At 32.6% G+C, this 144,179-nt stretch overlaps 4 protein-coding genes across 6 annotated transcripts; 2 read left to right on the top strand and 2 right to left on the bottom strand.

Annotated features, from left to right (window-relative positions):
* Positions 1-38,431: 38,431 nt before the first annotated feature.
* Positions 38,432-39,961, top strand: LOC134690217 (uncharacterized). The gene has a single exon (XM_063550193.1). The coding sequence runs from the start codon at positions 38,432-38,434 to the stop codon at positions 39,959-39,961; it is 1,530 nt and encodes a 509-aa protein (XP_063406263.1).
* Positions 39,962-47,472: 7,511 nt separating this feature from the next.
* LOC134691373 (AAC-rich mRNA clone AAC4 protein-like) lies at positions 47,473-49,695 on the bottom strand. Its single transcript, XM_063551879.1, has 3 exons — positions 49,119-49,695; positions 48,290-48,452; positions 47,473-47,678 (listed from the first exon to the last, which is right to left on the bottom strand). Exons 1-3 carry the CDS (start codon positions 49,365-49,367, stop codon positions 47,488-47,490), a joined length of 603 nt encoding a protein of 200 aa, XP_063407949.1. The 5' UTR covers positions 49,368-49,695; the 3' UTR covers positions 47,473-47,487.
* Positions 49,696-55,759: 6,064 nt separating this feature from the next.
* LOC134690525 (prolyl 4-hydroxylase subunit alpha-1-like) lies at positions 55,760-71,620 on the bottom strand. 2 transcript variants are annotated; one of them, XM_063550490.1, is made up of 13 exons: positions 71,388-71,620; positions 69,852-70,012; positions 68,984-69,136; positions 68,188-68,360; positions 66,944-67,001; positions 65,353-65,492; positions 64,806-64,970; positions 63,568-63,641; positions 61,271-61,379; positions 60,052-60,114; positions 58,390-58,443; positions 56,409-56,477; positions 55,760-55,941 (listed from the first exon to the last, which is right to left on the bottom strand). In XM_063550490.1, exons 1-13 carry the CDS (start codon positions 71,552-71,554, stop codon positions 55,771-55,773), a joined length of 1,557 nt encoding a protein of 518 aa, XP_063406560.1. In that variant the 5' UTR covers positions 71,555-71,620; the 3' UTR covers positions 55,760-55,770. The 2 variants fall into 2 exon arrangements, with proteins under 2 accessions (XP_063406560.1, XP_063406561.1); XM_063550491.1 differs by lacking the exon at positions 58,390-58,443 and having other exon boundaries at positions 55,766-55,941.
* Positions 71,621-75,009: 3,389 nt separating this feature from the next.
* LOC134690524 (prolyl 4-hydroxylase subunit alpha-2-like) lies at positions 75,010-99,898 on the top strand. 2 transcript variants are annotated; one of them, XM_063550488.1, is made up of 13 exons: positions 75,010-75,312; positions 76,251-76,414; positions 81,413-81,565; positions 83,647-83,813; positions 86,399-86,459; positions 88,050-88,171; positions 89,088-89,252; positions 90,662-90,738; positions 91,231-91,339; positions 93,498-93,560; positions 94,930-94,983; positions 96,845-96,913; positions 98,438-99,898. In XM_063550488.1, exons 1-13 carry the CDS (start codon positions 75,134-75,136, stop codon positions 98,618-98,620), a joined length of 1,566 nt encoding a protein of 521 aa, XP_063406558.1. In that variant the 5' UTR covers positions 75,010-75,133; the 3' UTR covers positions 98,621-99,898. The 2 variants fall into 2 exon arrangements, with proteins under 2 accessions (XP_063406558.1, XP_063406559.1); XM_063550489.1 differs by lacking the exon at positions 89,088-89,252.
* The last annotated feature ends 44,281 nt before the right edge of the window (positions 99,899-144,179 follow it).

The following is a 144,179-nucleotide window of genomic DNA, read 5'->3' as shown; positions in this document are numbered from 1 at the left end:
CTTGAGACTCCTCACTGATACTATCATCTCTTTTTGTCTTAGGAGAGTCAACTCATGAATAGGTTGTAAAACTGGTTATTTGACCCTTCATCAACACACACTGTTTGTGCAAATAAGGGATCAAACTATCTGTTCATTTTTGTTTCAGATAATGCAAAACTGTGAACCATGTAAAGCACTTGCCAAAAACAGCACACCGATTCATTACTGTGTCAATTGTGATGAAGCGTTATGCCTCGACTGCACAGAACACAATCGCGTTCAGAACATTTCCCGCAGTCACGAAGTCCTAGACATTGGCATGCGACATAAACATATGTATATCTCAGACCAACGCTGCTCAAAACATGGAAGCTTGCCATATGAGCACTTTTCTATCGAACATGATAGTCTTTGTTGCAAGGAATGTCAAGTAGAATCACACCGCTCTTGTCAGAATAGTATGTCAGTTGACAAAGCATCAAAAGGGATTAAAAGATCTCAGTCATTTATCGGTGCAATGGAACTAATAGAACATATTTTAACGGCAATACCATTAATTTCAATCGACAGACATACCTTGATTGAAAGCATTGAAACGGAAGCAAGTGCGGTTAAAGATGAAATAATGAAATTGAAAGAAGAAGAAATTAGTCTCATTGAATCTCTAGAAAAATCACTGATCGAAGACCTGAAACAAAAAAAGGAAAAATTTGTAACAAACATAAAGGAGATTCACAAAGAAATTCAAGATATTGAATGGATGACGAAGGAAAAAAAGGACATGTTTGATAAAGTGGAGAAATATGGATCTGAAAAACAAGTTTTCCTTGCCGTTCATTCTTATCAAACTGTTCTGATGGATCTGGACAACAGAATTAGTAATATATCAGAGAGGAAAACCAGATTTTCTATTAATTTGAGTTCAAGTTTATTTAACACAAATATAATTTCTATTGAAACCATTGAAACTATTGAATTACCAACTGCAATTAAATGTGTCCAAAGTTATAAGCGCCGGTCCTAATTTCAAATTGTACAACAGCATATTTCATCGAAATTCGTACAAAACAAGATACACCAACAAGAGGCACTATGGTGAAGGGAATATCTGTAAATGATAATAACGAGCTTATAATCACTTGGAATAATGGTGGTTGACTAGAATGGAAAATTAAAAAATGAAATTAATACACTAGATCAACCATGTCAAATAGCTACAATGCCAATGAGTGCAAATAAAGGAGTCCTAACATTTGAATCAAGAGATAGAATTCAGTTAATTGATTTTCAAAATAAGACACTGTTAAATTACATGTCTGTAAACGGACGTCAGCTTGGATGAGTTTCTGCTTCAAATGAAAATGTATTCATTGGAAAGAAAGGAAGCAAAGAAGTACTTGATCTTCAGGGCAAAATCATTCGTTCTGTCAAAACAATAAGCAGTTCTTTAAAAAACCGAAGTATATTGCATTGGATAAAACTGGTCACATCTATTACAGTGACAACGAAGCAGTTTGTTGAATGAGATATGACGGTGAATATCATTTTAAACCACCTGTATGGAATAGCGATATATAGCTACGGCTATGTGTTTATCAATGTAGACAGTCAATATGTGTGGAGACTGGGACCAGATGGGAAATTCGTAGTAGTGAATTGGGAAGGCTGGGAAACTCTTAAGTTAATTTGTTTTAACAAAGACTGTACACAATTGTACATTTCATGTGGAAATAGAGTTTTAGTTTATTATCAGAAATAGTACAAAAATTCGGTCGTAACTACAATCCTGTCCCCTTTCCTGATTTTAACCTACCGAATTAGACTTTGTCGGTGTTTGTACTTACATGAGCAACTTGACGGTAGCCACATGTGGCACGGGATTACTGCGGGTTTTCTGTTGGCTCGTGTTGCTCAGACTTTAGTATTCTATCTTGAATTTTTGTACTGTTTATTGTCTTTTCTAACAGGTCTGTTTATAATTCAGTTATATGTTCTGATCCTTTTTTTTTTAAATGAACAGAATTAAAACAATGATTTGATTTGACAACCTATGAAGATTTACACGGAAATTCCTTCTCCTTTTGAACAGAAAACTTAAGAACACAATGTTTCGTTAATACTTCGATATATATGTTTTATATTCTTAAATAAGGGCAGTGTAAAAGGCTATTTTATATGTTTATTCCATGAAGGAGTGGACTGGGATGTTGTAAGCCTCGAATGTAGGATTTATTTTTACACCTTCCCGTTGGAGTCGGTAAATGAAACGGATATTTGCTGATTATCTCTCAAACATGTGACATTTTGGTTTTAAGTGCTTGATTTGTTTTCTTTATTTGTCCCTTGAACTAAAACCAGCGTTTCAGTCTAGTGCAAACAAGGAGAGCTTCACATTAAATCATGATGTTTACTTTTATCAGTCTTGTGATCTAGAGCGCAGGATATAGTACATGCGGTATTATCCCAATATCCCAATAGAATGAGTTCGAATACCGGCAAAGGAAGAATGATTTGCCTCCGCAAATTTGCAGATTTAACAATGTTATGCTGATATTTTCCGTGAATATAATATAGGCTTTCAGCCGTGTGTAACCTTCACCGATGATCCAATGGATGGATAAATCGTAGTATGTTACTTGTGTAGACGTACTTACTATCCTTTACGATATATATTATGTTTATCTGTAATCAAATCCATCTGCATGCCTTAAAAATCATGTACTGTGTTTCTACGCTAGATTCTACTGACAAGGAAAAGTAACACTAGGCTACCCAAAGTTGAACTTTCAGTTAAGTCTAGGTTACCGAGTGGTATAGAGGGTCAATACCATGTACAAGTACCTCGCATTGGAAAGAATTTGAAACATATTTTACACCAACAACATATCTCTCCTGTATTGGAATTGATTGTTTTGTTTTTTTCACATACAAACCCCGCTAGAAGACAATAGGCTTTATGGCATATAAAAAGACAATCACGACTATGTATACGTAGTTGTCAACAAAAGGGGTATATAGGATAACACCAGATTGAACATTTACCGATAAAGACGTGAACGAAGGGAAAACCGTTTACTCTTAAGGATATTATTTTTGATACCTGTATAGATATAATTTGAGACAACTTGTATTTTATTTTCCAATTTAATTGTGTTAAATTTCTATAAGGAAAGAAAGACAAAAGTCGTAGATGAATGAATTTTTATTAGTTGTAAGTGACTTTTATCTAGGTATGAGTAACTTCGAGAACGCTCAATTTGGTGATGGGAATAAAATACATTTGTACATTGCCTTTGTTAGAAGTTTTTTTTCTGCTTTCTTCGTTTTGATGAGGCAATCCATTTTCAGCTGGTTTTTTTATAGATTGTTCTTAAGTTGAACTGTTAAGCTATTGCCCTACAGTATGAACAATAACACAATACCAAAAGTATGTCTTTGTATATATTGGTGCCTTTACTTTAACTATAGTTTATAAACTTATAATGAATTTTAATCGTCATAGTTATCAGTATGAACTAGTTTATGATTAGTTTTAAGATAGTAAAGTATGAATGTTGTAATATAAATAATAAGATTACAGTAAACGTAACACAGTTTTATCCGATAAATATTAGAAAATTATTGTCGGTTTTGTTTGGTCACTTGTCCGAGGTTTTAAAACATCAAAAACTATGTCAAAACTTAACTGAATGTTCTTAATGTTGGAGAGGGTTCATTTGATCTTGAACATATTTTTCATTGCAAATATCTCGTTGTAAGGTCTGTTTCTCAGCTACTTTAAGTTGTCGTGTAATGTTGTCATTTTAATGTTATAATTAACACTGCCATTACAGCGAGAGGTTTGGCATGCCACCAAACCAGGTTCAACCCACCGTATTTTCATAAAATGCCCTGTATCAAGTCAGGAAAATGACCATTGTTACATTATAGTTCGTTTCTGTGTGTGTTACATTTTTGTGTTGTGTCTTTGTTGTGTCGTAGTTCTCAGTTTAGTTTGTAACCCGGATTGGTTTTTTCTCTATTGATTTATGAATTTTGAACAGCGGTTTACTACTGTTGCCTTTATTTAACTACTAGTATTTGGTATATGAAATCACAGTTCTGTGTTTCTTCTTAATATAGCAAAGGCGACGAAATTGAAATCACGAATTGAGACATACGATCAACAAAATATTTACATAAAAAAATATGATAAACTCTGAAATTAGGATTTAAGGTTGATCACTGTTGATGTTGGTTAGCATGATTATTTGTATAAAACATGCTGCCATGTTAATAAATATAATGCGTTTTCACATTCAACGGAATAGGGAACGTATTTCAACAATCTGCTTGATATGATATGTAATCTTATATATCATTCCTCAAATCCAATTATTTTGCATTGTTTAAACATAGTATTATTTTTGAACTCATATGTATTGAATCTCATTCCAATTCTGTTTTCAAATATTAATTGCCTTTAAGGTTTTCCATATCATCGCACATACATTGAATTGTTTACAGATATGTTATTGGACAATCAAAGGTTTTCGGAAAGCTACTGTTTGGGATTTGAAATATTCGATCAGGTGATCATATTGTTGTTAGATACGTATAAACCTTCCGGGTAGCCATTTTTAAAGTAAGAATAAATTGAGGTATGTTGATGTTGGAATTGGTTGTAGACCATAACATCACTAGATAAACGGTATCGTAAAGGTTCGTTTTCTATACATAGAAAAAAATGCATTTCATCCTACATAATCTCAATAATTGCCTTTATGTATTTATACATTTCCACTCACCAAAGTGCTAAGCTTTAATCTTTCCATGTATGGTTATCGAATTACCATATGTTTAGAAAATGAAATAAAACTCTAACAAAGCATTTGCAAAGGTCATTTAACACTTACGTTGAAATTGAATGGATTGTAACCTTATGAATTCATGTACATGGTTTTGATCATATGTTGACGCATTAAATAAAAGAGAAGAACAACGACACAACATCAAAATGTAACACATCCAGAAACGGACTTAGCATTAGACAAAATCCGATGAGAATAACAAACATATCATCAAAACCATGTACATGAATTCGGTATACAATAGTATCGTGCCACGTAGTAATGTCAATCTACATTCAAATGAAAGAAAAAAAACCAACAACAAAATGTAACACACACAGAAACGAACTATAATGTAACAATGGCCATATTCCTGACTTGGTACATGACATTTCAAAACCTAAACTACTGTTTGAGCTTAAACTGTTTTTTTTTGTCACGTTGTGTTGTCATTGTCACATACGCAACACGACGGGTGCCACATGTGGAGCAGGATCTGCTCACCCTTCGAAATCACGGAAGACCACCCTAGTTTTTGTTGGGATTTATGTTGTTTATTCTTTAGTTGTGTCATGTGTACTATTGTTTGTCTTTTTTTAGCCCTGGCGTTGTCAGTTTATTTTAAATTTATGAGTTTTGACTGTCCCACTGGTATCTTTCGTCCCTCTTTTTAACGGCATTTTCAACAATGTCATAAAAAGCAATGTTAGACTAGCCATAAAACCAGGTTCAAGCCGCCATTTCTTCCAAAAATGTCATGTACCAAGTCAGTATTTTTGGTAGTTGTTACCTTCTGTCTGTTACTATTATAACGGCGTTTGTTTCTCTTGAAGTCAAGTAATTCTGTTATTCTGTTGTTTTCCTCTTATAGGTGATTTGTTTCCCTCGGTTTTAGTGTTTAATTTGTTTTGACATAAATATTAAACAGCGGTACATTACTGCTGTCTCTATTGTTTAAAAGTTGCTATCATTTCATATCAAAACTATACTCATAAACTCCTATTGTTTTACATTGTTTTAACATGCAAACCGTACTACTATGAGTTACCTTTAACTTGAAATTTCGTTGGACGAGTATTGTACAAATAATTGTAAACAGTCCAAGATTGCATGTTAGTTACTTAATCGCGTCTCTCTTTTTTTAAATTTTATATCATATGGTGTTTTGTCATTGACGGAATATGTGTGTTGTTCATGTTTTTGTTCTGCAGTTTGCATGTTGTGTCGACTATCACATTATTTGTTTGTGCATTTCTTTGTGGTGAATGTTATTGCACGTGTTTGTCCTGTATTTCTGTCACGTAGTGATGACTTTTCAGCGATATATTTTTTTAAAATGTCATCAAGCGGGAAGTGCATTCAAGTGATGGTTTAGCAAGCTATACAACGAGGTTTAATCCACGATTTTCTACTCAACGAAATGCATGGTTGATGTCACGAAGATGCAGTCGTTTTCTTTGTTTGACATGGTTGAGCTTTTCATTTCGCCACTTACAAATACTTTCCATTTTGAACTTTCCTAGGAGATATCGTTTTTATGTTACATTACTTTTTGATTATTTTACTACAATTTTTCTCACAAGTTGAGTCTTTTTCAAACAGAATTTTATTAGTTTGTTTATGTGTTTTACTGTTACATCACTGTCCTAGGTTGGGGAGGGTTGGCTATTACAAAGTAGTTTAACCCCGTCGTTTTTTGTATGTGCCTGTAAAAATTCAGGAGCGTGTAATTCAGTGGTTGTCGTTAATATTGCTGTATATCATATTTGCTATTTGTTCATCATTTTGCATATAAACAAGGCCGTTATAATTAGTTTTCTCGTTTGTATTGTTTTCATTTGTCATTTCAGGGCCTTTTATATCTGATAACATTTAAATAACATGTATTAGGGGGGATTGGTGTGTGAAGCACAGTCACCATTTTTTTTGGCTGTAAGAAATTACACTAAATGGTGCCTTTTATTTTAGATAATGGAAGACTCTCAATGTGAGCCATGTAAAGCACTCGACAAGAACATCACGCCGACCCATTGGTGTGTCATTTGTGAAGAAGCGTTATGTTTACAATGCACAGAACACCATCGCGTTCAGAAAATATCCCGCAGTCACGAACTCCTAGATATTAACATAAAGCCTACACATATCAATATCTCGGATCAACGTTGCTCAAAACACGAGAACTTGTCATTTGAGTATTTCTGTGTCGACCATGATATTCTTTGTTGCAAGGAATGTCAAGTAGAATCACACCGTTTTTGTCAGAAAATTATGTCAGTTGACATAGCATCTAAAGGCATTAAAAGATCTCAATCTTTTATAGACGTAGTCGAACTCATAGAACATGTTTTAATGACAATACCCATCATTACAGAGGACAGACAGACTTTAATTGATAGCATTGAAAAAGACGCAAATGTGATTAAAGATAAAATAAGGAAAGTAAAGGAAGAAGCTGTAAGTCACATTGAATATCTAGAGAAATTACTGCTCGAGGAACTGAAACTGAAAAAAGACAAAATAGTAACATACGCAAATGCGACGATCAATGAAATAAAAGATATTGAAAGAATGACACGAGACAAAAAAGACACGTTTGATATAGTGGAGAAACACGGATCTGAGAAACAAGCATTTCTTGCTGTTCATGCTAACAAAACCGTTCTCGCCGATCTTGAAGAAAGAATTGGTACAATCACAGAGAAGACAATTCATACGTCAATGACATTGAATTCAGATATATTAGAGAAAAGCATAACGTCTATTGGAACCATTGACACAAAGGAAGTACCCGCTTCAACTAAATTTGTTCAAAGAAAAAAGTGCCAGTCTCAAATTCCAATTGTACATCGGCAAGAATTACCGTCTTTCATTCAGAAGAATGTCATCGCAGCAACGAATGTTGTTGCAGGAATAGCAGTTAATGAGAAAAACGAACTAATCATCATGACTCATGCTTCTTTTTGGTTTTATGAAATAGTGATTTATGACAATAATGAAAAGTTTAAATACAAAATCGGTCCCGTGTCTCACCCAACGCAAATTGCTTTCATTCCAGACAAAAACATAGGAATAATGACCGTTGCACCGGGTGTCATTAAATTTGTAGACTTTACCAATAGTAAACTAATGAATGAGGTACCAATAAATGGATGCCAAGTGGGAGGTGTTGCTGCTTCAAATGAAAACATCTTTGTTGGCACGGAAGGAAACATATCAGTTCTTGATCTCAAAGGCAGATTCATTCGATCCATTAAAATGAATAATGATAAAATAACACCAAGGTATATTACATTAGACAAAATTGGAAACATTTATCACAGTGAAAGTGAAGTCGTGTATTGTACGAGAATCGATGGTGAAAACATTTTTACTTATAAACCACCAGACAACGAAAGGCTGCATGGAATAGCAATAGATAGTCAAGGATACGTGTACGTCGTTGTCCAAAATCAAGGCGTGTGTAGACTAAGACCGGATGGAAAGTTCAGCGACTTGGTGGTTAATGAACATTTAGATCGACCCTTTCAGGATATCTGTTTTAACAAAGACTGTACAAAATTGTACATTTCATACAAAAAGGGTGTTTCGGTTTATACTCGACAATAGTACAAAACTAAAAAACAAATCTGTAAATGATTCTAATGGGGGGGGGGGGGGGGGGGGGGGGTGAGACAAATGCGTGCCATTATTTTATAAAGTAAGGTATATCATGTAGAACATGCATACACTTATTATTTTTAAATTACTATCATGTTTTATCATACTTGATGTTAAAATGCCAGATTAAGAGTGATTTGTTTTCCCAATAAATCCATTTCAAATTGACTATGTATGTAAAAACTTTAGTTCTCGTATCGCACTGCTATTCAGAATTAAGATTTGTATACGTGTAAGTAGTCGAAAGCTGTTTTATAATGCTTATATTCAACCCATATTTGATTTTTGTTGTTCAGTATGGTGTATTTTTATGAAGATGGATATGAAAATATACTGATAATGTAGAAAAAGGCTGCAATGATTATACTTGATGATCCAATACTAAGTTGAACCCCTATAGTATAAAACAAAATGTAAAAAGCTAAAATGGTCAAATTTATTATATATAATTCCATATCATAAACTTATTCTTGTTCATTAAAGGAACTCAGGTGTCCAATTGTTAACTTACATAGCAGACATATATGGTCATTTGCAATTATTATTTAGCTTTTGTGCGACCGAACATAAATTTAATGAAGAAATCTTTCGCATTAAGGCCCTTAATACTTTGGAATAAACTTTCATACGAAATACAATGTTGTGAAAATCCGGTCACTTTTAAACGATAATGTATAGATCTTTTGTTGTTTACTGTAAATGAATGATATATAAAAACTCACTCATATATTTTACTGATTTTGTTTATATATGTACATATGAATTTAATTTATTTTGTTTTACAGACAATGTATAGTTAGCATGAATATTACATCATTCTACATGATATGTTCAAAATTGTAAGCTTTGTAAATAAATAGTTGTTCTGTTTGTGAAGGGCTCAGTGTAGATGTATAGTGACTTATAGTGAATGCGTATTGAGTCACAATTACTTACTTAGAAAATATAATACATTTTATATGAAAATAAACAACTAACTGTAACATTCTAAATAATTTCATCCTCCAAAAGGAATATAATAATAAATTAACGTGTCTCGGTTAAGGAAGCTTTTAACAAAATCATATAGCTATAATTAAGAAGGATGGATAAGAGTGCTAATGAGACGACTCTCCATCCAATACACAATTTTTAAAATAAAATCCATTATAGGTCAAAGTAAACAGTGCCTTGGCTCATGCCGAACAGTAAGCTATAAAGGGACCCTTTATGCATTTATTAAAATGCATGCATTACATTCATGAACATGGTAAATTGAAACTATTATATTGACGACACTATTTCTAATCTTAAAAGTTAAACAGTATCATTATAATGTATTAATTTTTGTTCCGTAGAAATAAATGTGAATAAATACACTGCTTTCGCTCTCATATGACCTTTATCTTATTACACTCGTTTGTTGCTAATACATGTACTTCATACAAATTCATGACGATTCACATTGCTTGAATCCTTGAAGAATCAATTTTCATTTTTACATCCATAATAAGACTGATATACATAATAATATTTGCATTGTTTTTATCCAATAATGTACCCAATCATCTCAAAAAGCTGGACTGTGTCAATGGAAACAATCAAAATCGCATGCTCTGAGTGGGACTCGAACCCACGACCTGAGATGTGAAAAGTCTCATGCTCTGCCGACTGAGCTAATCGGGTGACGAAGTATCCACTTGACTACGCCAGCTGAACAAATTTTTGTTATAAATTTACAAACCATTAATAACTTGTTTTGTAATCTGTAATCAGACTCGAGAATAAGGCGAGATAAGAAGAAAAGTTAAATGATGCAGAATATCTGTGATTAGAAAGATTACAGGTAAATAAATTAAAAATAGATCAGTAATCACAGTAGCATATTATGATGATCGGTAAAATGATTAATGGCGGGATCTCACACAATTCGAGGGAAAACGGTGATCATACTTAGTTTTTGATATAATGATCACTGAATGCGGGTGACGTCCTTCGAGAATACGAAAGTATCGTATAATTTTTGATACCATCAAATTCTATACTAAAATATATAACTAATGGTACTTCATCCAAGAAATATTATAAACGAACCGGCTCACGAAATTCCAGATCCGAAAGTTTTATACTGATATGGTTGAACCGACAACTTTCACCTCATACTACAAAACCATAAACATGATAAAAATTGCATTAAATTAGCTAACATATCTAGTTGTTTTTATTTGTTTGAAGATATCATTTGGGATGGAAAAAAAAGACTTCTATTCTAAATTGTGTACAATTTGGAGTTTAGGATGGCGTTCATTATCACCGAACTAGTATATACAATATTTGTTAAGGGACCAGATGAAGGACGCCTCCGGGTGCGGGAATTTCACGCTACATTGATGACCTGTTGGTGACCTTCTCCTGTTGGGTTTTCTATGGTCGGGGTGTTTTCTCTTTTACACATTCCCCATTTCCATTTTAATTTTAGATATACGTAGATATAGGAAGATGTGGTATGGGTGCCAAAGAGACAACTCTCCATCCAAGTAACAGTTTATAAAAGTAAACCATTAAGGGTCAAGGTACGGCCTTCAAGACGGAGCCTTGGCTCACACCGAACAGCAAGCTATAAAGGGCCACACAATTACTAGTGTAAACCCATTCAAACGGGAAAACCAGCGGTCAAATCTATATAAAAACGTGTCCATATCAAACATTTACTTACATATCTTACATCGTACGGGAATAATATTTGGTGGCGATTTTGACAATTCAATGACTGATTGTTTACTTAACGTCCAGTGGGAAATATAACAAATTAACCTTTTTTCCAGAAAGTTGTCATCTGTATTGTTAATGAAGGAGTAACAGAGATTGAAAATCCAATATCACACCCTTACCACACAATAAGGCATATTTTTATACGAATTATAACTCAAAGTTTTATTGACATGCGCATAGAAATGTAATGATTTTTTTCCCTCTGAGGAGCATTTACTTCGGACTTTCAGGTGACATTTTTTAGCGTTTTTATTTATATATGAAAACTAACTTCCGGAATACCTGAAATAACCCCCAGATTTTGGTGGGGTTCGTGTTGCTCAGTATTTAGTTTTGTATGTTGTGTCTTGTGTACTGTTGTTCGTCTGTTTGTCTGTTGTTTTCCCTCTTTTTTTTAACCATGGCGTTGTTAGTTTAATTTTAACTGTAATGTTTGAATGCCCCTTTGGTATGTTTTTCCTATATTTTAAAACAATGTTGAAAAGATCTTTTAGATATACTAGGTTTGTTCTATACCTTTCACTCAACATGTATCTTAGTCACCTTTGTTAAATAAAAAAAAAGATGTGATATGATTGCCAATTGTAGACTGGTTCCCGTACTAGGTTTGTTGTCTCCCTTGCACTTAACAGGTATCTTAGTCACCTTTGTTGTAGACTGGTACCTGGCCGTTATTGAAATTCTTGACACTATTTGATATTCCGAAGGCATACTGGATATATTACGGAGGGGACCGACCTAACTTTGTTTAATCTGTTAGAGGAGCCAAAAAGACTAAGAACAGGAAACCTCTTTGTTTAGATAAACCATTCGCAAGCAAATATTTATCAACAGCTATATACTTAGGGTTAGATCGTTATATATGAAGTATCCAAAATGTGAAATGGATACATGATCACTTTTCGCTGAGTATTAAACATGTTTTCTCTCACCCGTGTAGTATTCTTTGATCATCCTTGTATTTAAGATTGAGCTAATATGTGAACGAATCTTTGTTTTGTTTATTTGTTTGTTCTTATTGTTTTACTGTGTAAAGTCTCTTTGAGATTGAGTCTAGTTATTATATTTCAAAAACAAATATATTCCCAAAATGATCTTTTATTATCAATACATAACTTTTACAATGATACACATCAAGTAGTTTATTTCAATGTTATGACTTGGAATTCATTTGTGTCACCAAGTAATGTTTCTTGATGACATTTTTTTTTCATATTCAACATCTTATCGAAGGTCGAATGACTGTGTGGTTGAATAGCTTGGTGGTTGGTTGGTTCGGTAATCGAATCACTCAGTGGTTGAATGACTCGATGGTCGAATGGCCCGGTGGTTAAATGACTCGGTTTTTTAATGGCTCGGTGATTTGATTACTCGGTGATCGAATTACTCGGTGGTTAAATTGCTCGGTGATCAAATGACTGGGGGGTTGGATTGCTCAGTGGTCGAATGGCTCAGTGGTAAGATTGCTCGGTGATCGAATGACTCGTTGGTTGGATTGCTCTTTAATGGAACGACTCGAATGTCCCGGTGGTTGGATTGCTCGGCGAATGACTCGGTGGTTGGAATGACTCGGTTCTTAAATGTAACATCCAAGCTTTGCTCTTCTTTGCTTCTGAGATTCAGTGACTTACTCAATTTAAACAGGCCAAAGAAAGCTAGCTTGTGATAAACGCAATTCATTGTGCTTGCTTGTGTAAACTCTTCTTTGTAGCTCGTTCTGATGTTCATCCATTCGTTTAAATGTATGAAGAGCAAGATGACCTGGTTACCATGACGATAGTGTTAGAGCGGATATTAGCAGACAGCTGGTTGTATACCTTGGTAATAGTGTTAGCGGTGTGTTTGTTTGGTACCCAGACGTGCAGAATCTGTTTGCTCCATTTTTCCATAGAGTTTTTACTTTTTACTGAATTACTCCTGAAATAAAATAATCAAAATCTTGAAGAATTTGACATAAGCGGTGGTTTGTACGTAATACAGTTAAATATTTTATACAGATACATGTACATCTATAATACCATTTTACGTTTGGTGCAATCCGCAACGGTCTTACCATAATCGGCATCTGGTATTGTGAAATGGATTATTTAATATATCAGTGTATTTTAATCCTATAGAATTCAATACGGAATCTTTTAATCTATTTTTTTTTAAAATATATTTCGTTCGATGTCAAATGCAGTGCAAATGGCGCCTGTTATAAATATACTCAACATAAGATCTCAACCCCCCCTATTCTTTTAGTATCCAATTTAGAAAAACAAGCCCACAATCCTCTCCTTATACCTATTGCCAATGTAGAAAAAAATCTTCAACAAAACACTAAGAAAAACACAGTTTAAAAGAAGTCCCAGTCCGATGTCAGAATAGGTTTCCGAAGAAACATAACAAAACGAAAATAATACATAAATTAACAAAAGACTACCAGCTCCAGACCTCAACTAAATTGATTGAAAGATTAGTTATTCATCATATGAATATCAAGCACAGTTCCTTCCATGCTGTCTATAGTCCTAATACTTTTGTAATTTTCAAATTTATTAAAACTATTTATGCAGTAGTTTTATGTTGCCATGATTTGAATGGGAGGTGAACGATTCCAGATTGACATTAAAAGTCACACATAGACAATAACCTGTCAACGACGTTGCTAAAAAAGAAAAAAAAAACAGACCAATAATAAAACACACAACACAACATATAAAACTAAAGACTACTGTAATCAAAATGAACCCCACCAAAAACTCGGGATGATCTTAGGTGCTCCGGAAGGGTAATCAGATTCTGCTCCGTCGTCGTGTTTCGCATGTTATTTAATACAAATCCGGTAGGTAGTCAATTTGGTAAGTCACATTCATTACAAAAGAATCATGCGATAGAAAATTGATACCCTACCAATGTAATTTGACAAGTAATAGCCGTTTCAGAGTCCAATAGTTTACGGATGGGAAATGGTCGACTTATCAGGAAAAGTTGACTCCAGAGGCAAATTTCCATATAGCCATTTGAATGCTAGGCGACTGCTCGGAGGGTTTTACAATACCAGATATAATCTGTCCAGTTATATTATGCAATTCGACATATACACAAAAACATAGAAGGATTGTTTAACACAAGATTGATATGTTCTGCACTATTTCAAAGCATAATTTGTATCATGTTGTAAAGCATAGATATAAAATAAGAAGATGTTGTATAATTGGCAATGACAAAACACTTCACAAGAAAAAAACTTATAAATTGAAAATTAATATAATGAAATAAGTACACAGCTCTCTCACAATTTCCTTACCGCAAAATAAGGGCGCACCACGTTTAAGGTTATAAACACATTCTACTGCACCCACACAGCACGATTAACAATCTCTACAGTAAATATAATAATATATGGTATGATTGCCATTGAGACAACTATCCAAAAGAGCCTAAATTAATGCTGAGTTCACACGTAATTCAGATTCGATTCGCATTAAATAGTTCTAACGTCAATTCTAATTCGAATTACAATGCGCGTAAAATTGGCTTTACTGTCCTAACGACGTTAACTTTTAATTCGTATGAACAAAAAACGTATTTTTAATGCGAATTGGTTAATTCGAATTAGCTAATTCGAATTAATTCGAATTAAAACAGAAGAGTGTGTGAACGCGATTAGCGAATTCGATTCGCATTCGATTCGAATTCAATTCGAATTAAATGTACGTGTGAACGAGGCATAAGAAATAATTATTTCATGCCATGTTCTTTGCTCCTTGAGTATTATATTTGTCAATATCTTAATGGAATATTTTTTAAATGTGCAGCCCATGTTTTGTTGGAATAAGAACATGGCTGCGTATCCAGATTTAAAGAAGAACGTCATTTTAGATGATAAATAGAAGATTAATATAATGGATTAATATAATGGAAAAAGTAGCCACATATAACATCAACATTGTCTGCACAAATTCAAACTCAAATTCAAATTCAGAGTCTGTAACATTGTACAACAGGTGCATAATATAAACTGGAAAACACCTTTTTGTGACCCTAAGCAAGCTTTTTAGTAAGCTACATTGTGATCGTTGGAATATTAGATCTGGTGATCCGAATTTTATCAGTACTTGTAAACCTTCTGTGTAGCCATATATGATTTAAACATAAATTGAGGTATGTTAAACGTTCGAATTACCTTTTTTTCGTAGATATTAATAAAACTAGATGTAAAATTATGACAACTAGGCAGAAACCAACTTCATTTCCTGTCGTCCTTGTTACAAAAAAAAGCACTTAACCAGACTACAACTCTTTTAAAATTGTTTTGAAAACCCCTTGTCGGTTAACCGTAGTGTTACTTAATTTTTTTTTTTTCTGTACAAATAGCTAGTGATAATCATTTGATCAATCAATAACTTTTAGTAATTGTCATTAGCAATTTACAATGTTTGTGGCAAAATAAGTTTAAATAAACAATATTAAACAACAAAATAAAAACAAAACAGTATACCAAAATTAATTTTAAAAACACAAAAAAATCAGCGATGAATTTACAACATTACACTATTCAATATCTATGTTACAATGAGACCTTTGCTCTCAGTTCTAATGACCTTTTGATAAAAAAAAGCCAAAATTTCTAAAATGTCTTAAGGACGTGGGGTTAAATATACAGTGTATCATCATATTTGCACGGTGTGTTCTCATTTCGCCTTAACTGTGAATTCCAGGTAAAAACGGTAAAAAATATATTAAGGCCAGATGGGAATTGTACTAAGGCGAAATATACCAAAAGAGAAGAAAAAAGAAGCTTTTGCTGATTATATTTTATCCACATATGTTGACACAGTGCTGTGTTCCCACAATCCGTATGGGCTGAAACTCTATCTACCACAAGACGTACCAGTAATGGAACAGAAGCATTCCACAGGAATTATTATGATCTGTTTTATGCATTTCATCCTCCAATGGTTGTCTTTGTAGCAATAAAATGGAGTTACAAGCTACTACAAACATTACATTTAGAAAAACCCATGCAACAGCAGTAAGAAGAAAGTATGTTTCAGAAAAAATAAACAATAAGTTGCCGTGTTAACTGCTGGTTTCAAGTCTGAATAAAGGAGGAAGAAAGTCATTTTTCTTCTAATTGGCGCAATCGTATGTTTTGTTTTTGGCGCAAATAATACCATGAAATTTTAAAAACAGGTGGCGCAAACGTAGCATTTGAGAAATAATGTTGTGGCGCAAAAGGACGCATTTTTGGCGCAAACGGATTTCTCCCATGTGAATTTAGATAAAAATATTAAATAAACAAATTAAATCTCTGTGTTTTTATAGCACTTTAAACAACATGTAATTAGGGAATTGTTCCTTTTGAATTGTTATTTATATAAAACTGACCATTTATATGATTTCAAAAGTTGTGAAATCTGGAAAAATCTACAATAAAAACAGTATTAAGTATGAAAGTTGCTTCTCTTGAAATATTGTTTGTTTCATATTCAATAAAAGTTGTGCAGTTAGAAAAATCAAGGAGTTGTATAGTATTACTATACAAATCCTTGGAAAAATCTAAATAATATACTTATCTTTTACATAATGCAATACACTTAAAGTTTAATAGAACAAAAAAAACTGTTTTCCAACAGACTTGTTTAATTATATAACAGAAACTTAGATAAGAAAAAAAACCAAAAAAAACTGTGCTAATTATATATATATTTGTAAAATTTGTAAAGATTCTGCAGGACCTGGTGTCTCGCCTACTTTTGCTGTTAATTGCAGGCTCAACAGAAATGAGGGGAAAATTTAACAAAAATATTTCTCGCTATTCTATCTTTTGATTAAAAGAAGCTTTCACATGTGATTTACAATTTACACAATCAAAATTTGAAGTAGAGAAGATAGTTTTCAGATATACACTGACAATTTCTTATATAATTTTATATTGCATAACAATGTTTGAATTATTTCTATAATATTGTGGTAAATATCTGTTTCTCAATTCCACTACCTCTGCATTTTTACAAATAAATAGTACATGATATTAATCACCAATATCCGCTTTGCATAAATTACATTTTCTTTCCAGATCCTATAGGCAATCGTAAGTTTGCAGTTTTAAATTTTGCATCAAAATTCTAAAAGACTCTGGTAAATTAATCAGATATCTTTATATTTCAAAACTCTTTTTAAACAGTGAATAAAATTGTCCAAGCTAAATGGTGTGTAAATCACTGTACTATTTTACTAAAGATTTTTCGTATACAGCAAACTGGTTTAAAAACAATAAAGCTCGTGCCTAACTCATTAAATATAGATTCTATGTGGTTTATCCACTTGAAATTCACAGAGTGAATGTAATGTTTCCTGGCAGAAAAAAAACTAAGTCAATTTATAAGTAAAATGATATCATTATACATGTAGTAATATTTATTCATGTTTATGTAAATAATTCTTGTGCTTTGTGTATTAAGTGCTTTTCTCTCATGCGATTCTTTATTGCATGTACATTATAAGTTTGCCATTAAAAAAAAAGACGAGTTATTCTTAAATGAATTATTCAAAAATTGAGACATTGGGAGCCCACAAAAAAAACCATCTTTTAAAAAGTATTTCAAGGCAGATTTTTACATTAAAATAACAAATATCACACATAATTGCTATACAAACAAGAATAACTTAATCCCTTTGTTTACACAAGTTCCCATTTTGCCTTAGTAAATTATTTATATCCTGAAATTTTACTAAGGTGAAATGGGATTAATTTTATATAATAATTTTGACAGCTCAGGCGAAATGAGAATAAGCCATTTGCACAAATGTGTTGCATTACAATATAAAAAAAATTGATATAAGTGTAATTATAGAATTATAGAACTACAATAATTATTTTTGCGCGGTTATCTGTCGTAACTATTCTGAAAATATGAAACTTGAAGGAATGTTTAAAGCGCCAAGTCATCTAATCTAATTTAATGAAATGTATATCGAGAACAAATATAATTAAATCATATGATTTGAATTAATGCCACTTTGACCAAGTGGTTTTATAGTAGTAACTTTTCAAAGAGTATTGTAAACAAAACATGCGCCTGGCATACACAATAATATAATATAAAAAAAAGGTTATATGAGCCTCGCATCTTTTATGAGGTTTTTAAAAGCATACCGTTGCTTATGTTAATTAAAACAACCTGGAAAAACATATATACAGTTGAAAGACAGATATGCGTAAACGCGTTATTGAGAAATACAACTAAAAGTTGTTGTTTTTTATTTCAGATCATGGAAAATTCTCAATGTGAGCCATGCAGAGCACTCGAAAAGATCAAAACGCCGACTCATTGGTGCGTCATTTGTGAAGAAGCATTATGCGGAGATTGCTCAGAACACCATCGCGTTCAGAAAATTTCCCGCAATCACTAACTCCTAGATATTTTCACAAAGCCTATAAATATAAATATCTCGGACCAAAGCTGTTCAAAACACGAGAACTTGCCATTTGAGTACTTTTGTGTCGACCATGATAGCCTTTGCTGCAAGGAATGTCAAGTAGAATCACATCGTTCCTGTCAGAAAATTATGTCAGTTGATATAGCATCTAAAGGCATTAAAAGATCTCAGTCATTTATAGATGCAATAGAACTAATAGAGCATGTTTTAATGACAATACCTACCAGTACAGAGAACAGACACATCGTGATTGAAAGTATTGAGAAAGAAGCAAATTTAGTTAAAGATGAAATTATGAAAGTGAAAGAAGAAGCAATAAGTCACATTGAATCTTTAGAAAAAACACTGCTTCAGGACCTGAAGCAGAAAAAAGAAAAACTATTAAACAATGCAAAGATGATGATAACTGAAATACAAGATATTGGAAGAATCGCGAAAGAAAATAAAGACACGTTTGATATAGTGGATAAACATGGATCTGAAAAACAAACCTTTCTTGCTGTTCATGCGTACAAAACTGATCTCGCCGATCTTGAACAAAATATTAGTACAATTGCAGAGAAAACAACTAATTTGTCAATTAAATTGAATACAAATATACCAAAGAAAAGCTTTATGACTATCATGTCTATCGGAACAATTGACATAATTGAAGTACCAACTGCGAAAGAATTTATCCAGAGAAAGACGCGACAGTCTCAAATTCCAATTGTACAACAACAAATTTTACCGGTCTTCATTCAGAAGCAAGCTTTTTTCATGCCCTTTGGGTATCATTCTATTAAAGGAATAACAGTAAATCATGAAAACGAACTGATTCTTTCGATTTCTCATGTTTTTAAAGGCCCTATGATACACATGTATGACAATAATGAAAAGTTAAATTACGAAATGAAAACCAGTGGTAAACCATTGCAAATTGCGTCCTACCCAGGCAACAAAAGAGGAATAATAACATCGTCAATAACAAATATCATTCAATTTGTAGATTTTAAAAATCATAAAGTGTTATATGAAATTTCGATAGAGGGATGCATGCGAGGAGGTGTTGCTGCTTCAAATGAAAACATCTTTATTGGCACCAAAGGAAACATATCAGTTCTTGATTTCAATGGCAAATATATTCGATCTATCAAAATGAATAACCATAAACTAACACCAAGGTTCATTCTATTAGATAAAAGTGGAAACATTTATCACAGTGACAATAAAGTCGTTTGTTGTACAAGAATCGACGGTAAAAATCTCTTTACATATAAAAATCCAGAACACAATAGGCTGCATGGAGTAACAGTAGATAGTCAAGGATACGTGTACGTCGTTGTCCAAAATCAAGGTGTGTGTAGACTAAGACCAGATGGAACATTCATCGACGTAGTGGTGGAAGAAAACTTTTATCGAACCCTTGTTGAAATCTGCTTTAACAAAGACTGTACAAAATTGTACATTTCGAACGAAGAATGTGTTTCGGTTTATACTCGACAATAGCACAAAACTGCAAACGCATCTATAAATCCTACTGGGGTTCTGGATCGGATTTTTTGTTGCGCATATCGCGAACATTTTTATTTAGTTTTTCAACGGTATCAATCAAATTATTATTTTTCTTAATTTAACACTATTAGGAATAGGAAAATATGGATACAGATTTTTTTTTCAATTGCTTGACCAGATTATTTTTTTCATCAAATTGGGGAAAGATTGATTTTTTTTTGGGGGGGGGGGTATTCCCCCATTGAAGTTAAATTCCGAAAATGTTGTACCTATTGGCATTTAAAAATTGACATAACACTTTTTCTCTCGAGATTTCTTTTTACAGAATTATGAGCACCAGTCTCTTCATTGTCCTTTGTACAGTTAGCACAAAAGTCGTCGGTATTTCAAGGATCATACAAAGTTCAAATATGACCAAATCATTAAGCAGTGGTTTGTATTTTGTGAAGGAATCCATTTCTAAATTCCTTACCACGATGGTAGGAAGAGGAAGGCTCTTCCCGAATAACAAAAAATATAGGACTCCCAGGATCCTGAAAAACTTATTATTAATTCCAGAGTCCTGATAAAAGTAGATCCTGAATTAAAACAAAAATAAAGGTCCAATCCCGACGTCCAGGAAAAGGGACTTCCGTCGGTCTAATCACATTCTTGTTCTGTTTTGAAAAATATCTCGTCAATTTAACACTTGTTATAATAACAAATGTTTAAACAGCTTAAAACATTTGGAAAATACATTACGTCTATATTTATAAAAAAAAATTATGCATTTCTAATTACATTCATAAATTGGCGACACTATTTCTCATCTTAGTAGTAAAACAAAATTATTGTTATTATTGTCCGTATAAATAAATGTGAATGAATACATATTTGTATCGCTCTCATATGATCTTTATTTATTTTATTACCGTCGTTTATTGCTAATACTTCATACAAATTACTGACGATTCATATTCTTTGAACCCTTGAAGAATATATCAATTTTAATTTTTACATCCATGATTAGACTGATATACATAATAATAATTGCATTGCATTAAAGTACCCAATTGTCTCAAAAAGCTGGACTGTGTCAATGGAAACAATCAAAATCGCATGCCCTGAGTGGGACTCGAACCTACGACCTGAGATGTGAAAAGTCTCATGCTCTGCCGACTGAGCTAATCGGGTGACGAAGTATCCACTTGACTACGCCAGCTGAACAAATTTTTGTTAAAAATTTACAAAACATTAATAACTTTTTAATTTGTAATCTGTAATCAGACTCGAGAATCAGGCGAGATAAGAAGAAAAGTTAAATGACACAGAATATCTGTGATTAGAAAGGTTACAGGTAAATAAATTAAAAATAGATCAGTAATCACAGTAGCATAGTATGAGGGTCGATACAAGGATTAGGGGCGAGATCTCATACGATTCAAGGGAAAACGGGGATCATACTTAGTTTTTGATATATTATGATGAAGTGCGGGTGACGTCCTTCGATAATACGGAAGTATTGTATAATTTTAGTACCATCAAGTTCTATACTAATGATTCTTCATCTAAGAAATATTATAAACGTACCGGCTCACGAAGTTTCAGGCAGACATATCCGAAAGGATTATACTGACATGGTTGTACCATAAAACCATAAACATGATACAAATTGCATTAAATAAACTGACATATCTTGTTGTTTTTATTTGTTTGAAGATATTCTTTGGGTTGAAAAGGACTTGTATTCTAGATATACGTAGGTATAGGAAGATGTGGTGTGAGTGCCAATGAGACAACTCATTCTCTATCCAACTCACAATTTATAAAAGTAAACCATTATAGATCTTTATGGGTCAAGGTACAGCCATCAAGACGGAGCCTTAATTTGCTCACACTAGATATCTCCTATTTTCAGTATAAATTGAATCTGACTGAATTTTCATTTTTGTCATTTGTCATTTGGTCATTTGTATTAAATGATCTTAAATTAATCAAGCATTTAAACTGATTTTACTATATTCAATATTTGTTATTTATCGTTGTGTCCATGTGTCCGGACACAAAATGCATGTCAACTACATTTTGCACCGAAACCTTGCCACTAGTAGCTCACACCGAACAGCAAGCAATGAAGGGCCCCAACATTACTAGTGTAAAACCCGGCATTCAAACGGGAAAACCAAGGGGCTAATCTATATAAAAACGTGTCCTTAATAAACATTTACTTACATCGTACGGCAATTATATTTGGTGATCATTTTGACATGTTAACGACTGATTGTTTGCTTAACGTCCAGTGGCAAATATAACAAATTAACCTTTTTTGCAGAAAGGCGTATTCATCCGTATTCTTAATGCAGGAGTGACAGAGATTGAAAATGCAATATAACACCCTTACCACACAATAAGGCATATTATAATACGAATTATAACTAAAGGTTTAGTTGACATGCGCATAGAAATGAAATGATTTTTTCCTCTTAGGAGAATTTACTTCATGACTTTCAGGTGACATTTGGTAGCGTTTTTACTTATATGTGAAAACTTACACTTCCGGAATAACTGAGATTACCCTCAGATTTTGGTGGGGTTCATGTTGCTCAGTCGTTAGTTTTGTATGCTGTGTTTTTTGTACTGTTGTTCGTCTGTTTGTCTGTTGGTTTTTCCCTCTTTTTTTAACCATGGCGTTGTCAGTTTATTTTAAACTTAAATGTTTGAATACCCCTTTGGTATGTTTTCCTTGTATATTAAAACAATGTTGAAAAGATCTCTAAGATATACTAAGTTTGTTCTCTACCTTGCACTAAACAGGTATCTTAGTCACCTTTGTTATATACTGGTACCCGGCCGTTATTGACATTCTGGACAATATTTGATATTCCGAAGGCATACTGGATATATTACGGAGGGGACCGACCTACCTTTGTTAAATCTGTTAGAGACAAACAGACAAAGAACAGGAAATCTCCTTGTTTGGATAAACCATTCGCAAGCAAATATGTATTACCGCTATACTTAGGGTTAGGTCGGTGTATATGAACTATCCAAAATGTCAAATGGACACAGTTAACTCTTAATTAATGATTATTTAATTTTTCAAGTTACTTCTCGCTGCGTATTAAACATGCATTCTCTCATCCGTGTAGTATTCTTTGATCAAATTTGTATTTAAGATTAAGCTAAAATGTGGAAATGAAGGAATCTTTGTTTTGATTGTTTGTTTCTTCTTATTGTTTTACTGTGTAATGTCTCTTTCAGATTGAGTCTAGTGTACTAAGAATTATATTTGAAAAACAAATATATTCCCAAAATGATCTTTTATTATCAATAAATAAGTTTTACAATGACACATCAAGTAGTTTTCTTCAATTTTATGACTTGGAAGTCGTTTGTGTCATCAAGTAATATTTCTTGATGACATTTTTTTTTCTTTCAAATCTAACATCTTTTCGGTAATCGAATTAGTCGGTGGTGGAATGAATCGATGGTCGAATGGCTCAATGGTTGAAGACTCGTTTTTTTTCTCTGTGATTGGATTACTCGGTGATCGAACGACTCGATGGTCAAATTGATCGGTGGGTGATCAAATGACTTGGGGGTTGGATTGCTCGGTGATGGAATCACTCACATGTCACGGTTGTTGGATTGCTCGGCGAATGACTCGGTGGTTGAAATGACTCAATTCTTGAAAGCAACATCCCAAGATTTGTTCTTCTTTGTTTCTGAAATTCAATGATTAACTCAATTCAACCTGGCCAAAGGGAGTCAGCTTGTGATAAACTCAATTTATCTTGCTTGCTTATATTCTTCTGTGTAGCTCGTTCTGACGTTCATCTATTCGTATAAATGTATGAAGAGCACGATTACCTGGTTACCATGACAATAGTGTTGGAGTGGATATTAGCAGACAGCTTGTTGTAGACCTTGCATTGGTAATAGTGTTAGCAGTGTGTTTGTTTGGTACCCAGACGTGCAAAATCTGTTTGCTCCTTTTTTCCATAGAGTTTTTACTTTTTACTGAATTACTGTTGAAATAAAATGATCAAAATCTTGAAGAATTTGACATAAGCGGTGGTTTGTACGTAATACAGTTAAATATTTTATACAAATACACGTACATCTATACTATTGTAACGATAACCGAGCAGTCAGGCTTTGGTGTTAGCTATAAATATTGGAACCCTTAGTGTGTTGCTATAAGACTGGTATATATGAACTAAAGTAATAACTGGCGACTCTTCTTTGGTAACGTGGTTCTCTGGTATCGTGGTATTCGGGTAGATCTACAGTTGGTTCTGTATAGGTTTTGTGGTATGTTGTGGTATTCTGATAGATCTAAGTTTGGTTCCGTTTAGGTTTTTGTAAGAATAACAGACTCGTCGAATACAAATCAACTTGTATTTACGTGCAATAAATATCAGCAATTCGTACACATAATAAATAACTTAAGTAACAGTATTCTAGTTTAACAAATAAATACCTTACTTTATTAGAATATCGTTAAGAAAATGGATAGCGGAACTATAATACATAAATACCTAGAAAGTTTACGAACAAGATAGTTTGGTAATCGGCCGAAATGATCGGAAATTCAATGTCAATAGATAACGTTTCTCACGAGAAGTAATTCTCTAAATGCAACTTGTTATGGAACTTACAAGTCAACATTTTACGGAAATAGTCTGGTTATTTCTGGTTATTTAATCGCTTGGAATTAGCGTGTGTCACTTGCCCAGGGTAAAGTCGTACTGAAGCCTTTTTGGCTTACTCCACTGTATTTATACTTTGGTAAACCATTACCAAAATGGTTTAACATTTACCATTTCGGCTTACCATTTCCGCTTACCATTTACCTAAATTACCAAACCCAGTGCCGACGTCATAGAAAAATTAGGTTATGACGTCATTAGTGTACTTAAAATGAAGTAAACAATTCACAGCTGTTCCGATAGTAAAAACATGGACGTTAAGAATAATAAAAAGTTAACAATGTTTACACAAAGTTGTCAAGAAATATAAAATAAAAACAGTCAATAAACGGTAAGGTTTTAACAACATCATCACACAATTTTAGGGAAAACAAGTCAGTCCATTTCAAGGAACCCCCATTTTGTTACACTATTTTACGTCTGGTGCAATCTGCAACGGTCTTACCATAATCGGTATGTGATTTTGTGAAATGGATTATTTAATATATGTATCTTAATCCTATAGAATTCAATATTGAATCTTTTAATCTATATTTTTTTCAATATATTTCGTTCAATATCAAATGCAGTGCAAATGGCGCTTGTTATAAATATACTCATCATAGATACATGGATTAAATTCGGTATTAACTCCGAAATATCTGAAAGAAACTAAAAATAAAATTCAGGACTACGAAGACCAGAGGCTCCTGATTTAAGACTTGTTAAAAATGTTACGGTGTTAAACATAAGATCTCAAACCCTCCCCTTTACTTTTAGTATCCAAGTTAGAAAAATACTAGCCAACAATCTTGTCCTTATACCTCCTGTTTATGTAGAAAAACAAACCCACAACAACACTCAAACACAGTTTAAAAGAAGTCCCAGTCCGATGTCAGAATAGGTTTCAAAAGAAACTAACCAATCGAAAATAATACATAAATTAACAAAGGACTACTAGGAGTTACTATCATGCAAGCTCCAGACCTCAATTAAATTGATTGAAAGATTATATATTCATCATATGAATAGCAAGCACAGTTCCGTCCATGCTGTCTATGGTCCTACTTGTTTTGTAATTTTCAAATCTATTCAAACTATTTATGTAGTAGTTTTATTTTACCATGATTTGAATGAGAGGTGAACGATTCCAGATTGACATTCTAAGTCATACATCGAAAATAAACTGTCAACGACGTTGCTAAAAAAGAAAAAAACCAGACCAATAATTAGAACACACAAAACAATATAGAAAATTAAAGACTACTGGAATCAAAATGAACCACACCAAAAACTCGGGATGATCGTACGTGCTCCGGAAGGGTATTCAGATCCTGCTCCGTCGTCGTGTTTCGCATGTTATTTAATATAAATCCGGTAAGTAGTCAATTTGGTAAGTCACATTCGGTAAAAAAAGAATCATGCAATAGAAAATTGATACTCTACCAATGTAATTTGATAAGTTACAAGCAAATTAAGGGAGTCCAATAGTTTACGGGTGGGAAAAGGTCAACTTATAAGGAAATGTTCAGAAGCAAATTTCCTTATGGCGATTTGAATGCTAGGCGACTGTTCGGAGGGTTTTAAAATACCAGATATCATCTGTCCAATTATATTATTCAATTTGACATTTACATAAACACATAGAAGCATTGTTTAACACCAGATTGATATATTATGCACTATTTCAAAGCATATCATAATTTGTATCATTTTGTAAAGTATAGATATAAAATAAGAAGATGTTGTATGATAGCTGTGCAATTACAAAAAACTTCACAAGAGAAAAACTTATAAATTGAATATAAATATAATGAAATAAGTACACAGCTCTCTGACAATTTCCTTACCTCATAATAAGGGCACACGTTTAAGGTTATTAACATATTCTACTGCATTTTCACAGCACGATTAACAAACTCTACAGTAAATATATTAATATATGGTATGTTTGCCATGGGACAACTCTCCACAAGAGCATAAATTAAAAAAATAATTCTATCATGCCATGTGCTTTGCTCATTTTAACATGATTAGGCATTATATTTGCCAATATATCTTTTGTTGAAATGTGCAGTCCATGCTTTATTGGAATAAGAACATGGCTGTGTTTTCAGAGTTAAAGAAGAACGTCATTTAAGAATGATAAATAGAGGTTTGATAAAATGGAAAATAGAGGTTTGATAAAATGGAAAAAGTAGCAACTTCTCTCACATATAAAGTGTATATTACATCAACATTGTCTGCACACATTCAAATTCAGAATCTGTTACATTGTACCACAGTTGTATAATATAAACTGGAAAACACCTTTTTCTGACCCTCAACAAGCTTTTTAGTGAGCTACATTGTGATCTTTGGAATATTAGATCAGGTGATCTGAATGTTATCAGTACTTATGTACCTTCCGGGTAGCCATATTTGATTTAAACATAAATTGAGGTATGTTAAACGTTTGAATTACTTGTTTTCGTAGATATTAATAAATCTGGATGTAAAATAATGACAACTAGACAGAAAAGAACTTCATTTTCTGTCGTCGTTGTTACAAAAAAACCCTTATAGATTGAAAATCCCTTATCGATTTACCATAATATTACTTGTTTTCTTTTTTTTTCTGAACAAAAAGTAATAATCATTTGATCATTTAATAACTTTTATTAATTGTCATTAGAAATTTACAATGTTTATGGTAAAACAAGTTTAAACAAACAATATTAAACAACAAAATAAAAACAAAACAGTATACTAAAATTAATTAAAAAAAAAAACACACACAAAAAAATGTGACGAATTTACATCATTACACTATTCATTATCTATGTTACAATGAGACCTTTGCACTCAGTTCTAATGACCCCTTGATAAAGAAGCCAATAACTCTAAAAGTTATAATGACGTTGGGTTGATTACATGTAGTGTATCATCAAATTTGCACAAATGTGTTGCATTACTATATATACATATTGATATACGTGTATTATAGGATGATAACACTATTGTTATTATTTTTGCACGGTTATCTGTCGTAAATCTTTAGTTTTCAGTCTTTTCCTCAGAAACCACACCATGACCAGTTCAGTCTAAATTAATCAATGCTGATTCAGTCTTATGTTGATTTTCATTAAAACATATGGTATTTTCGCCAACCTGCTAAAACAGATGTAAAATGCACATTTTGACCAACTATTCTGAAACTATACAACTTAAAGGAATGGTAAAAGGACCCAGTCATCTAATTGCGCATTTTAATGAAATGTATATCGAGGACAAATATATTTAAATCATATGATTTGAATGAATGAACTTTGATCAAATGCTTCTAAAGTATTAACTTTTAAAAGAGTCTTGTAAACTAAACACGCGCCTGGCATACACAATAATATGATATAAAAAAAAGATTATATGAGCCTGGCATCTTTTATGAGGTTTTTAAAAGCATACTTTTGTAAATGTTAATTAAAACTACATGCGAAAACATACATACAGTTCAAAGACAGAGATGTGTAAACACGTTATTGGGAAATACAAATGAATGTTTTTTTTTTATTTCAGATCATGGAAAACTCTCAATGTGAGCCATGCAGAGCACTCGACAAGAACAAAACGCCGACTCATTGGTGCGTCATTTGTGAAGAAGCATTATGCTTAGAATGCTCAAAACACTATCGCGTCCAGAAAATTACCCGCAATCATGAACTCCTAGATATCAACACAAAGCCTATAAATATAAATATCTTGGACCAACGCTGTTCAAAACACGAGAACTTGTTATTTGAGTATTTTTGTGTCGACCATGATAGTCTCTGTTGCAAGGAGTGTCAAGTAGAATCACACCGTTACTGTCAGAAAATTATGTCAGTTGACATAGCATCTAAAGGCATCAAAAGATCTCAGTCATTTATAGACGCAGTCGAACTCATAGAACATGTTTTAATGACAGTACCCACCATTACAGAGGACAGACAGACTTTAATTGATAGCATTGAAAAAGACGCAAATGTGATTAGAGATGAAATAAGGAAAGTGAAGGAAGAAGCAATAAGTCACATTGAATATCTAGAGAAATTACTGCTCGAGGAACTGAAACTGAAAAAAGACAAAATAGTAACAAACGCAAATGTGACGATCAATAAAATAGAAGATATTGAAAGAATGACACAAGACAAAAAGGACACGTTTGATATAGTGGAGAAACATGGATCTGAGAAACAAGCATTTCTTGCTGTTCATGCTAACAAAACCGTTCTCACCGATCTTGAAGAAAGAATTGGTACAATCACAGAGAAGACAATTCATACGTCAATGACATTGAATTCAAATATACTAGAGAAAAAGATAACGGCTATTGGAACCATTGAAATAAAGGAAGTACCCGCGCCAACTAAATTTGTCAAAAGGAAGAAGCGCCAGTCGCAGGTTTCAATTGTTCATCGTCAAGATTTACCGTTGTTCATTTATAAGAGGGTCATAGCAAAAAACTATGTTGTTAGAGGAATAACAGTAAATGAGAAAAACGAACTAATCATCATAACTAATGGTTCTTTTTGGCTTCATGAAATAGTGATTTATGACGATAATGAAAAGTTTAAATACAAAATCGGTCCCGTGTCTCGCCCAACGCAAATTGCTTTCATTCCAGACAAAAACATAGGAATAATGACAACAGTTTCACTGGATGCCATTCAATTTGTAGACTTTACCAATAGAGAACAAATGAATAAGGTATCAATAGATGGATGCCAAGGGGGAGGTGTTGCTGCTTCAAATAAAAACATATTTGTTGGCACGAAAGGAGACATATCAGTTCTTGATCTCAAAGGCAGATTCATTCGATCCATTAAAATGAATAATGATAAAATAACACCAAGGTACATTGCATTAGATACAATTGGAAAAATTTATCACAGTGACAGTGAAGTCGTGTATTGTACTAGAATCAATGGTGAAACCATTTTTACTTTTAAACCGCCAGACAACAAAAGTCCCAATGGAATAGCAATAGATAGTCAAGGATACGTGTACGTCGTTGTCCAAAATCAAGGAGTGTGTAGATTAAGACCGGATGGAACATTCAACGACTTAGTGATCACGGTGAATGAAGATTTGAATGGACACCATTTTAATATCTGCTTTAACAAAGACTGTACTAAATTGTACATTTCATACGAAAGAGGTGTTTCGGTTTATACTCCACAATAGTACAGAAATAAAGCAGTAAACAAATATGTAAACCATACCAAGAAAAACAGAGATATGATTGCATGGCGCAAATTCAGAAACTATTATCCCATTGGCATTTAAATCTTGACACAAAACTCTAGCTGTCGGAAACCTGGATTGTAGTTTTACGTAAAAATTGTCTTTATTTTACATATTTATTAAAATGTTTTTCGAAATTTTGTGTTTGTCATCTGTGACAATTTCTAAATTGTGTTTTACGAACGATTCGTCTCTTGCATTTTACTTTATACAATTTCCACATGGGTAGACGGTAAATCAAGAATAGAACATCATTTCAAACATGACCAAATTGTATTACAAAAGTTAGTATTTTGTAATAGAATGCATGTCTAAATTCTTTATCAAGTAGTAGAGGGTTCTTCTCGAATTATCGGAACAATAAAGGACTCTTTCTAGGACCCCGAAAAACTAGTCCTTTATTCCAGAGTCCTGATAATTAAAACTAAATCCCGAAATACCGCAAAAACATAAGTCCTAACCCGAGGCCTCTCATCACCTCAATACAAATTTTACGGACGCCATCACGAGTTGGTTGACCGTTATGGATTAACCGTTTCACAAATGATATCGGATATGTTCTTTACGTCGTAACTACAATCCCCTTCCCTTTCATGAATTAAACCTATCGAATTAGACTATTTACCGGATTTGTAATCACATAAGCAACACGACGGGTGCCGCATGTGGAGCAGGATCTGCTTACCCTTCCGGAGCACCTGAAATCACCCCTATTTTTTGGTGGGGTTCGTGTTGTTTATTCTTTAGTTTTCTATGTTGTGTCATGTATACTATTGTTTTTCTGTTTGTCTTTTTCATTTTTAGCCATGGCGTTTTCAGTTTGTTTTAGATTTATGAGTTTGACTGTCCCTTTGGTATCTTCCGTCCCTCTTTTGTTCCGTTTTGAAATTGATCGTTTTAACACTCGTTATAATAACAACTGAGAATATTCGGAAAAGAAATAATGTTTGTACTTATAAATATATATCTTCAAATTCAAAATAAACCAGATCGAGTTTAGTCTTTTTATAGTATATCAAGACGCAGTTTAAATATATATCCGTTCAGGAATGTATGATGAAACACCATGCAATGATATACCTGAGGGTCCAGATTAGATTAACAGAATAGAGAAAAAGTGAAGAGTAAGCCAAAAAAAAAGAAGTGAAATGGAGAACCCGCTATTCTGACCTTATACATATGAATGTATTTTGTGCCAATATAAAAGTGATACAAATCTTAAAATATTGAACGAAAAAGAAAAACCGAAAAAAAGTATAGAATTAAAAATCCCAGAAAAAAATCGTAAATTCTATATGGTAGTTTTTGAAAGTTAAACACTTTATAACTGTTATATTTTTAATTATAGTCCCCTCTTCCGGAAGGAAGTAAACACAATGTCTTTGTTTGTGAATTCGAATCTTTTAAAAGAATTTCGTACATTCATTATAAATTGACGACACTACGTCTAATCTGACAAGCTTAACATATTCATTACATCTTCATTGTAGGTTAATAATAAATAACAGTGAAAATATAGACTGATTTTTGTGAAATTTATTGTTTGTTACAAACATATATTATATTACACATCGATGCCAACTCGCATTGATTGAAACATCGAAGTTTAAATCTAATTTTACTTCTAAGATCTGCTATGATTGGACTGATGTTTACTGATATTAAATGCATTTTTTTCATTTGAATAAAGTACACAACATGTCTCAAAAAGCTGGATTGTGTCAATGGAAACAATCAAAATCGCATGCCCTGAGTGGGGCTCGAACCCACGACCTGAGATGTAAAAAGTCTCATGCTCTGCCGACTGAGCTAATCGGGTCACGAAGTATCCACTTGACTACGCCAGTTGAACAATTTTTTGTAATAAATTTGCAAATCATTAATAACTTGTTTGTTTCTTTTTTTATACAAATTATCATATCGTAAAATCAGAAATCAGGCAAGTTTCATAGAAAAGTTATATGATGCAGAATATCTGTGATTAGCAATGAATTAAAAATAGATCAGTTATCACAGTAGCATATAATGACGGTCGGTAAAATGATAAGGGGCAGGGTCTCATACAATTCGATGAAAGACGGGGATCAAACGTAGTTGATGATACCTTGATCAATTGACTGGTGACGTTTTTCGGCAACTACTACAACATACCGCGATTAAGTAAGATAACACGTACTGTGTTGAAGACCCATTGTTTAAGCATTGGGTTGTTTGCTGCTTTATGGTCGGGTTGTTGCATGTCCGGCCGGCTCTTTGACACATCCCCTGTTTTCATTCATAATTTCATCTTCTACGAATCATAATTCATGAACGTGCAATTTTTTAAAGATATTTTGCTGTTACATGTATATACTCATTATTATCATTATAAATACATGTATTAAATAAGCTTTCTCTTCCCGTTTTGTATTTCATGAAATCAATCACCTATTAGAGTAGATTGATTTTTTTGTTTTGTAAATTTTTATTTGTTTTACTGTGTAAACATAGTAAAGTGACCCAAGCTTGAGTCGAGTGTATCATATTATATCCTCAGTCTGCCACCAACTATTCATTATCAAATTAACCATATTTCTTTGAAAAGTAAACGTCTAAAATTTTAACAGAATTGCAAAGAAAAATATTATCTTACAACAAAATGGGTCTGGAAGTGGTTTATATAAAAGATAAAACAGATAATAATGGACCAAAAATACAGAAAAAAAAAAAAAAAAAAAAGTATTATAGAAAAAACTTGACAAAAATAAATCGAGAAATGAGGACATATATTATGCGCCCGCTTGCATATGACGTTATATAAAGGAACACACAAGCAATTTAAAAGTGACACTACAATGCCTTGTACTTGATTTGAGTTTTGAGAAAATACGCATTTTGTAAAAGTGTCATTTGGTTGAGGGAAACATAAATTAGAGAATGGAAACGAAAAAGAAATTGGCCTATTGTAAAGGGGCATAACCTTCGAACGGTAAACGTGACTCCATCAAAATTTGATCTTGATCTGTTTTGTGGTTATAAACATCGTGCACAGGTTCATGACATTCGTTTGCGGCAAATTAACGTTAGAGAACTAAAACCAAAATTTCGGCATTTTTTCAATTTGTAAAGGGGCATAACTCTAGAACGGTTTAAGTGACACCACCAAAATTCAATCTTTATCTGTGGTTTATGAGAATAAGCATTAGGTATAAGCTTCATAATATTTAACTGTTGAAAACTTAAGTTAACGTAGACAACGGAAATGAAAACCAGATGTTCCGCAGGGCGCAACTTTATACGACCGCAGAGGACAAACACTGAACAGTTGGGGCAAGTATGGACACAACATTCAAGCTTGATACAGCTCTGAAATTGGATTATGATGATCATTGTAGAAGACTTTTGGACTTTGAGTATTAAAGAACTTGCACCAAATTTTAAAAAGAAGATACATTTTGTCTGTTTGTCAGATCTGAAGTACCTGTTTTGGTACATACGAAGTTCCGGAAACCAGTTCTTTCTTATATGCCTTTAAAGGTATGTTGATTTTTTCAGTACAAGACACCATAAAGTGTTGCTTTGACATGCAATGATTGCCACTTTATTTGAACTTAAAATAAAAGTTAATAACACAAGTTGTGTCCCTTGTTCTGTAAAACTTCCAGTCCGGATTTCGTTTGATTGATTGATTGTTGGTTGCTTAACACCCAGTGGCATGTTCCTTATGATATGATCTTTCTAATTTCAATGCCAAATTATAGTTTTGATCCCAATTTAACTGTCCACTGAACATAGAAAATTATAGTGCAAGTGGGGTATTTTTTTTACTAAGGACACATTCTTGTTTGATTATAAAATTGTTTGCAATACTTTGATATTTAATTTTGGAAATTTTTAACATGTTCTGAGATATTGTTATCCACTGTCTCAAAAGCATCACATAATTTATAACCAATGATTCTTTTTAGGGCTAATTATGAAATTTCCACAGTGTCAACATTGAAATTGTCTGTAAATTGATAAAATAATACAAACAGGAAAATTAAATATTATTGGTGTGCCAAACAAGATTTTTTTAAAGCTACTACTTGAAATACAACATCAGGTGATCTGATCGTTATTAGACCTTCATATGATATGAATGTTATCAGATGACTTTGAACCTACTAGACAGATATATTTGAAGAAGACAAACATTGAGGTACGTTATATGTTTGGATTACCTTTTGTTTGTAGATTATATTTACTGGTTATACCAGTTTCATTCTTATCCAAGTAATTTATTACCTTAGCAGTATTCGGCGCAACTTTTTGGAATTGTGGGTCCTCAATGCTCTGCAACTTATTACTTGTTTATATTTCTATCAATTATGATCTGAGCCTCACTGATGAGTCTTATGTAGACGAAATGAGCGTCTGGCGTATTATTAAATTGTAATCCTGGTACCTTTGATAACTTATTTCATTATAAAAAAATGCACGCAATTTCATGGATCTAGCGGTTATCTTGAAAATCCCCTGACGGTTTATTAAACTTTAATAGTTATAGTCTTAAGTACAAAAAAAGAACTTCTCATTTAAAAGTATTTTTTAAATCAATTTGAAATAGAATGTGTTGCATTACTATATAATAACAATTTAAATGAAATAAAACAATACTATCCCTTTGTAACTGATGCATCCCTTTGTTTCGATAACCCTTGGGCATTATTGTCTGTCGTAAATTTGTTCAGTCTTCTCCAGTAAAACCACGTTATAATTTGATTAGCACAAACACGACCATATTCAATCATTTCTATGGTGGTATGTTTCAAGGTTTGTCAGCTTTGTCCTCCAACCTGCAAAAATGGCAGCAGTTTGTAAATAATTACTATATGGGCAAATGGATATCTCGGTCTATTAGTCTGAAACTATGCAACTTCAAGGAATATCAATTGGTCCTTTTGTAGTGCCTTTAAATGAAGTATGTAAAGAGAACAAATATATCTAAAATATATAATTTGGAAGTATGCAGCTGTAACTTGATGGTTCTAAAGTAGCGAAAAACTTCTTTTCAGCATCCTTATCAATAATCCTGTCCAGCAAACAAACTGTCCGCCATTGCATGAAAAACAATGTGACAATTTGAAAAAAACACACAAAAGCAATAGCTGCTCTGATTTGAATACGTATACATCTTCGGTAAAACAGTCTTAAATCGTTTTCTATCAGATATTTAGCAAATGATCCTACAACTTGTCCAATAAGAACATCACATTGAAACTAATGTTTATAAGCAAACTTATCAAAGATACCTGGATCAAAACATTTTGCATGCCAAGCGTGAGTTTCAACTCCAAAAGACACATCGGTGATGCTGGAATTAAAAGAGAAAAGAGCATTGGTGACCCACATTTTGAATCTGCTTACCCTTTCTCCTTACCAGGGCGAACGGACCCGGATTCTCTGAAGCACCTGAGATCACCCCAAGTTTGTGGTGGGGGTTCGTGTTGCTTAGTCTAGTTTTCTATGTTGTGTATTGTCATCTATTATTTGTCTGTTTGTCTTTTTCTTTTTTAGCCATGGCGTTGTCAGTTTATTTTCAATCTATGAGTTTGACTGTTCCTCTGGTATCTTTCGCCCCTCTTTTGAACGGTTGTGTCAAATCCAGCTACGGTAATCTATTTTACGGAACGAAAATCTTTAGTATTTCGAACAATTCAAAGTTGTTTAAAAAGTTAATTTATAAGTATGTCCATATCAATGATATCGATACTTCAAGTTCCTGGGCTGGTGATACCTGTAAGTGAAACCTTCATCAGCAGCGGAATCTACCCAGTGGTTGTAATAGAAATACTCATATATACCAACATATTAGAAGCTAATAGTTGCGGATCAAAGAGGTGTAGAGTGTTTATGCTATCGTCATCGATTTGATTTGCCCTCTGCCTCTTTACAATCCCTGATCCGTCTCTTGCTTAGTAGAAGTATGCACTGTTTTCAAAATTAACCAATGTTTAATATAAAACAAACCACAGTCCAATTCTTAAAGTGCAAAGTTTAATATTTATGCATATGCCTTTTAAGTAAACATCATTGAAAACGGAACTATAAGTTGACCACAAGGGTAAACAAATTTGATTGCCATTTAATCTGATGGTATTTCACTCGAAAAAATATAACTTTTTACTAGACACACCTCTACTATTGTCGTTTTTCAATAACTTTCGAGACCGTTAGATCAAAGATTACTTCCGCTGTTGTCGAAAACAAATTGTAGCATGGCTAAAAAAGAAAAAGGGTCAATAGTACGAAAAACACAACATAGAAAACTAATGACTTTGCAACACGAACCCCACCAAAAACTTTACAAGGGTAAGCAGATCCTCCCCACATGTGTTTCACGGCGTGTTGCTCATGTAAGTACATACCCAGTAATTAGTCTAATTCGGTAGGTGACATTCTGGAAAAGGGGACGGGATTGTAGTAACGACATTAGGAAAATATCCACAATAAGTTATTTTCCTGTGTAACCATTGTAACTTCTTATATTACACTCATTTCTTACGTTGATGGAACCGCTCGGATTAGTACTGAACGTTGGTTAAAACAAAAGAGATAAAATTGAGAAAGGAAATGGGGAATGTGTCAAAGCGACAACAACCCGACCATAGAGCAGACAATAGCCGAAGGCCACCAATGGGTCTTCAATGTAGCGAGAATTCCCGCACCCGTATGTGTCCTTCAGCTGGCCCCTAAAATATGTATACTTGTACAGTGATCATGGACGGCATACTAAACTCCGAAATATGCACAAGAAACTAAAATAAAAAATCACACAAGACTAACAAAGGCCAGAGGCTCCTGACTTGGGACAGGCGCAAAATTGCGGCGGGGTTAAACATGTTTTTGAGATCCCAACCATCCCCCTATACCTCTTGCCAATGTAGAAAAGTAAACGCATGACAAAACGCACATTAAAATTCAGTTCAAGAGAAGTCCGAGTCCGATGTCAAAAGATGTAACAAAAGAAAATAAATAAAATGACAATAATACATAAATAACAACAGACTACTAGCAGTTAACTGACATGCCAGCTCCAGACCTCACTTAAACTGATTGAAAGATTATGTCTTCATCATATGAATATCAGGCACAATCCCTCCCGTTATGGGTTTAGTATCATACTATCATAAAATATATAAGAAGAACATAACCCGTGTCATGCCAATAACTGTTTAAAAAAAATGTGTTTAGTTCCGATGCAAAGACCCTATAAGTGAATCAATATTAAAGCCAAAATATGCAATCTTTAATGACCTTGGACTTATTCTCATCGATCTTTTACAACACGCGGGGGATCATACAAACAAGGTATTAATCTAATTTGTTCTTATCAACGAATAGTTTTCTAATTCTGCAATAAGCACGTATCATTAGGGCGTAAGGGCAAAAACTGGAGATTGAAAGAATAAAATAGTTGCAAAGCAGATAAATTGTATTTTCTTGAAAACGACAAGATCACAAGAAATAATCACTTAGTTCAATGATGACTACAACTCATACTTTGGACATCATATTAAGACCAATCCGTAATTCCAAATAAATAAGTTCGGTTTAAATGAAATAAAATCTTCACGATTAAGACATGTCTCGCCTCTATGTATTTTTTTGGGGCCATAAATACAAATCTTGAATACAAATGGCAATACTAAAATATGCAAACATTTCCAAATTTGACTCAAGCCCTACAGCCAAAGAATATTCATGAAAATACTAAGTTCTATACAGTGCAAATTCAACTGCATAACAAATAACACCAACAAACCACCAGTAGTTCATTCCCCTAAGTTTGAACAATATGTATTTAGAGAATAATCATTTAAATAAATCACTTGAAACACATGTCTAGGATTAAGAAACCAACCAAAACAACACATGATCACAAATTAATACGTTGTTGAAAGGGGTCATTGTTGACGCTTTATGCAGAACAACCAGCTCTCTGATTTGCCTTACGCCTCGACGAATCGAAATAAAGACTACGAATTAAATATATTTTTAAGAATATTTTTTTCCTTGAATGAGATAATTGTTTGAAAAGAAAAGCTCGACTGAACTTGAGACTCCTCAATGGTAGTATCATCTCATTTTGATTTTTGAGTCAACTCATGTATAGGTTGTAGAGGTGGTTCTGTGGCCCCTCAACAACAAACACTTCTTTTGCAAATAAATAATCATATTATACAATCTGTTTGTTTCTTGTTTCAGATAATGGAAAACTCCCAATGTGAGCCATGTAGAGCACGTGACAAGAACAACACCCCGACTCATTGGTGTGTCATTTGTGAAGAATCGTTATGTTTACAATGTGCAGAACACCATCGCGTTCAGAAAATGTCCCGCCGTCACGAACTTTTAGATATTAACATAAAGCCTACGAATATAAATATTTCGGACCAACGCTGTTCAGAACACGAGGATTTGCCATTTGAGTATTTCTGTGTCGACCATGATATTCTTTGTTGCAAGGAATGTCAAGTAGAAACACACCGTTCCTGTCAGAAAGTTATGTCAGTTGACATAGCATCTAAAGGCATCAAAAGATCTCAGTCATTTATCGATGCAATAGAACTAATAGAACATGTTTTAATAACAGTACCCATCATTACAGAGGACAGACAGACTTTAATTGATAGCATTGAAAAAGACGCAAATGTGATTAGAGATGAAATAAGGAAAGTGAAAGAAGAAGCAATAAGTCACATTGAATATCTAGAGAAATTACTGCTCGAGGACCTGAAGCATAAAAAAGAAAAAATATTAAACAATGCAAAGGTGACGATCACTGAAATACAAGATATTGGAAAAATCGCGAGAGAAAAAAAAGACACGTTTGATATAGTGGAGAAACATGGATCTGAAAAACAAGTTTTTTTTGCTGTTCATGCGTACAAAACTGTTCTCGCCGATCTTGAACAAAAAATCAGTACAATTACAGAGCAGACAACTAATTTGTCAATTAAATTGAATGCAGATGTACCTAAGAAAAGCATAATTTCTATCGGAACAATTGACACAATTGAAGTATCCTCTTCGAAAGAATTTATTCAGAGAAAGAAGCGACAGTCTCAAATTCCAACTTTACAACAACAAATATTACCGATCTTCATTGAGAAGCAAGGTGCTACCAGACTCATGAAGTTATATGATAGGATTAAAGGAATAAAAGTAAATCATTACAACGAACTTATTATTTCGACTTCTAATTTGTGGTCTTTTCGTTATGCAATACAGGTGTTTGAAAATAATAAAAAGAGGAATTACGAAATGATAATCAATCGTGAACCATGGCAAATTGTTTTAGTTCCGGGCCAAAACAGAGGAATAATAACATTGTCAAAAACAAATATCATTCAATTTGTAGATTTAAACACTTGTAAAGTATTAAACGAAATTTCGATTGAGGGATGCAAAGAAGGAGGTGTTGCTGCTTCAAATGAAAACATCTTTGTCGGCACGAAAGGAAACATAAAAGTTCTGAATCACAATGGCAGACATATTCGATCTATCAAAATGAATAATAATAAATTAACACCAAGGTACATTGCATTAGATAAAAGTGGAAACATCTATCACAGTGACAGTGAAGTTATTTGTTGTACGACAATCGACGGTAAACATCTTTTTACTTATAAGCCTTCAGAAAACCATATACTGCACGGAGTAGCGATAGATTGTCAAGGGTACGTGTACGTAGTTGTCCAAACTCAAGGAGTGTATAGATTAAGATCGGATGGAACATTCAGTGACTTAGTGGTGAATGAAGATGGAAATGGACCCTTTTTTGATATCTGCTTTGATAAAGACTGCACAAAATTGTATATTTCAAAAGAACATGGTGTTTTGGAATATACTCGACAATAGTACAGTTACAAAACTACACATTTCTGTAAATAATACCAAGAAAAAGGAAAAACAGAGTTATGTTTGCATGGCGCAAATTCCGATTTTTTTTTATCCCATTGGTATTTAAATCTTGACACAAAACTGTAGTTGTTGGAAACCTGCACAGTAGTCTTATGTAAAAATTATCTTCAATTGACATGTATAAGCAAATATGTATTATAATGGTATTTGAAGATTTGTTTTTTTTTCATCTGTGACAATTGCTGAATTGTGTGTACCAGGAAAAAAGTCGCTTTCATTTTACTTTATGCAATTACAACATGGGTAGTTGGTATATATCAAGACTAGAAATACAATTCGAATATGACCAAGTTATTTGAAAAAACTTTGTATTTTGTAATGGAATGCATGTCTAAATTCTGTATCAAAGGGAGGGTTCTTCTTTAATTATCAATTGCATTAAGTACTCTTTTCAATATCCCATAAACCTATTTATCAATTTCCGATATATCTAATATGAGTGAATTCCGAATTACCGCAAAAATATAGGCCCAAACCCGATTTCCCATAAAGAGGTCATTCCGTCTCTATTATCTAATCACATTCGATCCTTATCTCGTTGTTTAAACAAACTTTTTAAAAATAAACTGTTTAAACAGCATTCGGAAAAGAGATAACATAAATAAAATTGAGAATGGAAATGGGGAATGTGTCAAAGAGACAACAACCCGACCAAAATAAAAAACAAAAGCAGAAGGTCACCAACAGGTCTTCAATGTAGCGAGAAATTCCCGCACCCGGAGGCGTCCTTCAGCTGGCCCCTAAACAAATATATACTAGTTCAGTGATAATGAACGCCATACTAATTTCCAAATTGTACACAAGAAACTAATATAAAAATAATACAAGACTAACAAAGGCCAGAGGCTCCTGTCTTGGGACAGGCGCAAAAATGCGGCGGGGTTAAACATGTTTGTGAGATCTCAACCCTCCCCCTATACCTCTAACCAATGTAGAAAAATAAACGCATAACAATACGCACATTAAAATTCAGTTCAAGAGAAGTCCGAGTCTGATGTCAGAAGATGTAACCAAAGAAAATAAACAAAATGACAATAATACATAAATAACAACAGACTACTAGCAGTTAACTGACATGCCAGCTCCAGACTTCAATTAAACTGACTGAAAGATTATGATTTCATCATATGAACCTCAGGCACAATCCTTCCCGTTAGGGGTTTAGTATCATACCATCATAACATATATGAGAAGAACATAACCCGTGTCATGCCAACAACTGTTTTTAGAATAAATGTCTTTAGTTCCGACGCAAAGACCTTATCAGTGACTCAATATTAACGCCAAAATATGCAATCTTTAATGACTTGACAACAGTATCGTAATTATATCCCTTCTTAATCAGTCTATATTTATAAAAAAAAACAAGTATGAACACAACATTTAAGCTGGATTCAGCTCTAAATTTGGATTGTGATTAAATAATTGACACAGCATAGGTTTCTGACACAGAATAAATGTGTTCTAATGAACTTAAAATTTTTGTCTTGTCTTTGAGCAATTCACTATGCTGTTGAATATAAATCCTCTCAAAAAAATGTTTGAAGAAATTTTCTTTTATTTATGAAATCTGAAATGAGAAAAATTCCCCCCCCCCCATTTTTTTTCACATCCCCCTTTCCCTTATTCCAAAACTGATCTCAATTCAAATTTCTAATGGAGTTTGCAACAATAACTACTCATTTAAATACATCATAAAATATTAAGATGTAAAAAAGGAAAAATAGTGCTTGTTATCACTGAATGATAAAGATTGTTTTAATTGATCAGTTGGTAGTAAAAGTGAATATACATTGTATATTGTATAAAACAATGATTAAAGTTGATTCAACTACTATTCTGGACAAAGAAAGATAACTCCAATTAAAACAAATCTTGCTATTGCACAATATTGTGCAATTAGATATTTCTTGCTATTGCGCAATACTGTGCAATTAAAGATTTCTTGCTATTGTGCAATACTGTGCAATGGAAAATTTCTTGCTATTGCACAATATTTAATATAATGATTTTGGATCCTGATTTGGACCAATTTGAAAACTGGTCCCATAATCAACCAGATGCTCCGCTGGGCGTAGCTTTATACGACCGCAGAGGTTGAACCCTGAACGGTTGGGGCAAGTATGGACACAACATTCAAGCTGGATTCAGCTCTAAATTTGGATTGTGATTAAATAGTTGACACAGCATAGGTTTCTGACACAGAATGAATGTGTTCTAATGAACTTAAAATTTTTGTTTTCTCTTAGAGCAATTCACTATGCTGTTGAATATTAATCCTCTCAAAAAAATGTTTGAAGAAATTTTCTTTTTATTTATGAAATTTCAAATGAGAAAATTGAACCCAATTTTTTTTAATCACATCCCCCTTTCCCTTATTCCAAAACTAATCTCAATTAAATTTCTAATGGAGTTTGCAACAATAACTACTCATTTAAATACATCATAAAATATTAAGATGTAAAAAAAACTGCTTGTTATCACTGAATGGTAAAGATTATTTTAATTTATCAGTTGGTAGTAAAAAGTGAATATACATTGTATATAACAAAGATTTGAGTTGATTCTGGACAAAGAAAGATAACTCTAATTAAGAAAAAATATTGCTATTTCACAATATTGTGCAATTAGATATTTCTTGCCATTGTGCAATACTGTGCAATTGAAAAGACTTGCTATTGCACAATACTTAATATAATATTTTAGATCCTGATTTGGACCAACTTGAAAACTGGGCCCATAATCAAAAATCTAAGTACTTGTTTGGATTCAGCATATCAAAGAACCCCAAGATTTCAATTTTTGTTAAAATCAAACTAAGTTTAATTTTGGACCCTTTGGACTTTAATGTAGACCAATTTGAAAACAGGACCAAAAATGAAGAATCTACATACACAGTTAGATTTGGCATATCAATGAACCCCATTTATTCAATTTTTGATGAAATCAATCAAAGTTTAATTTTGGACCCCGATTTGGACCAACTTGAAAACTGGGCCAATAATCAAGAATCTAAGTAATTTTTCAGATTCAGCATATCAAAGAACCCAACGGATTCATTTTTTGTCAAAATCAAACTAAGTTTAATTTTGGACCCTTTGGACCTTAATGTAGACCAATTTGAAAACGGGACCAAAAGTTAAGAATCTACATACACAGTTAGATTCGGCATATCAAAGAACCCCAATTATTCAATTTTGATGAAATCAAACAAAGTTTAATTTTGGACCCTTTGGTCCCCTTATTCCTAAACTGTTGGGACCAAAACTCCCAAAATCAATATCAACCTTCCTTTTATGGTCATAAACCTTGTGTTTAAATGTCATAGATTTCTATTTACTTATACTAATGTTACGGTGTGAAAACCAAGAAAAATGCTTATTTGGGTCCCTTTTTGGCCCCCAATTCCTAAACTATTGGGACCTAAACTCCCAAAATCAATACCAACCTTCCTTTTGTGGTCATAAACCTTGTGTCAAAATTTCATATATTTCTATTAACTTAAACTAAAGTTATAGTGCGAAAACCAAGAAAATGCTTATTTGGGCCCTTTTAGGCCCCTAATTCCTAAACAGTTGGGACCAAAACTCTCAAAAAAAATACCAACCTTTCTTTTGTGGTCATAAACCTTGTGTTAAAATTTCATAGATTTCTATTCACTTTTACTAAAGTTAGAGTGCGAAAACTAAAAGTATTCGGACGACGACGACGACGACGACGACGCAGACGACGACGCCAACGTGATAGCAATATACGACGAAATTTTTTTCAAAATTTGCGGTCGTATAAAAATCTAAGTACATGTTTAGATTCAGCATATCAAAGAAGCCCAAGAATTCAATGTTTGTTAAAATCAAACTTAGTTTAATTATGGACCCTTTAGACTTTAATGTAGACCAATTTGAAAACGGGACCAAAAATTGAGATTCTACATACACATTTAGATTTGGCATATCAAAGAACCCAAATTATTCAATTTTTGATGAAATCAAACAAAAAAAAAGTTTAATTTTGGACCAACTTGAAAACTTGGCCAATAATAAAAAATCTAAGTACATTTTTAGATTCAGCATAACTTAGAAACCCAAGGATTCACTTTTTGTTAAAATCAAACTAAGTTTAATTTTGGACCCTTTGGACCTTAATGTAGGCCAATTTGAAAACGGGACCAAACATTAAGAATCTACATACACAGTTAGATTTGGCATATCAAAGAACCCCAATTATTTAACTTTTGATGAAATCAACAAACTTTAATGTTGGACCCTTCATTCCTAAACTGTTGGGACAAAAACTCCTTAAATCAATCCCAACCTTCCTTTTTTGGTTATAAACTTTGTGTTAAAATTTCATAGATTTCTATTTACTGATACTAAAGTTATGGTGCGAAAACCAAGAAAAAGGCTTATTTTGGCCCCTTTTTGCCCCTAAATCCTAAACCGTTCGGACCTCAACTCCCAAAAACAATCCCAGTCTTCCTTTTGTGGTTATAGACCTTGTGTTTAAACTTCATTGATTTCTATTCACTTATACTAAAGTAATTGTGCGAAAACCAAAAATAATGCTTATTTGGGCCCTTTTTTGACCCCTAATTCCTAAACTGTTGGAACCAAAACTCCCAAAGTCAATCCCAACCTTTCTCTTGTGATCATAAACCTTGTGTCAAAATTTCATAGCTTTCTATTCACTTAAACTAAAGTTATAGTGCGAAAACTAGAAGTATTCGGACGACGACGACGACGACGCCAACGTGATATCAATATACGATAAAAAAAAAAATTGTCCATAGTACAAGGATGCCCCATCCGCACTCATTTTTTTTTTCATGTTCAATGGACCGTGAAAATTGGGGGAAATCTTTTTTATTGGCAATAAAATTAGAAAGATCATATCATAGAGAACATGTGAAATAAGTTTCAAGTTAGTTTGACTTCAACTTTATCAAAAACTTCTTCGACCAAAAACATTAACGGGACAGACGGACGGACGAACGGACGAACGAGCAGACGAACGAACGGACGGACGAACACACGGACGGACGAACGCACGGACAGACGGACGAACGAACTTACGGACAGACAGACGGACGAACGGACCAACGAACGGAAGTACAGACCAGAAAACATAATTTTTGGTATAACTTTGCAAATCATTAATAACTTTTTTTGTAATAAGTAATCAGGCGAGATTATAAAAAAAAAGTTATATGATGCAGAACATCTGTGATTAGCAAGGTTGCAGGTAAATACATTAAAAATAGATCAGTAATCACAGTAGCATATTAGGATGATCGGTAAAATGATTAGTGGCGAGATCTCACACAATTCAAGGGAAAACGGGGATCATACTTAGTTTTTGATAATGATCACTGATTGCTGGTGAAGTCATTCGATAATACGAAAGTATCGTGTAATTTTTGGTACCATCAAATTCTATACTTAATCCAAAAAAATCATAAACGTACCAGCTTACGAAGTTCCAGGCAGACAGATCCGAAAGGACTATACTGTCATGGTTGTACCGTAAAACCATAAACATGATACAAATTGCATTAAATTAACTAACATATCTAGTTGTTTTAATTTGGTTGAAGATATCCTTTGGGTTGAAAGGACTTGTATTCTAGATATACGTAGATATAGGAAGATTTGGTATGAGTGTCATGAGATAACACTCCATCCAAGTCACAATTTATAAAATTAAACCATTATAGATCATTATCTATAGGTCAAGGTACGGCCATCAAGACGGAGCCTTAATTGGCTAACACCGAACAGCAAGCTATAAAGGACCACAAAATTACAAGACTAGTGTAAAACCCGGCATTCAAACGGGAAAACCAACGGTCTGATCTATATAAAAACGTGTCCATAATAAACATTTACTTACATCGTACGGGAATAATATTTGGTGGTAATTTTGACAATTCAATGACTAATTGTTTGCTTAAAACGTCCAGCGGCAAATATAACAAATTAACCTTATTTTCCACAAACGCGTATTCATCCGTATTGTTAAAGTCATAAGAAACCTCAAATAAAAAAAACTAATGCATATGTTTTTTTTTATATCTCAATGAATAGTTTTCATTATAAAACTTATGTACATATACTTTTTTTCTCCGAGTCACCTTTGTTATAGACTGGTATCCGGTCGTTATTGAAATTCTTGACACTATTTGATATTCTGAAGGCATACTGGATATATTACGGAGGGGACCGACCTACCTTTGTTAAATCTGTTAGAGCCAAACAGATAAAGAACACGAAACTTCTTTGTTTAGATAAACCATTCGCAAGAAAATATGTATTAACCGCTATACTTAGGGTTAGGTGGGTGTATATGAAATATCCAAAATGTCAAATGGACACAGTTGACACTTATTTAATGATCAATTTGATTTTCCAAGCAACTGTTCGCTGAGTATTAAACATGGTTTCTCTCATCCGTGTTGGTATTCTTTGACCAACCTTGTATTTAGGATTGAGCTAAAATGTAGCAATGAAGGAATCTTTGTTTTGTTTGCTTGTTTGTTCTTATTGTTTTACTGTGAAAAGTCTCTTTCAGATTGAGTCTTGTGTATTATTTTTCCATAAATGATCTTTTATTATCAATAAATAACTTTTACAATATTACACATCAAGTAGTTTTCTTCAATGTTATGACTTGAAACTCGTTTATGTTACCAAGTAATATTTCTTGATGACATTTTTTTTTTTTCAAACTCAACATCTTATCGATGGTCGAATGACTATGTGGTTGAATAGCTTGGTGGTTGGAGGGTTCTGTGATCGAATCACTCGGTGGTTGAATGAATCGATGATCGAATGAATGACTCTGTTTTAAAATGGCTCGGTGATTTGATTAACTTGATGGTTGGATTGCTCGGCGATCGAATGACTCATTGGTTAGATTGTTCGGCGATCGAATGACTCATTGGTAAGATAGCTCGGCGATCGAATGACTCATTGGTTAAATTGTTCGGCGATCGAATGACTCGTTGTTTGATTGCTCGGCGATCGAATGACTCATTGGTTGGATTGCTCGGCGATCCAATGACTCATTGGATGGATTACTCGGTTATTGAATGACTCATTGGTTAGATTGCTCTGTGATCCAATGACTCATTGGTTGGATAGCTCGGCGATCGAATGACTCAGTGGTTGGATTGCTCTGTGATCAAATGACTCATTGGTTGGATAGCTCGGCAATCAAATGACTCATTTGTTGGATTGCCCGGTGATGGAATGACTCGAATGTCCCGGTGGTTGGATTGCTCGATCGGCGAATGACTCGGTGGTTAGAATGACTCGGTTCTTAACATCCCAACATTTGCTCTTCTTTGTTTCTGAGATTCAGTGATTTACTCAATTTAACTTTCAGGCCACAGAGAGCTGGCTTTTGATAAACGCAATTTATTTTGCTTGCATGCTTATACTCTTCTTTCTAGCTCGTTCTGATTTTCATCCATTCGTATAAATGTATGAAGAGCAAGATGATCTTGTCACCATGACGATAGTGTTAGAGCGGACATTGGCAGACAACTTGTTGTAGACCTTGGTTATAGTGTTAGCAGTGTGCTTGTTTGGTACCCAGACGTGTAGAATCTGTTTGCTCCATTTTTCCATAGAGTTTTTACTTGACTGAATTACTCCTGAAATAAAATAATAAAAAATATTAAAAAGACCATGAAAATTTTTGTTAAAGCGGTGGTTTGTTTCAAGTTAAACAATGTTTGTTATTTAGAGAACAGCTAGACCATTCTACGTTTGGTGCAATCCGTAATAGTCTTGCCATAATTGGCATCTGATATTTCAGTTGTGAAATCATAATGGATTATTTAATACATGTATTTTAATCCTACAAAATGTTCAGTGCCAATGCCGTGATGGTATTGTATATTTCTAGTTTTTAGTGCATATTTCCTATCGGTGAGGATGTACCAAGGTCGCTTTGTCTTTATCTTTTCACTCCTTATCTCTACCCCCCCCCCCCCCCCCGAATAATGAATAATGGAACTTTTTGTGTGTGAATACTGGCGTGTGTGGATCAGGGTTCGAAGAAAGAGAGGAGTAATTGTCTGCAATAGTCAAAGTCTAGCCAAGATTAACGAAGAAACTTTTTCTACGTTTCTATGCCAAAAAAGATTTTTTTCTGAAACCGTCACTAACCGTCCGGAAGTACTGGAAATCTTATGGTTGCGGCAAAATTCAAGTAAGTCAATTGAAAGTTTTTATTTTCTACAAACTTTCTAGTCTTACTTACCCTTTAGTTTTTTAGTCAGTAAATGGTGGGCGTCTTCTTCTGTGTATTGCCCTCTGTACTTCATAGCCCTGGTTACGGACACGCCCACTTTCTTGTCGAAAATTTTACATACGTAGTCAGTTATTGAACCTCCTTCTGGAAAATATCTAACTTCCATCTCGGTCTGTAAAAAAACAACAAAAGAAATAAATGATAACACAAAAATAGTAAAAAAGAAACGACAGTGAGATATTACTGGAAAAAAGAAAATATTTACTGAAATAACAAAATAAAACCACAAACCAATAAACTAAGATTGAGGAACAATAATACATTGTTGTACCACCAAAAAGACTGTGCCCAGGTCAGCAATTAGATCAAAGAAAAACACAATAAATATAAATAAATCCAAAGATCTTTCGGAAGGTAAATATATTGAAAATAAATTTAAAATACCGAGTCTTATTGTCTTTAAATGTCAAGGGTCCTGGGATTTTTTCTATTCTGTATTTATTGATGTCAGTTTCGATTGCGTCATTCATTTTTCAGCTGTGTGTGAACTAGTTGTATCCTTATTGGTCATAATTTAATGAACTATGACATCACATGAAAAAATACAAGTATTAAATTACATTAATTATTCTTATTTTTATATGTCATACAAAATATAATTATGACTATGTACCTTGGGATAAGGTTTCAGTATGTTTGATGAAGAAGAAAAATAGGGGGATGTTATTTTTGCAACTTGAAACTTTTTGAATGGAGTAAATTAACTTATGTGAGTATATCATGAATATATATGTATTGGTAGAACTTATCATTTTTATAGACTTTAAAGAGTATTTACCTTCAGTAATTCAGCCTGGCATGCCTTGTTGAGGAACTCGAAAGATAACACTTCTGATATAACAGAACTACCTCCTGCATTTGGCACGTCTCGGATCCGCTTGGCAGAATTTGAAATCATCATTTCTGTGAATATCTTATTTGGGATGAAATCTGAATGAATCAGTCCTCCTGATGAATTATTATCTAAGAATTTCCAAAAATTGAAATTTTCATGAAAATGAACATTGAAATTTTCTCCTATATACATATTAAATGGTTCAAACTGAAACCTTAATGTATCTTGTTTTCTTCCTGCAGTCAAGCCCACTTCCCAATGCACAGATGTGGATCGGTAAAATGTCCCACTCTTCTTGTTGAGGCCGGTACTTAGGGGAGACCCAATGGTGAGGCGGGTTGGCGAAAAAACGATGGCGCGAGGAACCCCACATCATTTTGGACGACCCTCGTCGGTGCTTACGGTGGCGTGGTGGGTTGTTGATCATTTTGGGTTTGGCTCGTTCGTCTAGCGGTATGGTCCTTCGTCTTTTTACATGAATTTCAGTTGGGTGATGAAATATCTTCTACCCGCATTTGTTTATATACAAACTGCTGGGAATCACCATGACGCGTATTGATATTTTTACAATAGTTATTTTTATCTGACCAATCAGAATAGGACTTTAAATCGTCATTCGCTATTTTAAGATGATATTTATTATCTCGTATTAAATATATATAGAAATAACGTATGCGTTCGTTTATTAAAGCTTTCAGCTATATAGATAATTCAAGTTAATTGTATACATGATGTAATTGATTTACGATGTTTTCATAATATATGTTTTAAAAGTAAAATATTCTAATAAAATATCTATATTATCAAAAGATGTTTCATTCATTGTTTACATATCGTATTTCCGGTGGATCACAAGGGAAAACGTGTTAGTCGAAACATGGAAGTATTCATTGATAATTATCAATATGATACTTCCGTGATCAAAACCAGTCTTTCTTTGTATTTGATTTTTTGATAGGAATATAACAGGCATTTTTATTGTGACCGGAGAAACCGGTGAAAAAAATACTTTCACATTGAAATAATTTTATTAGTTACAGTTTGTCTCATTTAATAATGTTACAATGTATTGCGTCATAATTAGCTCACCTGGCCCGAAGGGCCAAGTGAGCTTTTCTCATCACTTGGCGTCCGTCGTCCGTCGTCCGTCGTCGTCGTCCGTCGTCCGTCGTCGTCCGTCGTCGTTAACTTTTACAAAAATCTTCTCCTCTGAAACTACTGGGCCAAATCAAACCAAACTTGGCCACAATCATCATTGGGGTATCTAGTTTAAAAAATGTGTGGCGTGACCCGGTCATCCAACCAAGATGGCCGTCACGGCTAAAAATAGAACATAGGGGTAAAATGCAGTTTTTGGCTTATAACTCAAAAACCAAAGCATTTAGAGGAAATCTGACTGGGGTAAAAATGTTTATCAGGTCAAGATCTATCTGCCCTAAAATTTTCAGATGAATCGGTTAACCTGTTGTTGGGTTGCTGCCCCTGAATTGGTAATTTTGAGGAAATTTTGCTGTTTTTGGTTATTATCTTGAATATTATTATAGATAGAGATAAACTGTAAACAGTAATAATGTTCAGCAAAGTTAGATTTACAAATAAGTCAACATGACCGAAATGGTCAGTTGACCCCTTTAGGAGTTATTGCCCTTTATAGTCAATTTTTAACCATTTTTCATAAATCTAAGTAATCTTTTACAAAAATCTTCTCCTCTGAAACCACTGAGCCAAATTAATCCAAACTTGGCCACAATCATCTTTGGGGTATCTAGTTTAAAAAATGTGTGGCGTGACCCGGTCAACCAACCAAGATGGCCGCCACAGCTAAAAATAGAACATAGGGGTAAAATGCAGTTTTTGGCTTATAACTCAAAAACCAAAGCATTTTGAGGAAATTTGACATGGGATAAAAATGTTTATCAGGTCAATATCTATCTGCCCTGAAATTTTCAGATGAATTGGACAATCGGTTGTTGGCTTGCTGCCCTCCAATTGGTAATTTTTAAAGAAATTTTGCCGTTTTTGGTTATTATCTTGAATACTATTATAGATAGAGATAAACTGTAAACAGCAATAATGTTCAGCAAAGTAAGATCTACAAATAAGTCAACATGACCTAAATGGTCAATTGACCCCTTAAGGAGTTATTGCCCTTTATAGTCAATTTTTAACAATTTTCATTAATTCGGTAAATTTGTACCAAATATTTTTCTCTGTTACTAATGGGCAAAGTTCATTATAGATATAATTGTAAGAAGCAAGAACGTTCAGTAAAGTAAGAACTTCAAACACATCACCATCACCAAAATACAATTTTGTCATGAATCCATTTGTGTCCTTTGTTTAATATGCACATAGACCAAGGTGAGCGACACAGGCTCTTTAGAGCCTCTAGTTATTCATTACCAAAAATATTTTCAACTTAAAGCTTTTTTATCATTACAAATCTGATGCAATCATTACTTCCTGGTCAAAATCTGGAATACGATTTTTTTATATACTAAATTAAAAAAGCGGAAAAAGGGGGGGGGGGGTGTTTGTCATTCAACAACCCTCAAATGACAACTCCTGTTTGACTGAATGGCTTCTGCTAAAGAAAGGAAGTCCTGCGACACAAAAAATTGTACTTCATACCATGAATATTTCAGTTATGTTTTAAAATAAATGTTAATACACCCGACTGATTAGGTATACAGGTCACTTTCAGAATATGTGAAAGTTTGAAAATAAAATAAAATAAAATGTATGAATGGTAAATACTGATGAAACATGAATAGACAAAATTGATCTAAGGTTTAAATTAACTAAATTGCAAGCCTGACTCAGAATTTGTATGGGTTTCCCTTTTTCAATAAAAAGGATATGATCATTATTATAAGATAAGTAATATAACGTTTATTTTCAAAGATGCTTGAATCAAGGTAGTAAAGTTCATTATTATAAGAGCCGTTTCTATTCTGAGAATCGCCATCAGTTTCATAGTAATTCTTAACTTTTGAGATTTCAGAATGTTTTTTTTTCATATATATTTTTATATAAATAAGGCCGTTAGTTTTCTCGTTTCAATTGTTTTACATAGTCTTATCGGAGTCTTTTATAGCTGACTATGCGGTATGGACTTTGCTCATTGTTGAAGGCCGTACAGTGACCTATAGTTGTTAATGTCTGTGTCAATTTGGTCTCTTGTGGACAGTTGTCTCATAAGCAATCATACCACATCTTATTTTTTATATTGAAGTAGTTCGTGAAAACTGAATGGAACAAAGTCATGCCGATTACACCATTACGTTCCATGCATTTCTACATCATTCATTAACAATGCCTTATTTAACAATACATATTCTACACTTTTGCCAACAAATCTATATTTTCTGCATCAAGTACACAGGCACTTGTCTAAGAAAAATAAAAAAATATATACAGTTATATTAAGGTATATAGGAATTTTTTTCTGAGACAAGTGCCTATGATCAATTAACACTGATAATTTTCTGTCGTTTACAATGTCAATATCTGATTTATTCAGTTATTACTTATGAAATCATTTCATGAAAATAAGTACAATACATGTACAATGTAGGTCTCCTCACCTAGTTTTAGACTAGTTCTTCATAAGGCCCAATCAGTTAAGTTTTCATTCAGGTTATAGAAGAGGGGCGAAAGATACCAAACGTCACGCACGCTGTTCCTATAACCCTTATGATTTGAAACAGAATCTTCGAAATTTGCCTCCGCAAAAACAAAATAAAATGTTAACAAACACTAACCATTATAAAAACTAATTCAGTATATGTTTTCCTATATGTTCTTATAGCTCTTGGTCATATGCGTAGTAATATCTAGTATATTTTAGGATTAAAACAACAAAGCTATGTGAAAAAAACGGATGTCCAACGTTACATTTTTGAACAACTGTTTTATCTCTTATGTATAGTGATCCTATTTCTTATTCTCTGATCTTCCCGAAACTTAACAGAAGTAACGAAGTGTGTCAGTTCTTGTTTAAATCAAAGCCGTTTTTTTGTCGAATTTCGTTTGACTCGGTGGCTGCATATTAAGCTGGAATAAGAAAAATGTCCAATGACGTTTTTCGTTGACTTAACGACTGAAAGGTAGTTTTATAAGTAGACATAGCTAAAAGTGTCTAAAAAATGTGAGATAATTATAACATCTACCAAAAGAACAAATACTTGCCTCATTGTTCGTGAGTTCAAAAATTGTAGATTATATTAAACCATCTCTACACAGTCGTTTTTCAAGCGGTAGCCATTTTGTCCAAGTTGATATTTCATTTGTTCAAGCAATTAACGTTTTTTTTTAACTGATATTTTAAAAATAATTTATAATTTACCAAAACATAAGTTAGATACACAAAAAGAACATAAAGTCTAGATTCCTTTTTTATTAACTGCATGTTTGGGTCTTACAGTAATAAAATGCTACGAAACATTACAAAACGTTACATTTGCAAAATTTGTTCCATTGTATATTCCTGATTCTTAAGTGCCAGTCTTTGTAAGGATCAGGCAATTTAGGTAAAAATCAAAACATGATCAGAAAAAAACCCACCGAGTTAATCATGCTATTTTTAAAATACTAACCATCATCCTGAGTTAAAAAGTATTAGTCTTTCGTTTGTGTGTGTCTGGTATCAAATAACTCGGTTAGAAAATTGGTTAGAATGATAGCAAATTACAGAGTTATCTCCCCTTATTTGTTAATTTCTAGTGCATTTCAACCAAATTGTATCTTCTATTACCAGACAGAAAACGGAAATGGATGTTATTTTTGTGCATAACTACGTATTATTAACTGAAATCAATGTAAAATTGGGTGGGTTTTTTTTCATCATGTTTTCACCACTGCCTGATTCTTAGGCAGACTGGCACTTAAAACGAATCGCGTGGGGAAATTTAAAAAAGAAAATTGCTGGTTGTCGAAAAAAACCCACGGTGCATGTTGTGCATGAAACGGAGGTTACTGAAAGACTTATCGGAAACAGCGACAAAAACAGTTTCATTAAGTTAATGCAACCCCATGTTATACGGACGATTCAGGAGAAGATATGTACATTTTTAAGGAAAGCAAATTCAAATGACTGGAAAAATAATTTTCAAGATCGAGTTATAATAATTTTATTTAATGGTTGTATTTCGACAAGTTGTGTCAAGCAAATTTTTATTACAATTCAATTACCATTAATCAAGGGTAAATATGTTTTTATTTACTTGCAGAGTCTTGGATATATTTGTATTACGGTTGAATCAAGATATGAAAAATTTACAATGACAGATGATATGCACCATGCAATTTTAGCAGCCTGCGATTAAAATTTTGTTATAATTCATTTATTGAAAACCGTATACTTCTGTCCCATTTTTCCTTCCTTCAAGTTCATTACTTACGACAATACAACATTTTAAGGTAAATTAAGGGTAAAAATTATTTAATCGATTATTTCCACAACTTGAGGTAAATAAAATCATAATAAATAGACAACACAAAATTAATAGAGACAGATTTATAATCAACCAACTACATAACAAAAAGCAAATGAAACTTGCAAATTGAAAAAATGAACGTCAAACGTTTCAGAAAACTCTCTTTGACGTTGTGGTGGTGTAACGTCGGGTTGTAGGAACATCGTGTGCAACGTTACCAGAGGGATAGTGAAACTCATAAATCGAAAATAAACTGACAACGCCATGACTAAAAATGAAAAAGACAAACACACAAACAATAAAACACATAGTACACAACAGAACATTACAGACTCGAACCCCGCCAAAATCGGGGGTGATTTCAGGTGCTCCCGAAGGGTAAGCAAGTCCTCCTCCACATGTGGCTTCCGTCTATAGAAACTGTTGTGATCGCGTGTCCTTCGACTCCTTTATACTATTTATTAAGGTTAATTATATTAACATCCATTTTATTAATGAGAACTTGCACCTTCGATGACCTATATTTGCTTATTTCCCGTCATTTGGTCTCTGGTGAAAATTTGTCTCATTGTCAATACTACCACATCATTTTACTTTCGTATAGATCGGAACTATTGCACTATGGATATTTGGGATGTGAAAATAGAATGATTGTATTTATTATAATTCAGGTTATTGAAAGTAAGACGCATAACTTTAGAATGGTTAATGAGAGGGCGACACGCTTCTTGCCATGTAGGATACATGGTGGAAAGGGGGAATTGCGGATAAAGGGGGTAAAAGAGTGGGGATGTGGAATATATTGAGTATAAAAGTGTGGATGTGGTATAAAGGGAGTAGGAAAGGGGAAGTGTTGGATATAAGGAGTGACAAGTAGGGATGTGGCAAATAGGGTGTAATAGGTGGTGATTTTGACAATGAGCACCCCGTGTCAGCCCCTTTGGCACGATCTCTTCCAGTTACCCTTTATATGTTGGGTCATCTATTTTGATGCTCTCCTTTATTGATTTTTTATGGTACCTGATAAAGGGAAATCCCAGGAGCATGTGCATTTTTTTTAGGAATCAATAAACTCGCATTAATATACATAAACCATGCAAATAATCGATAACTTTTATTACAAAAAATATTAACATCTAAACTGATAGTGAGACTCGTTACATCCACACTGAAGGAACGGTTTGTAGAAAGTTCATATCCTGATCCTTAGTGTGGACCCATTTATTAGCAATCCACTTCGAACCAAAGAAAACGGGACATCCAGCATGCAATGTTAATGTGTCACCATGTCCTTTCTCATCTAGGTTCGTGAAAAAAAGAGCAGAACCCTAAAACAAATAATTTAAAGATAAATGATATTTACACGGATGATATAACATTTTATTTGGGTCTGTTTGGAGTGTGCCGAACGGGGTGCACAGATTATTTGTTTCATTAGGGAGATAAAAAATATTATAAATTATTTTCCATTATAAATTAGAAGAAAATCAGAGGAGTACGAAATTGAGTTTAATAAAAATGAAAGTTTTTCTTTAATTGTAATAATCAATTTAACTATTGTAAGTTTATTTGTCTTAATTTTGTTTGCCATAACCATTTAATGTAAATGTATTTGTGCGAATAAAATATTGTCTATTGACTATTTAATATCTTTGAAAATAATTGCTTGTTCATATGAAGGAACAAAAATATTCACACCAGACACAATTAATGGTGGCAACTTTGGCCGACATGGGGGAAAAAGACTTCTGACATCTTAGTAATCTATTGAAGCTTCAAGTTCCTGTATAATTACCTTTTTAGGAGGCACCGCGATATTTAGATGTGGAAAAACTGTTGATCCACCAATCTCCACATCACTTAACTGAAAGAAAACAAGATGTACAATTACTTCATAGATATAGGAAGATGTGGTATGAGTGCCAATGAGACAACTCTCCATTCAAATCTACAAAGAGTTTATAATATTAAATCTATTTTAATTAAAATAGATAAATAAGACAAGATATGTTTTTAATATCCAATTATGGTTTCACAAGGGACATATATTGAATACAAGTATAAGGCAAAAGAATATTGATTAGCCAAAAAGAATAGATATACACTACAGTGAAACCTGACTAAACCGAATCCTTTATAAACTGAAAACCTGTATGAACTAAACATGTTTGTAATTAATCAAACTATGTGCCTTGTGTACCTGATAAAACCTAACATCGGCAAATATCGAACAAAATCTAAGTCCCGAAGAGGTTCGGTTTAAAGAGGTTTAACTGTACATAGAATTTACATACAAAATTACGATACAGTTAGACTGTAAAAACATTAAAAAAAACAATTTTGGTTCATATATATAGTCTGAGACTAAAAACAATTTTGGTTCATATATATAGTCTGAGACTACTATAACAATAGTAGTCTCAGATATAGTATATGATATTATATATGAGAAATAAATACATTGTGTATACATCTAAGTCAAAGGGACTCATGGGACTTAAATAAATATTGCAACAGTATTTTCTGATTATCTTTTGTTTCAACAATATGTGAAATTTTGCTGATTGTTTTGTAAAGCAAAATACGATATTGTATGCCAACACGGTCAAAGAGATTATCAGGGTTAAAATCTTCACATGAAGTAAAAAAAAAATGACATCATCTTCGACACAGCCAGCTGAAAAGCATTTTTTTGCAAATTCTTTCATTTCGGGAAGATTTGATTTTTCTAATATTTTGGTCGGATTTCGTCATACAAAAAGGTCTGCATGCGTTTTACAGAATTATAAGTGAATAATTGACAAAACAAAGAAGAAAAAAAGGAGAAAAATGGAATTGCAAAAACAAATGAAAACAAGTGAAACTGCGAGCTACTGCTCACTGATGATAACAGTTATCAAAAGTACCAGGATTATAATTTCATACGCCAGACGCGCGTTTCGTCTACATAAGACTCATCAGTGACGCTCAGATCAAAATAGTTAAAAAGCCAAGTGGATAATATTAATAGTGTAAAAATATGCAAGTGTTCGATAAACAGGTTGTCGAGTGATGAATCTGAAAACGCATCACACGGTATAGCTGACTTATATAAATCCTGAAACCAAATTTCAGAAATCCTTGTATTGTAGTTCCTGAGAAAAATGTGACGAAAATTTTCAACTTGGCTATCATGTGTAAAAACATACAAGTGTTCGGTTAACAGGAAGTTGTCAAGTAATCAATCTGAAAACGCATCACACGGTATAGCTGACTTATATAAATCCTGAAACCAAATTTCAGAAATCCTTGTATTGTAGTTCCTGAGAAAAATGTGACGAAAATTTTCAACTTGGCTATCATGTGTAAAAACATACAAGTGTTCGGTAAACAGGAAGTTGTCAAGTAATCAATCTGAAAACGCATCACACGGTATAGCTGACTTAGATAAACCCTGAAACTAAATTTCAGAAATCCTTGTATTGTAGTTCCTGAGAAAAATGCGACGAAAGTTTAATGGGACGGACTGACTAACGGACGGACGGACGGACGGACGGACAGAGGTAAAACAGTATACACCCCTTTTTTCAAAGCGGGGGTATAATTAGTGAAAAAGAAGAACACAGAAAAGGACAATGTTTTCATATGTTTCAAATCTTTAACTACAACTGTAAAATCAAGATAATAATGACAGAAACGGTACACTTATCTGACTTTGAAATAAATTTCGAAACTAATCAGTTATAAATTTGATTTAAAACCTATTAATATATGCATTTGTTTATACTAATACGTACATAAAACAATATTGTCAATATTCTGTTTGTTCCTGTATACATTCGTGAAATCACCTAAAATATAGAGTTTGAAACATAAAACTTTTGACAATGTAGTATATTAATAATAAAACAAGAATGTGTCAATAGAACACAGATGCCCCAATCGCACTATCATTTTCTATGTTCATTGGACCGTGAAATTTGGGTAAAAACTCTATTTGGAATTAAAATTAAGAAAATCAGATCATAGGGAACATCTATAATACTAAAATTACGAGGTCCAATTTGTCAGCCGTCATCACGTAAAAACGACGAATCACAGAATTCCACTTTATATATAACTAATATAGTACAAAGGTGTAGATTAAAAATTACATCACTCCAGGCCCCTTTGTTTTCCACGTAATTAATATTGCCAATAATTAAGAAGTTCCGGGTCGAGTCCGATACCGATATCAATAGTATATTCACCTGTTACCTATTACCTTATCTGTACGTTCCGCATCTACCAGGCGCACCACCAAACGGTGTGTCCAGGGTTAATATGCTATATACACTTCAATTTGTTAGAGGGCATGACGTAAAGCAGCGAATCAAAGAATTCATCTTTTTTATAACTAATATAGGACAATGCTGTTGATTAAAACATACTCCATTCCAGGACCTTTTGTTTTCCAAATAATTAATATTACCAATAATTGATAAGTTCCAGTTCGACGGGTTCAAACAGAAAGATTTGACAGCAGAGAAAAAAATGTGTATCTTATAATCGGCATGACTTTATCAGATGACAATACTAATACTAAAATAAGGCTTGCGCATAGTTATATACTTTAATTCAGTCACGGACCCGTAATATCACGGGTGTGTTCTAGTGTGTACTAAGTTTCAAATTGATTGCCATGGACTTCAATTTCATCAAAATTTAATGTACCTCGACCAAAAACTTTAACATGAAGAGGGACAAACGGACGGATGGACGGACGCACAAACCAGAAAATATAATTCCCGTAAATGGGACATAACAACGGTACCTCAAGTACGTTATAGCTGTATTTGGCAAAAGTTTTAGTATTTTTTGGTCCTCAATGTTCTTCAACTTCGTAACTTAAAATGTATTTGGCCTTTCAAACCTTTTTTTATTCGAGCGTCACTGATGAGTCAATTAAAGACAAAACGCGCACATATAAAGTTCCAATCCTGGTATTTATGATGAGTTTATTTAGTCAATAAAGCAAAATGAATGCTATGCTGGAAAAAATGCCAAGAATTCCCGTGAATTGAAAAAAAAATGTAATAGGGAAACGCTCGTTTAGCAGTGAAGTTACGGTATGTAAAAATTCGCAGTAAAATCTTGTCGAAACAGGGACACTTAATTAAGTGTCATTTAGAACCGTAAGGGGACGATCATTTAATTTTATTGAGGGGAGGTTGGATGTTGGTGCGGTTAATCTTGGAAATAGATACCCTGGTCTAAACTGAAGAAAACAAATGCACCAATCAGCATTACAAAGCATATTCTACCAATATCTGAGGATGAAATAAATGTGTACAAATAAATTTTCAACATAAAATAAATAAGCCAGTTTAGCAACAGGTCAAAATGAATTTCACCTGAAAGAAATCCTCCGACCAGGGAGTGCTGTCCCCTTACATTTGTCCAAGTTAAATTTGACTTACATATTTCTCTTCAACCCAATCATAGTGTGGTTTATATTCTCCACCGATTCCGTAGTTTACTATCTAAAAAAATAAAAAACAAAAAACAATATAAAACTGTTTATTACAGCGGTTCCCTATTTCCCGGTGTAATACCACCATTGATTTCCCCCTATTAGTCTACGCTAAATTTGCAATTTATAAAACATGTGCAGAATTTATCTTTGTTTATAAAGAAATAAAGAAATACTTGGGATGAGTAAAGTTTTATCCTGTCCAGTACTAACTCGAATAATTCAATCCCTCTCCGTGTCCGATTTCCTTCAACGCGAGGTTAATGTAGCCATCGTAGATCAGCGGAATATAACGACTGAATTATTCGGGTTAGTCCAGTACTATAGAAAAATAAATTACATAACATTTCATTTCATATTAGAAAATAACCAACACTGGAAATTAACCAATCAAAACCATCACTAGAAATTAACCAATCAAATTTCTCCCCTTATTTTACCTGTGTACAAGATTTAGCAACCATGTAAGCTCAAGTTTCCAAAATATTCTATAACCGGAACCTCAAATAAAAAAAACAATGGTGCTTTGAATACCCAAGACATACATATATGTTTGTGACACAGAAATGTTTTTCTGCAATAAAATGTAGAATTAATTACCTACAACTGTCAAATTTAAGGGATTATTTTTTTCGACCTATTTTCGAATACAACCGGATGTGACGTACCATGATTTGGTGGTATTACACATAAAATAGCTTGCAACAATAATAGAAAATAGAAACAAAAGCACAAATAGTTAAACAATTTTGTAAAAATTCCTAATAAAGTCAACATGGTCGCATATCTGACCAATCCCCCTCGTTATTATTTTACATAGTGGTCAACATTGAAAGATGGCTGACTGAAACCTAGTCTAGTCTAAAAGGTGGATACCCAATTAGGCGAATAACAATTACAGCTAATTTCCTAATGCATGTAAAGCAATACTTTGATTAGCTTGCTTGCTTTGTTCGTATATTGTACAACTGTTATAAGGATAACGTCTTATCAACTTTAGGTATTATATATACAGGTTAAAGTATGCTATATATTGTTTGAAGATGTCAATGTTAATTAGAAACCTTGAATTAACATTTATACAAACAAAGCAAGCAAGAAAACCAAAGATTAACCCTACACGCATTAAGAAATTAGCTGTAATAATCTACTTATATTAAATTTACCTGAAAGTGGTCAGCTTGTTTTTTGTTCATTCTCAATCCAGTTAATCTTTCAAGGAAGTTATTAAGTCTACCAACCGATGGATAATCTGTGTCATCTAAATACTTAAACCTGATACAAAGGTAAAATAAATAAGAAACTTAGTAATAACAAAAACCTCGGATTTTTATATAAGAATAATTAGAGTAAGAGAGAGGCGAAGAACACCAAATGGACATCCAAACTCATAAGTCGAAAATAAAATTACAACGCCGTTTTAAAAAAAGAAAGAAAAAAACCATTACCCGGGACTACACAAAACACACCCATAGAACACAAAAAATGATGACCAAGAATCAGACCAAAACCTGGGGTGATCTTAGGGCTTCGGAAGGGTAAGCAGATCCTGTTCCATATGCGGCAGGATCCTGTTCTTTGCTTCAGTTGTTTATAATACAATATAAAAACGAAGATGTGGTATGATTGCCAATGAGACAACACTTTACAGAAGACCAATATGACACAGAAATTGACAACTAAAGGTCACCGTACGGCCTTCAACAATAAGCAGAGCCCATACCACATAGTCAGCTATAAAAGGCCCCGAAATGACAATGTAAAACAATTCAAACGAGAAAACTAACGGCTTTATTTATGTAGTAAGTATCGTTAACAATTGCTTCTTTCGAGATGATTGTTATGAAAAAATGTGTTTACATCGTTTTAGGTCCACTAGTCTCCCCGATTCGCGTTTTAATATCAAAATTTGGTGACTATTTTCACTGAAAGAATCAACGAACTTGAGAAAAAGGATACAACAGATAAAATTAAGTCTGCCTCATATCCTGATTTACATATAGATATTAACAATGAGAATCGGTTGAAAACAAAATTTTACGACAACAGATGATTTCAGCTTCCCAATTGTGATTTTTCTCTCTCTATGTAGCCTCATTCCAGCAGCGCTTGAATACGGGGTATATATTTCCCAGTTGATACGGTATTTCAGGGCTTGTATTATCTACCATTCTTTCTTTGATAGAGGGTTGCTGCTCACAATAAAGCTATCAAACCAAGAGTTCCAAGTGGTGAAGCTGTGGTAATCCCTTCCTAAATTTTACGGACTCCATCTAGAATTGGTGACCGTTATGGAATATCCGTTTCACAGATGAGCATATGTTACGAATGTCGCAACTACAGTCCGTATCCTTCCCGGATGTGACATATCGAATTAGACTCATTACCGGGTTTGGAATAACATGAGCAACATGACGGGTGCCAGGTGTGGAGCAGGATCTGCTTTCCCTACTAGAGCACCTTAGATGTTGAACCGTCTTTAAGTTTCTTTGTTGTGTTTGTGTATTATTGTTTTGCTATTGATCTATTTCTCTGTAAATTTTAGACATATGAGTTTGAATGTCTATCGTCACTCTTTTATTTTAACGAAAAGTTACTGTTAGGAATAAAAAAGAATACGAAATGTTCTAGTTTCAAAGTTAAAGGTGTCAGACCACAAATTTAAAAATTCCTATCTATTCAACCAATATTTTCAATTTTCACAGCTTACTAAATATGATACATAGATGTTAACTTCATAGGAACCGGGTTTCCTTTGAATCTTAAATGCATGGATACTTAGCATTTTGTATTGACACCTGTATATTTTTGGAGATACTAGTATTACATGTATGTTAATTCTATATGTAACAGGCTATTATTTGAACTTGGAATTATTTTTAATTATGGAATTTGCATAATTTCTTGTGTTTGAAATTTTTGATAAATTCCATGTTTATTTGGTATTATGATCATTTGAGCGGTTCATAACATTTTCCATACAATGTATTTTGGTTAGATAGTGTTGTGCGCGGCACAGTACATTCTATTGAAATTATAATATTTTCTTTGTAATAGAAAGAATTGTGCGCAGCCCAGAACATTTCAGTACAGAATAAACATGGAATTTATAAAAAAAATCAATAACAAGAAATCAAGCAAATTCCATAATTAAAAATAATTCCAAGTTCAAATAATAGCCTGTTTTGTATTGTTTTTGATTTTAGTATCATTGTGTTATTGATATATACCACATATCCCCGTTTACCCTGATTGTTCAAAGTGTACATGGCATATTAGACATTTACTTTCCCGTTTGAATGGTCTTACAGTAGTAATTGTTGGGGCCATTTATAGCCGTGTCGAAGGCCGTACCTTGACCTATAATGGTTTCTTTTATAAATTGTGACTTGGATGGAGAGTTATCTCATTGGCACTAATACCACATATAGTTCTTACTATATCTAATACATGATGAACTTACGTTGAACTTGTTCTGTGGTCAGATTGGACATTGCTATCATTGCCTTTTAAATTCACTACTTCAGATCTTGAAAGCTATAAAAAAAATTCAGATTTGTATACTATATTTATATATATTTACCTTTAATTATACTTAATCCATTCCTTTTAAGGTCTGCCAACCGTCGAATCATACCACCTCATTTTTTTTATACTAGTGTATCGGCTAATGAGAAAAAAACTCACTTCAATAGTTTCATGCAGATTATCGTTTTTGAGCAATCACAAATTTTCTTTCTAATTCTTTAGGTTCGCTTGTTTATCTCCGACTTGTCGTCATTATAATAGAATTTTATGAAAATTCAAGTAAGGGGTTCAGCTAGCTGTAAAACCATGTTCATTCCACCATTTTCTACATAAGAAAATACCTGTATCAAGTCAGGAGTAAGACAGTTGTTATCCATTCGTTTGATGTGTTTGAGCTTTTGATTTTGCCATTTTCTCCGGAGTGAAGTATTTTTGTGATTTTACTTTAAGCATATTTTATTATAATCATTACGTGGTTTGTTAGATATTAACATTTTATTTTTACAGCTTAGATAATTGAACTTTATCAGAGAGACAGACCCGACTACCGAATCTCGTTCAATACAACGTTGTTTTTAAGTCTCGAAAAGAGAAATTAAAGAGAAGTTCGAGTCCGATGTCAGAGTAAGAAAATAAACAAAATGACAATAATACATAAATAACAACAGACTTCTAGCAGTAACTGACATGCCAGCTCCAGACCTCAATCAAACTGATTGAAAGATTATGTTTTCATCAGAATATCAGACACAATCGTATATCAAACTTTTTTGTGTATTTAATTTAAGTAAGCCACTTTTATATATAATTCATTTTTATATAATCATTATTGAAAATCGACCACGACACATGGTTAACACCGCTACATTTTTGTTAGTGCTTCTCCCAAGACAGGAACCTGTTATTCAGTGTATGGTTGTCGTTTGTTGCAATGTAATACATATTTATTTTTCGTTTATTATTTTAAAATTATAACATAAATTAGGTCGTTAGTTTTCTTGTTTGAATTCATTTACATTTGTCATTTCGGGGCCATGCGGTATACGCTTGATCATGGTTGAAGGCGGTACGGTTAATTATACTATACTTGTTAATTTCAGTGTCAGTTGGTCTCTTGAGTAAAGTTGTCTCATTGGCAATCATGCCACATCTTCTTTTTTTATAATAACTTACTTGAAAAGATTTTGCAGTAAAGTGACTTATGACATCAATATTAATTATGTCATGAACAACTATTATTCTTGGTGATATGTTGATGATCTCGATTTTGATTGGTCGGTAGTAAAATCCGATGAAGGGATATCCTAAATATTTACAGTATCCCTCTGAATATAGGATCTGAAATGTATAAATGACATGATTGATTGGTTGTTTTGTGTTGTATGTTTCACGCACAGCGACATTTATTACATACATATATATATAAAATAAACTAGACGATATCTGTAAAAATATTGATATATACCACTGTTTATTATAGACATAAGAAGATATGGTATGCGTATGAATCGTTATGTGTAATGCTTCAGAATATCTATTAAAGCTATATATATGGAAGTGCTACCAAAACAAAAGAGATATTTATACCACTCTTAGTAGAGACAAAGTTGAATATGAAATCCAACAAAGAATGAATTGGCACAAATATTAATGTTAAAAAGACATAGACGTAAATAAATGAAATTGAAATTCGTGTTTTTCTTAATTATTGTTTATTTACCTGTTTCCTGCATAAGAACTCATAATTCTTGTTTACTTTTAAATTTCTGTCCAGTTCTGGTCCATAAAATTTGATTGTTTTGTTTTTTAACATTGCGTGTAATTCTGCAGTCAAATTCTGTTTAAATTTTGAGTCATCATCTATACATAAAACAAATGAGGATTATAATTATGTTTTAAGTTACGATTTTCATTTTCAGGAACGAAATACTGAAATTACAGTTAACACCATTAAAGGGACATTAAAAACTGAGTTTATTTGTTTATAATTAACAATAGTTTTATTTGAAACAATCAGATCATTTTAAGTCCAGTTATAGATTTGTACACGATCAAAAGAGGCGTGCATATCAACCGGTTGCATATCAGTCGTGGTATTTTCTCTCCTCTCTTTAGGTTATGTAAACTTTATTGCAATCGTCACAACTCGGCCGATTCCGTACCTCATCTAACGGATAGAATGAGAGAAGCGGAGTCACCCGATGATTACCGATTGAACTTTATTGGTTTCCACAAGGATTTGTATTATAAACAAGAACTATCTTTAAAAAAGATATCCGACGTATTAAAATTTGAGTATATGTTTAAAACTATCATTTCGATTTACCATTTAAATAACGTTTTCTATGTTTGTGTTCAGTATTCTCGGTCCTCGTATCTTTCTGTTTACATTCACCAAAACCCAGCGGAAATCTCACATGCATAGGTGCGTTCTAAAAGTCATGTACGTTCGTACAAGAAAGTTTACATTGAAAATTGTATAATTGTCCCGAATAAACAGCTGTCATGGATGCAAAGAGCTATTGGAGAAAGTATTTTCTTAATAAAAAATGTAAATCTTTGTAAGATCTAGTTCAAATATTTATAGTTTTCCACTTGCTTTCCATTACGATATAATTAACGAGACGTTTTTTCAAACACAAACAAATCACCCACCATGACAGCATTTTGTTCAATCACAGAAAGGATTTTCGAGCATGCGTATTCTGTTGCCATAGTTAAGCGTCCTTAATTTCAAAGGGCACAAACCGAAACTATACCGACTACGTCGAAAAAAATCACGTTCCGAAGTCGTAAGTGACGAGTACAAAATGTAGAAGTAGTGGCGAGTAGCAAAGTCTCGCCGCGGAAGAGATTACGACAAACCGCGAGATTCCAATCTTTCTTACTATACAAATCCTTGGTTTCCATAAAATATTTTTTTTTAATATCAATAAAACCAGAATATGAATGATTCTTACGGTTTACCTCTTCTTCTTGTCTCCGTATGAGTCTCCTTTAAATAGGAGCACTACCATGAGTTATGGTGTATAAAGGAGGACCGTTAATTCTAATATACTATCAAATTCATTTGATTTACATGTATTTAAAAAATTCTTATTGAAGAACATTGCTGGATATTTTGTGTCATACGGAATGCCATCAGAGTTTTAAATATGAGACTCGGCATAGATTCATATGCCACATAATACGTTGAATAAGGGACTGGAGAAACATTCCTTAATTTGAAATGATTTATAATTTTTATCAGCAAAATTGAAAAAACTATATCCGTATTTTCCTTCTAAGACCGAAGGGTCGTTTGATATTACCTTTTTGGAGTGTAGTAAATGCAATTCTCATTCTTGTTTCCTTTTCTGCTTTAATTTCCTGTAATTAAACAAACTGTAAATGAAATAAATAAAACAAAAGACAGAATGATGGTCATGTGGGTTGTACACCCATGCACTTTTCCGCCCATGGGAAATGTTAACTATCTATTCGTTATTGAAGATTCTGTTACATATAGATATTCGAATTTCTGATAGATAGAAACGAGTGCATGGTGCTATACAGTACGCAGCAGCCAAACTGTCAAAGCTTTCTAAACGGTTTGTTTTGTTCATTGTTGGAGGATTAATTGTGATTATTCACACTACGAACTAAAGTTCTTTTATCTCAAGCAAAGTTGACCTTTACTAGACTAGTTTGGCATATTTCTTTTTATCAGATATTCAAATCCTTTCGTTTTATTCATGAAATGCAAAATTATTAAAAATGGCCTATTAACCCCCACTTTTGTTTTCATAATTTTATATAACATGCTATTTATAAAAAAAATATATTTTTGAAACTCTTTTACAATCCTTGTTATTTTTTCATAGTTGTTGAAAGAAAAAAGGTGCCAACGTTAAATGCATGAACAATCTAGAGAGAATAAAGTCCAATCTAATTGTCAATTGCTGTACCCCAATTTTGGACACTTTTACCTATAAATTCTGTTTGTTCTGTTCACATATCGTTGTCAATATAAATGGAATTTGACACGACTGTCATACAAGTAAAAGGTTTAGCTAGATAGAAAACCAGGTACATTCCATCATTTTTACATAAGAAATGCATGTACCAAGTCAGGAATGTGACACTGAGTTGTTATCTATTTATTCTATGTGTTTGAGCTTTTGATTTTGCCATTTGGTTAGCGACTTTTCGTTATGAATTGTCCTCGGAGTTCAGTTTTTATGTGATTCTACTTTTCATATATTTTAAAAACAAGCAGCCAATACTTTTTTAGTTCCTTCATTTATATCGTATCAACTTATACAAGCTTTTTTTAGTTATGTATAAACAGAGGAGTGAACATCCTTACACTTACCTGTCGTTTTACTAGAGTAAAACCATTCAAACGGGAAAACCAACGGTCTAATCTATATAAAAAAACGAGAAACAAGAAACACGTATATATTACATAAACAAACGACAACTACTTGTACATCAAGTTCCTGACTGATGAGAGGTGCAAGCATTTGCAGCGGGATTAAAGTCAATTTAAAGGACTGAACATACTATAACTTACCTGTCGTTTTGCATTTTCTATTAAACCAATGATTATTGAGCGGAATATCTTTATGTTCTGTTTTGTAGATTTGATTTCTTGCTGTTTTGTTAATGTGGTATAGAACCATTGTATAGCCAATCTGTTATATCCTTTTTTAAACATAAAAAGTCCAATGTCGAAACAATCAAACGCTGAAAAAAATTAACGATAAACACAGTTAAATAGAAGAAAAATACTTAAAGTTAAAAGAATTACATGTTACTTGAAAGGATGTTAGGATTTAGGAAATTTCGTCATTTTAATTTTTTGGTATCTTTCGACCGTCTCTCATTTGCACAAATAGATTGATTACTGCACGTCAAATTTTGATTGTAAATAGTAAGGACATTTTTTTTACTAGTATATAGAAAAAAGACCGACTATTATTCATCATACGCATCAGAAAATGAAACGAATATTGTCATTCGATGGTAGTTTAAAAGAATGATTACAATATGGCGCATTTTTGAGAGCATTCGCTACGCCAACTTACTGGATCAGGTACATGACAGTTATTTCCCGGTTTTTTTTATGTTGGATTTATCAACGGTATATATCAGTTGCATGGTGATATTTCGGGAATGCATCAACGAGACAGCAATCAAACGACACAAATAAATTTAGAAAAGGCATGCCGACCTTTCATTTAAGAGTTCTCTTTGGTTATACTGGTAGATCTCTGAATAAAGATATAGCTATGTCACTCTTAACATTTGAAATAATGAAAGAATACAAACAATTACCCATTTGTTAAACACAAATAATGTAATTTTACCTGTTAAAGTTGGCACTTTAATTCCAAGTATGTAACCACTAGCCATGTCACGTGACGATACGTTGTACGTGTTTTGTAACTTAACGAATGACAGTATAACACCTTCTACGTCTGCTCCCGTCGGTAAATTTGAAATGAATGATATCATTGTTTCTGTAAAAAATATAAAATTTTGCTAAATAATTCTGTAGAATGGTTACTTGTAGCCTTTTCTGTTTAGGTATCAAAAAGTGTTTTCATTTACTAAAATGTATATGAAAATGAACAAGGTGTCAGCAAAATTGCTTGTGCTGTGTTTTGTACGTTGAAGTGTTTGATCTCACGGTCACAGCGATACCATGCATCAAAGAACAAAATTGCACAATATTCTGCATGCTCAAAACGAACCCGTAGCACCGATTTGAGCTTAATGATTTGGGAGTTATCAATACAGGTTAAGTATATACAACTTTTAGACAACGGCTCATTCGGCACACTTCGGCATGCATAAATATAATCTGCCGAGATTTGCCGATTGATTTATTATGAAGCAGAATGACTTCTAGAAATCTGATACAATAAGGTAGCGGAATCTGCCGATATACTTCGACGATCAAACAAATTTAACACATGCTGTCAATATGATAGAAATTTGTCTCATCGCCATACCCAATCATTCAAATGTCAAACACAATCAATTTATTAAGATTTTTTTTTCATTCAAAAAATGAGACGGAGAGTGGGATCTACTTTTTTGGGGGGTCTTTTTATGAAAACTACTTGCAAAAATTCATAAAAAAATGGTCTGATTTTGGCACTTACAAAGTTTGGACGGGAATGAAAACCATTGATTTTCATATTATAACCACATCGTTTTAAAAATAATTACCTTTTATTAAAACATCGTCTGTCTTATTTATTGTATCTCTGATTGGACTTAAAGCTTCGTTGACTGTTTTAGCGTAAAGGTACATAGACACAGGATTCGGAAGTGTTGTTGTGTTTCTGTTACATTCCTCTGAGATTTGATCCCTTAATCTCTCTGAAATTCTGTAAACAAAAATATATTAAATTACATTGCTACTCTTAAGCTTGTTGACCAGTAAAAAATCGGAATTATCAAAAAACGTCCGAAATTGTTTCAATATTTTGCCGAAATGTAGTTTATATCGTGTCTTTTTCAAAGATTATTATTTATCTGTTTGACTTTAAAAAGGTAAGTATGCAGTGGTCACGTGAGAACCTGAAAATCAAAAACCAACTCGAAAGGATATTAACTTATGTTTAAATTGAATAATGTTGCACAAATATAAATAACAATCTACTTATCATTTTCCTGTTCTAGTATTTTACAAAAAAGTTTTGTTTAAATGCACCAGTAATTAACAAATGACCACAAATAAGGGGAACTAACCCTTAATTTTCTATAATTCTAACAAAAGATACGCAAAAACGGAACCCCCCTCCATGGATCCGCCGCTGAAACCAATGTGAAACAATTCTGTTATTGAACATTTTTGGCCTAAACCCCCATCATTTCGCTGTTAGTTTCATCTGTATCTACATTGTAAGTTAGATAAGCACTTGCGTTTGAATAGCTGCAGTTATAAGGGGCGGATCCAGGATCTAATTAAAAGATAAACAAGAGGGGGCGGGGTGTATAATACCAATACCAAATTATTTATTATAGTGACATGTGTTTTATGACAATATACAATATTTCAATAAGCAGTTGTAATTACATGTATCAACACCCGGCCCTTTGGACCTATAAGTCACTTTAAACATTTATACATAAAAATAATAATCATTTAACAGCGGACAAAGTTAGAATTTATGTTTGATTGTTCCTATACAAAAAGTTTTTTCTTTTATTAAATGCATTGTTCAAAAATTTAGCAGTTTTTCTAGGTGTAATTGATAAAATCTGAGTATAGCTATTTCATGCTAATAATAATGTTTCAATACTTGCTTAAAATAAGTTTTTGAACCTCGAGCCACACCATAAATCTGCCAATGGTTACCTCAACATGTGCAACGCTAAGGGTTTATTAGACTAAAGCAAATATATAAACTACAAATGCATCGGACTACTAACACAAAGATTCCTGGTTCGATTCCCGTTCTGGATGAAAATTTCAGGAACTCAATTAACGGCTCTTCCTTGACACCATTTGCGAGTATAATTTTAAGGAAACGATGATTGTCCGTCGGAAGGGGACGATAAATGGCTAACCCGTGTTAAGAGAGAGCCATATATGTTAAAGACACCCTTGTAGATTTCGAAAAAGAGTAGGCTAATGCCGCTACAAGGCAGCACTCGTACCCGCAAAGTAGAAAAGGATTAATTCAAGTTGCAAAACTTCTTTCCCAATCCACTTCAAATAAATATGTTTAAACTGAAAATGTATAATTATTTATTTACCTTTTCAATTCGTTATACCCGTTCAAAGATTCTATGTATTCCGAAAGATTATATACTGTTCTCTTAGAATCTTCAAAATGTTTTGTGCACGTAAATAATATTCCAATACAAGAGAAAATATTCACGGTTATTATTACGGATACTAATAATTTACGAACAGACATCATGCAGATCCTAGATAAAAAAAAAATGAAGAAAAAAAAAATGAAAAAAAAAATGTCTTCCGGTATCGCTTTCTGTTGGTCGTAATCGTTTAGTATTGCCGTTGGTTATATTACCTTATTTGTGAGGGTCGTGTAGGTAGTTCTTAATCTTTCAAATAATTTGTTTCTATTCTTCATATATTTTTTCCTTATTTCAATATTTTTTTTTATTTCAGCACACCTATATTTTCTATTTTTTTGGCATATTCCCCCTTTTTAATTCTTATGGACGATTTTTCTGTAGATTTGTCCGAGTATTCTATATGGTGTAACCCCCCTCCAGATCGTCATTTATATTCATTATTGTAGAAACCGTATGGAAACATGGCAACAAAGCTACTATTAAATGAATTCATAAGTATTATATTAACTGAAACATTAATAAATCATAGAAAATAATAACATATTGTTGTTTTTAGTATTATCAGGAACGCGAAATACTGAATAGAAATAAACACAAATCAATTATCACGTTGAGAGGAGAGAAACATGTACATGTATATAGTTATAGGAAGATGTGGCATGAGTACCAATGCGAAAACTCTAAATCCAAGTCACAACTTATAATTTAAAAGTAAACCATTATAGGTCAACATTTTGTACGGTTTTCAACACTAAGCCTTGATTCAGACCGAACAGTTTAGCTATAAAAGACTTAAAATTGACTGGTGATAAAGAATTCAAGCGGGAAACTCAACGGTCTAATCTATAGAAATAACGAAAAACTAGAAAGACGTTAAACGACAACCACAGAACATCAGGTTCCAGGATATACATTATTTTCAAGGTCTTATCGATTCACTTGCTTATTAACTACATGTATATTTAACACTCAGTCAAAATGTCACTATATGATATAAGACATAATCAGTAAAATTGCCAATCGGCAAACCTCGGGATGGAGGTACGGAATCTGCCGAGTCGTTACGAATAAAAAATTACAGACCAGGCGAATATACAATAAATATGACAGAATCAGTAAAATTGCCAATCGGCAAACATCGGAATGGATGTACGGAACCAGCCGAGTTGTGACGAATATAAAATTACATATCAGACGACTGTCCTGGTATATATATTTGTGAGCTGATATGCATAACACTTTGTAAGTTAAGATTTGTTCCGAACGGACGGATTGTTCTACATGTGCTATGAAAAATAAGTGTTTTGATTGGATATCTTTACCTCAGTGGTTTTATGCATATTACCCCTAAGCCAGGGAAAAATATTTTGGTAGCATATACTATTCATTTCCCGAGAAAACAAGTTCGTACAGCTTACATAAGCAATATAATGTGCCATCTTCGACAAATATTAATTTTCTAATCTCTCAATCTACAAGCAATATCAATACTGTAAACCAACTTATTTTCGCGGATACTTTATTTAGCGTTTCACCCTTTCTTGACCACTTCGCGGCTATTTAATTTCGCGATTATCTGATTTACTTGAGGAAGTTTATTAAGGAAAGATCAAATATTGACATATTTGCGACGATTTATATTCGCGTTATTTTTCTACTCGCGAAAGTCGCGAAAAAAAAATCGCTCGCGAAAATAAGTTGGTTTACAGTAATTGATTTAAATTATACATTTAAAGAAATTTCTTATTAGTGATAAATATTGTACATATAGATGTTCAAAACATGTATGTTGTACATGATACATACAAGGAGAACACAATCCTCAGGCAAACATCTGACATTGAGATTTAATTATAGATTATTACCAGGGACTTTATACCTGTTGGTTCCTGAATTGAGTGACACAATATAGTCAAGGATATATATTTATTGTAAACTATGAGCATATTGCGAAGAAAAAGAGAATAAGATATATTTGATAAATATAAAATATAAATGATTCCGAAAAAAAAAATAATCGGTTTTCCTGTTAGTCTTTTTTTTTTTTTTAATGTTTTGTGTTTATATGTTTTCTACCAGGAAATTTACCTACAATTATCGAAAAATACAGAGCTGTATTTCGGATATTAAAATGAGATACTATGTAAAATAGTTCTGATGTGTCCAAAACTGTTCTTTGAAATATACCATATATAGGTTAACAGATTTGCATGATTTCATTACAAGTTATCCTGATACATACTTTATTTAGATTACACAAAATAAGTTTACACATTTAGTAACGAAATAATCTGTTATATTTAATTATCAAACTCCAAATCGGCACATCTCATGTAGGGTAGCGGAATGTACCGAAGTTTGCCGATTGACTATATTCCATGTGTATTTCTACTGTTTCTGGTATTATCTTCATCAGGTACGCTTAATTTAAAATTGTTGACAGGTATTTTTTTATTTTTTTTTTTTTTTTTTTTTTAAAATCAAATGTTAAATATTCATAGTAAAACTAATTATATGTGAAAGATCGATTGATACAAGTAGTTTGTGTGTAATACTATTTTCAATACTTCGACTTTATCGTAGTGGTCTTTTTAAACAAAAGTGGACAAATCATACCACCCAGATAAAACATGCAATGCAAATGCATTAATAAATAGATTAATTCGCAAAACATTGAAAGGAAATATTTTTTTTTAAAAATTTTAAAGATATAACATGGAACCTTTTTTTTTTAGAAAGGAAATAATAAAAGGGTTAAATTGTATTCCTATATTTAAAACGCAGAACTAATATTAAAATTTCTATTTATCATCAACTGAGCTAGAGGCACATTTATAATCTTCCGTATTTCCTCTGTACTTTTGAGCATCCCTTTTTAATTATCATTGTGAAATAGCATTAGAATTTTCAAATATGTAATTATTGACCAAAATAAATAAAACCAATTTCCCCCATTTTTATCAAAGACAATTGGCAGATGGTGAATTCCCATGTCACTGCCAAGCAAATCAACTAATTTGAAAATTTAATCAGGATGAATAATATCTGTAAATGTATAAATTTTCTAAGTAATAATTCGTAATATTTAAAATACCAATATTTCCTGAAGCTTTATTCGTCTGAACCTTCGTGATATCTTGATAAAGTCCGTCTGTGCCGAGTTTTAAATCATATCTAGAATTTCCATAGACATTTTAATTATTTATTCAATTTTAATTTTTTATACAGACTATATATGTTTATATCTCTGTTAAACCTTATAACAGAAAAGACTTAATAACAGAAGCAAAAAATCAAGGTCAAAATATATCATAAGTGTATAGTTTGATAAATATTTGTTAAAATGTGGTTAAAATTATTATCAAATTAATATATCATTTATTGTCAATTTTTCTACTGACTATAAAATATTTGTATCTCTGTTAAACCTTATAACAGAAAAGACCGAAACGACAAATCATAGCCAAAATATATCATAATTTCATAGTTTGATATATACCGGTTTGTATTCGATATTTGTTAAAATGTGTTTAAAACTTTTACAAGACTGGTTGTACTAAGTACCTTCATAGAGGTGAATGTAAGTGTGATGGTCGAACACGCAGAAGTGTATTACATGTAATATAAAAATCAATCATATTTTTGTCAGATTTATTTAGCGGAAGAGTGTACGTATAAAGATGATAGTGGACAAAATGTGGATTTCTTTCGTCTTTTTATTTGATTTATATTGTGTTCTGGGGCATTTGTTCACGTGTACGGAAAATTTTCAGGAATCCAAAAAAACTGCCGTGAAATTGGTGAAAAATATGGATAAATACATAAGACAAGAGGAATTAAAGATTGAAGTTTTAAAAAGGTAATACATGTGATCTCTTTATGTTGTTTTACACGAAAAACATGTGTGCTTTCAGAATATCAAAAAGTTATTTATGTTTGCTTCGGGATACCAAAACTTTGTCTATGTATTAAGACAAATCAAAAAGTTATTTACTAGTGCTTTCATAATATCAAATCTTATTTATTTGTGCTTTCGGAATATCAAAAAGTTATTTCCTTTTTTTCTTTCAGAATATAAAAAAGTTATTTATATGTGCTTACAGAATATCAAAAAGTTATTTATTTGTGCTTTCATGATACCAAAAAGTTATTCATGTGTGAATTCAGAATATCAAAAAGTTATTTATGTGTGCTTACATAATATCAAAAAGTTATTATTTATTTGTGCTTTCAGGATATAAAAAAGTTATTTATGTATGCTTTGGGATATCAAAACGTTTTCTATTTCTTAATATAAATCAAAAAGTTATTTGCTTTCAGAATATAAAATATTTATTTTTTTGTGCTTTCAGAATATTAAAAAGTTATCTTTTTGTGCTTTCGAAATATGAAAAAGTTATTTATTTTGCTTTCAGAATATTAAAAAAATAATTATTTGTGCCTACGTATTATCAAAAAGATATTATTTATTTGTGCTTTCAGGATATCAAAAAGTTATTTGTTTTTGCATTCAGAATAACATAAAGTTTAACTTATCTATTTGTGCTTTCAGATTATCAAAAAGTTATTTATTTGTGCTTCCAGAATATTAAAAAGTTATTTATTTGTGCTTTCAGGATATCAAAAATGTTATTCATTTGTGCTTTCAGATTATCAAAAATTAATTATTTGTACTTTCAAAATATCTCAGTGTTATTTAGTTGTGCTTTCAGAATATCACAAAGATATTTATTTGACTTTCATAAAGTTATTTATTGATGCTTTAGAGTATCAAAAGTTATTTATCTATGCTTTCAGAATATCATTAAGCATTAGAAGTCAGCTGACAGAAGAGTTAAATGGAACAAAACCAGTACCACCTAATCCCGTGTCTATGTACCTGTATGCTAAAACTATCAGTGATGCCTCGTACTCTATTACTCAAATAATCAACAACCTAAAAGCTGACAGACACCTAAAGGGTAAGAACATTTCAAAACGTAGACGTTGTGTACTGTCATTTGCTTTAGTTAATTTGACTGTCGGAGGTCGTTTTTATTCCCAAAAGATGGGCATTATGTTTTCCGTTCGTCCGTCTGTCCCGTTTCAAGTTAAAGTTTTTGGTCAAGGTATTTTTTTTTATGAAGTTGAAGTCAAATCAATCTGAAACTTAGTACACATGTTCCCTGTGATATGATCATTCTAATTTTAATGCCAAACTAAATATTTTTACCCCATTTTCACGGTCTACTGATTATAGAAAATGATAGTGCGGATGGGTCATCAGTGCACTAGGGACACATTCTTGTTTCATATAATTTACAACAATCTCTCAAAAGTTTAATTTGATTTCCCGTCTAACACAGTATTATTTGAGCCACAAAACGTTTTTTGGCAGATAGATTTATATAAGAGAGTAATTGTCTGAGAAAAAGTAAACACACACAGAATGCTATTATATTTTATTTTATGTATTTGCTTTAACGTTTTGTTGTAAGATATAAAATGTTGTATTAAAATTTGTCTCTTGATTGCGTGTAAAAGCAATAGTATTGGTCTTCAACTAGCCTTAAAATTTGTAGGTTGAACATTAATATGAATAGTAAAGTGATTAAAGTTGAATATGAAACACAGATTTTAAGTCAAAGATTGGGGGAGGTTGAACATGCTACTCAACATTTCAGTGATTGCTTCGACGATCAGAGAAAAAAAAATATTAAAACTTGACACTAAAATTAAAGAAGTAAATGATAAAATCAAATCACAATCAGAAAATGTAACACGTTTTAATAAACAAATATCTGAACAAAAGAATGAAATCGACCTGACTCGAAAAAAGGTGAAAGACGAAAGCGTTAAAATAAAAGAAGAACTTATGATTGACATACATATGAAAGAAATGAAAAACAATCTTGTTTTTTATAATATACCCGAGGTGGAAGGTGAAGACTGTGTGAATAACTTACATATTTTTTTCAAAGAAAATTTGAATATAGTAGAAAATGAGAGGGAAATAAACATAAAAAGTGCTTCCAGAATTGGAAAAGAGGGGGACAGAATCCGCCCGTTATTGGTGAAGTTTCAAACTATTTTCAGAAACAAGAAGTCCGTAAAAGCGCTGTTAATCTTAAAGACACTAATTTTGGTATATCCGAACAATTGCCAGTTGAAATTCTGAAAAGAAGAAAAAATCTACTGCCGAAACTTAGAGCACTTAAAGCAAACAATACAAAGGCATATTTCGTGAGAGACAAACTGTTCGTAGCAGGTAAAGAATATGTTGGTCCATAGGATACACGCAGAGAGCATTCTCGAAACATCAAGTGTTTAAGTTGGAACATTCATGGTATTATTTCTTGTATCGATGACAATGACTTTCTTAATTTTATTAATGATTATGATTTATTATTTCTTTGTGAATCATGGTTAAAGGGCAGTTATAAGCCACACTTAAATAATTTTGAAAATCTATCGTCATTTGGTATATGTAATAATATAGGGGTCAGAAACGAGGGTGGAATATGTTTTTACTGTAAACCATATATTATGAAAGGTATTGAAATAGTCAAGGAAATTGAAAATGGTATTTTATTGATCAAGTTAAAAAAGGATTTTTTTTTCATAATGATACTGATATTTACATATGTTTTGTGTACATACCCCATGAGAAGTACTCATATTATAATGTAAATGACTGTGACTTTTTTGAATTAATAGAAAATATTGTTTTTGAGTATAGAGAAAAGGGAAGCCTACTTGTTTGTGGTGATTTTATTTGTAGAGTTGGGTTACTAGATGATTGGCTAGGTTTTGCTCATTCAGATAGATATGTGAGTAGTGTAGTGCATGATGAAAATCCCATTACACCGCCAAGATGTTCTAAGGATACAACAGTAAATAAGTTTGGTCGAAAGCTTGTCCAAATGTGTCATAACACGGGTTTAACTATATGTAATGGTAGATTACGAAACGATCTGGCTGGACAATTTACTTGTTGTACTTCAAACGGAAGAAGTGTGAATGATTATCGGTTAACTTGTCCATGTGATTATAAATTGGTTGAGAATTTTTTAAGTTCTGGAACATAATGAATTTTCTGACCATTCGCCTTTATTTTATGAAATTCAGACAAATCGAACGTATAATGAGGAACATTCTTCAAACCATTATACATATATAAAGTGGGATAATGAGAAAGTTAACGATTTCACGCAAGCATTACTGGAGAAACAAACTGATATGTTGGAACTAGTAAACAACATAAATGACAATGAAAGTGCGAACAACGCCGTAAATGTGATTACCGATGTTATATTTAAATGTGCGCTTAATGTTTTTGGTAAAACATCTGTTAAAAAACATTTGAGTAAACATAAACTTAGTGAAAATGATTGGTTCGATCACTCATGTAAACTGTTTAGAAGTGAATTTCACCAAGCACGGAACCGTTTTCAGCGCTACCCAAACAGTCCCAATAGACAATTATACGTGACAGCAAGAAACGAATACAACAAAGTTAAACGAAAAGCGAAAACTCGATACAAACGCGCACGTGGACAGGAGCTAAGGCGATTGGCTAAAGTGAATCCCAGAGAATTCTGGTCAAAAGTTAGACCTAAGGGTCGATCTAGATGCGCGGCCGATGCAAAAGACATTTTTGAACATTTTAAAAACTTTCTTGGTGCGGAACCTGGTGATTTATCAGAAGAAGTTAAAACATTAATAGACAAAATTCGTTCGGAAGATCTACACATAGACGATTTAGATAAGGAATTTACTGAATCGGAAATTGAATCTGCAATTAAAAAGTTAAAGCGTGGTAAAAGTACAGGAACAGATGAAATCAGTGGAGAAATATTTTTATCAGATTCTCAGCTTTTTTCAACATTTTTAACAGTTTTGTTTAATTAACTATTTGAATTTAGTATTTACCCCGATAATTGGATAGAAGGAATTGTTATACCTGTACCAAAGAAAGGGTATCTTTTAAACCCTAATAACTATAGGCCAATTATATTGATCAGTGTATTTTCAAAGATTTTTAGTTCAATTTTGAATAATCGTTTACTTTGTTGGGCCGAAGATAATGAGATTCTTTTAGCAAACCAGTTTGGATTTCGCCGCAAAAAATCAACTGTTGACGCTGTTTTTATTCTTCATGGAATAATATCAACAACCTTGTCGCAAAAAGAAAAACTGTATTCAGCATTCGTGGACTTTTGTAAGGCTTTTGACAATGTTGAGCGTCGCATACTTTGGTATAAGCTTTTTAATAGTGGAATAAGTAGCAAGTTTGTTTCCATGGTGCAGTCAGTATATGCAACTGTGAACATTCGCGTTAAATGTGATGGATTACTTTCAGATGTTTTTTCCAATAATATTGGTGTAAAACAAGGCGAACCCTTGTCTCCTCTGCTTTTCATATTTTTTATTAATGACATTGCTGATGATCTACGTATGAATGATAATAGAACTAGTGATTACATAAGCCTAACTGGATATTTGATATACTTGTTGTTATTCGCTGATGATACTGTGCTATTTGGAAAAACACCAGAAGCTCTTCAGTTTCTTTTAGATAAATTATTCATCTACTGTACAAAATGGAAAATTGGGGTTAATAAGGATAAAACAGAAGTTGTAGTTTTTCGTAAAGGATGGCAAAGAGTAAACCATTCATGGCATGATGACAATACGGAACTAAAAGTAGTCGATCACTATGTATACCTTGGAGTTCTTCTACATTACAACGGCAAATTTCAACAAACCCAAAAACGCCTAGCGGGACAGGGCAGTAGAGCGCTTGCAGCATTGTTGAATTCATTAAGATCTACTTATATTTCACCAGAACAGCAATGTGCTATGTTTGACAGTCTAGTTTCGTCTATTTTAAACTACGCCTCTGAAGTATTGGGTTTTCATCATGCAAAAGAAATCGAAACTGTACATAATAGATTTTGTTGATTTGTTTTAAAAGTACCCCAAAACACGCCTGTCTGTTGTACTATTGGCGATCTTGGTCATTTACCTATGTATGTTACTAGGAAACAAAAGTTGTTGAAATACTGGGTTAATATTATAAACAAGAAACCAGATATTGTATATGAAATATATCAAGTTCTGGTTGCTGACTGTTATAATGGTAAAGAAAATTGGGCCACAAATGTTCGTAATTTACTTTTTCAACTTGGATTTAATTATTTATGGTATACACAAGAGAATATTAATGTAAAATTTGATATATTTGAATGAACGTTTGTTAGATCAATTTTATCAGAGCTGGCGTGAGTCTGTAGAGAGCTCTGAAAAACTAATATTGTACAAAATGATAAAAACAGATTTTAAGATGGAACAATATATATCGAAAAATATCAATGTTAAAATGTTGTCTTTATTAAGATTTGGTTTATTAAAACTAAATATTGAAACTGGTCGTTACATAAAACAACGAAGGGAGGATAGAATTTGTAAATGTTGTACTATGCAATGTATAGAGAATGAATATCATTTTATTATGGTTTGTCCAGCATATAGACAGTATAGACTTAAATACTTCTCAAACTATTATCATACACGGCCAAATATCAACAAACTGTATTCACTACTACAAGTTCAAACAAAAACTGTTATTTACAATTTGATGTGTTTTTTGCGTGAAAGTTGGAAACTCAGAACTTTCATATTAACGTAGTTTATGTATCTAATTGTCTTTTTTATCAACAAAATGTTCATATTGTTAATTATGACTGTTCTCTGCATTTTCTTATACATATGCATTAACATAAATTCATGTTGCTTACACATGATAATGTTGTTATTTAAATGTGCTATAGCATAATTGTGCTTATTGCAATAAACGTATTTATCTTATCTTATCTTATCTATTAGTCCTCTGAATGTACTGAATTCTTATTGGTGATACTATCGGGGACCGAATGTCCTTGATCATACAACATATACTTTTTATTCCATAATTTCAGAGTTTCAAGCAACATTTAAGTACAAGTTACCAGGAGAAGTTGATCTGAAAGGCGTTCTTACATCGTTCACCAGGCTTCAGAACACATATAATGTTACACCTCCAGAGATGGCAAGCGGAAATGTACTAGGAATACAAGTTCCAGTTTTAAGTGGTAGGTATTCAAACCCATTATACAAGACTGAAAGGGAAATGTATAATTGACATTTCAATAGTTAATAATAACTAGTCTTAAATGGTCATTTTGTTAGATCATCTTCTGAAAAGTCTTAAAATCAACAATTCAGTCGAGTTTAGTCTTTTAGTCGATATTCAAACTTATCAATTGCGGTAAATTGGAAACTGTTTAGACAATTCGCTTACAGTAAATTGGAAACTGTTTAGACAATTCGCTTGCAGTAAATTGGAAACTGTTTAGACAATTCGCTTACAGTAAATTGGAAACTGTTTAGACAATTCGCTTAAAGTCGATTCATCACTGTGCAGTAGATTTTGAGACAAATAAACTCATCATAGGTACCATGATTAAAATTTAATAATTCCGCCAGATGCGCGTTTTGTCTAAAAAAAGACTCATCAGCGACGCTCGAATAAAAAAATGATTAATAGGCCAACTAGAGTATGAAGTTTAGGAGCATTGAGGACCAAAAATTCCTAAAAGTTTTGTCAAATACCGCTAAGGCAATCTATTCCTGAGGTAAAAAAGCCTTATTTTTTCCCATTTGTTAACATTTAATTTATAATTATGATTATATCAATGTATAGTATGATGTTGTTTTGAACAGAATAAAAAGGAATCTGAATAGTCTAAGCATACACTGAGAAAAGTGAAATATCTGTACAGCAATGAACTGACCGCAAAAGACACGTCAAAAAGGAAAATACAAAATCAAAAGGCAAAATCAAAAGCCCAAACACATCAAACTAATGGATAACAACTGTCATATTCCTAACCTGGTACAGGCATTTTGACTTAAACAAAATGACTTAAACAATTGCTTGCCAATGGATAAAATAAGAAGATCAATAACTACTATAGAAAGTTTAAATTTCTTAACCAGAAATACACAAATAAGAATGAACATTTCATTATCAATCTTTTACATTCTTCATAATGCATACTTACAATAAAACACTTGACTCACATTTGAGGAGAGAATATACCTTATTTAGATAGTTGTTGAAAAATGAGAAGAATCACAAAGGAAGTTTATCTTGGTAATCACTTCAATTAGTTACATATCAAATCGACGAAAATAAGGAATATTTCTTTAAAAGAGGAACGAAAGATACCAAAGGGACAGTCAAACTCATAAATCTAAAACTAACTGACAACGCCTTGGCTAAAAATGAAAAAGACAAACAGAAAAAACAATAGTACATTTGACACAACATAGAAAACTAAAGAATAAACAACACGAACCCCACCAAAAACTAGGGGTGATCTCAGGTGCTCCGGAAGGGTAAGCAGATCTGCTCCACATGTGGCACCAGTCGTGTTTTGCTTATGTGATGACAAATCCGGTAAATAGTCTAATTCGGTAGGTCACATTCATGAAAATGAAGGGGATTGTAGTTACGACGTGAGGAACATATCCGATATCATTTGTGAAACGGTAATACCATAACGGTCAACCAACTCGTGATGGCATCTGTAATATATACGAAGGGATGATTTCAACTTCACCATTTGGAACTCTTGGTTTAAGAGCTACCTTGTAAGCAGCAACCCTCTATCAAGAAAATCATGATAGGAAATGCAAGCGCGGGTATATCGTATGGGAGATATATACCCCGTATGCAGGTGCTGCTAGAATGTTGCTACTTAGAAATGGAAAGTTCAGAATGGGAAAGCTGAAATGATCTCTTTTGTCGTAAAATTTTGTTTTCAACAGACCCTCATTGTCTATTTCTAAATGTAAGTCAAGATATGAAGCCGAATTAACTGTATATTATGTAGTATCCTTTATCTCTAGTTCGATGGGATAGATGCGTTCTACATAGTCACCAAATTTTGAATTGTTTAGTGAAAGAACATCGTCTATATAGCGGAAAGTAGAGTTAAAGGATATTGCTTACTTCTTATATTTCTTTCTAAGAAGTTCCTGCATGAAATCAGCCTCATAATAATAAAGAAACAAGTCGGCAAGTAGAGGTGCACAGTTTGTTCCCCTTGGAATGCCGACAGTCTGTTGAAAAACACGCCCTTTAACATTATTTGCTTTTATTCTTCAGCATACGATTGTTATGACATCGGTAAGTTTGTCTACGAGACAGGATACACAAGAATAGCTTTACAATGGATGCAGACATCAGTAGATAAGATCAAACATTTGAATTCCGGTAAAGCAAAGGAATTCTTAGCAGATGTAAATGAATTCATAACAGAAATTAAAAGACAAGTAAGTTTTCTTATTTATGTTGTCAATGTTCATTGTGTAATGAATCATCAGACTATGTTTAGAGGAGTAACGTTCTTCATTTAACTGATTTTCGTTAATTTCGTGGGTTAAAGTGAACCACGAATTCATTTGTTTAAGAAAGAACACATTTTCTATTGGCTCGTTAGCAAACTCAGGAAAAACAACAATGAAATTACCCATGATGCTTTAGATTTTGAAACGGGCAATTATCGTGCATTAAGAAATCATTGAAATCAAGTGTATACAATGATTTCTTGATGCACGATAATTGCCCGTTTCAAAATCTAAAGCATCATGGGTAATTTCCTTGTTCGTACCCCAAAGTGAAAATAACGATACATCATTGGTTGAATTTCCATTGTTTATGAAGTTTTAAACCAATCAAACCGCTTTGGTGTACGCTTCTGAAACGACCAATTGGTATCCACGAAAACAAACGAATCTCAATACACCCGATATCATGAACGATTATTTTTTCTCAATCGATCATATTTTTGTTCTCTTTCCTATTTTGATAAGGTCCGGCAATAATAATATTTGTGGCAACCTTATAAGCCGGGGAACATATTCCTGCCAAGTTCTTTCAAAAGTTCATGATTAATACGAGAAATAAGGCTTCTATTTTTGGAGTAAAATGTTCTGAAAAAGTATGAATATCTTTTTTTTCAAATTCGTTTAAACAATGAAATACAAGAATCTAAGAATTATTTGTAGGCTCTTTCTCACTTTCTCCATTTTATACTCTGAATTGGGAGTGAATCGTGAATGGTCCAATGACACTCATTCCGATTAATAATTGACAGTAGATGATATTTAGGTCCCTTTCGAAGGAATAATTTAAATGCTAGGTCCTGGACAGTGTGAATGTACCATTTTCTTTAAAAACCTTTAGTAATTTTGGACCTCATTGCTCTTCAACTTCGTACTTTATTTGTCCTTTTTAACTTTTTGGGATTCGAGCGTCACTGATGAATCTCTTGCAGACGAAACGCGCGTCTGGCGTATATACTAAATTCAGTCCTGGTATCTATGATGAGTTTATTTCTAACATCAAAACTGCTGCATTGAATGTATTCGGAATTAATGCAAATTAAAAACGTATGTATCGTCACTGAAATTGCTTTTAGGTTAACATAACAAGTAAGAGAGAGAGCACTATCAAAGTATTGCTGCTATCTTTAAAAACCTTTAGTAATTTTGGACCTCATTGCTCTTCAACTTCGTACTTTATTTGGCCTTTTTAACTTTTTGGGATTCGAGCGTCACTGATGAATCTCTTGCAGACGAAACGCGCGTCTGGCGTATATACTAAATTCAGTTCTGGTATCTATGATGAGTTTATTTCTAACATCAAAACTGCTGCATTGAATGTATTCGGAATTAATGCAAATTAAAAACGTATGTATCGTCACTGAAATTGCTTTTAGGTTAACATAACAAGTAAGAGAGAGAGCACTATCAAAGTATTGCTGCTATCAATGGAGAAAAAAAAGAATAAAAATCTTTTCACAATTTTCCGAATTGGATATCAGGTGATTCAGTATTACGTTAAAAAAAAAGCTACAGTAGTACACCGCTGTACAATAGCCATTAATCAATTATAAAACCAGGTTCAATCCACCATTTTCTAAATTTGGAAATGTCTGTACTAAGTCAGGAATATGACAGTTGTTGTCAATTCGTTTGATGTGGTGCATTATTTGATTTTGTCATTTGATTAGGGACTATGCGTTTTGAATATTCCTCGGAGTTTAGTATATTTTGTGATTTTATTTTCTTCTTGTACTTATTCTATAGCCTGTCAGCACATAGGTTGAATATTTGAATCCCGGATGTTGTTTAACTGTAAAACAAAATCCATATAACATATCAAGACCGAGAAAAACACATCAACTTTAAGGGGAAAACAACGAAACAACGGGAACAATTAATAACAATAAAAGCAAACACAACCATATATTTAATGAATTCAATAATTCAATAAGACTTAGCTATTAATAGTTGATGTTCAACTCTACAATGGAAGAAGCAGAAAAAATATCATGCGACCTTCATCAGAAACATTGACAAAATACGAGATGAAAAATAAAAAAATGTTATAATTTTTTTTTTTAAAAGAGAGACGAAAGATACCAGAGAGAGAGCCAAACTCATAGATAGAAAATAAACTGACAACATCATTGCTAAAAAATCAATAAAAAAACAGACAAATAATAGGACACAAGACAAAACATAGAAAACTAAAGCTGGGGTGATCATAGGTGCTTAAATGGAGACAATATTAAATATAGGAAGAGGTGGTATGAGTGCAAATGAGTCAAATCTCCATCCAAATAACAATTTATAAAAGTAAACCATTATAGGTCAATGTACGGCCTTCAACACGAAGCCTTGGCTCAAACCGAACAACAAGCTATAAAGTGCCCATAAATTACTAGTGTAAAACCATTCAAACGGGAAAACCAACGGTCTTATCTATATTAAAAACGAGAAACGAAAAAGACGTATAAATTACACAAAAAAAAACGACAAATATTGTACATCAGACAATGCTTTATTTATAGGATCGATTAGACAGAATACGAACAAGGATGCAACTATTAACTAATAGACTGGAAAATTTTAGTAAGTAAAAAAAATATCGAAAATGCTGGCATGTTATGTTTATGTAAAGTGTTTATGAATATGAGTAAAAGATGGTATACGTAATTTTTCAAATGAACACGCCTCTACTGTAGATATGATGAGTCAATAAATATTACAGTTAAACAACATCCCGTATTTGAATATTCAACCTGAGTGTTGACAGTCTATAGAATTAGTTAAAGAAAAAAGTAAAATCCCAAAAATCCTAAACTACGAGGAAAATTCAAAATGGAAAGTCCCTAACCAAATTACAAAATCAAATGCTCAAACACGAATGGATAACAACTGTCATTTTCCTGACTCGTACATGCATTTAATCATGTAGAAAATGACGGATTGAACCTGATTTTGTAGCTAGCCAAACCTCACTTGTATGACAGAATTTTCAAATTTTATTATATTAAAAAATGATGTTCGAACAAAACAAACAGACACAAGAGGTACAAATGTCACAAATAGAAAGAAAAAAAAACGACATTAAAACACGACTAATGAGGCCCGTCTCTAAAGAAAATAGTTTTTAACTGCAATTGAGATGGTCGGACAAAAGGTCCATTTTGGTAGTATCATCTCTTCAACGTTTTTTTACTGGCGATGCACAGCGGAGACAGTAAAACGGAGATTTGCGACCGTCAAATCAAAATTGACGGTGGCAACTCTTCAACTACAGTACTTCTTTTACGATTCTAATGCATTACAAAAGATAAAATACGATAAAACTTTGAAAAAATGTCTAAATTTGACAAATAGAAAAAAATTCGCGAAACTTCACGAATGATTTTTGCACAAAGACGTCATTGCTAAACGTGACGTCATACATGTACAAATGTAAACTTACAAACTGGAGGTTAAGTCGTTACATGTACGCTTCAAGTTCGGATAAAATTACATTAGAACGGCAAATTCGAAGTAGGTGTTGTTTTATTTTTGATTAAATAGTAGTATTCGAACATTTGTTGATTCAATCAATTACAAATGGCGGGTCCTATCTTAGTTACGCTTGGTCAACTGTGTATTTGACGGCAACTTTTAGCCAATGAAAAAAATTGTTACATCCAAATTGCATCTACCATCATCGAAATTACGATACTTCTGCTGGTGGACTATCAGTCCCCGAGGGTATCATCAGCTCACTAGTCAGTTCTTCGGTACTGACATGATATAACAAACTTTACTAAAATAGTCCGTTTATAAATTTTGAAATTAAGAAACTAAGGTTTCAACTTTTTCAGGCTAAGTTGGCTCTAGATAAATTTGGCCATTTATTTTTTGTATTTTTGACAGATAGCTCTTCAACGGTTTCGGTACTTATATATCTTCGGATTTTAAATGTTTGGCTTTGAGTGTTCTTGGTGAAGGTAAATCCAAGAAAAGCGTTTCGGACGCAGGAAATTAATAAACGTGTTGCTTTCAATTTTTTACATCAATTGCCGTGATGAAAAAAAAGTTGGAATGAAAAAAATGTTAGTGTTATTCCGTTTTCTTTACATTTTGACATATCCTATCACCCACCTCAGAATAAAAAATAAATAAACAGGAAGTAACGGATCCGTGTCGTTTTAGATTTAGACACAACAGAAGTTGCAGAATTTCAGTCAATGGTTAAAAACAATTCCATGATGTATTATGGGATAGAATTTAGTAGAAATGCAAACTTCACGAAGAGATATGAAAATACATGTCTGACAAGGGTATGTTAAAAACTAAACGTAGCTTTGAAAAAAAACCTTATGCAGGCCTCGAAACAGGATGATAAAAAATCTTTCTTTTTGCACAAACATGCATAAGCTGAAAAACCCAGCACAAATGAATGATTCTCCCGATTTATCATTAAAAAGTAAAATCGCAAAAATACTGAACTTAGAGGAAAATCAATTCGGAAATTCCATAATCACATGGGAAAATCAAATAGTAAAACACATAAAAAAAGAATGGACAAGAACTGTCATATTCCTGACTTGGTACAGGCATTTTCAAATGTAGAAAATGGTGGATTAAACCTGGTTTTATATCACTAACCCTCTCACTTTGATGGCAGTCTCATCAAATTCTGTTATATTTACAATGATGCGTTAACTAAACAGACAAAATAAATAAAATAGTCAAAATACGGACACAACAGTCATCATCGTGTAACAATTTTAAAAGGAAGAATTTAAAACTATTGTATATACATAACAAACGTAATCTTTTGGCGTTGTTTTTTAAATGAATGTTAAACAATACATATATACACTGATTTTTTGTTTCAGAATTGGCTTTTGATAGACATTAATGTATTAAATGCCTAATTTTATTTTGTGTCATTTAAGATCGTTATTTGTTTTTATTGTTATCCCAACTTTAAAGATACAAATTAATGTTTTTAAATCGAATAAGGCAACAGTAGTATACCGCTGTCCGAAACTCATAAATCGATAGGAAAAAAATCAGGGTTACAAACTAAAACTGACGGAAACGTATCAAATATAAGAGGAGAACAACGACACAACCGAAACACAACATTAAAATGTAACATACACAGAAACGAATTAATTATTAGACAAAATCCGATAAGTTTTTATTTAAACAAGCAATGTTTCAAGATTTATTTGTCAATTATTTTAGAATACTCGCTTTGGTGGAGTTTGTAAATACCTAGGATTTCAAGACTTAACTTTTTTCAAGCAACCAATCAAAGTTGAGTACATTAATAAATCTCCAATGATACTTGTCGTCCATGACATCATTAGTCAGAATCTTCTCGAAAAATTGAAAGGATTTGCAAACCAGGTAAAGAACTGTTATGGAAAAGGTCATGTTTTTTTCCTCTTTTTACCAAAACCTCTTTGAATTGGTAATTTCAAGGGGAACAAAATCACTAAATTATGTCTGTTCACAATTTCCAAACTGGAACTTACGGATAGAACAAGATGCACTGCACGGATACACTTTTCTAATAGAACATAAAATTGAGAATGGAAATGTGGAATGTGTCAAAGAAACAACAACCCGACCAAATAAAAAAAAAAAACCCAACAGCAGAAGGTCACCAACAGGTCTTCAATGTAGCGAGAAATTCCCGCACCCGGAGGTGTCCTTCAGCTGGCCCCTAAACAAATATATACTAGTTCAGTGATAATGAACGCCATACTAATTTCCAAATTGTACACAAGAAACTAAAATTAAAATAGTACAAGACTAACAAAGGCCAGAGGCTCCTGACTTGGGACAGGCGCAAAAATGCGGCGGGGTTTAACATTTTTGTGAGATCTCAACCATCCCCCTATACCTCTAATCTATTTGAAAAGAAAGCATTTGAAACATATAATTATACACTTTGAAATATTGTGTGAAAAACCTATTTTGAATTCCTTATGGCTTAAGTTTGACACCTTAATATAACGATTTTTCTGAAGTATCCGTAAATCTATTGTTTTATTGGAAAATATTAAAAATACCAATATTGACATTTTGAAAGAATTAAAAAAAGAAATATACATTTTCCCACCGTTTTAGTATTGGACAACATTTTGAAAATGTGGTTTGTGATTATATTTCTATAAATGGTTTCAGTTTTAATCTATTCTTATTCTGGCTTGATTACTTTTTTCTTACGGTGCATGCTCTTAAATGTATCGATTGCATGGAAATAAAAGTAATATGTTTCAACATAAAGTGTCATTTCTAACAATATATGAAGTCTGCTATTTAAAGGGAAGCAATTGGTACCCACGGAATGTCCACAATGTGTCGATAAACCTTATTACACCTTCATTTTGTTCTAATAAGTTTATAAATAAATTACTATGTTACCCGAATGAAAAAAACCCACCGATGCATTTATTTGAAGAGAACTAATACAATCTGTTTTAACAAATAAAATGATGAAGAGCTCTACGTTTTATGTGATAAGTTACGCATATTACCACCAACCCTTAAAAAAAGAAGATACAAACCAAAAACCCATCCACACCGAAGTTCAAATTGACCCGAAAAAGAGGTCAGTAAATATGTAATCAAATAGTATACACAAAGGACTATTAAAAATTGTCTATTTAAACACATTATCTATATTTCCAGTTACAAAGATCAAAAGTTGTAAGTGATGATTCACCATTGAGGCATGTTGATTCCAGTGTAAGAACTATCTCGACGTAAGTCTTCAATTTTAGTGTTAATGATTGATTTTATATTTCCAGTTACAAAGATCAAAAATCTATCATGGTGATGATTCACTTTTGAGACCTCTTGATTCCAGTACAAGAACTAGCTCGACGTAAGTCCTCCATTTTAGTGTTAATAGTTGATTCAAATGTATATTAGAAACTTGACAAATTGAAAAAAGAGACAATCTTCTTATTCTTGTACAGTTTTATTTTTACTACTCTAAGTAATGACCTCACTATAACGGGTGAGCAATAATAGGGTAAATGAAAAAGTGGTTTCTTATATCTTATTGCACAATAAGATCAGAAATTAAACCAACTTCTATGGACATTAAATTTTGGAATTTATGCACTAAATTAATGATATTTGATATGCCAGCCAGAAATGATAATAAACTCACAGATGATATATTATGAACAATATTTTTGTAATTTTGGGTCCTCAAAGTTCTTCAACTTTGTACTTTTTGGCTTCATAACTTTTTTGATCTGAGCGTCGCTGATGAGACCTATGTCGAGTCTGGCGTACAAAATAATAATCCTGGTACCTTTGATAATTTTTTTAACCCCTAACTGTTCCAGTCTGTTGACTCTTGTTTTAGGTATAATTTTATGGAAGATATGACTGATCCAGATGTGATTCAGTTTAATGATCGTTTAGAACGTCTAACTGGTCTCAGAACAAACATTCGACAAGCGGACCACTTGCAGGTAAACAAAAAAGGTTGAATACTTATAACTATAAAACCACTAATTCATAGCCCCTATTGTTTTCTAAGCTTAATTCTGCAATTTCAAGCATTAATGGCTACTTTGTTTTAAGTTAAAATAAAGTGGCAGTTATTTTATGTCAAAACTGTACAATATCCTGACTTGTGCGGAAAAAATCAACATACCTTCAATTGCATATTAGAGAGTACTGGTTCCCGGAAGTGTGATAGTTTAAAAAACCGGAACTTCTGATCTGAACAACAGGGCAAATGTGCCCTCCTTTCATATGCTTCTTTATTATTCAAGTAAAACTTTCAACAAGGATTCTGCAGTGATTCCAAGTTCCAAAGCTTTCATATGATACTTAAACAACCAAAATCTTCCCATATATTCCCAATATACCTTATAAATTACGAAATACGGAATATATAGAGGTATTTAAGACTGGAACACCAAACATTACAAATATTAACTCTGAAAAAGAGGCAGAACTTATCTAAAGAGCATTTTATAATTCGAAAGAAAACCGCTACAAACAATGAAAAACTACGAAAACAATGAAAAAACGTATACCAGAAAACAAAAAAATCAAAACTAAACATTGAGTGAAAAAATTAGACCAGGTTTATCCATATTGCTTAAACCTGCTTATATTTTCAATAGTATTTTTATAAAAACGATCAATATTGATGGAATTTCACAGAATATCGAGGAAAGCTTTAAAATCCATATCACTAGCATTCTATTCACATGAGCAACACAACAGGTTCTAGATATGGAGGAGAATCTTCTTACCCTTCCTAATCATTTGGAATTAATTCAGTTTTTAATGTTGTTTTATTTTGCTCAGTGTTCAGTTTTGCAGACTGTGTGTAATACTAAGGCTTGTCTAAGTCAGGCAAAGATTACCTAAGCAGTATTTGGCAAAACTTTTAAGAATTTTGGTCATCAATGCTCTTTAACTTCGTACTTTATTTGGCATTTTAAACTTTTTTTAGTTTCGATCGTCACTGATGGATTTTTTTGTTACACGAAAAGCGCGTCTGGCGTATATACTAAATTTAGTACTGGTATCTATGATGAGTTTATTCTATACTTTTTTTGTCTTTGATCGTTTTCCTTTTTTTTTCTTTGCGACTTAGGAGTTTGATTATCACTTTGATATCCCTCGCTTCACCTACACATACTATGACGTATATACTTCATTAACTTTTATTAAAACAAGTTATAAAGTGAAAACACGCATCAAAGTTTGACAATCTTACGGTTGTTGATGATTGGACAGTAGTCGCGTGATAAAGAATTTGTAGATCTAATGTTTCTTTATAACATGACATTTTGTGCGTTCGTTACACGGGAGCTGAAACCCTTGTTACTTTAAACCAAAATTTCAGAAATGTTTGCTGATAGATAAAACCTTTCAAGACAAAAAATGAACAAATAGTTGCAGCCTCCGTAATTCCATAAAAATTAAAAACCAAACTTAATAAAATGTGAATTCGAACTGGTTTTTCTGGATTTACCTTGATCGGAAACTTTAATCTGGAAATTTTGAAAGCAAGGGACGCATAAATAAGAAAAAGAATGCTTGAGGTATATTGAATTATCATCCTGGGTGGTATTTTTGAAGTAACCGTTATCTTGGTTGATAGCTGGGCGAAGGATCTAATAGAATTTTATATAGATATTACTGGCGACTTATTTGAAGATGTGATATGCAACCCAAACGATTTTTGCGACACCGTTAGTGCCGTGAAATGACAACGAACATTATTGTTAATCATTAGTTTAAAATTTAAACGTTCTCTCGGTGTAAGTTTAAAACTGCATTGAACGGGAAAACTTATGTTTTTTTTTTAAACAATTTTTTTTTGCTTACTGTTGCAAGACCCCCGTGTAAAGTTCCAAGTTTTGATTCGGACACCACAGATGAATCTAATGTAGTCCTACTATTTGTCTGGCACACACTAATTTAAAAATTGAGTTATCAACTCTCCGTTTTATTCCCTCTACATCAGTTGTTGTGATTCTGGCCTTCAATTTTAATAAACGACATGTTTCATTGCTTGTATCATTTTGTTATTGTCGTTTTGTAAATATGCATTTCTGTTAAATATGCCTTATCTTTATTATCATACAAATGCTTATTTTAATTCAGATTGTAAATTACGGTATCGGTGGAGAATTTCAGCCACATTTTGATTGGCTGGATGAAACTTTGGTAAGATATGAATTTTTCGAAATAGTTAAGGTAAGTAGTGAAATAAAGAGGAGAGAAAAAAAAAGGAATAAAAAGTAAAAACTCCGAGGAATATTCGACAAGGAAAATCAAAAATCAAAAGGCAAAATCAAATGTCCAAACACATCAAACGAATGGATAACAACTGTCATATTCCTGACTTGGTACAGGCATTTTCTTATATAGAAAATGGTGGATTGAACCTGGTTTTATAGCTAGCTAAACCTCTCACTTGTATGAAAGTTGCGTCAAATTCCATTACATTGTCAACGATGTATGAACAAAACAAACATACTCAAAGAGTAAAAATGTCAAAAATAGGGGTACAGCAGTCAATATTGTGTTATCATCTTAATATCACTATAAAACAACAAATGTAACGAAGAAGCACAAAAAGGCATACACTCCCAAATAAATTCAAAACAGAAAGTCCCTGATCGAACTCAAACACATCAAACCAATTGAAAACATTTTCCTAACTTTGGACGGTTACTTACTTGATTAAACCGATCGTTTTATGTTGTTTTTATAGAGTTATCTTGACCTCCCAATATTTTATTATTATTTGTTCATAAAGCACTTGTAAATCATCATGATAAAATTGAGAATGGAAATGGGGAATGTGTCAAAAAGACAACAACCCGACCATAGGAATAAAACAACAGCAGAAGGTCACCAACATGTCTTAAATGTAGCGAGAAATTCCCGCACCCGGAGGCGTCCATCAGCTGGCCCCTAAACAAATATATATTAGTTCAGTGATAATGAACGCCATACTAATTTCCAAATTGTACACAAGAAACTAAGATTAAAATAATACAAGACTAGCATGTTTGTGAGATCTCAACCCTCTCCCTATACCTCTAGCCAATGTAGAAATGTAGTATTGTTTAGCATTTAAAGCATTGCCATGTTTGACATGTAAAACCTTCATATTGCTTAAAGGTAAAGACTTATTATAATACCATTTTTGTAAACAAACACGTATTGTTTTAAATGACAATATAATATGTGTACAATATATGATAATGCGTCATCTGTAACGTTAAAAATGAATTACAATGGACAAATATTTCAATAAAAGGCAAAGTTTTATAGTTTTAAACTTGAAAACAGTATGTAACATGTGTAAATGGGTAGCAAATATAAAACAAAGGCAAAATTAGTATACCGCTGTTCGAAATTTATAAATCGATAGAGAAAAAACAAATACGGGTTAAACTAAAAGTGAGGAAACGCTGAAATATAAGTGACCTACGACACAACATTAAAATTTAACACACACAGAAACGAACTATGGCCATTTCCCTGACTTGGACCTATATTGTTTGCATGATTATTTATATTGCAGCTTTCTGGTGATCTTCAAACTAAAACAAACAGGGTTTTGACTATAATACTTTACGTAAGTATTACATGTCACCTTATTACTTAATTTACGTTTTGTGGAGGCGCCATTGCCGTTCATTCGATCATCTCGGTATATGTCTAAATTTTTATTTATTGATCTGTTTATAAATCAGTCTTGATATCTACTCAAAACTTCCATTTAATTACGGTACCGATGTGTTCTGCTACAAATGTGCATTTCGACAGTGCCACATGTGGAGTAAGATCTCAGGAGCACCTCAGATCATCCCCGGTATACGAAGGGTATCGTGCTGACTACTGTTTATTTTTCTTTCTTGTATTTTGTGTACTAGTGTTGTCTGTCCTTTTCTCTTTTAGCCATGAAATTTTCAGATTATTTTTGATTTATTAGTTTGACTGTCCATTTGGTATATTTCGCCCTCGTTTATGCCTTCCAAAAATGTGAATAACTAGTTTCAGTACTTTGATTGATCATCCATACTACTTCTCTCAAGGAAGGTGGCATGTTAAGAGAAACTCTGTTGACCATTTGAAATAATTAGGGATGGCAACGAGTACTCGAGTACTCGGGTACTCGCTCGGAAGACCGAGTACTCGAGTACTGTTTTAGTACTCGGATACTCGTTTGCTTTTTATACATCTTGATATAGTTCTCTTCACATTTCCACTCAATTTTAGTTCTGTTGAAATTTCTCCTTCGTAATACTCAATAAAATAAGTTAATAACATAACTATGTTTATCCTGAGGATACTATCTGTTATAGTAGTACCAGCAACGTCCTTTCCTTTCGAGGGAATATTTTCATGTGCACTCCTTGTAACAAAAAAATAGAGAGTTTAACAGTCTTTCGTCTGAAATCGTGACCAGATCATATTTTTAAACGAACACAAAATCAAAGTAACCTGCGGGGAACCCTACACAACTGATTGAGACATTTTTAACGGTGTTTGTACACGGATCAACACTTTCATCATGTTCATGGATAAATAATTAACTCATCACAAGCCGTAAAAACTTACCTTTGTTTGTTAATCAAGACTTCTGATTGGTATGAGATGTATATTTAAATTAATTTAATTAATCCCTTTTTAAAGCTTAACTATAATTGTTTAATTTACAATTTAGAGATATGCGAAAGTATGAGAGCGACATTCAACCACAAAAGTTGAAAATAAACTAACAACGTCATGGCTAAAGAAAAAAAAAATGAAAATCAGACAAACGATAGTGCAAAAAAAAAAAAACCCACAGAAAAAGTAATACTGAGCAACACGAAAAAGCACAAGTAATTTGAAGTCCAATATCATAATTGTTGTTGACAAATTTTAAATAGACAAGTCGTGTTATAAAAAATACCAACTCCTCAGAACAGATGCTAAATATATTGTCTACTTTGTCGGACATAAAATGCAAATATTTTTGATTTTTGCTTATAAAATATTTTGATTTTATTGAAATTTGTTTCATAAACACGTAAACAAACAATAATTGCTATTATGATAGGTTATTTGTAAAAACGGCAGTCGTTTATTTATTGTTTTATTGACACAAAAAACAGAGGAGCAAGCTATGTTTGTAGTACGTTTGTATTTCGTCAATGTGTTTATGAAAGGTAATAACAAAAGCACTGCATCCCACCTAAAATCTAACTTAAAAACTTTTCAATAGACGTTTAAGATTCATCCGAGTACTTGCGAGTACTCGAGTATTATGACCGAGTATCCGAGTATTAAATTTCAGATCTTTTGACATCCCTAGAAATAATGCATAGTTAATATAATAGTTTTCTGTCAATTTGTGTTTTCTTTCTGTTCAAGTATCTATTAAATCAGCCAATCGCATATTTCATTACAATACAATTTAATAACTAAATTATGCATTTCTTGTATTACAGTTGAGTGACGTGGAAGTCGGTGGTTCGACAGTTTTCCCAGAATTAGGACTTGCCGTGTCACCTGTGAAGGTATATATGTATATACAATATATTATTCTGAAAGTATTAACATAACATTCCAGGGACTTTCTATTGTCAGTGTTAATACTTCAACTTTGTTCTTGTTTGGCTTTACTTCTATTTTGATCTGAGCGTCACTGATGAGTCTTATGTAAACGGAACGCGCGTCTGGCGTATTAAATTATAATCCTGATACCTTTGATAACTAATTAGACGGTATTAGCAATATCTATTATAAAGATTTTAGATTTTTTTGCGTTTATGCTTTTCAATCATTTATTTTGATTAGAGCTGCAATGACGAGTCTCATCTAAGTCTCACTCGTATTTGATATAATTTATCATAAGGCTGGTATCGTTGATGAATTGTAACATTGTGGTTTCATAGACACTTAAAAATGTAAGTTTCACCACTACGATATCACAGACGAATATTTGACGGTTAAGCTGTGCATCACTTATGAATCGCAAAAATCAGAATTACTACTGTCATTCAAGCCAGACCATTGAACTCTACAAATGTGTGCTGTTAACCTATTGATTGAGGTTGTTTACGTTCGTTCCATTGTAGAGATACTAGTAATACAGATTTGATCTACATTGTATAGTTTTACATTTCTTAATTTCCTAATGAGAAGTAAAATTTTCCCAAACGGATATCCTAATTCATAAGTCGAAAACAAACTGACAATGCCATGAACAAACAAAAAAAACCGACGAACAGACAAAGAACAGTACACAAAACGCAACATAAAATAGTAACGACCAAGCAACATGAACTACATCAAAATTTGGTGTGATTACATTGTCCTTTGTTACATTGGATCATTTATCTTTCTGCGAATGAATTAAAAAGATATACAACGTTATTGTCAGAAGATTAAACCAAACAAAAAAACAAAAAAGTTCACGATTTCCGAGTTGTCTTAACAGTGCAACTACTGTATCAATAGCCTGAGGAAACTTGGCCATGACTTTGTTCGTTTTTTATTGTTTTATCAGTTTGAATATCTCTCGGTATAGTTTGCCTCTCTTTTTGAATATGAATGTCCGTTATCCCGCCGGTGATTCTTTCGAGGCACTCCGGTGTCCTCTATAAAAAAAGAACCATTACGATAGATCCAATATTGCTTGAAATAGATTTAACAGCCTTCAATCAATCTTTTAATGTTTAACGGCAGTACATTCGATCATTTGCATTACAGACTACTTTTAAGAACCACGTTAGAATGGTTATCAGATGCATTCATATAATCCGTTCAATTTGAATTATAAATGTTGAACCGACATTATTATGGAAGACGCAATAGAAGATAACTTCTTGTTTGCCCTTCAAGGCCATCTATTTTGCTGTTGGGAAATCGGATAAAAATCTCACTTACCCATTGTTACACACTACACACTTGTATCAGGACTCGGATACATCAGGAGTTTCAGATATTGATACTAGGTATTTGTAACTGCCGATAAAAGGATTTGTTGAACGATATGTACGTTAAATTGAAATTAAAAAACAATCAATCAAATTTTGTAGGGTTCAGCTTTAATTTTTACAAATTTGGACAAAGAGGAACAGGGTGACAAAGCAACATTACATGCAGGATGCCCAGTATTTTTTGGATCAAAATGGATCGCCAACAAATGGATACATAAGAAAGACCAAGATATGAATTTTTTGCAGACAATTCCTTCAATTTGGGAACATTTTAGTTTATAATTTCCTGGGACAATTTAAGATAATAGTATGTCTTTATGCAATCTTTCAGTAAGAATTAAAGTGAAATTTAATTCACATAAGGAGGCCATTTGTAGGTTATTGATTACATTTAGTAATGTCCACTTCTGAATAAATAATGCATTTACATGCTTAATTTAAAACAGAAACCATATTACATGAAGCTAATCACAACATACTAGCTAAGTGCATCACTTCCCTGGACTATTTCAAATTACAATCATGTTTATTCTCTAGGAATAATAATTTAACTAAGAATTATGGAACACTTTTAATTTCCATCATGATACCATTTAAAGATAACTCCATCAATGAATTTGAATGAATAAGGTATCAATATACTATGTACCTTCTTTTGCTTTATAACTATTTTGATCTGAGCGTCACTGACGAGTCTTATGTAGACGAAACGTTACTCTGGCGTATTAAATTATAATCATGATACCTTTGATAACTACACAAATTTATTTACCTATACATGTTAAAAAACACAGAAACTTTATCGCTCGAAGCAAATAACAACGCACCGAATGTGTGTATAAATTTAAAAGACACATAACCGTGATAACCGTTTAGTGAATCGAATGTATATATTAAACACCCGTAAGATTGAGCATTGAAGATGCAATGGTTACAGTAGTTAGCCTGTAGTAAACAGTAGGTGGAATTATTAATTTACATGACCTGATAATAAATCAATGTAATGTGGGTATAAATCACAGACTTTCTTTGCAAAACTATTATTTGATTATAAAGTGAATACACTCCGATAGGACGTTGGCTGTAAATTCAAACTTCATTCCAAAATCAACCTTTACAGATTACTTGTCTGTCATATATTGATAATGCACTCATTCAAAAGAATTGTTAGATTCCACTCATGTGTCATTATTTCTTGACAAGGTTAACAGAAAAATCTAAACATTTATTTGAGTTATTTGAACATAAACTATAAAAAACAATGGTATATCACACCCTAATGTTATGGTGAAGTGGTTTATAGAGCTCATAACTATATATACGATCCTCGTATAAAGCTTATTTATAACTTGAATACACGTATTCTTGAAAGTTATCAGTTTGTTATTGAATTAAAATCTTCGAATAATTGCCTCAATTACTTCTATTAATTTAGTTTTTGATAATTAAAAGCGTACTCAATATTTATAGCTAAACAGTTGTACACGTACACTTACGGTTTGTTCACCATCAGTGTTTTAAGAGTCCGTTTATGAATCTCTGTAACTAATCTAGAAAAAGTATCGGAAATCATATGTATTCATAAGTTGTGTTAAAGGAATGGATTACTCAATTATTTCAGGCTGTTAATTTAATTGCTTTATTATAATTCATTTTCATTTGATTTATTCTATTTCGTATTCAAATATATAAAGCAAGACTGACATTTGAGTTCCATATTTATTTGGCGTTTTTGAATTTTGCAATGTTATTTAATTTTTTATGTCTTTTTAACTTGCTTTTGGTAATTCGTGTCGATTTGATAAAATTTTTACAGATTGTTCGGTTTTGCTATTAAACCAGCGTCTACAGTTATGGGATGAAAGCTACATTGTTAATTGTCTGTTCTTATTCCGGTGACGGGTTGTGTTTGGCTAGGTCTGCTATGATACTTTCTCGTTTATGTTTTCTGCATATAAAAACTGGTTGTCAATAGTTCATGCCAAGGCTGTTTATAGTTTATTACATTTATACGCTGTATTGGCTTTGGTTATGGTAAAAGTCGTACAGTCACAGTTGTTTGCATAATAATGTTTTGTTCACTGGTGGCAATATAAAAAAGAAGATGTGGTATGATTTCCAATGAGATAACTGTCCACAAGAGACCAAAATGACACAGACATTAACAACTATAGATCACCGTACGGCCTTCAACAATGAGCAAAGCCCATACCACATAGTCAGCTATAAAAGGCCCCGATAAGACAATGTAAATCAATTCAAACGAGAAAACTAACGGCCTTATTTATATAAAAAAAAGAACGAAAAACAAATATGTAACACATAAACAAACGACAACCACTGAATTACAGGCACATACATAAATAATGTTGTCACATCTGTTACTATATCTAAACTGTTATGAATTATAAAAGGACAAGCGTTAGTGGTCCCCAAAATGAATGTGATTTACTTATTTTTATTTATTCGATATTATTTCAAGACATATACTAATATATCTTACGAACAGCACATCTGTTTCTCTAAATGAAAGGCGTAAACGATGTATCATGTGTATTAGATATGGCATTTATCATTATTATTACAAAATCAAATAATAAAACACATCAAACGAATAGACAACAACTGTCATATTTCTGATTTGGTACAGGCATTTGTAAATTGAACTTCCTATAGCAGAAAATTACGAACATTATAGCCACAAACATAAAAAAGATAAACTGTTCACATATTTTATTAGGACTTTTCATGATATATAGAACTAACAATAATTGTAAAATATTGTTTCAACAGTCTAAAAGTCTATAAACTAGGAGCGATTTGTTTTTATAAAGAGGTATCGACATGAATGTATTCAGAATCAGTGTATCGGGGCCAGGGTCCTACATTGTTTTTAGAAAGTAGGACGTATAGGGCTTCTGTCTAAAGATGTACATATTCAATAGCGTCATAAAAGGATAAATCAGATATTACAACTTCAATAATGGAATATCTTATGCGTATGGTTTGTAGCAAGAAAAATGAATCCCGAGACTCTAGTTTTTGGTTTTAATTTCTAAAAGCTGACTATGAAGGATATAGTCTCATATTTTTTTTATAACACAATTGTTTGTTTCTTCTTAGGAAGAAAGATAAGAAGTTAGCGAGATTCTTTAACTCTACTTTCCGCTATATAGATGCTGTTTTGTCACTAAATAATTCAACATTTGGTGACTATGTGGAACGCATCTATTCCATCGAACTAGAGATAAAGGATATTACAGAAACAGTTAAGTAGGCCTCATATCTTGACTTACATCTAGAAATTGACAATGAGGGTCGGTTGAAAACAAAACTTTACGACAAAAGAGATGATTTTAGCTTTCCAATTGTGAACTATCCATTTCTAAGTAGTAACATCCCAGCAGCAACTGCATACGGAGTATATATCTCCCAATTGATAAGATATTCCCGTGCTTGCATTTCCTATCATGATTTTCTTGATAGAGGGATGCTGCTCACAAGGAAGCTATTTAACCAAGAGTTCCAAATGGTGAAGTTGAAATAATCCCTTCGTAAATTTTACGGACGCCATCACGAGTTGGTTGACCGTTATGGAATAACCGTTTCATAAATGATATCGGACACGTTCCTTACGTCGTAACTACAATCCCCCTCCCTTGTATAAATGTGACCTACCGAATCAGACTATTTACCGGATTTGTTATCATATAAGCAACACGATGGGTGCCACATGTGGAGCAGGATCTGCTTACCCCTCCGGTGCACCTGAGGTTACCCTAGGTTTTGTGGGGCTCGTGTTGTTTATTTTTTTTGTTTTTTATGTTGTGTCAGGTGTACTATTGTTTGTCGTTTTGTCTTTTTTCATTTTTCGCCATGGCGTCGTAAGTTTATTTTCGATTTATGAGTTTGACTGTCCCTTTGGTATCTTTCGTCCCTCTTTTGTATTACATGAAAGTCAGTATTCCATGCAAATTAAAAACAAAATATTATTATGTTTAGCACGTATATAAAATTAAAGTTCATCTTTTGTTGGACTTGCCTGTCTTGCTTTTACATGGATTACCGCTGACACCTTTTGTGAAATTTATAACTACGGTACTGACTAACATATATTTTTCCTCTCTTTTAAATCAAATATATGCACTTGAAAACAAGATATTGATAGATATTGTATTAGCCCTTTGTAATATTTCCCTTAACAGCCTCTTAATTGGTTTAGTAAACATATATTGCTTTTCATTGAAAGGTATTGTATAACATAACAGGAACTCGTATGTAAAAATGGCGTTTCAACATCGGTCATGTTCGTGTGATCAGACAAAAAAACAACAAGGATATTTTATAAACCAAGAGGACATGTCTTTTTAATCATAAAAGGTAATTTTAATAATTTCTATTAGCAAAATATATTCATTATTCAGACACTGATTTAAAAGGAGAAACGTAATATATGCTTTGATTATTTTCGTCACCGCAGGTTTACAGTACAAAGGAGGCACCTTATAGCAAAAATTTAATTTTAAGTCAATTTTATCTGATATATCAAACGATGTTAGATCTGTAAATTTGCGTTTGATTTTTTTTTTGATTTTTCTCTGGCCGGGGTTGAAACTCATGCGCTAAACAACTCTACCACATAGACTCCACTACATATAATAATACAATTTGACTCTTGTTGGCATATTCTTTTAATCAATTTTCGCTTAATAATTAAACATTGTTCTATGGATCTGTTCTGGAGGATATACTTGTGCGTCATGTCCTCATATTTGTGTTCTTGCTATTAAAAAAATACTTTATAGTATCTTGGACTTCCGCCAACATTTTTATGTCTCAGATAGTATTCACGACTTCTGCAAAAAATACTTAGTTGTCAAAATGACAACTTTTCAAGTAATTATATTTTACTATATTCAATCCATAGTAAAACATCTTCTTAATACACACTTGTTTTGTAAGATTCATATTGATTCTTACATTTATAAAAGTGGATTATCGAATTTATCCAATCGAGATAGTTAATTTACCAATGTTTAGGTCCCAACCTTAGCGATGACTTTAAAATTCATAATTTAACTTTCAAGATTGGGTAAATCTGATAAACCATGAGTAACTTCTTAAGAATCTGTTTCTCTCATGATGAAAACAGAAATTCTTTTTTTGTTAAACCAAAATCCCCTTCGAGCGCCTTTCACATAACATGAAGCTGTCAATTTCAATAACATATATGATTCATATAGTTAGTTAAAAGCTCATGAACCTTAAAATCATTCAAATATCATTTGAGATCATCGGCAACCACACGTTGATTAGTTTGTTTTATACTAGAAAAGGGATAAGTTACGATAGAATTAGAGAAACATATTTATTCATTTAAAATAAACTAATAATGACCAAGCCACACGGATTTTTCTATTCGTGCGTGGTAATCGTTCCGTTAAACGATTTCAAATGTCTTTTAAACAAAGCTAAAAGTATTTAAAGGTCCATTTGAAAAGTACACATTACTTCCTTATTTATTTTACACGCATAGGTATCATCGATTATAATATTTCAATGATCCAGTCAGGTGAACAAGACACAAATTAGTGTTTTCTTTCATTATACTACAGTTACATTTCTGCACAAATCATTCGTTTCTTTAAAAGGGAAAAGAAGTAAAACTGGTAATGATTACATTTTACGTTTTAAAAATTAACTATTTCTCATGTAAAGCATATGAAACAGTTAAGACTCAGAGTTAAATCCTTATTTTAAAGAGGCAGCGTAATTTATTGCAGAAAACATAATATATTCCGTCTAAATGAGCAAATAGACTTATTTTGGGGCGATTTTAGGCAAAACTAAATAAGGGGAGATAATTTGTTGGTTATTAAATGGGGCCCCATGAATCCACCCCTTCGACTGCATATTTATCATGTTTATCTGGACATATCTCTTTATAAAAATGCCAAGAAAAAAAAAGAAAACGAGTTGCATTGGTTGTTATCTACATTAGGTTTTGCACCTCCAGGACGAAAACAATTAAGTTTCCAGTAACGATTGTTGAATTTAAATCAAAGATTTGGTCAAACGTACATACAGATATTCCATATAAACATGATGATTTTTCAACAACGCAATAGAAATATGTATAAATATTAAATGCATTTTAGATATCCCGTTGTGTTTTTTATTTGACCACATCACAGATCGTCACAGGTTCCATTTGTTTTTCCAAAACATATCGAAATATACGCATGTAATTATCAACCCTTACCAGTGGTAAAATCACATATTTACCATGGTTGTAAAATGGAAGAAGATTTTTTATTCTTTAAAAATTTTGGTGGAACCGAACATAAATTTGTGTTTTTATTTAACCATGGATTTGATAGTAGTTCTGGGATTGCCTTTTTTTTTCTTTTTTAAAGAAGAGTTTTAGAAATATTTTTTTCTATCGTAACTTTGAAGAAAATATACTGATCCTCACTAATATCTCTAGTGCAAAATACCAACAATGTAGTCCACATAGCCTTCGGACCAAAACTTTTCGAGAACTCTTTGAATGAACGACAACTTGGTTCGAGCAACTCATCGTATGGACTAATAAGTGAACCTGGACCGTTTATAAAATTAACTCAGACTAACTTTAATGTCGGTCGGACCGTCGATAGGTCAACTTGGACCGTCATTAAAAACAATTCGGACCATCTTTAATTTCAATTCTGACAGTTTATATAATCAACTCTTTTCAATCACTTTCAAAAAAAATTTTCATCTGGGATCATTTATAATGACAACTCAGACAATTAATAAAAGTGGTTGGGGTGTTTTCCCCCATCTTGGGTTTGAACAACTGGCCTAGGTCTTTAATGAAATGTTTAGAGTATACAGTTCATGTGTAAGACTTTTTATGCATATATATATATATATATCAACATAAAAAGTCTTACACATGAAATGTATACATTTTTTTGATTGAGTTAAGTCTGCCAATGGATATTTTATCGTGTGTTTTCTCTATGTTGTGATGTTATGCTATTGTTTCAGAAAAAGGGAGAAGGTTTGGATCCATTAAAACGTTTGGTTTTCCCGTTTGAATGGTTTTACACTTGTAATTTTGGGGCCCTTTATAGCTTGTTGTTCGGTGTGAGCCAAGGCTCCGTGTTGAAGGCCTTACTTTAACCTATAATGGTTTCCTTTTTTAATTGTTACTTGGATAGAGAGTTGTCTCATTAGCACTCACACCACATCTTCCTATATATATATATATATATATATATAAAATGACTGAATAAATAGTCAACGATCAATCTTACAGGGCGATGGATCATGTAATATGATTCTGTACACTACAAAATACAATATATAACAAGTCAAAAAGGGTACAACATCACCATAAAATAACTATAAAATATACAAATATTAGATATTTCGGATAACAGATATCCTTCTTCAATAATAGCACGATGTCAAATGAATCATGTCAATTCAAATTGAGACTCTATCAAAATCTTGATTTATACAATTTAAGCGAACGCTGGAATAATTTTAAAATTTCCAAACACACCGCAGACTACAGAAATATGCCAAAAATAAAAAAAGTTATTTACAATGTGAAATGGCACAACTCTAGATTTCTAAAGGATGTGACAGTTGAGATGTAATAACTGCATTGAGGGCAGTCCTCAAACAAAAAAATCAATAAAATCAAATATGTCCTAACCGATCCAGGATGGTATAAATTAGACAACGGCAGGGCAATTACAACAGAACTTACATATTAAAGCCTTCCAAACGAATAGCAGTCTAATAGTGATTGAAAAAAAAGTTTTGTATAATGAGGTAAAATAATTGAACGTGGCAACGTACTTATACATCATTCCGAATCAATGAAAACCTGTAATTTAAACTGTTATTTTTAAAAAATAATTTGGAACTGTAAAGCCAGTACTAAATCCGGCGTTGTTTGAAACAGGTGGTCACAGGAAAATGAGGGACTCGTTCTATGTTTTTTCATTTATGCCCTCTGGGGAGACTGTCCGTAACTTTCTTATCTAAAATCTTTCCCGAGCGACTCTGTCGACCTTCGACCAACACTCGTTGTGGTCTATGATCGTGATGGTAAGGTTTTTGAGATCAGCTTGTGTGTGTCCAGGTGATCTCAAATGACGACTTACGGGTAGGTCGGGCTTGCAAGTGTAGTCACTTCGATGACCATTCATGCGTTTGTTAAATGGCTGCTCTGTCTCGCCAACATACTGCATGCCACATCGACACTGAAGGAGGTATACAACATTCTGGGTTTTGAAGTTACATTGCAATATATAGTGTACACAGACCCAGTCGAGTGGCAAGTGAATGTTTGAGTATTCAGTATTTGTTGACAAGTCAGGCAACGTCTGTTACCACATGACTTGCACCTTCCTGCAATTGAACAGCTTTTATTTGAGGAGACGTCAGCTCTAACAAATAAGTCTTTCAGACTTGCTGGTCTCCGAAAAGCTAAGACAGGAGGATTGGGAAAGATCTTGGATAATTTAGGGTGTTTGGCAATAGTTTGCCAATTGGCACGGATCAAACGTGAAAGATTATTAAAGTTTATTTAAAGTTATTTTCACCTTGCTGCATTTGTAAAAGAAGTACTGTGCAATAAATACTAGTCAAATATATGTACATTTTAAGTATATATCTTTAAGTTTTACCTATTGCTCAAATAATATATTTTTTTAGATATTAAAATGACAAGATCAATTTACATTCCTAGATTTTCGGGCAAATCTGTTTTTTTTTTTAGTTATTGCTGCTGAATTATAAAGTTGTGTTTTAAACAAAACATTTCTCTGTTATTTTGAAAACTAAAGAAGTCAGGGTAAAAATGTTTTAAGTGAAGTCGTTCCTCTGATAGATTGACCACCAGTTATGGGGTTAATGGTCACCAAATTTTTATTTGATTACTTTTTTGCAGTTTTTTTTTATCCTACAATAATATTATAGAAGAACTAAGTTAGACATGTACATCGAAAATTTATCTATACAAGAATAACTATTATAGTAAATTTCCATGAGCTAACTGGCGACTTTTATTCACAAGATGAGCGATACAGCCATCTATTTGCCTCTAGATTTATATCTCAAAGTGATAAAAAGTGTAATTAAGTCTTTTTTAATGCCTGTATTTATGGATTATGATTAATATTTGAGAATATAAGGTAAATACGTAAGTCCATAAGGATTTTGTATTTCCAATTAGCAGTAACAGTTACAACTCTACAGAATATATATAAATAACCTATTTTTTGATTTTTAGGTTACAAAAATAATGGAAATTTGGAATAAGGTAAGATTTACATTAATTTTTTTAAAGTCCAATTGTCATCTTTCCATTTTCTTCAGAAAATCCAAGTATGTGATAATATGAGATATTTTAGAATTTTACACATACTACACAAATAGAAATTTGAGGATCACACTTCTAAAACAAATCAAACAAGACTGAAACAAAGAAACAGTGTACTTCATGGGTGGCGTTTATAAGAAAGATATTGACATGAGCTACATGACATTTGCATCTGCTGTATTCTGCTCTCCTGGCCCTAACGGCTTTATGAGTTTTGCCGTCACATTTGGCGTCCTGAACTTTTTAAATGATCATCTCCTTCTACTACTTAACCAATACAGGCAAACATCGAGGGGAATGATGTATAGGGTATACAGTTTAAAGTGTGTGGCTTTCACTGTTAGTAAATACACTAGACTCCAATGTCTAGAAATCGAACATGAAAGTACCATGTATCAAATGTCTTACATCGCGAAAAGCTTAAACGATACAGAAAATCTTAATACTGCATATATTGGTGTAAAGATTGTCAAAATCAATCTATGTAGCTTACACCAACATTGATTTCCTAACCAGGGGCATAACTTTTTTTTTTTTTGAAACAATTAGATCATCTTTATTGCACTAAATGCTGTTTAACAATTTACCTAGCTTACAGCTTTAGGCTAAGTATCCCTGTATATCAATTATTATACATCCAGGGAGAATATATAATAAAATAGGGGCATAACTTGTCAAATTCATGATCAACGAATTGAACTCTCATGATATTGACATTAACACGAAAGGTTTGACATGTCACATGTGTCACAAAACCAGGTTCAACTCACCATTTTTTTTCTCTTAAAATGCCCTGTAACAAGTCAGGAAAATTGCCATTGTTATATTATAGTTCGTTTCTGTGTATGTTACATTTTAATGTTGTGTTTCTGTTTTGACGTATTTCTCTTATATTTGATTCGTTTCTTTTACTTTTTGTTTGTCAACCCTGATTCATTTTTTCTCTATCGATTTATGAATTTCGAACAGCTGATACTTAATTTCGCGTTTAACCCTTTTTAGAGTCACTTCGCGGCTTTTTAATTTAGCTATTTTCTAATTTACTTAATGTAATCTAAAGAGGACAATTTAAAATATTCGCAAAGAAAGTCAGGAAAATAAATAGCTCGCGTAAATAAATTGGGTTATAGTCTTTTCGTTTTGTTGAAATGTTTACATCAAAAGTAGAACGTTTTAGTCAATATTTATAAAAAAAGAATGTTTACATTCTAACATCTATTTTCTTTTTGAATATTTATTTCTTCATGAATGTTATTTAAGAGTATGATCCTCTAATTGCTACACTCCATGTCTTACAGGGAAGCATTTAATTTCTACCTTTTTAAAAGTAATGTCATTTTTTATAACAATATATTACCTGTAAAATTGATGTTTTAATTACAGAAATTTCATTCAGCTGCAAAATCAGGAAATATTGAAGTCTTATCAATATGCCTCCAGAACGGGGTAGACATAAATTATCAAGATGTGAGTACAATAATCCCATTCGAAACTGATATACTTGAATACTACTAAGCAAAATCATTTTGAGGTACGTCTTTATGTACAGTATCAATCACATATCAATAAGTTACATCAAGATACAGCAGAGTAAAACAGTGATGCAACGTTAAATTTTTGTCATTTGTCTGAATTGTTGATCTTGTCTTTCTGATTGTTTTTGTTTATTTAAGTTTTTTTTTCGAACTATGATTAGGTTTAAGCTATAAGACAAAAAGAATGTGTCATTAATAGACAGATGCCCCACTCGCAATATCAATTTCTATGTTCAATGGACAGCGAAACTCTAATTTGACATTTATAATAAAAAGATCATATCATAGGGAACATGTGTAATTAGTTTCAGGTTGATTGGACTTCAACACAGCAAAATTTATATTGACCAAAAACTTTTATCTAAAAAAGTATTAACATAAAATTGTAAAATTCATTAGAATTTCTTATTCAGGTGTAGCAACGCAATTACATGTCTGATTCATCTTAAATTGTTAGGGCGGATTGATATTAACCTGATAAATACCTCGCTCTCATGTCAGATTTTGTCTAACTGCTTTTGATTGTGGCTGATTTGAATAAATTTGGTCCTGTAGTTTCTGAGGAGAAGATTTTTTTGTAAAAGTAAACGGAACACGATGAATGACGGACACCTAGTGATCAAAAAGCTCACTTGGACAAGGTCAGCGAAAACAGTTGATATCAAATTCTTAACAGTTTAAAAAAAAACAATTTGTTCAGGAAGCACACCACATAACATGTAATTAAGAGTACAACACTAAGTTAAATATATCCGTCATCAAAGTACTAAATGTTACTTATATATAGAATATTTGATAGTGCAAGGAACCACCACAACCAGAAACACATCCCTACTCATAGTCAATAGACATACAAATACAACAACTAACCACAAATGGTCCTGATTTTTGAGTTGGTATACACTAATTCCTTTTCGGTTTCGCAGACATTGTGTTTTGATGTATCAACACATACAATGTTCTAGTAGGTGAAACAATAGAATATTTCACACTTTTTTTAATCTTTATACATTTAGAGAACTGCTGGAATTTTATATATCTAACACCAAAATATATTGTTCATTTGTTGTTTGTGTTGAATATATACTGATCATTCTGTTCAGGTTTGACCATTGTTCATTTTTTTAGTATATTTTGCACATATCTATAACACAAAATTAGATAGTTTACCAGACAAGTTTTGATGTCAGTTGTATTATTTAAGGATGTTGGATGGACAGCATTAATGTTGGGTGCATATGGAGGACATCTGGAGGTAACTCAATTGCTTCTCAACAAGGGATGTAAAAAAGATATCCAAATGGTATGCTATATTATTTTGCCGTTCAAAATGCTCATAATCAACACAAATCTATATTTCTAATCAGACAGGTTAAATAGTTTTTAGAAATTGAGGTAATATTTTAATTATATTTCTATCCTGAATAAGAATATATACCTTTTTTATGTTCATTTAAATCATTTTTCCCACCCAATTTATTATTAACTTAATTTGCACTTAATCTTGCTGTTAATGAGACAAATTAAGTTGACGTGACTGTTCATGGTATACAGTTTTGACCACTGTTGTGGTATATCTTTTGCTTATATGTTTTGCAAAATAATATCCGGTTTATAAGACAGTTATTTGTTTTCCTCCAGGGTACTGGATGGACAGCATTAATGAGGGCAGCATTTGGAGGACACCTAGAAGTAACTGGACTGCTTCTTGGAAGCGGATGTAAAACAGACATGAAAAATGTACGTTGTATACACACTCTAATCAAATTCCCTTGAATCAACATAAAAACTTGGTCAAAAACATTCCAAAAGTATACATTAATTATTATTTCTTTTACAAGTTTCAAGTTATGCGTTCGAAACTGCTCTTTAACAGATATTAATTGTTTATGACTTTTCATATACTATGTCTTGCTGAAATAAATGTATAACTGCCCCAAAAGACACAGAAATTAATAACTATAGGTCACCGTGCGTCCTTCAACAGAGAGCAAAGTCCATACTGCAAAGTCAGTAATAGAAGGCCCCGAAATGACAAATGTTAAACAATTCAAACCAGAAAACTAATTGCCTAACATATGTACAAATAATTAACGAAAAACAAAAATATAACACATGAATAAACGACAACAACTGAATTACAGGCTCCCCGGGATGAAAATGTTTGTGGAGTGGTTAAACTTGTAAGCGGCATCCCCCAATCTGCCCAGAACTTGTTAGACGCATCAGACAACTTGTTCAGGGGTAGTTGTCTCAGAAGTGTTAATTTTAAGAAAATGTTTCCTTTTCTGGTTATTATCTTGAATATTATAATAGAAACAAATAAACTGTAAACAGCAACTTTGTTGAGCAAAGTAAGATCAACAAAAAAGTCAACATGATCAAAATGGTCAATTGACCCCATAAAGATTCATTGCCCTTTAAAGTCAACTTAACATGACTTTTCATAAAAAAAATTACAAAAATCTTCTCCTTTGAAATTACTTGGCCAAATTGAACTAATAAAGGCAACAGTAGTATACTGCTGTTCAAAACTCGTAAATCGATGGACAAAAAACTAAATCGGAGTAAGAAACTAAAACCCAGGAAACGCATTAAATACAAGAGAAAAACAACCACACAACATTAAAATGTAACACACACAGAAACGGACTTAGCATTAGACAAAATCCGATGAGAATAACAAATTTAAATCATCTTTAGGATATTAAGTTCACAAAAATGTATCTGGTGTCCCCGCCCTTCAAACAAGATTACCGCCATGACTAAAAGTAGAACATGGTTTAAAATGCAGTTTTTTACTTATAGCTCTGAAACTAAAGCATTTAAAGCAAATATGATAGGGATTAAAAGGTTGATCAAAACAAGATATATCTGTCCTGAAATTATATATTGTTATAAATAGAGATAAATAGCAAACAGCAAAAAAAATTACAGCAAAGTAAGATCGACAAATAAATCGAAACGACCAAAATGGTCAATCGATCCCATAAAGAGTGATTGTCCTTTGAAGTCAACTGTTCACACTTTTTCGTTAATTTTTGTAAGTTTTTACAAACATCTTTTTCTCTGAAACTGCCGGGCCAAATTGAACCAAACTTATACTAAATCATCCCTAGAGTATAAAGTTTGGGAAAAGTATTTGATGATCCTGCTCGTCAACCAAGATGACTACTAGGCTTAACATAGAACATGGAGTCATATGCAGTTTTTGGCTTATAGCTCTGACACTAATGCATTTAAAGCACATCTGGACAGCAATGGAAATGATCATCAGATAAAGATCTAAAATGGTCAATTGACCCCTGAAGGAGTAATTGTCCTTCCTAGTAAATTTTAGACTTTTTTTAGTAAATTTTTATAATCTTTTACAAAAATCTGCTCCTCTGAAACTACTGAGACAAATTGTACCAAAATGGGCCATAATCATCATTAAAGTTTCTAGCTTAATAATGTCAGATAACCCGGACTACCAACCAATAGGGCTGACATCCCTAACAATAGAATATGGGGGTAAAAAGCAAGTTTAGTCTTATTTTTTGAACCATTATCAAAAGAGAAATCTGAAAGGAAAATTATTTGTTCAGAGTAATGAAATTTACCAATTGTTTACATATGACGCCCGACAAGCAAAAACGACCCTTATGGCAAAAATAATGAATTATCAGATTTTTAATTAATTAAACAGAAAATACTAATGCCAACAGAATGTAAAAAATTTGAAAACGATCGGTGAAAAATTAGTTTAGAAATTTCAATTTTGGTAACACATGAAATGTGTTCTAACGTAAAATTCAACGTAACGTTGAAATCATACACTTTGACGTCGATTTAAGTTTGCTGCTATTTACTACTTCACTCTTCTCCTGGTGCTTGACAAAATGTAACCTGATATCCCTTCCTAGCATATGGACGATTTTTTTTGATACATGTAAAGATGTTCCTACCTAACATATGCAGTTCTGGCTGCATGAATATCTACAGGACGAGCCAACTATTCGAACTATTATCAAGGACGATGCAGAGTATCTATTTCTTTTATTTTGTGCATTTATTTTTGCAAAATTAATTTCCGATTTATCATGAGCAACGATGAAAAAATGGTACTTTATGATACCATAGAATAGGTTTATGATCTAAACAGATAAAATTGGTTTCTAATCTATCCATTTTCTAAGTAGTTTCATCGTTCTCTTGCGTACAATGTTAACCGACTTAACTTATTGATGATAATTTTTGGAAGAATTCTGTCACATGCGATACAGTATCACAGTTTGTTCGTCAATATTTTTTTTAGCTTGACAAAATCTACCAAACGTTTAGTATGACCAAAGGCTTATTTTTTCTAATATTGTATAGCTACATGTAGCAAACACAAAGCAAGATAGTCAGTCATATACCGATTTTTTTTCTGCTACAATAACAGAACAATAAAGACTTTCATTTGTTGGATTTCAAATATAAAAGAATTCTTTTTATTTTGGTAGAAATTTCAGTGTTATCTAAAATGTAATAAAAAAAAACAACATTGAAGTGTGAACTCCTGATTCTTACAGGGCACTATCTGTTTTTCATTGGGTTCGTGTTGCTCAAACTTTAAATTTCTGTGTTATTTTTTGTATCACTCGTTTGATTTTAAGACATGGTCATCTGAGTTTTCTGTTTATAATGTATGATTGCACGCGTGGTGTTTGTTTATATTTATTTGATATTAAAGATCAACTTGACTCATTTTTACTCTTATTTGAACTTTTTTCAGGTTCAGATTGAATCAATTTATATTGCCAGTTAAAACACTTTGTCCATTCAAAATCAAATTGACAATAAAATTAGAAATGAAATATAGATTAAAGGAACTCAATGTGGGAATTTGTCGTGGAAGGTCAGTGTTTTGAACATTTAATCTAAAGGAGTGGAATTTATTTTGCCAATAGGGCGTTTAATACTGGTATTAATTTACAGCCGATTCTATTGTGTGTGAAGGCAAAGGTAATATCTTTGGTTAGCTTGATTCGCGACTAGCTTAACCGTGAAGTCATATCTAGTTCAGGTGAACTGCACTCCTTTAAATGTAAACTCATCCGACAGATAACCAATCTATCTGTCTGTTATAAGACCAGGCTACTCCGAAAGGATTGTCGTATACCTTAGCTAACCAAAGTTATTACCCTTGCCTACACACCCAATGGAATCGGCTGTAATTAATTTAATTGTTTCAGATTTTTCATATCTGGGTATACATGCTCCGTGTTGAAGACCATACTTTGACCTATAAGGGTTTACCTTTTTAAATGATGACATGGATGGTGAGTTGTTTCATTGACACTCATGCTCATGCTCATCTTCTTATATCTACATCCAGTTCCATTTGTCTGAAATGCTGGTACATATGTGTCAAAAAACGACTGTTTTGATTCACAAGAAGATTACACAATCTGGGGTTCAGAGTCATGTCTGTTATGAGGTACTGTTTGTAGTAAACCATGCAGACTAGCCTATTTTTTCAAATATTGTACCATATTTGAAAATTCCCTCAAACATCTATTAAAATTTTGATATTTTCTTTGTATTTCTATTACTGTTGATGTGTTTAATCAACGATTTTAAACGGGACTTTCGATTACTATAGGTAACAGCAATACATCGCAAAAAAACTTACCTGTTGTCAAAAGTTTATGTAAAATTTTGTTCGATTTCGCTCTCCGTATCTAGAACGGGATTTATCTACGCCTTTTTATTTCAATTTACCCAATAAATGCCTTCTTTGGACAGTTTATTTCTACATGTATTATCTTCAATGTTATCGATAAATGAGAACTGCAGCTGCGTGTGCAATATCGTCCGTTTCAGATATATTTCTTGCAATAAATATATACGCATGTAAATGTTTACAAAACAAACTATAACGCACGTTAAACTAAAAGTGATTTAAACGAAAAATAACATTCAAAAACTTTATTAAATAACATTAAAAATATATCTCGAGTGCGAAATTTCAATCTGTCCGTCTTCGTAATAAATATTAACTATTTTTATGTATTTCTATAATAATAATAAGTTTCGCTGGATATTGATTCGAAGTGAACTTGAAAATTTCAATATTATGCAAAAGTTAAATAGATCGTTTTTTAACATCTAAAGTATGAGATTTCAAGATTGAAAAAAATATGAAGAACAACAAGATTATTTGATGCGATCTAATTATATTGTTTTTTCAGCTTGTGCTGCCTCAATTAGTCCTTGCTTCATGTTTACAGATCATTGTAATATATCCAGCATCATTTTGTTTTTTAAATTAACGCAACATTGCAAAATTGCATTTGTTTCTGTTTCTATTTCTGATTTTTACATGGCGTTTAAAAATTCCATTGAAAGTTTATTATCGGATTGTGAATCTAATCTATCCATGAATTAAGAGATTTACACGATGGGTGATACAGTCAGTGACTTCTGATCATTAAGTCAAAAACATCAATTTACAAATTGTCTTCTCGTCGTTGTATAACCTTCCGTACTGGAGTTGCATATTTATTTCAACAAAGTTAACAACTCAATTTAAGTCAAACAATATCCTGCATCTAGTTTTATTCACAACCAAAGAAAATTAAGACAAATGAAATTGAACTGCGACCATTAAATAGTATACATATATTTGACAACATTGTAACAATGATTTACCAGCTTAAGCAATCTCGTGTATGCATCCAAAATTGTTAATAATTTTTCGAATAAGCTCAAGCCTCTAGCATCTTTAATTTTCGTTGGTTTTTCTTCCTTTCTTTGTTGTTTTGTTTCTTCATGGCCTACCACGCAGACCATTTAAGAATAAAAGATTAAAAAAAATGTTTTTCGAATGGAAGCAGAACACCTATATTTTGTTCACTTTTAGAAAATGTAAAACAACAATTACGATAAAGCTGTATAAAATTGAGAAAGGAAAATTAATGCAGAATCTGTCAAAAAGACAACATCCTAGCCAAAGAATCGAATTGTAGGTTTATTATAGTTTTTGTGCCGTATGAGCCGAGCTAATTCCATCCCCTTTCCACTTAGAAGATGAGTGGCCGGGACCTGTAAAGCCGATTTTGGTGATTCAGTTGTTGGGTGATGAATCTGAAAACGCATCGCACGATATAACTGAATTATATAAAACCTGAAACCAAATTATAGAAATACTTGTAATGCAACGAAAATATTCATGGGACAAACGGACGGACTGAAGGATGAATTGACTAAAGGACAGACAGAGGCAAAACAGTGTACCCCCCTCTTTTCTTTTTTAACGTGAGTGATAAATTATGAACTGATATTTGTTTCATACTAACAGTTTTAAACGCATTGCAAATTTGTATGCCCCACCTACAATAGTAGAGGGTCATTATGTTTTCTGGTCTGTAAGTCCGTCGTTCGTTCGTTCGTCGTACCGTTCGTTCGTCCCAGTTCAGGTTAAAGTTTTTGGCCAAAGTAGCTTTTGATGAAGTTGAAATCCGATCAACTTGAAACTTAGTACACAGTCATGTTCCCTATGATATAATCTTTCTAATTTCAATGCCAAATTAGAGTTTTTAGCCCATTTTCACGGTCCACTGAACATGGAAAATTAAAGTGCGAGTGGGGCATCCGTGTACTTGGGACACATTCTTGTTTGATATATTTTCTAATAAAATACACATAGAATGTTTTCATTTGAACAACATTAATGGTTTATTGTTTTATGTACAGTAGTTAATATTGCGGATTAAAGCGTGGCAAAATAAAAGACGAAACATTCCAGACAGACTTTCTTCTCTGTCGTACTTAATTTCTTGTAAGCAAACTCTCTTTAGTGTAATTAACCATATAAGATTTTCCGCAGTTGGCATGCATAATGATGTTGTGCCAAATATTAGATTATTTTCTTTGGTTCTTCATACAATAACTTGCCCTATTAAAAGTATAAAAGAAATCTAGCTGCGGATAAAACACTTTTAGTGTTTTTAAAAAAATATTTAAGTGGGTTTTTTTTCCACACACCATTGGTATTATTTATATATTGTAGAAGGTTAATACGTAAATCATTACATATCGTGGTACTATGTCATAATGAGACTTGCTGATTTGTGAGATTTTATTATATTGTTTATAAATCATTCCTCTCAAGACAGTAAGAATATACAGCGTGTCAATACAAGCATTTGAAAAGTTTTAATAGAAAATCACAAAATTTAATTTTAAATCGTAAATACGGCATTATTTTACAGAAGTATTTAAATGTATTAATATAAGAATAGACTGTTCAGTTCACATGGATAACGCTATGTTTAGAAAAAAATATCTCAATTTCAACGTGCAACTTATCGATTTGTTCTACGTTACATTCTAGCGTTGACTACCGATAACGACGTCAAATGTGATAAGGGTGGTTTTTGCTTGACGGGCGTCATATATATGTCGAAACTGTTTGAAAATATTTTTAGGAGTTATTGCCAATACCTCACAACAAAACATGTCGATTACGTTTTGGTTATCTGAAATATAAAGACAAGAGTGAGATAAATTTATTACACAACATTGTTAATTCTTTAAGACAATATTTGATTGTATCATTTTAGTGTTTTGGATGGACAGCGTTTATGATAGCTGCCATGGAAGGTTACTTGGAGATAACTCGATTAATCCATCAGAGCGGATGTACAACAGATATCAAAGATGTAAGTCTTAAGTCTGATTACACTGCTCCTACTCAGCTTAAGTATTATGTTGTTTATAAGACAAAAACTATATGAAGTACCTATAAAGTAAATTTTAATTATGATTCTGCACTCGTTCTTAACCAGCAAATGTAACTTATTGCAATTTATCTGGAAAAAAAAAATTATTCTGAATCATGTAAATCTGAAATTATATTCATCATGTCAACAATTAATTGCCAGAATACTCTAAAGTTCAAAGTCTTTTTTTTCTGTGCGTTGTCATGAATCCGTTGGTATAAATATTTCTAAATTTTCTTGAAAGAGCTTTTTTTTAAAAAAATTAGAGTATTGTAATTTCACATAAAACATCTTGTTTGTTTTTTGCATTATTTATTTCGAATGTAAACAAACTATACGGTCAGTTAAAGATGTTTTGTATATATTTTTTATATCTAGAAGTATTGTTCACACTATTTAATTATTTTTTGTGTTATTATAGAATAATGGAGAAACAGCTTTACATATGGCTGCTGAGAATAACCATCTACATATTACAACATATTTAGTAGAACGAACTTGTATTAGTCCTTTGAATAAAACACGTGAGGTAACTTTAATATATCATAGGATAAGCTCAGTTATGACTAACTAACATGAATTAGATATGTAAAATCTGTTCGCTTGAATATTTTTCTTGTATCGACTTTTCATTGTTAGGGTTATGTTTGATATAACATCTATATACTGAGTGATATTTCTTGCAAACTTGATATATTTATGTAGAATTTCCCCACTATAAATTTCTCATATGCTTCCATATGCTTCCTTAAAAGGGGTGGCTTTTGATTATACAAAGTTTACTGTCGTCAAACGTTTTTTTGGTTATCATGATAATCAAAATGCTTACTTGTGTCATTGATCAATCGGTTGAATCGATATCGGTTGCAATGCATAATGGTCTAATACGTGTCAATGATTTTCGGAAATAAGTGTTCTCTAGTGACATACATCACAACGTTTCACATATTGCCATTAAAAGAAGTTATTGCCATTTTGTGCATTTTTCCTTTGATCTTCTTTCGTGATAATTTTTCATACCATGCTACTCGCTTGAAATGGAAAATGTTCACAAGAAACTAAGGACGCACGTGGCGTTGTTAATCAAATTGACATGAAATTGACAACGTCGTCATAGGTAAAATAGAGATAAACAGATTATCATTGGTCATCTAAACTCGATTGCTTTTCTCGCTTTCGCCGTACTGGACCAAGCGTGAAAATCAATCTCGTTGAGATGATTAACGACAATCTATAATTATCAAACTTTTCTTCCTTTGTGTTAACATTTAAAGACAGCCTATTTTGGTGGGGCAATCCACAAAGAATAAACAACTCCTCGGTATGAAATCTGACAATGCTAGTACATTGAGATTAGAGTCAAGCGAAACTGCCACGTGCGGGATTCAAACTGACAACCTCAATGTTGACAGGCTGATAATAAAGAAGTTCGACATTCTAGACCAGTAAGCTATTGGGGCCTTTATAGCTTATTGAAGTATGTTAAAAAGTTGATGATAAGAGCCAAGAAATTACCAACAAAACAATAATAGTTGTTAATGGTATAAAGTGATCATTAGTACTGAAGAGTAGAATAATAGATCACGCACCATTGTTAATATAACGGAATTTGATGAGACTGTCAACAAAGTGAGAGGTTAAGCGCTATAAAACCAGGTTTTATCCACCATTTTCTATCTTTGAAAATTCCTGTACCAAGTCAGGAATATGACAGTTCTTGTCCATTCGTTTGTGATGTGTTTTATCGTTTGATTTTGCCATGTGATTAGGGAATTTCCGATTGGATTTTCCTCTGAGTTTAGTTTTTTGTGATTTTACTTTGTATACCAATAATGAGTGGTCTTCAAACCCTCTCCCCTTTACATTTATAAAGTGGTTATCAGAACTGATTGGCCACACACTTATATCATAAACTACTTGGATGTTACTTTTGTAAAGCAATTATCAGAGCGAAACATTCTGCAGTTTACTAAAAAAAAATGCACTTAGATGTTACCGGCATTTTTATAGGTTTAGATAACTTATACAAAATATATCTGTTTGAAAAAATATATTTATATATATGTAAAAATATTTAAATAGTTTTTACTTATTTCAGGGTAAAACTCCCTATGATCTAGCAGAAGCCAGACATAACAACAATATACTGGAATACCTGAAGGTACTTTTATATGTCTGCATTACAAATTCTTTCTCTTACAAACGGAAGCATAGTTTTAACAGAATAACGTGCTACCAATATTAGTTGGCACCATATGGACATTTGATATAATGTCTTTTTGTGGCATTGAAATAACTATTTTGAAATATAACAGTGTAATGAAAAATAAAATGAAGTATCACAAATGTCATCACTGCTGACAGATCGGCTTTTTTTAATGATTTATTTACATTAAACATGTTCAAAAACGGAGATATCAATGCTCATCGAGTTTATAAAAAAGCACCACAACTAGGAAGAAATATACTACAGACGTTATTACAAAAGTGTACAGACAGTTGTATGCTTGTAATACAACCCAAACAATTAAGTGTATTGTAATAACTTCTGTTCATTCCAACATTTTTTTCCCGTTCTCTTATATTAGTTTCCTCAAACAAATGATATACAACCTATACACACATGACGTTGAATTGGGGTGGCGTCACTTTTACAATTCTCGCACATTCTTTATTCATTTAATTTTTTCACAAACAAATCACAAAACAGGCCAGAGATGTAATGGAGGTTAAAGTATTTATACCAGCCTATGAACGACGTTCATGTAAGCAACTGTCATTAAACAAATACACTCATACAATTTAGTAAGCCACAGACGTGTCTGTCTTCAATTCTAATGTAATTTGCAATATATATTGGTTGATATCGAGTACTAAATAAACCAATCATAGATACCAGGACTAAATTCAACACATACGCCAGACGTGGGTGTCGTCTACAAAAGACTCATCAGTGACGCTCGAATCCAAAAGAGTTAAAAAGGCCAAATAAAGTACGAAGCTGAAGAGCAACGAGGACCAAAACTCCCAAAAGTTTGCCAAATACAGCTAAGGTAATCTATGCCTGAGGTAGAAAAGCCTTAGTATTTCAAATAATTCAAAAATCAATGACAGAGTTTCGTCTACAAAAGACTTATCAGTGACGCTCGAATCCAAAAAAGTTAAATTCAGCATATACGCCAGACGGTATATTCTTTGGCTATATATTTTCATAAAGGACATTATTTGTGTTCACAATAAGCTTATAATTATAATCCTTGATCATTATTTCCTAAACTGTACAAAGTATTTATATAAAATCTTGCAACAATTATATGTAAACCAATAATGAATGAATAATTGTATCTTATTTTTTGTCTTGTGACCTCCTGTTCTGTTCGCTTTTGTCAGTTAACCAAATGAATTATCCAGAAAAAGTTCCTTCGTGATTAATGGAACTGGGTTAAAATATATAAAACCGTTGTGTACAATATATTATTATTAATATCTGTTCATAAATATTTCACTTTGAGTATTTCAAACACTACTTATAGCAATATATTTTAATAGGCTATTTGCCAATTCCCGTAGTTGACCCTGTAATAAGAGTTCCTAAAAAAATTGTCTCCCTTATGACGTACATAAATTTTTATTAACAATGGAGAGCTAGCAGAATGAGCAACTCTGCCTGTGCGTAATGTGAGTAATTTAAAAGGTTTTCAAATCTTTTAATAACATCGATTTGTTGTTTGACTAAATACTTTTGACATCAGAAATTATTTATCGTAAAAAATTAGTTAAACCGCCGTTACATCACTTTCAATTCCTCATGCTTTGCATTGGCTGAGACCAATTTTTTTCCGGTATGGTACCAGCCTCCGATTGACAAAGGGAAGTAATTAGTTAAAAAGGTGTATAATAACAGAATCAAATCGGTAATTAGCAAATGGACTATTGTATCTAGGAACATCTGTCTCAGTTTAAATTTTGTTTAATTTTCAGTCTTGTTTTCTAATAAGGTCTGCACTTTTTCTTATCATTAACTCTTTCTGATCAATTAGAAATGTGAGCCAGACATTTAATTAGCAATATGTTTACCTTTGTTTTTAATCAGTGAACAGAAAGTCTCTGTAGACAGATTTTAAAGGCAAACATTTTTCTACAATTAATACAACTTGTTAAATAAAGATAAATACATAACAGTACATTGATTATTATTTTATCATAGCATCCTAACTTTAGGTTATTCATGATTGACATTCAGTTTATAAAGACGTTTAAACTCGTTAAACAACTAAAAAAAAGTGGAAGTATCTAGATTATGCAAACACAAATCAATATGTCAGGCATTTTATGGATGTAGATTTAAATGTTTCAAAACGTTCTATTGGCACTCAATAATGTTTATTTATTCTTCTGATTGAATGCCTGTTGGAATAGGGAGACGGTTGTTTATACATATATAAGATAATATACTTTTAATAGAATTTTACAACCGAAATAAAGTTAGATATTTTTTAACAATTAATATTTTTAATGATTTTCTGTTTTTTTGCACTTAAATTGCTGTAGGGTTTGTATCAATATTGTCACAAACTATATTTTCAGTAATATTGCCGCAAAAATTACAGATATTGTTTTTTTCTCAAACATTTGCTGGATTGTTGCAGCAATGTTGCAGCAACTATTTGCAAGAAAAATAAGTAGCATACAAAAAGGCGTTGTAATTTTGGCGCACATATTGAAATACTTGCATCCCACTCCAGCTAATATTTACATGTAGCTTTATAATTTACATAAAAAAATGACTAAATAGCTTTTGTTAAAAAATTGCTTGGTCTTTGATATATTTTTTTGGGTATATTACAAAGGCGCTTAGGGATAAAATTTTGGCATTTTTTTCAAATTGATATACAGATGAGCAGTATCGCAGACAATTTTTTGAAATCAGTGTGCATCAAATATTTATCCAAAACCATACAACTTGAAATTGAATCGCGTTTGCATTCCTTGAAATGTCTAAATTGTTCTTAAATCTTTGTAAAAAGTTCAAGGAACAAAACACATGACTTCAATTACAACCCAAAGACAGATACGTAAAAATGAAATTCTGTAAACTTAACTTTATTTTTACAACCCTCAACTGTATCAATTGTACTCTTTTCTACTAAACTGACATTAGCTCTTTTATAGCAGTTTAGTAAAAACTCCGAGCAAATGTTTCAGTTGGATTTGATAAAACTACAAAATGATACTACAGTTATATGTTTTTCACTAATCACAATAGATGATATTAGACATTTACATTTGATTAACAGTTACAGAGTTAAATAAAATCTGGTTTTGTGGTTATATTGCATGGCAATCAGGATAGTTTAATTGCTTGACCCGATACTTTGTATTCTTTACATAAACAAAGTGGGTTGCCATTTAAGTTAAAAATGTTATAAAGATAATGTTTTCTTTACAGTCTTTATTTTTTTTCGTTTGCAGTCTGTTACGTCAAAATATGCACAAACCTCTAAGAATATACAGGAAACGGCATTGAATGAAGGTAGTAGTATTATTTCAATTGATTATTTTTCGTCAAAGACAAGATTCAACATTGGTTTTGCTATCCGTTTATTACAATTTTATAATTTGTTTTATGGAAAATTTGATTTGATTTCATGGAAGAAGTATCTTCTCTGATTTTCATAACAATTATAACTTCTCTGTCATTCGTTAGTTTCTGTGTGTTAATCTTCTTTATGTTAGTCTATGTTTGCACGTTTTACACACGTAATGAAAGAGTCTTGTGGTAATTTTTCTTACTCCAACCGCGTAGGAGGGGCATAATGTTTGCCGATTTCTACATCCGTTCCTACGTCTGTTTATACCTCTGGTTATAAGTTTGAACATTCACACGTCTCGAATTAGTTTCCGTTCTCTTAAATCTTTTTTTCAATTTGATATTATGGAACTTATACACTATGCTTAGTATAACTAAACAAAAACCAAGCTTGGGTTTTATTTACCTGAGTTCTGCTGTCCTCGAGTAATGTTCCCGCAATCTTATTTACCCAAACCAGGAGTTGTAGAATTTATACACAATTCTAGCTGAAAAAGGGAGACGAAAGATACCAGAGAGTCATAGATCGAAAATAAAACTGACAACATCATGGCTGATAAAAAAGACAAATAGACAAATAATATAACACAATACATAATATATAACACCATTGAGCAACACAAACCCCACAAATAGTTCAATTCGGGAGGTTACATTAAATACCTGGAATGTTTTGGTATTTTAAAGTTTATGACTTTGTTGCGATTTTTCCTGTTGTAATGGAAATGAAAGTATACATGGTATATCAAATGATAACACAAAGGTCAACACTGAACTTGACATAAAAAAAGGAAATGTACCTAGATTATTGGTGTTCAACTACAACAAATGTATTCAAAACCACAGTGCGGCCTTCAATTTTCATCAAAACTTGCAAAGTTCAAATGGCTACTTTCATCAGTTGGAATAACATCTCTTTACTTAGTGTCGATGACACTTTGTGAATGTGCAGCTAAAAACAAATGCAGTGTTATATCAACATATTATGAAGTATATTTGGGAAAAATATCTTTATTCCTTGTGTCACAATAGTCATGAAAGCCCTGGTCGCAAAGTAACTTTTGTTAGTGTGGTTTCAGATAAAAAGATTCAGTACTTAATGTTGCTAAAAAACAAAACAAAGTATGTTTATACAATGAAATAAGAATACATATATCACAATTAATTGCGTATGATATTGCTCTGCTTGATACACATTTCTATATGTTTGTAGATAACGTTCCAACTGAAATAAAATCAATGATTGACAAAAAATATGTTGCATTGTACCTTGAATTACTTGAATCAGGATCTGAGAAAAAGAGAGACATACGTTTAGTTATAGTTGGCGAAAAAGGTGCAGGAAAAACGTCATTGATTAACAAATTGTTTAATAAAGACATAACAGATATAACCAGTACAAATGGAATCGAAATTCACACAGTAAAATGTAAAGCTAATTCTGATGATGGTTTATGGATAAAATTAGAAGGTATTTCTTTTAATTTCTAATGAATCATTTTAAAATATTATCATCAAACTGTGAATAGGTCTATCATATTATGTCTTTTGAATCATAGCTTTGGAAAGTTAATATAATCTACATGAACACGCTTTTTCAATGCATATATCTGAATGAGTTGAAAGTGTCCCTGAATTGGGAGATGCGCACAAGTACGGCGGTGTTAAACGTGTTTTGTGATATCGCAACCACCACCTATACCTCTAACCAATGTGGAATAAAGAAATACACAGCAACACAATTAGAAAAACTTAGTTTACAAGTTGGTTGACCGTTATGGAATAACTGTTTCACAAATGATATCGGATATATTCCTTAGGTCTGAACTACAACCTCCTTCCCTTTCATGAATGTAACTTACTGACTTAGACTATTTTCCCGATTTCAACACGACGGATATACTCACCCTTCCGGAGCACATGAGATCGCCCCAAGTTTTTGGTGGGGCTCGTGTATCTTATTCTTTAGTTTTCTTTGCTGTGTCATGTGTACTATTGTTTGTCTGTTTGTCCTTTTCATGTTTAGCTACGGCGTTGTCAGTTTATTTTCGATTTATGAGTTTGACTGTCCCTCTCGTATCTTTCGTCCCTCTTTTACACACAACCGCCAAATGCACAGAATATATTTTTCGACTTATTTTCATATGCAAATGTGTATGACGTCATATGATTTGATTGTATTACACCTCAATATACAATTTGAATGTTGTTGTTCAAATCATTAGTTTTTGTATATTGCTTTACAGCATTGCAACAAGGGGAAACAACTACAGATGGAATAAGAACACTATCTGATTGAAATTTTGTTCAGTCAACCAATTAATCCTGGTTAAATATTTTGATATAATTCTTTTTACATTGTATTGGTGTTTTTTTTGTTTCAATTCTATATTTTTAGCACATAAGTTATACATTCATATTCATAACACAGACATTGATTGCGTACAAAATGTGCATAATATTCTAAACAAGATAAGATACACCAAAAAACTCCTTATTTCAAAAATCAGTCTGTACCAATCATTTCTTACCAAACGTATTACAACTAACATTTTCAATTATAGACACGTTTTGCCAGGATTTCAATACTGACGACTTCAACTCTCAATCTCCTGATTGCACTTTCACTAGTTCCCAATTCACATATAACCCGGCTGGCCACGTTATTACCATTGACATCAACATTGTTTATGACACTTCCCTGTGAAATGTGTTATCAGAAGGTCCGATATATCGTGAGCCTAAATCAATTAATTGGAAAAACAACTTCAATTTTTTTATGGATTCAGTCGAGAATTATACCAGGCAATGTGTTAAGAGCGAGATCGAAAAAGACGTAGACACTCTTTCCGAATTGACGTAGGCTGCGAGGTCGTTTATACAAATCAGAATTAAGAAACTAAATTGGTCTATCAATGCCCATGCTAGGTCATAGTTTAAAGACCCAAATGTTTCAAAACATTTATCCTACCCGCATGACAAATATGTTGTTGTCCCCGCAGATAAAGCAGCACATCACATTGTTTTTGGGGGTAAAACTCATTACATCAACTGCTTGATATTCGAATAAGGTATTGACAATTCACTTGGAAACTCAATCTGTACCCTCACGACACTTACCAAAGATGAAATCCTGGATAATTATAGGTCTGTTATATGTTCCTTTGGAATTTCAATTTAGATGAAGAACTGGATCTTCCACCACTGTATTGAAGGCTAAACTACATAAGTGTCCTAACAAACAACGGTATATTGCTGAGTCTTCCAAGTGCTCCGCGAAACTGCTTTCTTTATTATTAACATCTATTTTATCAGCAATCAAATCCAGGATTCAGAGTTATTGTGAAACTGCCTATTCTAGAGGTAACGTGAATCAGATGTGGAAACTAAAACATACAAAAGATATTTTATCGTGCATACACTCTTACTCTATTTCAGCTTGCAATAGTATTAAAACATTTGACTTTTCTACACTTTACACAAGTATTCCACTTTCCAAACTAAACGACAAATTGAAAGAGTTTGCATCGCTGTGTTTGATAAAAAAAAGAATGGCCAACGTTAATACAAGTATCTTGTCTTAGGGAGGGATAACTCCTACTTTGTAAAGAATAACTCTGATTTAAACAAAATATTATCTGAATCTGACAAACTGCTTGATTTTTTGATTGACAACATATTTGTTAAGTTCGTAAAATGTGTTTTTCAAAAGTCTGTCTGCATTCTAATGGGAACCAATTGTGCTCCGTTTTTGCCGACTTGTTTCTTTATCATTATGAGGCTCACTTCAGAAAGTAAAATCACAAAAATACTGAACTCAGAGGAAAACCAATACGGAAAGTCCATAATCACATGGCAAAATCAAATAACAAAACGCATCAAAGACGAATAGACAAGAACTGTCACATTCCTGACTTGGTACAGGCATTTTCAAATGTAGAAAATGGTGGATTAAACATGGTTCTATAGCGCTAACCCTCTCTCTTTAATAACAGTCTCATCAAATTCCGTTATATTTACATGATGCGTTAAATAAACAGTCACAATTAATAAAATAGTCAAAATATGGGTACAAACAGCTACCTCTTCTGAAAGTTCTATAATGTAAAAGGTTCAGTAACCATAGAGCAGTCACACAAACCATTAGAACAAGCAAAAATGGATATTGAGACGATGCCTACCGATAGATCAAAAGTTGACTTTCAAGATAAAGAGGAATATGCCACTTTATTGCTATGGGATTTTGCAGGCGATGAAGATTTTTATCACACACATCAAACTTTTTTGTCGTCAGAGGCAATTTATCTGGTTGTTGCAAAACTCAATGATGCTCATGAAGAAAAGGCACAAGGTTATATTTCATATATATCAACAATCTTATAAAATAGTTTTTTCAATGATATTTGGAATTCGATTTTCCTAAGCATCCAATACCAAATATATTTAATATAAAACTTATGGTCAGTCTGTGTAAATAACTATACACGGCTATATCTGTCGTTCCTATTTTGATCTGCTTCTCCAAAGGAAAAAGCAGTTAGATAACAATTTGACTACGTATCTGCACGTAAATCCATCCAAAGTCAAAGTTTTCATGGCTTCTTATCAGATATTTCATGTTAAGGAGGGGTATTTGCGAAAAATACAAGTGTAGAGAATGATTAAAGCCTTTTAAGTGAGGGAAATTTATTCTCAAGACTGATATTTTTCGAAAAAGCTCCTCAAGAACATGCTAAATTTATTTTTAATTCCACCGAATGTTTATGTTCAAAAACGCATAAATGATCGTGACGTTACAAGCGTCCAGTCGGATAGAGTATTTTTTTTTAGCAAATACCACGACTGAGAGGGTAAAAGAGGCAATTCCTTTTTGCAAATACACCGGCTGCTTTAAAAATTAACGATATTTATTTGAAAACAGTAAATTGGTGAAAAAACACTGGCCATCAACCAATCAAAACCCAGGATTCTTACATAAGGTGTAATTATTTCAAAAATGAATAGTCTGCTTCTTTATAAAAATGATTAGCAGCTATTAAGTTTTTTTTTTTAAATCCTGTTTCAAAGTATAAATATTATAACTAATTACACCTTATATAAGAATGCCAGCTTTTGATTGGCTGATAGCCAGTGTATTTTTCGCATATTCTAACATTTTTTCCTCATTTCAAACGAATCTGGCTGTTTTTCACCACTGCCGGTTAATATGCCTCAAATACCATGGTATTTGCCATTTTGGATATTCCCTTTTTACCCTCGCGAGTATCTTCCCGCCATTTTTTTCCGAATATGACGTTACATACAGACAGCGCGAACGCGTATAAGTACATGTATAGTTCCCGCGGTATATTTTATGATAGAACTTGTCCTCAAATAAATATTTCCTTGTCCTAGTACAGAGAGTTTAAATTTATTCAGTGTAATTAAACAGATATATCATGTTATGGAGGGGTTTTTGCAAAAAATATAAGTCTTGGGACAAAATTTCCCTTGCCAAGCGGGTCAGGAAATTAAGGTCCCTCGACTTGTATTTTTCGTAAATACCCCTCCATAACATGATATATCTGTTCAAAATCCTATATTTGGGGAATGTTTTTTTGATTTTTAACATGCATTCATCGTAAAAGGAAATGTTCGTGAACGTTATCTCAGTTCCAATCGAGAACTTAATTAAACAGTTGAAACTGTGTGATAATGTTGAGTTGCAAAGAGTGTGACATTATTTTCGTTATTTGTTGTCTCTTGTTTTCCATTCATACTGCAATTTTAAAACACGGATTATACAGGAAAATTTCACAGAGTATTCTTGGAATCCGTGCCATGGAATGATAATTTTTTCTTGAGAAAACATGTTTCCCTAAACGGTTAACTCCATCTGTGCTGGTCCGGACAAAGGGGTCTGTTGGATGGCAAACTTTTAAAGTGAACTGGCGGATTACCCTGGTTAATTTAACATAGTATTTGTCTCTTTATTTATAGGGAAACCAAATTTAGTGTATTTTTTCAATTATAGGAAACAATGAAGAAACTGAAATTCACGGGAGACTGTTGAAGCCGTACAAAGAAAGTATTCAGAACAAAGAAACAGTTGAACCAGAAGCAGAAGGAACACATCTTGTTGTAAGGGACAATTTGACAGATCATGGTAGAACAAATATATCAGAGGTAGGAATACATCAACCTGAAAAAGTAAATCCTCCGGGAACCACTGCATCGGAAGTAGAAGCTCTCAGAATTTCTCCATCCAACGTCAGGCCTCCAGGAATCACGACATCTAACGAAAACTCTGAAGGAATAACTGAATATAAAGTAAAAGGTTCAGTAACCATAGAGCAGTCACACAAACCATTAGAACAAGCAAAAATGGACATTGAGACCATGCTTACCGATAGATCAAAAGTTGACTTTCAAGATAAAGAGGAATATGCCACTTTATTGCTATGGGATTTTGCAGGCGATGAAGATTTTTATCACACACATCAAACTTTTTTGTCGTCAGAGGCAATTTATCTGGTTGTTGCAAAACTCAATGATGCTCATGAAGAAAAGGCACAAGGTTATATTTCATATATATCAACAATCTTATAAAATAGTTTTTTCAATGATATTTGGAATTCGATTTTCCTAAGCATCCAATACCAAATATATTTAATATAAAACTTATGGTCAGTCTGTGTAAATAACTATACACGGCTATTTTACTAATGTACTATTTCTAGATAACAGAACCATCAGATACATTTAAATTAACCCTAAATATGTCATAATACGCTTCTATTTTACCATTATGTTAATTTTACATTTAGTCCAGATGGATTATTTATATTTTGTAAACAAAAGTTTTAAGCGCTAAATGTTGCTCGACATTAATATGGAGTTACCTAGGCTAAAATGGGTTTATTCCCTGAGGATATGAACAGCCCAGTGGTCAGCACTTTTGAAATATCATTGATGTTGTCCAAATTTAAAAATAACTGTTAAGAAAGCTTAGATTTTTAAAATATTTTGCTCTGCCTCCGGCAAAGATTACCTTAGCGGTATTTGGCATATATTTAAGGAATTTTGTGGACATCAATGCTCAGTAAATTCGTACTTTATTTTTCCTTTTTAACTTTATATTCGAGCGTCACTGATCAATCTTTTGAAGACAAAATGCGCATCTGGCACAAATACAAACTTCAAATCCCGGTATGTATGATTAGTTTGTATATCATATAGTTATGAATTGTACCACATCCATTTTCGGCTTTGTAAGTTAACATTTTAGTTAAGGATATCTTAACATAGATTGTAATGAATAACAGTTTGACACAATATTGCTGAAGTCCCTCTATGAGTATTAAAGTCTACAAAAAAGAATACTCTTAATGTCTTTATTTTACACCAAAATCAATTTGTACTAAATATAAGTATTTGTTTGATCATTTTTGAATGCCATTTGACCTCCATATTTGGTTATATTCGCACCATATAGACTATGTTTGTAAAATACTAATCTCCGTATTCATAAATAAAGGCATTCAAATAAAAAATGAGTCAGTTTTGGTCAAAGCTATTGGTCTGAAGCGAAATGTTACAAACAGTGTCTGAAAAATCAAACTGTTGTTTATTTTAAAACCGTGATAGCATATATATATTTATTTAGGGGCCAGACTTTGAAAGAACTTTCATAACGTTTGCAAAAAGTTATAACACTTTATTTTCATTTATAGTTATATAATTCAAATACTCTGTTTGAATTTAAAAAGAAATTAAGAGTCTATAAAAATCGATGTCTTCATATTTTCAAATGGTATATCAGATAAAAAGGAATAGTAAGCCGTAGTATAATAGCAAAAGAGTTTTGACCCGTCACACAACTGTCGTTTTGAAAATTTGTAAGATTGTCTGATATAATAAGAGAGAGATCCCTATCGATTTTATTTTGAGTTCATAGATATTTGATCAAGGTCAAATATAGTTAAAGGGAAAAAAAACATGAAAGAAATTTTATTGGTATTGTACCAATTTTCATGGTTTACGCGAATGACTTTATCCACAAACCAAGGCATCAAAATAAAAATATCAACAGTTATATGAACACCTTATTCTCAAACAATTGTAACTATAAAATAGTAGTGACTTGAACATCATAAGGGATCAAGAGATTGTCAATGAATACGTCCATATCATACTATTCGAAGGGATTGATGCAGTGAACGATTACTTTTGATCAAAACCACGCAGGTGTACTTGTCGTCATATTTTAGACACATCTGAAATAGACATTGGTTTGCTTTCTTTTAATGTTAGGTCTATTAATTTAATCAAAACAAATATGTTTCTTGTAGATATGTTTCAATTGTGGATGAACTCTATACATTGCTACTGTAAACTTGAAGAACAGAATATTACACCTGAAACTAATAATAAAGAAAGTAAGAAAAACAAAAATGAATCGTTGGAACCTAGAGTAGTTCTTGTTGGTTCGCATAAAGACAAAGTGGAACCATCTGAGCGACAAAAGGTATTAATAGAATATACATTCCAAAAAAAAATAAAAAGACTTTTCTATCATATGTTTATAAATAAGGATTCCGAAATGCTTTTATACCATAATTTCACCAGGCACGTTCAAATCCAATTATTTGAAAGCCGATGATTTATAATACCGAAACATTGCAAAAGCTACTTAAAAAAAAAATACTTAAAAAACCCAAATCCATCAAAAGTTAACTTTGCACGATGGTGTTGAAACCTTTGTTTCTTGATAATTTCAAAATTTATAAACGGACAATTTTAAAAAGGTCTATCAAAATGATGTTAGAACAGATTTACTGACTACAGAGCAAATGATACCATTGGGACTGAAAGTCAACCAGTATTGATATCGACCCAATAAATAAAAAAGTGTGTATGATATAAAGAGCTTGTTTATGTCTGTTAACCATACTAATTACCTTAAAAAAATATCTTACATCTGTAAATTCAAATAAGGTTATAAATGATAAAGAGGGCACACACTAAAATGATAACTTCCAGGCTGATTTACTAATGATTGAAGTTATGTTAACAGTCTGTTATATGTTCTACTACAGGTTTCATATACACTAAATTAATGGTCTATGATAGTGTGCTCATGGTCAGATAAATCATGCTCGACAGTTACCTTACAGTCATCTAATATATCGAGTAAAGTAAACATACTGTTTATTGTTCCTGCAAAATCTTGTAATTGACCACTTTATTATTCCGTGAAAATAAGGTCATGGTAATATAAATCCTGTAAATTTAAAAAGAAAGGTACACATTGCAATCAATCCATAAACCACCTTTAATTGACATATTGCTTAAATTATATAATAAAAAGATCAAATCATAAACAAATATTGGTCAATAAAGCATGAAAATTAAGCAAGGTCCACAGAAATATGACATTCAGACATTCACACCATGCAATCATTCCATGCACCAAGTATAGAGGCTTATTGCTTGAATAATCTGAGGAAATAACCAGCTCAAATTATAACAATTGCCCAATAATCACTTACAATGAGATAAAGGTGAAAAAGAATCTACAGAAAGATGACTTTACCTGACGTATTTATTTTGATGTTTGGTGTTTTAACGCCACTTTGTAGCACCGCTTTTGGGCTTTTTCGTTTTGGAGAAAATCATCGACCTTCGATAGGAAAACTGGCATTACTAGTCAATGAGTGTTGGTGTCAAGTGCACCTGCACGAGCAGGATTCGAACGCACAACCTCATTGTTGACTGGCTAGTGATAACAATAGTACCTTCTTAGACCACTCGGCCCCCGAGGTCCTCTACATGATGTATAGAAATGTTATTAGTACTTTTAACAGACATGAAAAAGCTATCGATGTTCTTTTCCGTATCATGAACATATTTTCTTATATATTGTTTCTTCCTCAGAAGTTTATACAAAAGTCTAAAATTCTGGATTAATATTATCAGAAATACCTCATTGAAAGATGATATTCACCAAGTATTAAAATACGTTTAGTTATAGATGTATAACTTATATATTTCAGATTGATGATGCCTGTTCTGATCGCATTGATTCATATGTTAACACAGTTTCTGAAGCTGCACAACACCATATACATGATGAATACTTTATTTCGAATACTGTTATGAGTGTCAATGATGATAACGTTTTCCAGAAAATAAGACAAAATATTATAGTCTTAGCCCGAAACATGAGAACGTGGAATACAGATTACCCATTAAAATTTATCCAGCTAGAAAAACTTCTGCACGAAAAGAAGAAGAAAAAGCCTATAATTTCTATGGCAACAATTAAGGAAATATCACTTGAAACACCATTACCTTTGAATAAGGAGGAATTAGAGCTTTTTTTGAAATATCATCATGAAATCAGAGCTTTAGTTTACTTTGAAGATCTTCCCAATTTTATCATTCTGGATACACAATGGTTGGCTAATGCTTTTAAATGTATCGTTACGGCAGAGAAATTTCGATCAGGACCAGGGAGACGTCTTGGCACAACAAAATGGGCTGATTTACATGATAAAGGAATACTACATAGTGCGGTTTTGGAACATATAATAGAAACAAATAAAAACACTTTTAAATTTGAAAGAGAGCATAACAATCATATCCTGAACGTCATGGAAAAATTTGATATTATTATACGTCCAAACATATCAGATAAGGATGTAACTCGTGAGTCACCTCTGTACTATGTACCATGCATGGTAAAGGCAAGACCTGAGTTGGTAAACATTTACGAAATGTTTAAAGTAGAAAGAGAAAACAAATCTGCTTGGTTCTGTTTCGACTTTAGCTTTTTGCCACCTCATCTTATAAATCATCTTATTGCCTCACTAAGTCGGGAATATGAAATTGCAGAATGCTTTGACAGTGACAAGACACAAATTGCTCTTTTCAAAGGCCTTGCTGTGTTTGAGTGTAAACAGGCACCATCAAAGTTACAAAAAATACTTGTAATGACAGGTCTAAATTTAATTCAGATTCAGGTTTGGGAGTTTGCGAAAAGTGCTAAAATTGAAAAGGGTACGTACAAACGCATTGCTGACTTTATTTCAGCTGAAATAGAAAATATTATCGGTACAAGATTCAAGATGTCAAATGTTACTTTTGAACAAAAGTGGGCATGTGGCCTAAGTAGCACAAAACCAGAAGGTGCAATACTAATGAATAACTTTAGCAAAGAGCCCATGACAGAATATAGGTGTCGAAGATGTAACGAAAATCACACATTTATTGATGAATGGTCAGAGCAACAAAATGAAACTCCATCTGTAAGTGAAATATTTGCTAAGTAATTTATCTAATTGTAATTCACTAGTAAGAGTGCGTCCATCGGCTAGCTAGTGCCATCTTGTTTTTTTGCACGAATGAATCTTTCAATTTAATGAAGGTTCAGATGCATGTCCCTATATCCTACGTACTTGAATTCAATAAAGAGTTCCCTGAAACAATCAACTTAATAGCTGGTTCTTCCTTAAAAAAATGTTTTGTTCACGTATCGCTGTAAATATAATGGAATATGATGCGACAATTGAGAGGTTTAGCGCCATAAAAAGTAAAATTCACCATATTCTACATTTGAAAATGTCTGTACCAAGTCCGGGATGTGACAGTTGTTGTCTATTCGTTGGATGTGTTTTATTATTTGATTTGCCATTTTGATTAGGGACTTTCCGTATTGAATATAACCCGGAGTTCAGTATTTTTGTGATTTTACTTGTTTCACGTTCTTCACTCTTCAACTCCTATATATGTCATCTTACAAGTTAATATGTTCGTATTTAAGCTTAAACGTTAATTTATTTATAAATAAGGTTTAATATTAGTCTAAAGATGCCATATGTTGGTATAAATATTGATTAATTCATAGGACATAAACACAGTTTTTCTAAAACCGATTGTTTTTTCTTGAGAAGGATTGTGCTTGATTTTTATATGATGGAAACATCATCTTGCAATCAGTTTAACTGAGGTCTGAAACTGGTATTTCAGTAACCGCTTGCAGTTCTTCGTTAATTCATTGGTTTCTTTTGTTTCCGGCTCTTATATCGGACTCGGACTTCTTTTAAACTGGGTTCTACTATGCGTATAGCTATGTGTTTGTTTATTCTACTTTTACAAGAATTTTAAGGGGGGGGGGGGGGGGTAAAATTTTAATGTTAAATCATGCCGCGTGTTTGTACATGTCCAAAGTCAGGAGGCGCCGGACTTTGTCAGTCGTTTATGTTGTTTGAATAAAAGTACATTTTATAATATATTTTTTTAATAGTTTTATTTTTAGTGAACTAGTAATTATATTAAGGAAATACATCAATGAAGCCCGCCTCCGAGTGATGGATTTCTCTCTATCCTGGTGGCCTTCGGTTGATTTCGGCTCTTTGTTGTTGTTGTTGTTGTTGTCTCTTTGACACATTCCCTATGTCCATGCTCAATTGTATTACACATTCAAGACATGATATGTGTGTAACACATTTCTAAAGGATTATATATCAGATCTCCAGGAACTTCTTTAACACATTCCACCCTAAGAAAATTAGAAAGAATAAAACATACTCAATTTATATAAATACTATGATATTTAACACTTGTTGGGATTTTCTCGCTCTGTTGCAGACTCAATATCGTATATTGATTACTTTTTATTTTTCACCTTATTTTAGATCGCAGAGGTTTCTGAAAATGTTCCAAGATCGAATCCTTACACAGAAAGCTCTAGTCAAAGTCAAACTACCGGTACATCAACCAAGGTAACAGACTATTGTTTGTAGCATATATTTTAATACTTGTATAGTTGGTAGGTTGTAATAGATTAATTATGATAACTTGCATTAATTTACTTAATTTCTGATAAAACATCAATCGTTCGTCAATTCTTCTACCTTTCGTAAATATTTTAAGATGTAAAGGGCTATAACGAAATACCTATAGGGGTAGAGGTTGAACAAAACACGACTAAAGCGAACGAGGTAAATGCAAAGTATATCAAGCGGTGTTATATAACTGATATTGAATCTTTGTAACACTCTAGCCGAGCGAGCTACTGCCATAACTTTGCGGTCGTTTTGACATCCTCAATAGACTTAGATATTGTCATTTTATTATCTAAAACTATAGAGTCGTGTTAAAGCAAACTGGTATGTAATGACAAAGAACAGTTCTCAACTACAACAATGCATTACAGTTATTCTTTGGTTTTGTTCGAACTGATATCTCTTGACATTATTCCTACTTATACATTGGCTTACATATTTCATTTTAAATAGAGTTGAGGTGGTTGACAACATTGTAGGCATCAACGACTTACAATCACGATTACGTATTTTATGCTAATACAAAACCATCCTCATAATCGTTTTTGGTCAAAAGATAGTGTTTGAAGAATTTTTAATAATGTTTTTATTTACATGTGGCAAGTATTAGATAACATTTAGAAACAGTGGTTGGTTATTTTGTTATGGTTGATTCTTCAAACCTTCATGGGCATAGAAAAAAACCAACATAAACTTCATTATGTCGACAATTAAAATGTTCCTTGCATCATGTGTTTGTTTTACAATTTCAAATTGTTTTTTAACATTCGAGGGGCATTCATCTAGCAAATTCGTGATCACCGATTTTACTCATATTTTTATGTTTGATAAAAAGCAACTTTCAGTACAAGGAATCGATAATTATATCAGCATTACGTATGCATTTTAGTCTAGACGCCATTAAGTTTACCACTGAGATGACATTTAAAAAAAACCCAGTCAAATCGCTCGATATTAAGATACATATAAATAGATGGCGACCACGTCCATTTTTTTTCAAGGTCTATTTGATTTCATTTTATAGATCAAAATAAGCAAACTACCTATATTAGTAGTTCCTTCATGTATCAGAAATATATCATTATTCTGAATACCTCCTCAAATTAAAAAGAAGTTTGTTATGTCCCAAATATATCTTTAGGAAAGGCTTGCATACATATTAATAAATATTCAGTATCAACTTCACAAATAATACACGATGGTCTTGATGTATATATTCTGCGTACTGATCGATGTTGTTTATCATCTTAGCAACGTGTTTTATAGTTCTTTCATTTGTCTTTGAAATTGTTCTATTATTAATATTACTTTTACTGTTGTATGGTTTAATGTGATATCCGTTTGACGTGGCTCGGTACATACACATCTCGTCAATGTGTTGGTATTGTCTTTCATTTTTTGGTGGTGTGTTTTGTATATGCGACTTTTTGTATTTCTTTGGTTCCTATAACGTGACTCTGTACTTTAAAAGGTTCCGTCAGTATGATATTGTTCTATTTTATGTCATTATGATATATTTCTATTATGAATTACAAGATACGTTGAACCACAAACGTCTGAATCATTCAATCGCGTAGTGGAATTAACCCGTTGTGGATTCTTATAAATTCTATATATAACTTTTGGACTATATTAAATCTCGGTCCATTTCTGAAATTTATTCTTACATACTTTTGAATTTTTAACCCTGTATGCTAACATTGCCTATTTGTTAACCCCGTATGCTAACATTGCCTAGGTAAATTTTAAAATTGTTTGTATGGACATTGAACGACAAACCTATGTGACGTATAAAATTTTCTGACGTCAGACACACAAATCAATGAATGTGTTTGTAGATAGATTGTTTTTACCATATTTTGACTATTTTATGTATTGTGTCTGTTTAGTTAACGCATCACTGTAAATATAACGGAATTTGATGAGACTGTCATCAAAGTGAGAGGGTTAGCGCTGTAAAACCAGATTTAATCCACCATTTTCTACATTTAAAAATGCCTGTACTAAGTCAGGAATATGACAGTTCTTGTCCATTCGTGTTTGATGCGTTTTGTTATTCGATTTTGCCATGTGATTTTGGACTGTCCGAATTGATTTTCCTTTATGTTCAGTATTTGTTTGATTTTACTTTTTGCAAGTGACATTTTCTAATTTTTTTAACAAGCTGGTCTAAGAAATCACTCAAAATAGTAGACCTAAAATCTATAAAGAATAGATGTTTTATAAAACATTTTTTTGTTCCGCTTCATAAACGTTTTCACAGAGAACTGACAAACTAGTTTGTAACGATGTTGTTATTCTACCAAAAAGTGCCAATCATATCTTGAAGTACAATTTGAAATTAACAAAACAAATAATACATCGTTTAAAAATACATCTTTTGTAGGTGCGTTGTTTTTTCAAAAGTGGAATGAAAACATTATCAAATGTATCTGCAGAGCTGACTACGGCAAGCAGTTTAACAGGGGTATGTTTAGCCACAATTGTGTTAAGATTTGTCTTTAAAATATATTGCACTTTTGAAGTAAACACTCCTCCAGAGCATCAGAGTTCACACCATTTCGGTTTATGTTACTTACTTTTTAGTGTTTTGTTTATGTGATTCTCTATTGATAAGTTTTTCATACAGTTGGGTGTAGACCAACCATTACATGTAGACAGGCCGGGCCGAAACACTTAACGCGGCGTTTACTGACGAAGATTTCTGGGTAGTGGAAGATTGCGGACATACACCTTTAGCTCACAGATTTTACAACGTTTTAGTGTCTTAATTCACCACAACATATCACCTGTAGATACTGTATAGTACTGAAGCACAATTTGTTCGCTTAACATTCATTTTGACTATACCATTAATTTTTAATCACAAATTTATCACCTTACCAAGGCCACAAACAAGAGACGCCATCTTGAAAAAAGAATTGAAAATTTACAATTTCGTGACCCTGGCTGTGCAAAAGAGACACACACTAGATAATCCACATCCACTTTGAGCTCACATTCGGAAGAATTTTTATAGAACTTTTAATGCGTTTTTAAACATTATTCCCTGAGCATCTTTGTCAAAGTTTTCAAAAATACTGAGTGGCCCAGTAACCTGTATATATAAAGATTTTTATTTAGCATTTGTGTTTTTATTGACATTATAAAATATCCACATAATTTTAATAGATGTTTTAACCGTCATTGACCTCTGGAGATCACATAATTCTCAGTCACTCACATTGAACATGGCAAAGGAAATAAAAGCAAGAAATAGTGGTTGTAATGAATTAAGTTGTGAACATTTTAAATGCATAATTTGTTTTTTTTATGTATATTATTTTTCAACTTCTCTGTAACCTTTGTACTTGCATGGTTTTATGAGAATAAACTATCTATCTATCTATCTAACAAGCAATTAGCACAAGGTTTACAACACGAAATAGCTTATCAACAAATGATCAAAGTGTGCAATAGAAACTATCAGGAACAATACAAAAATTTGTGCGATACACAACCAACCTCATAAAAGCTGCGTCACGTAAAATCGATGCATCAAATAGGGCATTAGATATAGAAACGGAGGTTAAGTTTAACAACATTATTCTCACATTTACTGCAGGGGCTTATGGACAATTTAAATCTGCTCTGAATGGCAGCCTCGTTGTTGCGAAACTTAACACAACAACAACCACCAAACAAGACCGACAAGGTCTTATCGTTGAAGAGTCATTCTCAATTCGACCCGACAGAAAACAAGCATACAGAATAAACTGTTTTCACACTACTTCACGTGTTATGATAAATGGACAACAAACTGAGCTACATGTATTTGTGACTGATTTAGCACCTGAAATCACCAAAATTATGAGTAAGAATAAAGAACTTTAAAAAGCTCTGAGTGACAAAACTTGGTTGGCCTGTGAACTATTTATGAACTTAAAGGAAAATCGGAATGAATCTAATCAGTACAAAGGTGTCAATGTAGAAAAACAAATTGTACACCTAGATAAATGTATAGCACCAAACAATAACCAACAAGCGGAAGGATATGCTATATGCCCGATCTGCTTTACGTACTGTGACGAAAGAGCTGTTGAGTGCGCAAGTTGTCTGAACTGGTATCACTATGTCTGCCTTAAATTAACAGACTCTGAAATTGTACAATTTGAAACTATCTCGACTGAACTATTCACATGCAATAGCTGCGCACAATTACAAGATTTTGTGGACCTTGAATAGGTAGAGGTGGAGAAAACATCATCTCTGATGATGATGAAGTCACGAAATTGAAAACCTTTTATTTAAGTCCAGGAAAGCATAACACTTCCAATATGTTTCAAGATATTCAAACCACAAAACATTTTGAAAAGCAAGGCTGCCAAATTGGTAATCAAATCAGTGAACAAGTAAGCCAGAACACAGCATTTACTTCCGAAAATCGTCTCAATGTAGAAAAAGGGGCACTATATCACAAAAACATGTAGACCAGCCTATGAATGTTACACACACAGGTACATGTTCTTACTTGGAAAAACAAACACATCAGCCTAGAATGAACACTCTTGGGACAGCTAACATTATCATCACAGAACCACCAAGAGACACAAACTTGTCCTTCTCTACTTCCACATTTGGGTTATGAAAATTGTAAAAGATATATTGATAAGAAAAGGAAAGAGACTCGAGAACATGCTACAACCTTACGAAAAGTGGAACCTGAACAAGCACAATGCAAAAGTCAGCTATTTACCACAAAATGGTACAGTGCTAGCTTAGAATTAAAATTAAAAGAAATGGAAGACTCTAATAGAAACCTCAAAACAAAGATACTTTTGATGCAGGCTTACAATTCAAAAATAACCTCGGATCAACAAACATCTCAACACGTAAATAGCTCAAATGACATTAAATTACTGCTCCAGGAACAGCGTATAAGACAACTCGAGCATGAAAACTTAAAAGTCAGTATACGTATGGAGAAACTAGAAACATTGAGTTCAATGAACCTGCCACATACAAAGAAGCGTATCAATAAGAAAGCTAAATTGCACAATATAAAGAAGTCAAAAGAACCCACTTCAAACACTGAATCTCCGAGTTTTTCAAGTCACTAACTGTCTATCTGATACAGTAATAGATCAAAATCGTCACTTGAATGCATCTTTAACTCAAACTCCAAGCATGCAATCATCAGAAATTCATTTAACACAAAGTCCATTCAGGTCGGCAACATATGCCCAAGCCACCAACTTCCCGCAGTGCTCAAATCAGTCAACCATGGCATACCCAAACAAAAATCATATTTTTTAGCGACAAGGATGACTCATAGGGTACCACCGTGGATACCACCAACAACCACTCAGAGAGTTCCCAAATCGATGCCGGAATGCACCAACCCACCCTGCAAATGAGATCATATCCGACACAAATGCCGATTGTACGCTCAGCATTATATCATACAACATTGAATGCCTCCGTAGCTGTAAACCGTATTTAGATAAACTGTCAAATATGGAGGACATCATAATACTTCAGGAACATTGGCTCTACAATTTTGAAAAAACTTGAAATACAGGATTTTCTACCAGGTAACAGCTGTATCGTTAAGTGTGTTGACGATGCAGATCCTTTGTCTCCATCGCAACGTCCAAGAGGGAAAAGGGGCACAGCTATTTACTATAAGAACAATATTGCTCATACTATAGAGGAACAACAAGATGGTAGCAGTCGAGTTACAGTAGTTAAACTAAACTGTAGGACTAAACCACTCATAACTATTGGTGTATATATGCCGTGATGCGGCTCGAAAAATGCAGATGATGAGTTCAAAGTGATTTTAGAAGAAATAGATTAAATAATATATATTCAAGCCAACCTGTAATATAATAATGGCTGGTGATGTAAATGCCTCAATAATGAGAGAAATATGAATCGGAGAGACAAGTTGTTTTTAGATTTTAACAAAGAGTTTGAACTTCACATACCAGAAAGGAATGAATGTGACACTTATTTTCACCATAGTGGGAAATGTTCCTTAAGAATCGACTTCATATTATATTAACCATCATATCATTAATCAGATAGTGAGTCTTGTAACTGAAGAGCAGGTTGAAAAGATTATTAACACTTCGAAGAGCAGCAAGGCAGCCGATTGTGCAAACTTGACAAGTGAATATTTGAAGAACGGGTGCCAAATAGTAATATCAGCAGTAATAACAATAATCAATAAGATCTTTGATGTATGTTCAATACCAGATCTACTCAAACATGGTATTGCAACGCCAGTATATAAGCGTAAAGGTACACCACTAGATGACCCAAACTCTTATAGGAAAATAACAGTAACCAGTATTCTAAATAAAATACTAGAAAAATTATATTTAGAAAAGAAGATGAAACACTCAAAAATGCACAGAGCCCACTACAAAGGGGTTTCACTAAGGGTATATCTGGACTAAACGCTGCTCAGATATTTAATCAACTAATTGCAAGGCGCAGGACATACACAGGCCATTATATCTTGCCTTACTTGATGTCCAGAAGACATTTCACTTAGTTTGGCACAGCTCACTACTACGAAAGCTACATCAAAGTGGTATTGAAAGTGACCAATGGCTGATGTTCAAGGAATGGTATACAGATTTAACATCTCAAATCAGACGGGAAAGTGAACTATCAAAGGTATTCTCTGAACATCAAGGGGTACGACAAGGTGGAGTTACCTTCCCTGCAGCATTTAAACTTTTCGTTAACCCAATGTTGGACCATAAAGAGACTCAAAATCTAGGACGTTATATTGCACCAATTTATTGTGGCACACCAACAGTAGCAGATGATGTATGTCTGTTGTCAAACAACCCAGAGGATCTGCAAGCAATGCTTGACATACAAGGGGATTATGTAATAAAGAACTTTACTGTATAAGTAAAACAAAATCATCTGTGGTTCAATTTAACGACAAATAACCTAGGAATTTCACCATGAACTCAAAAGAGATTCCAACGTCACAATCTGCTGTGCGGCTAGGTATTGAAAGAGATAATTCATCAAAGTTTGGCACAAAGAATGTTAGCAATGCAAGGATCAGTGCTGCAAGAAAATCAACAAATGCGCCAATGGGAGCTGGCCTCCACGGTCTGAACGGGTAAAACCCCACTGTATCCATCCATATTATCCGTATATTTATAATTCCAAGACTCATACATGGACTTGAAGTAGTTAGATAAATGGTTAGTGATATAAAAGCTCTGTTATCTTATTTCAAACAACTTTTAAAACGTATTCAGCATCTACCAGAAAGAACAACTGATTCAGCAACTTATATTCTGTCTGGCCATATGCCAATAGAAGCAGAAATTGATAAAAGAACTTTAACTTTTTTCGGAAATATTATAAGAAATTCAAATACAGTGGAGTTTAAACTAGCACCGCGACAGTTAGATATCAAGGACAGAAACTCAAAAAGCTGGTTTACTTATGTGCAATATACTCTTCCTTCTTCATCAGTACTTCTACAAGAACCACCAGAAAAATTCTCATTGAAAAACTTAGTATCTAAAGCTGTAAAAACATATTGGATTAACAAAATACATTCGGAAGCCCGTGACAAATCATCTCTACAATATATAAACTTTGAACAATTAACCTTTGATAATCCACATCTTGTATGGAAAAGTGCAAAAAATGAACATTTCTCAATCCAGAGGGCAGGTATCAAATGCAGACTTATGTTAGACACTTATTTACTTCAAATCCATAATCAAAAAATT

This window comes from Mytilus trossulus, chromosome 11 (assembly GCF_036588685.1).
Source record: "Mytilus trossulus isolate FHL-02 chromosome 11, PNRI_Mtr1.1.1.hap1, whole genome shotgun sequence".
In the NCBI taxonomy this organism is placed as follows: domain Eukaryota; kingdom Metazoa; phylum Mollusca; class Bivalvia; order Mytilida; family Mytilidae; genus Mytilus; species Mytilus trossulus.
Note: the sequence above shows the minus strand (reverse complement) of the source record. Positions and strands in the feature narration are given on the sequence as shown.

Coding starts and splice junctions, on each gene's coding strand:
- LOC134690217 (XM_063550193.1), top strand. CDS start 38,432: ATGTCCCGCCGTCACGAACTTTTAGATATTAACATAAAGCCTACGAAT.
- LOC134690525 (XM_063550490.1), bottom strand. CDS start 71,554: ATGATGTCTGTTCGTAAATTATTAGTATCCGTAATAATAACCGTGAAT. Junction 69,137..69,851: donor AGACGATGTTTTAATAAAAG/GTAATTATTTTT, acceptor TATTTTTTACAG/AAACAATGATATCATTCATT. Junction 63,642..64,805: donor TTACTGCAAAATCTTTTCAA/GTAAGTTATTAT, acceptor TTTTTTTTATAG/CTTTCAAGATCTGAAGTAGT.
- LOC134691373 (XM_063551879.1), bottom strand. CDS start 49,367: ATGTATATAGGAGAAAATTTCAATGTTCATTTTCATGAAAATTTCAAT. Junction 48,453..49,118: donor GCCAGGCTGAATTACTGAAG/GTAAATACTCTT, acceptor GTTTTTTTACAG/ACCGAGATGGAAGTTAGATA. Junction 47,679..48,289: donor ACTGACTAAAAAACTAAAGG/GTAAGTAAGACT, acceptor ATTTTATTTCAG/GAGTAATTCAGTCAAGTAAA.
- LOC134690524 (XM_063550488.1), top strand. CDS start 75,134: ATGATAGTGGACAAAATGTGGATTTCTTTCGTCTTTTTATTTGATTTA. Junction 93,561..94,929: donor ATTGGCTGGATGAAACTTTG/GTAAGATATGAA, acceptor TTTATATTGCAG/CTTTCTGGTGATCTTCAAAC. Junction 96,914..98,437: donor TTGCCGTGTCACCTGTGAAG/GTATATATGTAT, acceptor CAAATTTTGTAG/GGTTCAGCTTTAATTTTTAC.